The sequence below is a fragment of the Gossypium arboreum genome, chromosome 11 (genome assembly GCF_025698485.1).
Source record: "Gossypium arboreum isolate Shixiya-1 chromosome 11, ASM2569848v2, whole genome shotgun sequence".
Taxonomy (NCBI): domain Eukaryota; kingdom Viridiplantae; phylum Streptophyta; class Magnoliopsida; order Malvales; family Malvaceae; genus Gossypium; species Gossypium arboreum.
Genome location: NC_069080.1, coordinates 12,274,054 through 12,392,004, shown reverse-complemented (window position 1 = coordinate 12,392,004; position 117,951 = coordinate 12,274,054). Strand labels below are relative to the sequence as shown.

General features: G+C 32.8%; 10 protein-coding genes, 2 long non-coding RNA genes and 1 pseudogene across 12 annotated transcripts; 6 read left to right on the top strand and 7 right to left on the bottom strand.

Annotated features, from left to right (window-relative positions):
* Positions 1 to 10,189: 10,189 nt before the first annotated feature.
* Positions 10,190 to 10,656, bottom strand: LOC108471477 (uncharacterized; annotated as a pseudogene).
* An 11,827-nt stretch (positions 10,657 to 22,483) lies between these two features.
* Positions 22,484 to 24,336, top strand: LOC108471478 (60S ribosomal protein L18-2). Its single transcript, XM_017773088.2, has 5 exons — positions 22,484 to 22,501; positions 22,937 to 23,026; positions 23,132 to 23,260; positions 23,394 to 23,576; positions 24,178 to 24,336. Exons 1-5 carry the CDS (start codon positions 22,484 to 22,486, stop codon positions 24,334 to 24,336), a joined length of 579 nt encoding a protein of 192 aa, XP_017628577.1.
* Positions 24,337 to 34,939: 10,603 nt separating this feature from the next.
* On the top strand, positions 34,940 to 36,579 carry LOC108465686 (RING-H2 finger protein ATL5). The gene has a single exon (XM_053021041.1). It carries the CDS (start codon positions 35,276 to 35,278, stop codon positions 36,035 to 36,037), a length of 762 nt encoding a protein of 253 aa, XP_052877001.1. The 5' UTR covers positions 34,940 to 35,275; the 3' UTR covers positions 36,038 to 36,579.
* Positions 36,580 to 45,820: 9,241 nt separating this feature from the next.
* Positions 45,821 to 47,579, bottom strand: LOC108472831 (probable pectinesterase/pectinesterase inhibitor 7). Its single transcript, XM_017774389.1, has 2 exons — positions 46,592 to 47,579; positions 45,821 to 46,512 (listed from the first exon to the last, which is right to left on the bottom strand). Exons 1-2 carry the CDS (start codon positions 47,577 to 47,579, stop codon positions 45,821 to 45,823), a joined length of 1,680 nt encoding a protein of 559 aa, XP_017629878.1.
* A 4,013-nt stretch (positions 47,580 to 51,592) lies between these two features.
* Positions 51,593 to 54,212, top strand: LOC128284374 (uncharacterized). The gene is made up of 3 exons (XR_008274802.1): positions 51,593 to 51,736; positions 52,688 to 52,759; positions 53,996 to 54,212. It is a non-coding gene; the product is annotated as an uncharacterized LOC128284374 (long non-coding RNA).
* A 4,775-nt stretch (positions 54,213 to 58,987) lies between these two features.
* LOC108474040 (pectinesterase-like) lies at positions 58,988 to 62,212 on the top strand. The gene is made up of 3 exons (XM_017775918.2): positions 58,988 to 60,218; positions 60,321 to 60,481; positions 61,351 to 62,212. Exons 1-3 carry the CDS (start codon positions 59,392 to 59,394, stop codon positions 62,043 to 62,045), a joined length of 1,683 nt encoding a protein of 560 aa, XP_017631407.1. The 5' UTR covers positions 58,988 to 59,391; the 3' UTR covers positions 62,046 to 62,212.
* Positions 62,213 to 75,161: 12,949 nt separating this feature from the next.
* Positions 75,162 to 78,079, top strand: LOC108470433 (endoglucanase 17). Its single transcript, XM_017771741.2, has 8 exons — positions 75,162 to 75,634; positions 75,729 to 75,935; positions 76,060 to 76,260; positions 76,369 to 76,461; positions 76,568 to 76,729; positions 76,807 to 76,918; positions 77,016 to 77,179; positions 77,288 to 78,079. Exons 1-8 carry the CDS (start codon positions 75,374 to 75,376, stop codon positions 77,618 to 77,620), a joined length of 1,533 nt encoding a protein of 510 aa, XP_017627230.1. The 5' UTR covers positions 75,162 to 75,373; the 3' UTR covers positions 77,621 to 78,079.
* A 4,641-nt stretch (positions 78,080 to 82,720) lies between these two features.
* LOC108473129 (uncharacterized) lies at positions 82,721 to 85,060 on the bottom strand. Its single transcript, XM_017774683.2, has 2 exons — positions 84,842 to 85,060; positions 82,721 to 83,774 (listed from the first exon to the last, which is right to left on the bottom strand). Exons 1-2 carry the CDS (start codon positions 84,958 to 84,960, stop codon positions 82,775 to 82,777), a joined length of 1,119 nt encoding a protein of 372 aa, XP_017630172.2. The 5' UTR covers positions 84,961 to 85,060; the 3' UTR covers positions 82,721 to 82,774.
* Positions 85,061 to 85,298: 238 nt separating this feature from the next.
* Positions 85,299 to 86,052, bottom strand: LOC108473165 (protein SEED AND ROOT HAIR PROTECTIVE PROTEIN). Its single transcript, XM_017774706.2, has 2 exons — positions 85,869 to 86,052; positions 85,299 to 85,798 (listed from the first exon to the last, which is right to left on the bottom strand). The coding sequence occupies exons 1-2, from the start codon at positions 86,050 to 86,052 to the stop codon at positions 85,452 to 85,454; spliced, it is 531 nt and encodes a 176-aa protein (XP_017630195.2). The 3' UTR covers positions 85,299 to 85,451.
* A 3,761-nt stretch (positions 86,053 to 89,813) lies between these two features.
* On the bottom strand, positions 89,814 to 91,267 carry LOC108471479 (protein SEED AND ROOT HAIR PROTECTIVE PROTEIN-like). Its single transcript, XM_017773090.1, has 3 exons — positions 91,261 to 91,267; positions 90,273 to 90,521; positions 89,814 to 90,148 (listed from the first exon to the last, which is right to left on the bottom strand). Exons 1-3 carry the CDS (start codon positions 91,265 to 91,267, stop codon positions 89,814 to 89,816), a joined length of 591 nt encoding a protein of 196 aa, XP_017628579.1.
* On the top strand, positions 91,153 to 93,671 carry LOC108473456 (60S ribosomal protein L19-1). The gene is made up of 5 exons (XM_017775017.2): positions 91,153 to 91,701; positions 92,496 to 92,618; positions 92,875 to 93,188; positions 93,294 to 93,355; positions 93,439 to 93,671. Exons 1-5 carry the CDS (start codon positions 91,590 to 91,592, stop codon positions 93,461 to 93,463), a joined length of 636 nt encoding a protein of 211 aa, XP_017630506.1. The 5' UTR covers positions 91,153 to 91,589; the 3' UTR covers positions 93,464 to 93,671.
* Positions 93,672 to 93,866: 195 nt separating this feature from the next.
* LOC108473455 (ethylene response sensor 1-like) lies at positions 93,867 to 97,509 on the bottom strand. Its single transcript, XM_017775015.2, has 6 exons — positions 97,126 to 97,509; positions 95,606 to 96,535; positions 95,123 to 95,491; positions 94,751 to 95,017; positions 94,345 to 94,463; positions 93,867 to 94,250 (listed from the first exon to the last, which is right to left on the bottom strand). The coding sequence occupies exons 2-6, from the start codon at positions 96,509 to 96,511 to the stop codon at positions 94,001 to 94,003; spliced, it is 1,911 nt and encodes a 636-aa protein (XP_017630504.1). The 5' UTR covers positions 96,512 to 96,535; positions 97,126 to 97,509; the 3' UTR covers positions 93,867 to 94,000.
* Positions 97,510 to 107,848: 10,339 nt separating this feature from the next.
* Positions 107,849 to 108,944, bottom strand: LOC128283696 (uncharacterized). The gene is made up of 2 exons (XR_008274101.1): positions 108,865 to 108,944; positions 107,849 to 108,054 (listed from the first exon to the last, which is right to left on the bottom strand). It is a non-coding gene; the product is annotated as an uncharacterized LOC128283696 (long non-coding RNA).
* Between the last annotated feature and the right edge of the window lie 9,007 nt (positions 108,945 to 117,951).

Genomic DNA, 117,951 nt, shown 5'->3' with positions numbered 1-117,951 from the left:
TATTCACATATTATTGAAAATATTCTATATTAATATTTTAATAATAAATATTTATTATAATTATAAATATATTAATAATAAATATTTTGTAGTATAAAGGTTAAAATATGTCATAAGTCTATGTACACTTCACATATTTGTAATTATGTACACTTCACATATTTGTAATTTAGTCTTTGTACTTTTATTTTCAATAATTTAGTCCCTTTACTTTTTAAATTTAAAAATCAAGTTCAATTGTTGACATCGTTAATTTTTTATCAATTTTGTTGATGTCACATTTTTAAAAAAAATACTTAGTTAGTAGTCATGTAATTAAAAATGATGTTGTAATAAATTTAAATTTAACATAATATTTTTAATATATACAAAAACAATATAAAATTATAGATAAAAATAAATTTAATTAAATAATGAAAAAATAAGAAAATTTCAAATGTAAGTTTATTTAATTAAAAATATTTTTATGAAATATTTTAAGAAATTTACCAAACAACAGAAAATATTTTACATAAATTAATCTAAACACTAACAAATATTAATTTTTTAGAAAAATAAATTATTTTTAAAATTATTTTTAGATTTAATTTTGTGAAACAACCAGAGCGGTTAAAAAACCAATAATTCCCTGCCCACTACTGACTTCGTCCTCGTTTGCGTTAAGAGTAAAACCGTGCCAAGCACTCCTTCCAAATATAGGGCCGAATCCTGTGTGCCCAAAAGAGAAAGCCCGTTGAGACTTGCAGCAAATTCCCGGAAGACTAATTAAAGTTTAAGAAAGGCCCTTGAACTTATTCATGATTTTAAGGCTTTTAGACTCCATTTGGATCAACATGCTTTTGGTTTCTGCGAGTTTTTTATTGAGTAGCTCATTCGTTTTTGGCATAATAACCAATTTAACCCTCCAATGTTTATACATTCTATGAATTTGGTCCTAATTCTAAAAAAATTAACAAGTTTAACCCTCAACTTTACATATTATGTTAATTTAGTCTTAGTTATTAAAATTAAAAATTCAAAAACTTTAAAAAATAAACAAATATATATTTAAAATTTATTTTTCAAAAAATACATATAAAATTATAAAAATACATAAATATATATAAATGAATACTTATTTTTCTTCTTTTCTAACATGAAATTTATTTATTGATATCTAAAAAACTCACAAACAATACTTAAATCAGTTCCCAGCTTTTCATTTTTTTCTAGTTTTATTTTATAAATAATAATTTATTTATTATACCAATAGCTTAATTCCTTAATCTTTGTTGACTTTGCCAAACGCTAGGCATTGCCTTCGCCCATAACCATTGGCACCAATAACCCTTACTCTAAATTCTTTAATTTTCACATTCTTCATCATTGTGCCATTAAAAAAATGAATCAATTGTGGAGCTATCAACATGACGTTCCACCTATTGGGCTTTCAATATCTCATCCTCACCTACGAAGGTGGCACGAAGGCGGCAATCCTTAAAATTGAATTTTTCTTTGCTTACCCTTTAAAATTTATAAATTAATAATGGTAAAATTGACTTTGTCTCCCAAAATGATAAAGTTTTAATTTAGTCATTTAAAAAATTATAAATATATTATATATCTAACACAATAATGAAATTGCATTTTAACTCTATCAAAATTTATAACTTAATTCTACCTCCCTCCCAAAAGATTTTCTTTTTCTTCGACCTTGCTCACCTATTCTTCTCCAAGCATGCCTGTCTTCAAGGACAACCTCAAACACAACAAACTCGATTTAGGCAACAACCTAAAGACAATAATTCTTACCCTCTTCAATCTCAAGTTGTAGTTTTTGACCAAACTTGAGTATGGTGATCGTTAATGTTGAAGAAGAAGAGAGAAAATTTGAATTTGCTTAAGTCTTCTTGTTCCTTTCCCCAAGTTGTTTTATTTTTAATATTATTATTTTAATAAATAAATGTCATATTATAAAACGAGAAAAATCTATATTTATATAATTTTGTATGTATTTTTATAAAAAATAACTTTTAATTAATTTTTAATATTTAAATATCGAGACTAAATTGATAGAGCATGTAAAGTTAAGAGTTAAATTTTTAAATTTTTAAAATTAAAACTAATTTAATATAATTTATAAATTTTGAAAAATTAGATTTATTATTATACTAATAAAAAAAAAGGCTAGACCAATATTCCATTAATAGTTTACTGAAAAAGTGACCAAAATTTTAAATCTAGGTGATCGAAAACTCAACTTCAACTAGTGATAAAAGTGAAGGATGATATTAATGAGACATTAGATTCTGGATTTAAGCCTACAAGTGGGTGAATCATGTGGAGGCAACAATTATGGAAATATTTAATGATTGGAGGGTTAAGGAGGTGAAATAATGAAAATTTTAGTTGAATTCAGTGATGGAATTTTTAATAAATGCAAAAAAACAAAGGTTTTTTTTATTATTATATGGAATGAGTTTAATCAATCTTATGTACAAACTATATTTTTATAAATATTTTAATTTTACTTGTAGTAATATGTATATTTATTTGTATGAGATATTTTTATATTTTTAACTCTACTATATTTGACAATAATAATGAGATATTATGTTAATTTAATTTGACATATATAAATAGAATGGTAGATCAAAAGTGAATTTCAAAGGTAAGAGTTTAAGTAGCAAATCTATTAATATTAATGTTGTGCCTAGTTGAATTATACTATACAGGCAACCACAATGTTGATTGTGGCTTTAGACAAAAAAATAGAAAGGAGTGGTCAATTGAACAAGACATGATGTATAATAGATAGCATAAGGAAAGTGGTGACAATTAAGCAAGGAATTAATCCTAAATTCCGTAAGATAAATTTATAAATTACGGTTATATATGAATTTTATATTTATAACAAATTTAAGCATATTTTAACCTAAAAATAAAATCATCACATTTGTGCTTCATCCTCGTTCTTAAAGAAAAAAAGTTATAATAACAATAATAAATTGTTACAAAAGTGATAATTACAAATGAAATGAAAATAAAAAATGAAAGGGTGAAATAAAATAAAATTTGAAGTCAAAATGGAACGTCAAAACTTGAAATAATATTTATTTGGGACTATTAGAGTGGGATTCACTTTTTGAGATGAGTCGAAACAATAATAATAATATTTCTAGTTGAATATCTTAAACAATTCTTGGAGAGATAATTCATTAATAGACTGAGAGATAAAGTAATCCGCCTCATCCACTTTCAGATCTTGAATGTTTGGAATCCATATTATGTAAGGAGATATTGCAAATAGTTTGAATTGAAGGGTGATATAAAATCAATCTATTTCTAACATCATATCCATAATTAACGTATTGATGGGCATCAAAATCACCAAATATAAATTCTTACGACAAATATAACAATAAATTGAAATATAGAGTAGTAGGGTCGAATCCACAAGGACTGATTATCTAATTTCATCTTTTCTTGTGACCAGATTCGTTGTCGTGGCCATAATTGTGCTCACGACTTGTGCGTAGTAGTATTGAAAATAATAATAATAAAATGGGGGTTTAAATTGATTAAGATAATAAAATAAGGAAATATGAAGTGTAATAAAATAAAATAAATGCAAAAATAAATTTAATAAAATAAAATAAATGGATAAATAAAATATTTTTTTAAGCTTAGCCTTAGCCTCGGTGTACTCCAATATTGAATCGATTATTGAAATAGATTTTCCCTTTCAAGCAATAAGCTGGTTATAGCGTCCAAAAACGTCCCGATCGCCAACTTCTTCATGTAGTCAATCCCGATACGACCTGTGTAACACCCCTTACCCGTATCCGTCGCTGGAATAGAGTACGAGGCATTATCGAGAAGCACGAAACGCTTACAGATAATTTAAATACATTTTCATAACAATTTGTTTCGATTTCATACTATTTCATATTTAAGCTTTATTCACCAAAGTATTTGAAATATCATCTTTATGCAAATAGCACACATGAGGTACATAATTCCATAATTATGAATGAACACATTTATCAAACATATTCCATGTTTTTATATATATCATAGTTTCATATTTTCATGTATCAATTACCATCATTTCCTCGTATTTCAGACAAATACGTGTAACAATTCATAAATATGCAATTCATTAACTCTTCCTACCAATCACGATTTAAATTGCCAAATCACTTATTGAGCCCAATTTCAATGTTCACTAAAATCTATCATATAAATTTGGATGTACATATTCATCAATAAATTCCACGTACAGATATCATCATCTCATATTTCCACATACATTTACTTTCTACATTTATGAATTCAAATAGCATATACAAGACATACTAATGTATTTCAAGTACATTTTCATGATATTTCATTTCGAACTCAGATTATTTCATACTAGAAGTTTTCTCATTAACTCATTTGGAATTCCAATTCATACGGATATTACAATCAAGGCGTAGAAATATATAATCACAAATGAACTCATTCATCAATCAAGTTTTATGCTCATGTCTCATCAACTCGTATTTCCTTATGTCGCATAATTCCATGTAATACTTACCAAACTTCTTCAAATTAGTGAACATCTTACGGAATTGAGTACTTCGTTTTCTCGATGCATAGTTCAACTATGGTCTTACACATCTTCACATAATGATGCCATAGCCCAGCTATGGTCTTACACATATCAAATATCTCACTGATGTCATATCCCAGATATGGTCTTATACAGTAGCATATATCACACCGATGCCATATCCCAGATATGGTCTTGTACGGAAATCACTTGTCACTTGTAGTCGAAGCTACCACTATTCACTAATCAGGTAGCCGGTACTACCACTTTTCACTAATCAGGTAGCCGGAGCTACCACTTTTCACTGATCAGGTAGCCGAAGCTACCACTTTTCACTTGTCATTTGTCATTGATTAGATAAGTGTTGCCGAAGCTATCACTTATCACTTTCACTTTTCCTTGATCAAATAAGTGTAGCCGAAGCTATCACTTATCACTTGTTGCCATGGTCCAACCATGGTCTTTTCCTTCAATTCATCTTGTCACTGAGCTGAAATGCTCAATTTGATCATTTATTCAATTTTCATGCTTTTATATTATTCACGATTTTATCATCAATACATATGAAATAACACATCATGAAATTCATAAAATTAACAAATAATCACTAAAATTTTAGCCATATAAAATCACAAGTTCAATTTTCGTATCATAATGATAATCATAATTTCATAATAAATATTCCAAATAAATCATTATATCATTTTTAATTCAACACTTATCGATTATAATCGGGCATGTGATCAATTTATACACGAGTCATTCATATATATATATGTATATTTTTCCTCCTCCTCCTCTCCATCCACATCCTTAGTATAAACAACACACTTGTAGGTAACATTATCCATAATTTTCACTATCTACTTATGTGAATATTCAAGCTGCCCATCTGTGTCATAGTCACTAAATTATTTTTATCTTGAGCTACAGAACTCCAAATTAAAAGCCATAAATTTTCCCAGAAACTAGACTCATATGTCTTCTTTACCATAAAAATTTCATAATTTTTGGTTGGGCCAATTAATACAGTTTATTCATTGAAGTCTCCCCTGTTCTGCTGTCTAACAGTTCCGACCCTTCTTCACTAAAAATTAATTATCTTCTCGTACAGGATTCGAATGATGTCCCCGCTTATTTCTCTTGAAAATAGACTCATTCAGGATTCTAAATATATAAATTTAATCCAACAATTATTTTTATCCAATTTTTTATGATTTTACAAAGTCAAAACAGGGGAACCCGAAATCATTCTGACCTTGTCTCACAAAATTCATCATATCTCATGATTTACAATTCCATTGCTTACATCATTTCTTCTATAAGAAACTAGACTAAATAAGCTTTAATTTCATATTTTATTCATCCTCTAATTTCATTTCTACAATTTTTGGTGATTTTTCAAAGTTAGACTACTGCTGCTGTCCAAAACAGTTTTAGTGCAAAATGTTGATTTCCATTTTGCCCCAAATTTCACAATTCATACAATTCAGTCCTTGCTCAATTAACCCCTCAATTAAGATAATTTTCTCAATTAATACTTTTCCTAGACATTATAAGTTATTTCATAACTATTGAAATTCATAATTTTCACATAAAACTCTAACTTCAAACTCTTTTACAATTAGGTCCCAAACATTCACTTTCTATTCAATTCATTCAAACAAATCAGCATATAAACAATTTGAAACCCTAATTCCATGCCAAATCATCATATACTTCCAGCACATATTCATAGCAACTTTCAATTTCTTTCATAGAATCCAAAACTAATGAATTCAACAAGTGGACCTAGTTGTAAAAGTCATAAAAACACAAAAATTTCAAGAAATAATCAAGAATTGAACTTACTTGAAGTAAAAATATGAAAAATCAGCTTAAGGGAACTCTTCCATGGCGTTTTTGCTGATGAGAATGCAGAAAAATAAAGAGAAATCTAGATAATTCCACTTTAGTCCTAGTTTTATTAAGTAAATTTTACAATTTTCCAATTTTGCCCTTAATTCTCCTTATTTTCTTGCTGATTTCATGCTCTTGCCGTCCAGCCCAAATAGACCTTGGGTCTATTTGCCTTTTAAACCCTCTTTCTTTTATCATTTAAGCTATTTAATCATTTCTCACAATTTTGCATTTGATACAATTTAGTCCTTTTTGTTCAATTAACTATCAGAACTTTAAAATTTCTTGACGAAACTTTAATACTAACTTATTAACACTCCATAAATATTTATAAAAATATTTATGGCTCGATTTAAAATTCTCGAGGTCTCGATACCTCGTTTTCGATTTTAATTATTTTAGTATTTATTTTTAGTACACTATTCACTATTTCAAAATTTTTCCTAACTTCACATTTAACTTATACTCACTAAACTAATAATATTTCCTACTCATTTGTCGGATTTAGTAATCTCGAATCACTGTTCCGACACCACTGAAAATTAGGTTGTTACAACCTGCAAACTAACTCTTGCCAAATTTCTAACCGTGATACACATGTACGCAATTTAAGATTTCGACAACCTTGCGATTTAAAAAGCCCAACCTGAATCAACGGCCTCAACCGCGTGGGTCGTTTAAATCCGATCTCTATCTTCCTTGACGGAGTCCAACTGGCTTTTCCCACCTAGACACGCCAATTTATTCGTGGGAATTCGAGCACAGTATGGCTAATTCGTCTTCTCAACTGTACGCCAAACAACTCCAACCCAACGTGCACTTTTTGAATCAAAGCTGAATCAACTTTAAGGGATGAATTTGTATTATCCCATATACCTGGTTTAGTTAATCATGAAAAGAATCGTAATAAATGGCTTAAATAGAATTATGGAAAGTGGGAAGGGACTTGAAAGGTAATTAAACCAAAAATTAAAAGTAAAAGAAAAAGAATTGAAAATGGCAAAATGAAAAGTGACGCTAGACAGGCTCATGGGCTGGGCTACCCAGCCCGGCCCGAAGGCCCGCCCGAAATGTGAGAGGGTTTGGACAAAAATATAGGCCCAAAAAATGGGCTTGGACCAAAAAAATAAGGTCCGTTTAAAAAATAGGCCGAGCCTTGGGTAAGGTATTTTTAGCCCGGGCCCAACCCGAATTCACTAAATGACAAAAAAAATCTACTATTTTTTTTGAATGTTATTTTCTTGTTGTTTTCTCCTATTTTGCTACCATATTACTATTAGTTGCTATTATTTTTGTTGTTATTGTTTGGATATTGTATAAAACTTATTTTATTATTAATTTTGTTATTATTTTAAAGGCATTTGTTAATTTTGTTATTATTTTAGAGGTATTTGCTTGTTAAGTTGCATCTATCTTAGTGCTATTTAAGTCTACATATTTCTTAAAATTTATTTTCAATTTATTGAAAAATATTTATTTTGATTTTTTAGTATTTTGATGTATTATATATATTTAAAAATTATATAAAAATAAATATGGGCGGGTCAGGCCAGGCCCAAATTTTAGTATTTTTATTTGGGTCGGGCTTGGGCAAAATTTTAAGCCCATTTTTTGGGCCCGGGCCGAGCCCAATGAATGGGCCTAAATTTTTAGTTGAGCCTGGCCTAAACCTGGCTCGGCCCGGCCCATGAGCACCTCTAAGTGACGCACGTAATGGAAAGGAAAAAAAAGAAAATAATTTATTAAAGCCCAAAGTCAAGTGTGTTCAATTGATTGTAGCTACTAGGTATTGATTGTAACAATATAAAAAATCCTTCAATTTTTATCCAACCACTTTTAAAAAAATCTTTAACCTTCCACATCTTCACAGACATGTCTATTTCACCGAGCCTCTCTCTGAGACAGTGCCCAGATCGTTACGCCTTTTGTGCGGGTCAGAACTTACCCGACAAGGAATTTCGCTACCATAGGACCGTTATAATTACGACCGCCGCTCACTCAAGTCCCCTCGGTCATGGCTCCCCTGTCATCAGTCACCAACTTCCTTGACCTTCCTAAGACTGGCAAAGGCCACCATACATGGTCTTACGACTTTGCAAAGACCTGTGTTTTTGGTAAACAGTCGCTCGGACCTGGTCACTGCGACCCCCTTTGTGAGGAGGCACCCCTTCTCCCGAAGTTACGGGGCTATTTTGCCAAGAATCTTTATCCAACCATATTTAAATCTTCAATCTTTCAATCAAGCCCTCTTCTTTATTTTTTGTTCCAATTTAGCTCCTTTTTTTTGTAAGAGTTTAAATTCAGCACACCAACTTCATTCTTAATAAAAAAATATATAAATTTAATAATATTTTATTTGATAATTAGCTAAAAAAAATATATTTTGCTTTTTAATTTTGATGTCTTGTACAATATAATATTATTTTATAAAGCCCAATTCATTTTATTCAAAAAAAAAACGAATTTATCTCGTCATCACAATTAAAAGCTTCAACTCCATATCAAGGTCACAATCAATAGCATCAATATTGATACCATCCCCTTTAAGCTTATTATCCAAAAACTTAGTTAACAAATAGTGCAATAAAAGTAACATAGGAGTAATATATTGGATACAAATGATTCAAACAATTAATGGACTAGATCCTAAAGGGTTAAAATAACCTAACACAAGAGGCCATAGACGAACAACAAAGATCTAGAAACAAGATTGAAACCCACACTTTTAACCTTACTAGATTAGAATATATTAAAATAATAAAAATTGATAAAATTTTTAATAGAAAAATTATTTTATTTATTTTTAGTTAATTTATGTGAGTCAATTTATTCACTTTTTGAATAAATAAAGTAAAATATAATCTTACTCTTCAAACAGAGTTCTCCATGATACTTTTACCCATTCTAAACTCCATGTACCTTTTAATTATATTACAATTTACAAGCACTGATTGTGAAGCTCCTTCATGATTAAGCTAACAATTATCTCAAACAACACTAACAATTGGAGTTTCTCTTATATATATATATGTATTATATGGATGATTACATCCACAAGAATTATGACTGAAAGATATTTTATTATCTCTCTTAGGATAAGAGACCAAATATAATCATCTTGAACTTAAGATAATTAAGACTGAATTTATTTAAATTTTTGAAAAAAAAATCAATTGAAATGAGAATCAACTAAAATCAAATGATATAGGTAAAGATCCACAAAAATGTATAAATAACTATCCTTATCACCTCAATCCTCAAAAATACCTACACTAATTGTTACTCTGTTCAACCATCATCACTTTATAGCGTTCAACGCTCAGGGGCTCTCATCTCCACCCTCATTCTACACATCAACCAATTTTAATTTCTTTTTTAACCCTTAATCTCTTTATTTTTCATCTATTTTTTTTTTTTAGAATTTTATCCTTCATCTCTTCAATGCCAGAAAGTTTCCTTTCTCTTAAATATTTTTGTCGTGTTTAGTAGGAAATAATTTTACTATTATTTCCCAAAATAAAGTTAAAATCAGCAAAAATCTCTAGGTTAAAAACTTCAAATTGGCAGTTCATCACACCCCTTTTCAAAAGCATTCATACCCAACTGACCGACTTAATTACAATGCTAATACCATAACCATAAATTTCCCAAAAGGCCGAAAACCTAAGACATACGCTAAAGTAATTTATCATAAGGCGATGAGTACTCACCTAATTAAATGGAGGCGGCTGCGAAAGCATTGAACCGATTGCAGTCGAAGCCGCACCACACTGTGGAGACTCGTAAAAGTTATCAGTAGGGAAGTTAGCGGAGCCGATCCCTACGGAGAATTCCATCTCTTCCCCATCATGGATGACTTAGACGATGTCAAGCCAGAAGAAGAGAACCTTAACGCTCACACCTTTCAAGTTTGTGATCCTACCTGGGGAGATCACTCCATGTATGGTGGACTTGTAACTCAGTTCGTAGGACTCAATTTTGAAGTTGCAGGTTTCCTGCAAAAAAGTTGAAAACTCACCCGTGCCTCTATTCAATTTGTACCCACTCACGCCTTTGGGAAGGATGCTTGCTAGGAAGTCGTACTGTTGAAGAACTTGATATGCCGATAGCTTATCATTGGCTGAAGCCAATGAAGCTGGAAGGGAGACTAGAATCAGGAAGATTACGCTTCGCAACGCCATGGTGAAGAAAGAAGTTTCTTAATGGGATTGAGTGGGGGGAATTAAAGTTAAAAAAGTCAGATGTGGCTGCTGCTGAGTTTAAAGTTGGTGCACCAAAATTTAATTAAAATGAGTTGAGAGGGCAATCGTATATATCTTTTGTCAAGATGGTCAAGGATGATGATGATCTTAATCATACACGCAACTAGTAAGAAAGAAACTAATCAGGTATGTTGACAATTTTTATATAATATAATTTTTGTGATTTTTATTTATTTGACAATTTTATTGATTTGTTAAAATGTTGATTTAATTTGTTGTTATTTTTATAAGTTGTTTGTTTGAAAGAAACTAATCGGTATGTTTCTATTTCTATTTTTATTTTTTAATTGTATGTTTTTATATTTAGATAGTTTATATTAATTTTAATTATATTATTATTGTAATCTACCATAATTTTTTTATGATAGGTAAATTATGGGAAATTATTAGATATTTACAGATTTTGTTTCTAAAATTTGAAATAATTTATTGTATTTTTAAAACAAATTAAATGAATTCATTTTTTAATTATAGATTTGCAGAAATGGGTTATTTGATTAATAATAATAATAATCACATATCAAGTACTATTAATGAGATGGTAATAAAATTTTTATTTGATACTCATGTTATTTGTGGAATTAAATTATATAGTATTAACTATTTTGCTAATTTAATAATGTCAGGGCCCGTACCCCGTATTGAGGGGCCGTGTTAATAGTGTAGGGTTTCTGCCAGATGAACATCTAATACCATATTTGGAGTTAGCCAGGTTCGGATCAACGGCATTGATCCGGACTTTTGATCTGCCATATAACTTGATTTCCGCTTTAATCGAGCGATGGCGTTCGGAGACCCACACGTTTCATTTGCCGTGCGGGGAGTGCACCATCACTCTAGAAGATGTTGCACTACAGCTCGGGCTTCCCATCGACGGGAATGTGGTCACGGGCGTAAGTTCGATCTCTAGGCCGGCTACCTTTTGCTATGAATTAATTAGACGCTCGCCAAGTGAGGGGAAATTTACAAGTTTGAGGTTTTCATGGCTAAAGGTCAATTTTGAGCATTTGCCTAGTACTGCCAATGAATGGGAGGTGATGCAGGCTGTTCGAGCTTACATTATGCACCTTATAGGGGGTGTACTCATGCCGGATGCAAACGGTAGTACAGTCCACTTGATGTACTTACCCCTATTATCCAATTTGCATAACACCCGTTCATATAGTTAAGGGTCTGTAGTGTTAGCCATGCTGTATCACGAACTTTGTCGGACGACAGATCCTTCTGCGATGGACATAGGCCGATGCCTCATACTGCTGCAATCGTGGGCACTTTACTAGATGTCATTCTTGGCATCCATTAGTCACCAATCATATATATTTCCACTCGTTAATAGGTGATGAATTTTTACTCTTTATAAGAATTAGTTGACTTTTTCTCGGATTATATTGTTCTTGTAATGACCCGAATTTTACCGATGCCGGAAAAGTGTATTTTTGGGTCTTTATTTCTGAAAAGTGGATTCGTAAATATTTATTTAAAAATATTTACGAAGTTAAGTGAATAGTCAATTAAAGCTTAATTAAGAGAATTTAGCTTAATTAAGAATAATTAAGTATAAGGATTAAATTGAATAAAGAATAAAAATTTAATTACGAATAAAGAAAAGTGAAGGGACTAAATAGCCAAATAAGCCAAAAAGGGGTGACAAATGTATGGTTAAAATAAGTTAAATGTGTTCAATATAAATGGTACACATGTATTATACATGTGTATTTACTTAATATATAAGTAAAATAATAATAATTAAAGTATGTTATATTAATATTATAAAGTAATTAAAATAAAAGAAATAAAGAAATGAAATAAAGAAAAAGGAAAGAAAGAAGGCCACGGTTAGTAGGGAAAGAAGGAAGAAAAGAGAAAAGAAAAAGAAAAAGGAGAAATTAGGGTTTTCAAGTTTGAAGTTTGATTGGTAAGTCAAATTAGTCCTTTTTCTTAGTAAATTTGATGTTTATGGAATCCTAGAAAAGAGTACTACATGAATTATATCAAAAGTTAGGAAGTTAATGAATTTTTATGTGTTGATTAAGTTGAAAAAATCAAAGAATTATGAGTTTTATTGATAGGAATTTAAGTTAGAAGTGAGAAAAAGATTAAATTATAAAGAGAAAGTTAAGTTTTGACATAGTAAGGACTAAGTTGAAAGAAATTCAGAATTTAAGTTTTATGTTGAATATGAAAAGCTGGAATTTATTTTAATCAAGTATAAAGATGAGAACTTAAGTTAATTTTGAAAAAAAAGAATGGTTATGGTGGAAGGACTAAATTGAAATTTATGGAAAAGTTACATGGAAATCTTAAGAATGTAATATTAATGACTTTGAATGAATGTATAATTTTTCCGTAGCTAACGTAGCGCCGGAAATGTCATCGAAGAAGGGGAAAGAGAAAGTGGACGAGGATATCGAGTAAACTCGAGAATTACGGTTTGTATTTCTATAAACCGAATCTAATAATTATTTGTTGAATTTATTATTGATATGAATGGTAAGTATTATTATTATTATTATTATTATTATTATTATTATTATTATTATTATCATTATTATGGTATTGAATTGAATAAAAATTCATGAATTATTAGTGATTATTGATATTGAATGGAATATGTGAATATTGAGTGGAAAATAGAAAAATTTATATTGCATTGAAATTGATTTGCATGTGGATTGATATGGAAAAATGTATTAAATTACAAATGAAACTGAAAATTTGAAAGTTTATTGAATACCCTATTAACTGTATCAGGCTAGTCGAATATAGTTGGCATGCCATAGGATTGGAAGTGTTCAGGGATATTCCGACTGTGTGTCGATGAGACACTATATGTGTCGACTACTGTGACTGTTCCGGATTCGTTCCGAAGAGGTACTCCGTACTTGACTGTTACTATTACTGTTTTGGATTTGTTCCGATGAGGTACTTTGTGTAATCGCTATCATTATCATATCTTATCTTTATTCGCTTACTTTTACGGTGTATTCCGCTTCTACCGATGAAACATCAGATATTATCCCCGGTGTGTGGGTTGGATCCGTGTATTTGTCCAGGTTCGAGTCATGTTAATAGGGGTATTAAAAAGTATTAAAGACCGTCTGCTACTGAATAATTGACTGTTATAGAATAAACGACTGATACTGAATAAATGAATATTACTGATTAACCAATTATTACTATTGACTGACTGGTATTGAACGATAAAGATCAATTGGTTGTTACCAAAGAATATTGATTGTTATTGAAATGAGATAGTACAGAATATTGAATGAAAGGTGAAAAATATTATTACTCAAATGAATTGTAAATAAAAGTACTGAAAAACTAATTGTTACTGAATAATGGACTACTACTGAATGTCTGAATGATACTGAACACAGGTTATTACTGAATAAATATGAAAAATCGACGAATAATGAATAAACATTGAAACTGTATACATTTCATCGAAAGTGATTAACAAGATCTTAGCATTATATATCAAAAACAAATGATAGAACTATTAGGAGTAATAGATTGAATTTTCCTGGTTCATTGATATATGATTTATTATTGACTTAAGTATCGGTTTATAGAAATACCACTGAGTTTATACTCAGCGTACGGTTTGTTTCCGTGCGCAGGTTAGGTTAAAGACAGATCGTCGAATTAGCATCATAAGCCGATCCCGAGCTCAAAAAGGTAAAGCATGTTAATTATCGGTAATGGCATGTACCTAGGATGTCTTAAGTGTGTTATATTGGATTGTGATTGTAATAGTAAAGTAAGTAATTTGATAATTGATAATGATACATGATAAGTGTTTAAAGTTAAGTATTAGATAATATATAAAATGTGTTTTTAAAGTTAAGTATTAGATAATATAAAAAATGTGTTTGGATTGGTTTAATATTGGTATTTGTATTGGTCATGGATTGAAATTTTCAGGATTGGTAAATTTTTAAAATACAAGGTTCATTTTGAGTTCACATAGTTTGTCACACGAGCCTGTGCCTTGGTTACCACGGGCGTGTCTTAAAGTCAGTGTTGCACACGAGTTGAGGACACGGGCATATCCCATGCCGCACAGGTATGTTAAATTAGCCACAAGGGCGTGTGGTACTGTTCAAAAGAATAAAATTTAAAATTTCATGAAAATTTTACTAAGCTTTAGGACCGAATCCCGGTTTGTTTTAATTACACTTTAAAAGTACTATGGACCCAATAAAATTATATTTGGATGAATATATTGCATTTATACTTGTTTATGTGCAACTGTAATGACTGGTAATACTCTGTAATCCTATTCCGGTAACGGGTCAGGGTTAAGGGTGTTACAGTTTTAACAATTTGTTTTCGTAGATGAAGCACTAATTCGGGTATTGGGATGTCATATACGGTTCTGATATACCGTCTGATGATTGAGAATCATGCTGGAGAGGGGGGTAAGTTTTTCTAATATAAACTTAATTTTATTATTTTATCTCACTCGACCCGCGTTAAAATAACAATGTTATTAACTGTGCAGTTCATTTGGTGTCGTATTCTGTTCCAGAAATTATGGCGGTTATTCCCTCATCTGCCCACGTCCACTCAAACCTATGGTGCATTAGCGCACCCGTTATCAATTTCATATAGTGGAGTGGTATCATGGTGATCGAGTATTCCGACAGTTCGGTTGCATACAGTATATCCTGATACTGCCAGTATGATTGGTGGAGATCCATGGGATGAGCAAATGGGGGCGTATGGAAATGATTGGAGAGAAGTGCATGAAGAATATATTACAATGTGGAACAACCGATTGGGGGGTACCTAAGATGGATCGTGCTTTGGATCTGCAGCCCTCGTTAGAGTACATACAGTGGTACTCTGAGATAGGGAAACCATTTTTATTTGGTGGGCAATTAATGGTAGTCCCTCCGCATACGACACGAATTGGGCAACCCCTTCCAGATCCGCATCATGCACCAGAGCCAGAGCCGGAACTACAATCTGGAGATAGTTCTTGTCATCCAGATTTAGGGAGCGATAACTATTTCCCGGGCTTGCCAAGCCACAGATATCATTCAGAGTTTGATATCTTCAGCCAACTACCACCTCAGTACTCCAATCATCCTGGCTCGTATCCACCTCAGTACTCTACTCCTTCCGGCCCGTATCCACAACCGTACTCCACTCCTCCCGATTCAAGTTCATTGATGGTGTTTGAGACATATGATTTTCCATCTATGTTTCACACCCCCCCACATACAGATGAAGAGAACATTGATCGTCGTAATAGCCCGCAACGTGAACATCGAGTTCCACAAAAATATACCCCTAGAACGACACCACCAAACCATCAATTTTAGGGGGTTTTGTAATATAAATAACTTCATATTTATGTAATGAATTTTTTGGCATTTTATTAATCAATTTAAGGCTTTTTTTTTACTTTGCAATTTAAATAGTAAACTTTGTATTTATTTAATGAATTTTTGCCATTTTATTTATCAATTTTATGGTTTTTTTTTTAAATTTGAAATTTAAATAAATAGACTTTATACTAATTATGTAAGTCAAATTAGATTAACTGGAACAAATTGTAGACAAATTTGTGATTCAATCCTCTCAACATGTCAACATGTAATGAACTACATTTCAATTTCTACCTGATTGCGACGATTGTCCAATATGGTAGTTTCAGAGTGGACATTTACTCTGATTATAACCGACTAATCTGCATACGCTACACATCTTCTAGTCGGGTTTCTGCCTAATATCTATTTCGTTATGGATTCTGGACGATTGCGGACGACCTTTCGGGTTCCTACGCAACCCTTTGTCTGGGAAAAGCTCAAAGGTCATTGGATGTACCTCCTAATTAGATAGGTCAGGAAGCACGGGGAACTCATTCTCCCATACACGCAACGTGCGTTCGAGGGTGTACACTTCATCGATAAATTATTTTACATTGAGCAAGACTTTAGCACAAGCTGCCACAACATGTGCACATGGATAATGAAGTGTTTGAAAACTCTTGCAATCACATCGTCTGTTTCGAATATCAACTCCGTAAGATCTAGGTGATATACCGGGTCCACGACCGATAGTCTTTGTAACTCAAAATGTTTTATTACATCGTGAATATACGTCTACAGTCATCGACCTCGCCATCCGACGGTTTGCAACAATTGTATCCTTGACATCTTCTACAAACACGTGTCCCGCCTCCATCTGGTTGACTTGTTGTTGACCCATTCTTGGCATCAATGTAGCCAACCTATAGAATGTAGCTGAGAAGACAGATGAAATTGGAAGATGTCATGTTTTTAACAATACAGCGTTGATCCCCTCCACCAAGTTTGTGGTCATTTGACCATAACGAAAGCCCTCGTCAAAACTTTGAGTCCATTGCCACGGCTCTATAGTACCCAACCACTGTCGGAAAGATATGTTCATTTGACCCTCCATGTCGCTCTCTAGTCGAGTTATTCTTTGGTGGAAACTGTGTGGCTCTAGCTCATGCGTTGCATATGTATTAAGAAAAGATAAGTTACAGTTTTGCCCTAAAACATTAAAACCTACATTAAAAAGATAAGGTAATCCTTTACCCATTATCACAACTTGCCTCTTACAGTTTGCATTCTTATAATCTCGCTAGAAGTTAGACGCGATGTGCTGGATGCAGTAAACGGATCTCCATGGTACACCGAACATCTAATAACTGCAATTAATCCTTTCCCTCTATTGAAGATGATGCAAATATTATCGTTGCTAATAACATACCTCCGTAGGTTAATAAGGAAGAATTTCCACGATTCCATGTTCTCCTTATCGACGATGGCAAATGTTATTGGGAGCACGTTCCTATTATCGTCTTAAGCAACCACAAGAAGTAGGATCTGTGTATATTTTCTATATAGCTAAGTCCATCTACTTGTACAAACGGCTTGCAGTGGGGAAATGCACGCACACATGGATCAAACGTCTAGAACAACTGACGAAAAATTCTTTTTCTCGATTGTAGTTGGTCATCCGGCCCATAATAAGGTCGTGTCTACAACTCAATGACAGTCCCCACGTACTCCCTCAGAGCGGCTATCAATCTCTGTAACTCATTGTACGACGTATCAAAATCTCCGTACAATTATTTTATTGCTATTTGTTTAGCTATCCATGCCTTTCTGTATGATACTCGATACTGGAATCATGCTTGCATTTCAGCAATCAGTACCGAAACTTTAATGGTAGACATGTCTTTCAAAATTGGCATGATGCATGTACAGATAGTTTTTGAATCAGGTTTTTGATGATCTTTTGTCAAACGTGTTGAAGTGCATGTGTAAGGCCAATAAATTTCTGTATCTCCCATATTTACTACTTCTGGATAAATACAGCTCTTATCCGCCAATTGCAGTTTTCCACCGACCTGTAACATTCTCCAATATATAATGTCGGTTTAGACACTACAACTTTGTAGTCTATTGATACATTCATGCTATACCGCTTAATGGAAAATACGTATTCTTCCTTATTTTCGAATCTCTGGCCTTCGAACAACTCCTCAAGATTAGAATATACAGCCATCCGGTGAGCAGGTAGTATTTTAGGGTATTACGGAAACTTGGCTGCGTGCGCCGCATCGAGGTCTATCCAAGGCATGTGTGCCCTAGGATTATTGTGTACCATAATACGACGAATCTGGTTCCCGACTGAAGAGGCGTTAACGTTTCCATCATCATTCACGCTTTGTCATCAATATCATCCGGAACCTCGTCCACGTCGGGATCACTCTCACTATCGACTTCGTGATCAGAATGATCACTACTATGGTATACATCATCACCAACTACATCAGTCTCGGGTGCAACATTAAGATCAATGTTGATCCCGTGTATAGTTGATTGACTATCAACGTACGATATCGAAACCACCATACACGGCTCTTGAGCTCCATCTTCTTCACCTAATGGAGTGGGATCTTCAGTTGCCTCCACACCAGCTAACTCAGCAAATAACTGAATCGGTGCATTTTGGTTGCTTCGAGTCCAACAATAAGGAGCGACCATTGTCTCCACGTCTTCATCGTCTACAAGTTACATTTTGGTGAATTTTATAAGTCTGTCGAAACAGGAAACTTGTAGAAAAGTTTCGAGATCCTTCTCCCACAACGTCTATAAATTTTTTCACTATATTTTTCTTCCATATCATCAAACGAGATATTTCTATTAAATCACATTGCTACTTGTTTGCGACATTCAAATATACAGCCCACAGTTGTTGTCAAAATTTCTCCATCAAAATAAACACATACGAAAAATTGATTCTCCATCTTCAATACTAGATCTGTTAAAATTTTTTCAAAAATCTCAAAACAGTTTCGAATAGCAAAAAAATTACATAAAATTTTTAATGCAAAATTTTTCATTCAGAAGCTAACAAAATCAATACCCTAACAAAATAGATTTCAAATAATCAAATTACTAGCAAAACTTTACATTCTATTTAAAAAGAAATAAACTAAAATACCTTATCCTCTTTGTTGCTTTTCTTTCTTTTTTTCTTCTCCCTATCTTCTTATTTCCATTCAATTAAATTTTGGTTCTGTTGCTCTGCTAAATTTTGTGTCCGTGCTTATTTAATTTTTGGGGTATATATAGTGGAAAAATTAAGCAACAGATGCTCTTGTGGGTCTCACCATTTGCGCATTTGAGATAGGCACAATTAGTCACGCCTTTGAGAAAGGCTCAACTAGTCGCACCTCAGAGATAGACGCAACCTGTATTCGTATCTATACACGAGTCATACTGATCCGAAAATAAAAAATAATATCTTATTTAAAAAAATATTTTTTAATATAAAAAAAGAGTCACGCCTGTCAGATAGGCGCTAATGAAAAAAACAACCCATTTTGATAAATAATCCAGCTGACAACCTATTTTGGTATATAATTTTTTTTAAATTTATTTCAATAAAAAACCCCTTGTTCAGGAATTTAGGAAGAGTTGATATCGCATTTAGGAGCTTGAGATTCAGAAGACTTGATATCTCATTTAGGAGTTTGGGAAGATCCAATATTTGATTTTTCTCCCATTGATAACAGAAGGTTGAGGAACCAATTGATTATTATTGCTTTCTGACACATTTTTTTTGAAAAAAGATTAGATCTTTTTGTTGACCATAATTTAATTAAAAAACCTAAAGATTGTAATAATTTATTAAACAACAACATATTAGAAAAAAGAAAAAAATAAGTCAAATAAATAAATAATATATTTTATTAAAGATTACAATAATATATTATTGCTTTTTGAAAAGTCTTTTGCGTAAGGAGCCGAGAGGAATATAATTTGTATTTTTTTACTCTATTCTCTCAATTTCGGCATCAAATTCCTTTTTTTTTTTCTTTCTATCCACAATTTCAACACCTTACTAGAGGAAGATAATTCATTAGCAGAACATACAAATCAAAATACAAAAAAAGTCATTAAACCTAATATGTATGAGTATGAGTCAAGTAAATTAATTTTGGAATTTAATTTTAAAGTCCATATTGAGTCTCTAAATTTAGTATTTCAAAGCCAGTCGTACATTAATATTTGATTATTATTAAAGTTATATAATTAAAATATGAAAAATATTTTGTTAATATAAAATATAACCTTATGGCTTAAGGAAACGAATGAAATACAGTTTGACCAAAAAAACAAATGCTATACAATGTAAAAATCAAATCTAAAATATATGATATATAAAAAATTTAAAATTTCAATAAGACCGCCCGCCCCTAAATCCATCATTGGTTATAATTAACTATACAAATTTTTAACAGTAATTTTTAGTTGTGACGGGGGAAATTGTTGTTATCTACCGGCATTTATACTTAGTTCAACTATTTATTTTTTGTTTGCCTTGTTGAGCGGTGATCAATTCTTGACCTGACAAGCTTGGTTGCTAGCATTAACAATTTCTTTTATTATTTTAACATTTTAAATGCTTTTATTTTATTATTTAATAATGTATTGTGATATTAAATAATTTATTAAAAATAAATTATGCTAATAGTTTATTTTATTTTAGTGTTGGAGATAAACTTTGTTAAGTAAATCTAATAAGTAAAATAACAGAGAAATTAAAAGATTGAACACAAATATTTTACGTGGAAAAATTCCTCCTAATAAGATAAAATACTACAAGCAAAGATAATTTCACTAAAAAATAAAAATAAAAAGTACAAAAGATGAAGATAAAACTAAACCCCAAAACTCAAATAAAAACACTCAAAATGTAAACACAAAATTCTCTGAATAGAATAATTGAATATATATTTAATAATATTGAAACTCATAATATTTGATATTATTTTAATATTTTAAAATTAAAATAAAAATTCATTATTAATATAATAATATTAGGCTTGAATCCAATTTTTTTTATATAAATGTAAAATTATTCATAAAGAAGATTTATTTTGGAATATGACTTTTGCTTTTCAAAAGGATGAATTATATTATAAGAAAAATGTTTATTTTCTGTTGATGTATGAATAATTTTACGTGGATAAATTACTTTTTATAAAATAAACACATAAAAATACAAAAAGAAAAAAAACTTTTTTAATGAAAGAAACATACCATCCTAAGTATGGGTTTAGATGGGCGATGTGGATAATAGAGAACATTTATTTTACTTTTTATCTTATGTTACAATATTATTATAATATCTAATTTTATCGCCACTATAAATTTTATATTAATAACAGATAAACGCACCATGTATCTACTATTTAGAAATATTAGGATAAACTAATGCATTAAACCACCACTTAATTTAATTTATTTATTTATTTTTTTTTGGTGTTTTGTTTCAAGAGTAATAATTATAGTGGCTGCACACATGCATTAACAGGAAGGATAATTGTTAAATTTTATGGAAAATTTTCCTTAATTGCACGAGTCAGAATCTTTCATTGTTTTGCCTTTAACAATGTTACGATTTTATTTTAATACCTTTAAAATTGACCTATCGCATTAATTTAATTTCGAAAATTCCTTTTCTGCTATTATAATAATATATATATTTTTACTGCATTAAAAAATAAAGAGGGATTAAATATGTAAATTTTAAGCGTTGTATAGTCAATGTTATTTTACATGTAAATTAAACGAAGAAAAGAGAAGGCTAAGCCTTAAAAATTATAGAAACGATGAGGGACAGAGATGAGGACTACTCTACTAACAACATATTATTAAGTTAAATTGATGATTGTTCTTATCATGAAATTCGCGTGTATATATTGAAATTACATATTTAGAATATAAATTTAATTATAAAATAATTATTGTAGGACAGATAATAATTTTATGTTTAATTTCTAATAAATTTGATTTATAAAATTTTAAAATATTAAAATTTTTAATATTTTTAAAGTTTTTGCTTTTTAATTTTATATATTTAATAATTTATCATTTTGTAATTTTTAGATATTTTTAAGTTTTTTTTTAAATTATGAGGTTCAGCGGCACTATTGTATAACATATGACAACATGTTTGGTTGGATATTTCAACTAATTTTTTTAAAGTCCAAAAGATTAAACCAAGAACATTTTATAATATTGGGGACTAAACTGAAAATATCTGATACTATTAAAGACTGAAGTGAACTGAAAAAATTTTAAGAACCAAAGTCGGAAAAATGTTATTCTCGAGGAGCTAAAGTGTTCATTAAGACTTTAAAGGTGACAGTGAAAATAGATTTAGAAATTGGGCTTATAATCGCTTCATGCGCAATTTAAATCTGGCAACCCATGGAACAACCCAAAGCTTGCTCTATAATACCCAAACTGCACCGTTTTAGCAGGCGGGCTGACTTCCTTTAATAGAGTATCATTTGATTTAGCGGACCATCAAATCAACGGCTAATATTTGTGAGATTCATAAAAATCAATGGCTCCCATGGGCAAACCGAATTTTATACTTCTCTCCCAACAAAATAAAAGTAGGATCTTAAAACCCTAGCTCACCCCACTTTAAGGCCATTTCCTTCACTCAAGAATGCTCCCCTGCCTTTTCACCTTAACCTCAACCGCAAAAAAAAAAAAAAAAAAGTAGCAGTTCCGGTTTCACCAGCTATGGTATCTTATTGCCCTCCGAAGCCCTAACAGAAATCTCTGCCGCCGTTTCTCTCTTTACTTTTTTTTTTTTTTGTAACGATTTTACTTTGTTGCAATTTCAGGGTATTGACTTGGTCGCTGGCGGCAAGAGCAAGAAGACGAAGAGAACTGCTCCCAAGTCTGATGATATATATCTCAAGCTCCTTGTCAAGGTTCCCTCTCTTTCTCGTCTTATATATATATATATATATATATTTTTCTGCTTCATGAGGTAAATTTGAATGTTTTTAAATGATTTTTTTGGACATGTGATTCAGCTTTACCGCTTTCTGGTAAGAAGGACTGGCAGCAAATTCAATGCGGTGATCTTGAAGCGGCTATTTATGAGCAAAACCAACAAGCCTCCTTTATCTCTTTCTAGATTGATTCAATTCATGAAGGGCAAGGTAATTTTTTTAGTTATTTCTATTTTCCATTTTTAGATTTGTTTCGAATGTTTTGCTTGCGTTTGACTTTCTGATTGATTATTATTTATTTTGTGAAGAGTGACTGATGTTGTTATTGGGTTTGATTGACCAGGAGGATAAGATTGCTGTGGTAGTCGGGGCTGTCACCGATGACATTCGTGTGTATGAAGTTCCTGCGCTGAAGGTTACTGCGTTAAGGTTCACTGAAACGGCCAGGGCAAGGATTGAGAAAGCTGGTGGGGAATGTTTAACTTTTGACCAACTTGCTCTTCGAGCACCTCTTGGACAGAACACGGTACACAAATCTTCTACTTATAATTTTTTTCTAGTCGTTTATGACAATGATTATCAGGTTTTGGGTTTGACTGTTTCATATGCCTTTTCTATCTTTGGAATGTCATTTTTTTTTTGTGTTGAAAGGTAGATGATAAAACCATCTATTTTAGAATGTATGAAGTGCCAAATTCCCCAATTCCAGAGAAACGTTAAACAGCCTTCCCCTTTTCATGCAGCTATTGAATGAGTAATTCACTATGCTATTGTTTCGATTTGTACTTGTAACGGACACTGTTCTTCTACACTGTTTAAACTTCAATGTAATTGGTAAAAACCTACCATGTTTTTCTTTTACTTGCTATTCCCAAGTGTTCAAGTTGTATGTTAGGGCCATAGTGATTAGAAATCTGGACAAAGCCATTTTTGAAACTTCTTAGATATGCAATCCTCCTTCCATTATGAAATATTTTGATTTTTGAATATGAGACCATTGGATTGTGTGTCTTCCATATTGTTCCTCTGTTGGCATATTAATTAGATGTTTGATGAAATGAACTCTCTTGCTTATCAACATTGTGGAATGGTGGAAATTGACTAAATTCTATGCTGAAAATATGTAGGTTCTCCTCCGAGGTCCAAAGAATGCTCGTGAGGCAGTGAAGCACTTCGGACCAGCTCCTGGCGTGCCACACAGCCACACCAAGCCCTATGTGCGGGCAAAGGGAAGGAAATTTGAGAGGGCTAGAGGAAGAAGGAACAGCAAAGGCTTCAGGGTTTGAGTTTGTGATTACCCTGGAACAAAATAACTTGTCGTCAACCTATTCTCATGAAAATGAGAATTCTCTGTTTTTCTTATTTTGTTTTTCCATGGAACATTATTACAATTGGGGATATTTTGTAATTTTGTTTATCAAGGAAATTTTGGACTGATTAAAACGTTTTTTTTTTCATCTTCTAAATCTATATGGAGTATTTATGGGTTCAATTACAGAATAAAATATAAAACAGACGATGTCGATCCCTACAGAAGCAGGAGTGAACTAGCAGTCACTTTCCTAGATATGCTCCCTTAGTACTCTCTACTTACTGTATTCGTAAATGCTATGGATGAGAGAGAATGTATTTTAAGCAAGTAGGAAGTAATTAAATCAACAATATGAAAACTGGTCCATAGCTAACAATAACGTAGAATCCCCACCTCCCATCCCTTCTTTCTGTAGACAGATCGTTTATGCTTAACACAACAATTTTCTCTGACATGTTTTAGATCCATGAGGGTTCTTGAAGTGAACTAAATTTGGTTGCTTGTGTAAACAAGTATCTTGGTCCCTATCATCCTATTTTCCCTTGCTGACAAGACCGAGGAATCATGTTACTGAGTTTATCACTTTGATTACGCCCTACCGGTGATGGATTGGGTCGGTAGGTGTTTTTCCAGGCTAGTGAGCTGACTTTATGGGTTGACACTTTTTGCAAAGTGAATGTGAGTTGGAACTTTTCAAAGCTTTAATAAACATAAAAGGTTTTCTAATGAAGAAAACGAAAGGCTTGTCCGTTGAGTACGTCAGAGTCAAGAGTTGGAGAGTGAGAGAGAGAAAGAGGTTTTTTAATGGCAATGGTAGGTGATTAGTTACTCCTTTGTCTTTGCTTGACTAGTCTGTCCAGCAATCATTTTGAGGGAGAACTAGTGTCACGGACTTAGGATTCTTGCCTCACAATCCGTGCGGCCTTAGGCAGTTTCTTACTCCAAAAACGCCTAAGTCATTAACTTCTACAAAAGAAGGATTCAACGAATTCTTCCCAAAACACAACTTAAGCGAAAGCACCTTAAAGCCAAACAAGATGAAAGAAGAACGAAACAAGAACAAGCCAAAGAAAATAAGAACACAAGAGAGAGATTTGAGTGAATGCTCTCAAGAATTCTTATTGCTCAAAACTCAAGTGATTTACAATGAGGAAGAGGTCTCTTATTTATAGTTGAGCCTCTCCAAATCCAACGTACAAAATTAAGTACATCAATGGCTAAGATTAAAAGGCACCTACCACCAAATATAAAATCATATCTTCTAAGATTACATATCTTATCTAAGATATGTAATCTTATAAAATAATATCTTGTAAGATCATGTTTCCATATTTGTCTAACTTGTAGATGGGCCTTCAATCTCTTCAAGCAATGGCCCGATCGATTGGGCCAAATAACCTCCTTCCTTCTTGATAGTTCACACAGATGTGTCATGGTTGCGGGCTCCCATGCGCAACCCATGACATTCTCCCCCACCAAATCTAGCGACGCCCTCGTCGCGTCTTCCGCATGGTATCGATCTATCTTGTCTTGGAATTGCCACAAGGCTTCAAAGAGTTCCCAACTCATCTCACTATCCGGGAATCCCTTCCATCGGACTAAGTATTCGCGCCGCGGCCGGTAGTACTTACGTCTGACCACACGATCCGCTTCAATGTTCTCGACCTCTCGATCATAGGCGACTTTTACCCCCATTGGTGCTCGTTCAGACTTGCTTCGATTTGGGTCTCCTCCATCTTCATGGAATGGCTTAAGCATACTCACATGGAATACTGGATGAACTTTAAGCTTTTCAGGCAACTCAAGCTTGTAGGCCACCTTGCCTACCTTCTTCACAATTCGAAATGGCCCCTCATACCGCCGAACGAGTCCTTTGTGTAACCCATCATGTCGCAGAATCAGGTGTAGTTTGGCAAGAACTGGGTCACCAACCTGAAATTGCACGTCCCTTCGATTTTGGTCTGCCCATTTCTTGTTGCGCTTACTTGCCTTATGTAGACAAGCTCTAGCTAGATCGTTTTGCTCTTGCCAATCCCTTGCAAATCGATAAGCTGCTGGATTCGGTCCTGCATAACGAGTTGCAACTGCATTGGGTGTAAGCGGCTGTTGCCCCGTCACTATCTCAAACGGACTCTGGTTCGTTGCCCCACTTCGTTGTAAATTGTATGAAAACTGGGCCACATCCAACAACTTTGGCCAATCCTTTTGTGTTGCACTTACATAGTGTCGAAGATACGTCTCCAACAATGCATTCACTCGTTCGGTTTGCCCATCAGTTTGTGGATGCATGCTAGTGGAAAAGTTTAGGTCCGAGCCCATTAACTTGAACAACTCGTCCAAAATCGACCCGTGAATCGCCCATCTCGATCATCGATGATAGATTGTGGTACTCCTCAATACTTCACCACATGTTTAAGGAATAAGCGAGCGCCTCCTCAAGAGACACTCCTTGGTTGCGGGGATGAAAGTTGCATACTTGAAAACCTATCCACCACAACAAAAATACTCGCAAATCCATCGATTTAGGCAAGCACGTGATAAAATCCATGGACAAACTCTCCCATGGGCGCCCGGAATGGGCAACGGTTGTAACAAACCAGCAGGGCTTTCAACTCAACCTTATCTTGTTGGCATATTAAACAAGTTTTCACATAGGTCTCCACATCATCACCCATGTGAGGCCAATAAAATCGATCCTCCAATAGAGCCAAGGTGCGGTGTACTCCGGATGGCCAGCCCATTTTGAATCATGACATTCCTTCATGACTTGTTTTCAGAATTCCCATGTTGAGGCACATATAGACGTCGCCCATGAGTGTATAGTAATTCTCCTCGAGCCAAAATCGCCTTTGTCTTTCCATCTCTAGCAAGCTCCATCGATTTTTGGTCAGGGGATCATGGGACGATCCTTCTTGAATGCGCCTAATAAGGGACTCTCGGGTTGGCTTATCGCTGCAAATTCCATTTTTCGCTAAGTGCATCGGCCACAATGTTGGCACTCCCGGCTTGTATTCCATGGTAAAATCAAACTCGCTAGGAAAACACGCCAACGAGCCTCGCTTGGGGACAACTTTTTCGGGTTAAGAAATAGCTATTTGCAACATTATCGATGAATACCACAAACCCGGAACCCAAAGAATAGTGTCTCCATGTGCGTAAACAATGCACCACTGCCGTCATCTCTTTTTCTTGGACCGTATCTTCGTTTCGTCTCGTTAAGCTTTCGACTCGAAAGCAATCGGATGCCCATCTTGCATCAACACCCTCCAATCGCATACTCTGAAGCATCTGTGCGCACTCATACGCCTTTGAAAAATTTGGCAATGCGAGTACAGCTCACTTGTCATCGCTTGCTTCACTTGGTTGAAGGCTTTCTTACACCGAGGGTCCCAATCCCACACTTTGCCCTTTTTCAACAGTCCGTCAAGGGTGCAATGATCTTGGAATAGCCTTCAATGAAGCGACGGTAGTAATTTGCTAATCCAAGGAAAGACCGCAACTCCGTCACCTTGGTTGGTGGCTCCCAATCGGCAATTGCTTGAACTTTACTTTCATCCATTCAATCGTGCCACCTCCCACAATATGGCCTAGAAATGGCACCTCTCGTTGGGCAAAGGAACATTTCTCCTTTTGACATATAGTTCATTTTCTCGTAGAGTTTGGAACACTTTCCCAAGTGTCCCACATGTTCTTCGAGCGCCTTACTATACACCACAATATCGTCAAGATAAACAACCACAAAACGATCCAAGAAAGGTTGTAATACCTTATTCATTAGGGTACGAGAATGTGGTAGAGCATTTTCAACCCAAACGGCATCACCAAGAACTCAAAGGACCCATATCTAGTTACACAGTCGTCTTGGGCTCATCCCTTCGGCTATTCTCACTTGGTGGTACCCGATCGCAAATCCAACTTAGTAAACCATCTCGCTACCAAGTTGATCGAACAAATCTGCAATAAGAGGAATGGGATACTGCTTTTTATGGTGATTTTGTTTAGGGCCTCGTAGTCGATGCACATTCTCAAAGATCCATCATGCTTCTTTTGAAATAACACAGGTGCACCAAATGGGGCTTTAGATGGTCTAATGAACCCGATCTAAAAGTTTCATCAATCGCTTCCAATTCCTCTAGTTCCGGTGGAGCCATTCGATATGGTGCCCTTGTCAAGCGGTTCAAGATTGGGCAACAACTCAATCTTGTGGTCCACCTCCTCTTTGGTGGCAATCTTTGGGCAACTCCATGGGCATTACATCTTGAAATGACTTTAGCAACTGCTCCACTTCCTTTGGAATTTCCCTCAAATTTATCATCCATATTGTCTCTCAAGGTAGCTAGGTAGGAGACTTCATTTCGACGGACTCCTTTGGCAAATTGGATTGCCGATAAGGTTTTTCCTCCATGCTTCCCTTCCTTTTCATTCTCACCATATATCGTTGATTTGCATCGGAGATTGTCATGTAGTTCTCGGAAGGGTGAATATCCGCATTAAGCCTATCAAGTAAACTTAATCCAACTACAAAATCGTAATCATCAAGTGGGATTACCTTAATGGTCGCTTTGCCCGTCCACTCGCCAAGTTTGAGTTCCACCCTTTTGCCACCCCGTTATGGGAATGCTTTCGAATTCACCGTTTTGATTCGTCCGAATCTTCCTCGATTCTAAGGCCCGCCTTTGCCATTTCTTTAGACATGAATAAATCGGATGCACCAAGATCAACAAGTGCATTCAATCTTTTGCCACCACGATGATGTCCACAAATATCAGCCCATTGCTTGACTTCTCTTCGACACCTCCTAATATCGAATTGAGGCTTTTGGTGTCATCTTCGGCCTCCTTGCGTGCCTCCATGGCATGAAAAGCGGCTTTCTTTGGACAGACACTCATTCTATGTGGGCCTTGGTAGAGAAAGCACTTCATTGGTCCTTTTCTATCCCAAGGCTTACCTTGACTAGACTTTAGGCCTTCGTCGCTCTTTTCCCTTTGATCCTTGTTTCCCCCACCATTGTCTTTTGGTCCCGACTTGGGTTTGGAAGAATCGTTATTATCAAACTTTCTTCCCCCAACATCATAGAAATTTTCTGCCTTTGCCATAGCTTCGGTCAATTCGGTGATATCTAGGCGACGCAACTCTTGCTTTGCCCACATTTTTAAACCATCTTGAACCAATAGAATGCTTCTTTCTCATTCAAGTCCGAGATCCAAGCATCAACTCGTCAATTCTAACATAATCTCGAGCGATTGCCTTGTTGCGTAGCCGATGCAACTTAGCACGAGCCTCCTTTTCGGCATGTTGTGGATAAACCGCTTCTTCAACTCTCTTTGGAACTCCTCCCAAGTTCCAATGGTCGCTTCCTCCACGCTTCTCATCCGTGGACCTACGTCTCCACCACAAGAGAGTAACATCGAGAAAAGTAAATGGAAGCGGTGTTTACCTTGGTGGCATCATCCTCAATGCCAATTGCTCGAAATATTACTCCAATTCCCACAAGAAGTTATCCACTTCTCTGGACCTAACTCCTTGAACTTCTCGAGTTTTGGAACATCCACATGACGTTGCCTCGGTCCCAAGCCAACATCCCACTTCCTGGGCACCTTTACAGATTCTCGAGCTCCCCTAAGCTCAAGAATCTCTTCTTTCATGGCGATCAATAGGGCCTCAAGAGCTTCATCCATCCTCGCCGGTTTGTCCGTGGATCCGAGGAGTCCAACACAAACTCCTTGCTATCTTCCCTCGGTTCCTCCATACGGGTTAGGACCTCTTCGAGTGTCTCCTTCATGTCACCAACGGACTCCTCGAGATTGACCACTCGAATCTCCAAGCTCGACAAAGATATCCCTCGATCGACTAGCCTTTCTAGCCTCCCACGGGTCTCCATTGGCTCATTCGATCAACAACTTCTTTCGACATATCTCAAAAGTGCTTTCGAACCGGCTCGATACCAACATCACGGACTTAGGATTCTTGCCTCACAATCCGCAAGGCCTTAGGCGCTTACTCCAAAACGCCTAAGTCATTAACTTCTACAAAAGAAGGATTCAATGTAATTCTTCCCAAAACACAACTTAAGCGAAAGCACCTTAAAGCCAAACAAGATGAAAGAAGAACGAAACAAGAACAAGCCAAAGAAAATAAGAACACAAGAGAGAGATTTGAGTGAATGCTCTCAAGAATTCTTATTGCTCAAAACTCAAGTGATTTACAATGAGGAAGAGGTCTCTTATTTATAGTTGAGCCTCTCCAAATCCAACAGTACAAAATTAAGTACATCAATGGCTAAGATTAAAAGGCACCTACCACCAAATATAAAATCATATCTTCTAAGATTACATATCTTATCTAAGATATGTAATCTTATAAAATAATATCTTGTAAGATCATGTTTCCATATTTGTCTAACTTGTAGATGGGCCTTCAATCTCTTCAAGCAATGGCCCGGTCTGATTGGGCCAAATAACCTCCTTCCTTCTTGATAGTTCACACAGATGTGTCATGGTTGCGGGCTCCCATGCGCAACCCATGACACTAGTACATAGGTATATATACATTGTTATCGAATTGCCCACAGTGTGGTGATAGGTTTGTCTAGTGTCCATTTTGTCAGCCTTACAGCTCAACCTATGTCAGGATCCTTTCTGGTAGAATTGTCTGTTCCTGAGATCCGTTAAGTGTTTAGCTCCTTAGCTATGTAGGGAGCTTGGGCCTTACAACTCGTGTGTGTTCATGGTCATGCTGGGCAGAGGCTTGATCTCAACGAAGTTTCAAGATTGGTTGGGCCCAAATGGCCTATATTACTTTTTAGAAATAATAAAAACTACTTTCTATTTAAACTCAAGTATAAAAATATATTAATATTAATATAAAATATTTTTTATTCCCGTTAATAGTAAATCAACCAGGGTTGACCCAGGTTGAGGTTACAAATATAATAAGCTCAAGTTGGCCCATGAACTAATTACTTTTCAAAGAATAAATAACTTTTTAATTTTAAAATTAAAAAATACCAAAAATATAATTTTAAAATTTTTCTATGATTCTTTTAATATGGAATTTTTTTAAATGATGCTTTTTTTTATGTATTTTTATAAATATCAGATTAATAAAAACTATAAACATTGAGTGATTTTAATGGTTGGGTATCCAATGAATACGATAAAATAAATTTGTTTTAAACCACAGTTTTTCTATGCTACTCATTTTAATAATGTAGTTGGATTAGAACAGGGGAGAGAAATGTATATAAGCTAGAATAAGGAAAGCATTCCACAGAAGAAGAAGAAGAAGAAGAAGAAGAATATGTGTCTGCTACTAAAATATTAGCTTACACATGCCAATTCACGAGTCATTAGAATAGTTTACCGTGAAAGTAATATGAAGGTATTTGTAGTAAAAGTTGGAATGTTTTTTTTATTAAAAAATAAGTAAATTTATCATTATGCATTAAACTAATAAATAAATTAATTTTCTGTTAAAAATTTCATCTATTCATACAGTTAAAAACTAGCATGGTGAATAAAATAACCATACATTGTCACATGGTGTGCCACGTGTACCTTATATTAACATGTATGGACTCATTTTTAAAAGTAGAAATTAATGAAATTTTTAAAAAAATAACTAATTTATTTTTTAATTTAATATACAAGAATTAATTTACTTATTTTTAGTAAAGAAAATAAAATGTATAAATAGCTTACTTCTGGAGCAAATATGAAATGGTATAAGTAAAGAGTTTGTGGGTCCACAATGTGTGTATTTTTCCAAGTTGCAAACATAAAATAGTAGCTCCTTTTAATTTTTAGTGTTGTGTCGTTTTGTGGATGCCTACAATTCGTTTTGCATGTTTGGAACTTGGGATAGTATGAAATGCGTTAATATTTAGAGCCGTCAAGTCAACTTGATGTTCTCTTTTTCACTTTTTCCTTTTTATTTGTAGATTATAATGAATTTCAAAATTATTATTATTTTGTTTTGGTTTATATGCTCAACTTGATAAAGTTGATAGGCTTAGGCCATAATATTTATTATGAAGTAATGGGTGAGCGCTGACTCGTTGGGCTAACTTCAAATTGGGGAGCCGAGTAGCCGACCTTAATTTATAGCGATGACCATAGTGCTATGTATCCAACTGGGAAACCCGCCCTTCATTGAAACCAAATTCACGACCTCACCACTGTCTATATAATCTTTTATGACACGTTTCCTTACCTATTTTTTCAGACTAAATTTCAATTCTGTTTTATTATATCAAATTTCTCTAAAATAATTTAATAATCAAAAAACCAATTTCTATGTAAGCTCATATATATGTCCATTATCTTCGTCACGTGGTGCGCTAAAGTTGTGCCATATGGTGAACTATGGTAATTTATTTTAATATTGTGTCATATTTAAAGTTAATGGACATATGGAGCTTACACGGAAATTGATAATTTAGGAATTTAATTAATTACTTATATTTAATTAAGTGTTATTTCCGATTAAAGACTCAAATAATTATTAAATTATTTTACAAAGAATTTTTAGATAATAAGCTTTTTGTTTTTAAATTATGCAAAAACAATTAAATTTCAATTTTGGTGCTTATATAATGTTCAAATTTAAGATTAGATTTTTATATTTTAATTTTAATATAATTTGATACATCAAAATTAGTCTAGATACTTTAACCGATTAAAATGCTAATATAAATTTTTAAAATTATTAACAATATTAAAATTTTTATTCAATTCAAATATATCATAATATCATAATTATTAAGAGAATAAATTTTACATTTTAAAATATCTTTTAACTATAACACCCCTCGGTCGGATGTATATATAAATAGATAGACATTCAATAACAGTTACTAAAAATATTCAATATACTTGTTATATTAGTGAGGACACGTCAATAGCAGCATTTAAAAGAAGTTGAAAGTGAAATTAAGTCAATTTAATAACTTTCATCTGTCACATTTATGAATTATATTAATATATCTGACCCAAAGTTAAATATGAAACCTACTTTTTTCCCTGTAAATTCAATTTTACCACTTTCACAATCATAATTGCAAATACAATACTGCATTTTAATAATTATTTATAGATGAATAAATTACAAAAAACATTTATATATATTTATACGAAATGAAATTTAAATTTAAAATATTAAAATTTTAAAACTTCAATTTTATTATTAAACCAAATCCTCATTCATTATCTTATTTGTTTTAAAATTAGAAAACCTTCATTTACAGGAAAAATGGGAGGACTTTTAGAAATATATTATATATGTATGATTCACCAGAGTTGGAGTATATTACTCGTTACAAAATAAGATTATAAGTAGGGTCAAGTTACAAAATTTTTAGGTGCGGAATTAAATTTTAATTTTTAGTAGTTTATATTTTTATAATTTTAAAGTATTAAATTAAAATCTTATTATTTTTAGGGAGGTCAAAGTAAAATTTTACCTTTATTAATTTAAAATTTAAAATTATTTAAAGAGCTTAAATAAACAAATTTCTATTTTAAGAGAACCAACACCCTAAATACGCCACTAGTTATAAGTTTATCATCTATAAATAAACTAATTTCAAATTATAATGATCTAACAAATGAGAAGTCAAAATCATTAGAAAGAATTACAAAGTCAAATTTTTTTTATTAAAATTGAGATTTAATTGTATTTTTTCAGAAGAGGCACAAATATAATAATATTAACTCATAATTAAATCACTCTTAAGTAAAACTGCAAACTCTAAACAAAGTTCACACACATGATAGGATTCAAGTAAGAATAAATCTAATAGAATTTATGCATAATTTATATCCGTGAAATCCAAATCTAAAATACTCTAAATTTTAGGATATCAAACTTGTCAACACAATCGATTTATAATCTATATTAGTAAATAAAATGTTTGACCGAGTTCATATGTATGCATCAACTCAATTATAAAAATACAAAAAATAAATTTAAGTAATAAATAAACCTAAAAGTTAATTTTTAAAATTTCTCATAATTTTATTTCATTTAATACACGTGGTCCACTATAAAGTAAAAATTAAAATCTCATTTACAAAACTACTTACATTCATTTTATTTCAATAATTATAGTCTTTAAAACGATTACTTAAATATAATTTTATTTCTTCTGGATATAGCATAAGAGTAGTTTTGTCCATGTCTTTCACAAAGAAGTGATATTTGAAGGAACAGTAGAGGGCCAATGAACCCCACAATAGAGTTGTACATACACGCCCTAATAAAATTTTAAATTCAGTCAAAATAGATTTAATTTTTTGTCTAAATTTAATTCGGATAAAAATGTTAAAATTGAATTTGATCCGATTCAGTTATATTATTTTTTATTTTATTTTTATGTAACTTTTAAAAATATAATATATCAAATACGTTAAAAATATTAAAATAAATGATTCTATTTTAAAATTTTAACTAAAGCTCGATTAATTTTACTATTATTATTATATTTTTTACAGATCTTCGAACCAGGGTGATTGCCGCACCATCGACAACTCTACCCCAGAATATATGATAGGACACAATTCACATGATGTGATGAGGGGTTTTGAGAAGACATAAATGTGGGATACATGCTAAGAATACAGGACATTACAAAGACGGAATTAGAAAGCCGGCCTGATACAAAGATAAATAAATAAAACCTCCCTCCTCTTTAACAACAACATCAAAAGCCAAAAATTAAATCCCCCAAAAAATAAAATATCTAAGATCAAGAAATCCAAACCCCGTCAATGACCAAACTCAGCAATCACAGGAGTATATAGCAATAGCAAGGAACCTTCCTTTTTCCCTTTCCCTTCTCTTCTCTCCATAAAAACCCTCCCCCACCATTCCATCCTTTCTTCTCCACCTCTCATACCTTCATTTTCTTTTCTTCAATGGATAACTACTCTGATTTTCGAACCAGACACATTAATTATGCTCTCAATGGCAAAGTAATGCTCTGCACTGGTGTCCTTCTCTTCATAGTCTTGTTCATCCTCCTCTGCTTCCATAACTACGCTCCTTTCTTCTTCGGGAACCGCCGTCGCCGCTACCTCCGCCGGCGTCGTGCTCAGCACTTGCTCTCCATTTCCGCTGCCATTACTCCACCACCCTCCGCTGCTGCTGCTTCCGAAGGTTTGGACCTTTCTGTCATTAAAACAATCCCCACCCTTATTTACTCTGACATAGCCAAGGCCAGCGATTTCACTCCACTTACTTGCGCAGTTTGCTTGTCCGAGTTCGAAAACGACGAGAAAGCTCGCGTTTTGCCCAATTGCAACCATTCCTTCCACGTTGACTGCATCGACATGTGGTTTTATACTCACTCTAACTGCCCACTGTGTAGAGCTCCAGTCCGAGTTGATGTTCCGGTCAACCCACCTAAAACATTAGAGCAGGCTGCCGTTACGGTATCTGAACCAGCCGGCTCTGAGCCTCCTATTACAGATATTGAAATGAGCAGCCCTTCTGCTACTGCTTCTTCTTCATCATCGTCGTCGTCATTGAAAATGGAGAGTTGCCCCATGAAAAGACTAGAGCTAGTGGGGGTGGGAATTCTAGTGGAGGTCCCCCCCGGAGAAAATAGATTAACGGGTGGTGCGGATGCGGGTTCGGGTAACCGGATTCTGAGCCTAAAGAGAATTTGGAGCGCATAACAATAATAATAGGGCAGGAAGTAGTAAAATCTCTGTAAACTGTAGGTAATTTGCATTTACTCGCAGAAGGCTTTAGTAGTCAGATATATGTGGCCGGAGAGAGAAGCGGGAAACAACAGGTGGTGTTAGCAAAGACGGTATTGTTTTTGTAAACGTGGCGATCACTCATTGCGAAGCTTGGATACACCTTTCATTTGATGTCACATCGGCACTGTTTCTGTCCTGGCTTATAACGTAAATAGGAGAAATTACTTTGACTTCAAACTAGCGAATCTGGACAGTGATTTTATATGTAACTGTAAATATAATTATTTACTTTGACTTCAAAGCAACGACTTCTAGTTTATATATTTTATTTTTAGTAGAAAAAAGGTGCATCCTTTATAATTATTTTATTCATTGAAGAATTATGAACCAATACAATACAGGTAGGTCGCTGTGTCTACAGAAGCATATTTGGCAAGCTTATGAGCTGGTTCATCAGAAATTATTAGTTATTGTGTGAATTTACCCTAATATATTTTATTTTGAAGAATGGTAAATTAATCTATGCTTGCTTTATCCTTGGCTTCTCTTTTGTCAAGTTATGGGCTTGGGTCCCCTCATGTATTCATTCTTCTAACTTCTATTAATAATAGCTTCAATTACTTTTTTTTTCCCCTTAAAAATAACATTTAAAATCTTGCAATTGTGGTTAAGTGTATTTATGAACTATTCAAAATCTTCCTTTATAATTTTATTAAACTTCTTACTTAATATAAAACATCAAACTTTAAATTTGACAAATTTTTCATTTTAATCTTTAGATTTTTTGGATCATATTAACTTTTAAAGTTATAAACTGTTATACAAATCAATCCCTAAAACAAATGAAATATGACGAATAGCATATTGACATGAATAAAACGTTGATATTAAAAATTATAATTTAGTGGTAAAAATATTTTGATTTATAAGATTATAATTTATTTTAATTGCAAATATAAGTTAAATATATATGATATTAGAAAGTAATTTTTTTTACATGTATCACTATGATATTCGTTAATTCTGTCAACCGATTTAAACTAAAAATGTTGTTTGTCTTAAGGGCTGATTTGTGTAACAGTTGGCAACTTTAAAGACCAATATAAGAAAAAGAAAGTCTAGGATTAATATAAGAAACGTTGCCAATTTCAGGGCTAATCAATATGTTAAGCCTAAAATTTTCAAAAACAAAAATTGGATATAATAAGTAAGTAAATAACTATTATCAATTCATTTGAAAAATATTAAATTAAACTTTATTTTTCAAAATCTTATTTTAAAACAAATATTTTCTCACCTTATTAAAAATTAAAATATTTAAATGTCATATTTAACTTTTATTTAAAACTATTCAAAATAAAATAATTAATATCATATTAATAAAATTAGAATTATGAATATTAAATTTACTATTGTCAAATTAAAAATTATTATAAATTGAGTGCTAACAAAATTTAATATTGAAAATTCCTTACTTAATATTTAACACTTAAAGTTTAAATTTGTTAAACACCCAGTGAATAATAACAAGGTGTTACCAAAAAATCACTCAGCAATTGGAAAATGTTAACAGTTTGACTTTGGCAAAACTACTTTTTGGTTGTTGAAGGAATTGACAAGATAATTAATTTTAAAATTGTCAACCCAAGTTCGGGTATTCCCAATTATTACCTGTACTATTATAATCAACACGTGTTTAATTTATGAAGTACTTTATTTTCTTTTCAGAAATAAAAAATCCAAGCCAAGATCTTGGCCTCCTCTATTAACATCACTTCATTAAAAGAGAGATATTTATCCCACTTAATTTGGTTTGTATAACGTAAAGTTACTCTAACGATGCTATGAATTTTCTTATTAGTATTTTTACGCGGCCAATAAAAGGACAAATTATAGAAATGAAAACCTATTGTTCTACAATTCATAATCAATAAACCAAATGCTGATAAGGCTCTACTACTATTAATAATCGCCATAATTACATGAAAACAATCAGATTCGTTTATGATATTATCGGAACCAAATACTTTCAGCCAACAAAAAACTTTAGAGAGTGCAAACTCAATAGCTAAGTTTAGGCTTCAACCATAAAAGAGAATGACCCGAAAGTACTTTTTGATAAAATTACCATCCAAATTTCAGATTAAAGCTGCAAAATTTGTCGACCCTTCAGCCATAATACAAGCCGCATCTAAGTTGCATTTTAATTGACTATCACTAGGCCTAATCCAAACGGAACCACTAGATCGTCTCATAGTATTACTGCTCATCACTCTATCAAAAATGCCTGACGCATTTCTCCAACTTTGCAGAAATGAGGCATATGCAAACTGTTAACATTAATGGAAGACAATTAATAATGGTTGCCATTAACATTAATGGGAGACAATAAAAAATGACAACCACCAACTTTAGAAAAGTGGCATGGGATAATTTTTTTTGGTCCTTGAGATAATGGGCTATTTATAGTTTGGTCCTTGAACCTCAACTATAAATAGGCCTTCTCATTTCTCATTTCATCATCCCAACCAATCTTTCTCTCTTAGTTTTCTCTCTTCTCCCATTTGAGAATTCTTAAGGAATTCTATTTGTTTGTAATATTTTGAAGATAGTAAAGTTATCATCTGGTGTTAGTGCCCGAGGACGTAGGTATAATTTACCGAACCTCGTTAAAACTCTTGTGTTCTTTTTGTCCTATTTTTCTTTCAATATTTGAGGGTATAATAGTAGTATTTAATTGTGCTATTAAATTACGTTAGAAGGAATATTCTGACTAAGGAAAGACTTGGTATTTAAGAGATCCTTGTGATCCACCTCTCTTCCCTGGGAATTGAACTTTGTGTGATTTTTTAGTACAATAATTTACACGCTTCCGACCCTATTGGAACAACACAAACAATGGTGGAGCCATATTGATGCTTGTCGGGTACCTTACAAAAAATTTAAAAAAAATAAATATTATTTTTAAAATTTTAAAATTTTTATATAATTAATGTATTAATTCAAAAAAAAACTCACAAAAACTGAAAAAGACTCACAACATTTTTGAAAAAGAATTATTTTTATAAAATAAATGAATCTCTCCTGTTACTAAAATTCAAAAATCTTTAATTCTTTTATGTTCTTCCAACACTCATTTTTTTTTTTGGATTTTTTTTTTATTCTCTAAAATTTTTATAAGATAGGTGTTCAATCTTTCAATACTACTTTCATGTTGATCTCCTATGTAACGTCCCCCTACCCGAGACCGTTGCCGGAGTCAAGCAGGAGACATTACTAAACTTATCATAGCACTTAAACAGTTTTCGTAGTAAACTATCCATCTGCGTCACGGTCGCTAAAAAAATCATATCTCGAGTTACGAAACTCGAAATCCAATTCTGTAAATTTTCCTGAAACTAGACTCATATATCTACTTACTAATTTTTTCTAGAATTTTGGTCAGGCCAATTAGTACAGTTTATTAGAAGAAGTCTCCCCTGTTTCAGGGTTTGGCTACTCTGACCCTTGTGCACTACGAATCAAATTTCTTCCTGTACAGAAATCCAATGACTATGCCATTTGTTTCAATTAAAATAGACTCAATAAGGAATCCATAAAAATAAAGTTTGAGTCCTAATTTTAATACACAATTTATGGTGAATTTCTAAAGTCAGAACAGGGAATCCAGAAATTGTTCTAACCCTATTTCACCAAAACGTAAATATCTCATAAAACACAACTCTTTTACCTATTTTGTTTCTTCCATATAAAAATAGATTCATTAAGCTTCAATTACATATTTTATTAATCATCTAATTCACTTTATACTATTTTTGGTATATTTTCAAAGTTGGACTACTGTTACTGTCCAAATCTGTTTTAGTATAAAATGTTGATAATTAAACTTATAACATCTTCATTTCTTCTCTCTACAACATTTACCAACAATTCCTCTTATTACTCTTCACTAACATATCAAAACATACCATACTTAAGGTTTTGGTAACATTTACAAAACATACCAAAATATCATTTAACAACTTAGATACTTTCAAAATAACTTAAAGACATCTTAGGTACAATGCCATTTTCCAAAAGATAGAAACTTCACCAATTTGAGTTTGGGGATCGGCTTGTATCTTGAGTCCTTATACTTTCAGACCTAGCCTCAAGCACGGAAACAAACCGTCTGTTGAGAATACTCTCAGTGGTATTTCTATAAACAATAGCTTAATCAACTTTAAGACATGGTAATTCAAACACATTATTGCTATTATTCAATATCAATCAAGACTTTAATAACCTTTACTTTATTTACCCTTATTAACATAACTCGGACACTAACGGATACACGGATTCAACCCACACTCCGGGATAAGCACATAGTGCTTCATCGAACAAATCCGAACTTTAACATTATAGTACACAAAGTACTTCATCGGAACAAATCTGGAACTTTAACAGAGAGTCGACACATAGTGTCTCATCGACTCAATGTCGGAATATCCCAATACTTCCAATTCCTATGATATGTCAACTATATCCGACTAGCCCGACAATCATTAATAGGGTATTCAAAATCACATTCATTTCAATATGGTAAAATACTTACCTCATTCACATTTTCATACAATATAAATATCAAATATAGCAATAACGATTAAGCTCGGTTTATAGAAATACAAACCACTATTTATCGAATTTAATCGATATCTTCGTTCACTTTCTCTTTTCCTTCTTTGATGACGATCCGTGCTACGCTTTGCTACTAACAATCATACAATTAAAATCATCAATATACTAATTCATAAAACACATTTTCACTTTCTATCAAACTTTTACAAAAATTCCAATTTCGTCCTTTTCCATTACTAATCTTTTTTCTTTAACTTAAGCTTCATATTCTCTTTTAATCAACTCATTAACAATTTCTAACTCATAAAATTCATTATAAAACATAAATTTTGAGCTCTATTCAACTTAATCCCTATTTAAACCTAACTTAGAATTCTTTTAATAAATCACTCAATTTTCACTTCTAACTTCAATTCCTATCAATTTAACCCATAAAACCTCAATTTATTCAACTAAATCAATATCTAAAATTTTCTATTTTTCTTCATTTTAACCTCATACATGTAGAACTTTGAATTAGACATCCATAAACATAAAAATCATAAGAAAATGAGCTAAAACAACTTACCAATTAAACTTTAGGGCCTTAATCCTCAAATTTCCCTTTTCTATTTCTTTCTTTCTTTCCTTCTTTCTTTCTCACGTTTGCTCTCTGTAACTCTTTCTATGTTTCTTTACTCATTATTCTTTATTCATTATACTATATTATATTATTATTAACCAATAATAAATATATAATTAACATGTGTAATAGCTATAACATAAAATATCTTATAGCTATTATACATATATACCAACTATTACACATGTTATATCATACATTCACACACATGGCACTTAGGGTCTAATTGCTAGATTAGTCCCTTTTACTAATCTTTAATCTATAATTAAACTTTTATACCGTATGCAATTTAGTCATTATTCTAAATTCAAGCTACTTAACTTAATCAAACATTAAATAACCATTCAACTATAATTCATAAATATTTCTAATAAATATTCATGAATAAATTTCACGAAAATAAGACTCAAGACTCAATTTCCGATACCGTAACTTTCGGTTCATTACATCCTAATTTGGTAATAACTTTTTTTTTCAAGTTTTATCGATTAAAAAAATTAGGATTGTGACTTTTCTTATAATAGATTAAGATTTTTATGCAAGCTTTAGTTTTTTTTTTTCTTTATTGAACAATTTTGGGATTATTGATTTTGTATGAGATTCTTAGCATCGTAAGTGAATAATAATTTTTTGAGGATGAATAATACAAATACTTGAAAATTAAGATTGATTAATACAAACACTTGAAGAAATTGAGATTGATTCAAAACTTAGCTTTGTCATTCAGGAAGTGTTATTGCTATTGTGTTTATTATGAATCTTGTGTTTGAAAAATTGATATATTGCATTCTCATGACACTAAAAAGTATTTAAGGGATGTTTATTTTATGAAAGAAAATTACTAATAATATGTTGATTTCATACAAACTTTTATATGTTTTAAATGTTTAATAAAATAAAAAAATATTTTAAAAATATATAGATAAAGTAAAAGAATAACAAAAAAAAACATTAATTTATACTAACTTTTATAAACATTTTAACTTTTTAAAAATTAATCCCATTATCCAAATTTTCCTCACGTATGCAAACAAAATAAAGGTTGCCAAAACACCAGTATTATTATCACATGCGTTTTTTCTTAAAAAAAAAAATACTTCGTAATTTATATGACTCACCTCAAATAATTTTATTTATTTCATAACACATGAATTTTTCCTTTTAAAAAAAAATTAACTTGGCTAGAGCTCGAACTATTGGGACCACTTATCTTGTACGGATTGAATGTTGGTCATTCACATATTGCATATATTGGTTCTCCAGGCATAATAATTCATACTAAACTAAAGACATGCCTAGAATAACTTAGGTCTACAATATACCAATAGTCCAAAAAAAACGTATTATTGTTATTTATCGAGTAGTTAAAAGTTCAAAACTTTCTCATGTTTTCATATCAGCGTGACTTGATTATTTTTCAAAAAAAGAAGAAGCTACACTTGCTTAATATTCATCATCCACTTATACCAATACTATTATATATAAATCAAAGGCTCTAAGACTTTTCCTACGTACACTTGTTCATTGTTTTTTTTTATTTTAATTATAAGATGGTGGTCAAATTTTATTTTTGATCCGATTTAAATTTTATATTTTAGATCTATTTTTACAATGAAATTAGTAAAAAAACATAGTATAAGGCATTAATGACATACTCCATCATCACCTTTTCTTGCCATATAACTTGCCCTATAAAATATTGCACAAACACACACATAAAGAGTCAGCCACAACGCAATCATGCCATCAAGCTCTAGCAGTAACGATGTGGAAGCATCTTTTAGAAAAAAATATAGTTATGAATTCATCAATTATATTTGGAAAAGTAGAAGGATGATAAGATAATTAAGCTTAATTTGTCATCTGGACATATTAACATCCTTGCCACAGATGGAGAGTATTCTGAAATTCCAACCGGAGATTTCTTCTCGATGAGCATGTCTATTTTATAAAGTGGAATCTAAAAAATGATTAAAAAATATGTATTCATTGCCGATTATGAGATCACCTTCAGTTAGCACCTCCAGCTTGGCATGATTATCGTACTATAATTAACTTTATTTATTTTTAAGGGTAAATTACAAAAATAGTTATTTTTTTTTTTTTGCCTTAGATTACATTTTAGTCACTTAGGTTATCTTTTTGTTACGAAGTGGTCATTCTACCGCTAAACTCAATTACCTTTCTAACGGTAGTCCAAATGAGTTTTAAATGCCAACTTGGATGTCTAGTTGTTTAAAAATAGGTTTTTAATTAAATAAATTTAATTTGGACTATCATGTAGGACATTCAAGTTGGCATTTAAAACCCATTTAAATTGCCACTTAGGACCTCCGTTAGGGAGGTAATGGAGCTTAATGTTAGAGTGAACACTTCGTAACAAAACAATAACGTAAGTGACCAAAAGATAACATTTCAAACAAAAATGATTAAAATGTAATCTGACGCAAACAAAAGTGATTATTTTTACAATTTATCCTATTTTTAATTATAATATAAGAATTAAATAAATGATAAGAAAAAGTTGAAAAATAATTAATATTTATAGTTTCTTGCTTAGCATTTAAATCCCAATTCGTACATTGAATGATACACACTCTTTTTCTTTTTATTTTTTTTAATGCCAATCACATAAATATAATACAAATAATTATTCCTTCCTGTTTTTGGAAACTTGGCGTTGATTTTTATTTAAAGATTGCTGGGATGTTGAATTATTTAGTTCTGCATAATATAATCTTGCTTAGAATTTGAATACGATTCAATAATTATCAATCATGTTCAAAATTTTATTAAGATCCTAACTTGGACCCTATATTTTAGCTCGTTTTGATAGTCGGTTGATAGTTTTAATTAATTAAAATTTAGTACTACATAAAGTAATATAAATTGAATCAATATAGAAAAAGAAGGGTTTTTGTTAGATACAAAATTTGAAGTTTTTTTTTTGGTAAATAATAAAATATTAGTGAAAGTTAAATTGTGTATTAGTATTGATCTTCTAGTAGATTTCTTAAATATTCTGGTGGATCTATATGGATAATTAACTGTTCCATTTCGCTTCTAGTCTCTTTAGCAATACGATCAACTATTTTATTGTTGTCTCTCAAGATCTGACAGAATGACACATTCCAATCTTTAAAGCATCTCTCGTATACTTTACGAACTTCACAGTATTTACTACTCACAACTAAACTGTTTTGGATAACTAAGACATTGTCGTTTTCAATTTCCACTTTGAAGTTCATTCAAAAATAATATTGAGTTTACGTATAATTTGGTAATAAATCAATAACATGCAGTATTTACTTACTAGATTCCTATTTAAAGTTTTGAAATTTTGACTTATTTTATTATTAAAATTATTTTTATCTTGTGCGTGGTTGTTTGTAATTTAAATTTTAATAAGGTATTTTTTATCTAGTAGTTTAAAACTTTTTATTAGAAAAAGCGATAAATATTAAAATTACATATAAATTTTGTTACAATTTGTAATTTTATACATCAACTTTAATTTAGTGCATTTATATATCAAATTTCAATTTTGGTTTAATTTTCACATTTCACTAACCTCGCTATTTATATAACACAATTTTCCGTTAAATCATGTGTACATTGTTGATATAACATTTTATTAAGTTAAAAACAAACAAACAAATTTAAACTATTTTCACTTAGATTTAAAAATAAACACATTTGGGAAAAATGTTTCTTATTTTCTATTTAAATTTGTTTGTTTGTTTTTAATATTAGAATCTTCAATTTAAGTTTAATATTTTTATTTTAAATAAACTTAATTATCACAAAGCTACATTTTGATTGATTAAATGTGCCACATGTTATAATCTAATTGGTGTCATATATTAACTGATTTTTAACATCGCTATCTAAAATAGTGAGCTTAATCAAATAATGAAATGATAATTTAAATACCAATTTGAAAAAAAAGATGTAACTTCCATGTAAATTGACCGATTGTCGTTATTTAATGATGACTTAAATGTCATCTTCTTCCTCTTGAAAAAACGAAGCGTTGTTGGTTTTTTTTTTTTTTTTTTTTTAATTCTTGGGAGGCCATTGAAAGTATTATGCAATTCTTTTTGTTCTTTTTAGAATGGCGATTCGCCATTTACCTTCCCTGGAACTTAAAATTCCTTTTATACATGAATAAAGATGTGCCCTTATGGGCATCATTTCTTACACACACTACTGAACAATGTGAGAGCATTTCTCAAACCGCGGATGGAGCTATATATTCGGTTTAATAAAAATAAATTTGGATGAAAAAGTTGACTTAAAATTATAGATGAGATCTTGAATATTATATATTTTAAGTATAGTGAACTTGTATATGCTTAAAAGAGAGAATTTTACCAAAAAAAAAAAAAAAGTAAGATTGTCCAAATTGTAATACTTAATTTGAATAGCATATGCATTTACACGTTTATTACATCATAAAACCAATGACAAGAGAAAGAAAATAAAGGACATATAATATCATATGATAAACTAATTGCTTATATTAAAGTTGCATTATAAGGAACTCCTGTATCTGGCAACCAATCGTCTCCCAACAAAAAAGACGACACCGTAAAGTTAATAGCATCGGTAGCATTAATCACATGGTAACCAGGCCATGTGACCCTATTCGAAGTGTTTGATCCAAGTCCATTATTGTCATACTCAGCATAGTACAATGTACTCAAGGCAAAATCTCCATCCCATTCTCTCCATCCGGCGGGGTCTATTAAATTGTCCATGAAACTTTGCATGTATACTGTCCTTGAATACTCTTTCCATGGTCTCCCCAAATATGTTTTGAAGTTTGTATTGCTCGAGGCCAGATCATCAGCAGCCATGATATTGCAGTTGTGAATTGATGTGCCAGTGTTTTGGTTCGGATCGGTTCGCCCTTGTGCGGTGATAGCATTGAATTGGCCGCTCATTGGTTGTCGAGAATATATGTTGCAATTCTGCAAAACAACGGCAGCGTTTCCAAATATGAAATCAACGGTGCCATAGATGTCACATTCTCTATAGAATTGCCTCATGGAATGAGTGTATAAGGTATCTTGGTATCCTTCGAAGCTGCAACTATAAAATGCTGACAAATCGGCCCCACTTCGAAGTGCGACAGCCTGATGCTTGATTGCTCCAGCAGTATTTTGGAAAGTTATATTTACCGCAACGAAGTTTGAAGCCACCACAGCTATAAAATTAATCATAAATGATCAACATTAAGCTGATAAACATTATGCAAATTCACATGTAGTTTTTGAATAACTTACCGAAAGTTGCAGAGTTAAAGGTTGTCCATCCGTCAACAACACTGCGGCTTCCTGTGATAATTGTCTGATTGATTCCGTCACCGATCATCATCAAGTATTTTTTGTTCTTAGGAATGGAAACGTACTCTTGATAAACACCGGCAGGGATGTAAATCAAGAAGTAACCATTTACACCATTCGTGTTGTTTGGTGCTGCTGATATAGCGTCGTTGATGGTAGTGAAATTTCCGCTACCGTCTTGGCTCACTGTCACAATGTTACTGATTAATACTTCATTATCAGAACCACTTGTTTGAAGAAGCTTTCTTTGGCCTAGAGACTCATAAATTGTTGACATAGTCTGACTAGACAATTTCATTAGCAAACGCCTATGTTTGAAACCTATCTGCTTACTACTAGGATGCCGTGAGGCTGATTTTTTCTCCTTAGGAACCCATCCCTTCGTAAAAAGAGCGAGAGAAACACTGTAAAGCTTTGTGTCATTAGACATAGGAACTGTGATGTTTTCCCTTATGCCTCGAGCTGAAGCAGTGGATTGTATGCCGTCCAAACAGGTTTGCTGGTTAGTTAAAATAGCACTAAGAAAAGTTTGTACATCCTCAGCTTCCACGGGGGGTAGAGTTTCACTAGTGCCATTGGCGGTTTTAAAGGAGCTCGAAAGGAAATCCATGTTCAAGCTAGCTAGATAGCAGCAGTCCTCTAAAGCACGAATGGCGGATATTGATAATGAGGACCGGTATTTATGTAGATACTCATTGACTAAGTCGAGGAAATTTCGAGACTGTGACAGAGATTTGCGAATGGAGAAACGACCGTAGCCATAGACATTGGTGGTTCGATTAGGGAGCACCGATTTGCAATAGGAAGGGTATGGAGTGGAGTCGCAAATGGTCCCCGGTGAGACAGGGTCAGATGGGGAAGCGTCTGCAAGAGAAGGAGAGAGAAAGAAGAAAGATATTGTTAGAAGATACAAGAGCATGGAAGCCATAGCTTTTGGAAAGATGGTTCCTGGCCGGGTTTGGTGTATTTAAAGAGAAGGTATGTTGATTCTATTTCTAGCACGACACCTTCATCTTAATGAGGATAAACGATAATTCATTTGTAAATTGAAGTAAACTGCTAAGACTTTTGGATTCTAATACATGATTAGGGAAACCAAGCAAGCAAGGGTTCCAATGACATTAACGTAATTTACAAGTTGGTTTTTGCGTATATTAAAGAAAGAAAACTCATCGCGCATGCCAGGAGTTTGTTCAAAGCACTTGGGATCGAGTTTTTTTCGGAAACAATGAAGCTTCCCCAAACTATAAAATTAGATCCACCTATTTCCCACTTTTCCTTTAATGTAAACTATCAATATTCTAAAGTTGAAATTTATAATATGGTTTACTTTTTCAATTATATCATTTTTTAAAAGGTTACAAATCTTACAATATTTTTTAATAAATAAATGTAATACATTTCAATTGATATTTACAATCAAATCTGCACATTAGATAAGATAAGAAACTAATTATTGTGATTATGGCTCATAATCATACATACTTATTTTAGACGAAGAAAGTTTTGTTTATAGATATACTAAAACTCTGAAAGAATAACTCATTATGATCATTTTTATTTATTTTGAGGAATGCCATGTACTATATTAATTAAATTGTTTATTTCATTCATAACAAATAAAAAATAAAAAATAGTTACTGCATTTAAGAGTATAATCTAGTGTTATGGGCCGCGGATCCAAGCTCGTGATGATTGCATACAAAACGCGTCATGAAAATCAACTAATCAAATGGGATTCATTTAATCTACTTGAAGTTGCCCGATTCATAGAATAATGGATAAACCCATCTACTTGAAGCATAGATGACCTAATGAAACACCCTAATTACTGTTGTAATTGTTGTAAATCCTAATGGATAAAGATGTATAGAGTTTAAATTTCTTAGGAGTCTCATTTTATGGATAGGCTTAAATTTTAATTGTTGATGTAATTCGATTAGTTCCATTAAATTTGAGGGAGCTCAATTATAAATAAATGTATTCCCCTCATTTATAGTCATTCACTTGAAAACATTTAAAAGTAATAAAATACTTTTTAGAGCATTTACTTAAACTTGTGGTTGCACTATTTTTGTTGTCGCTAGCAGAAGTTATGATAAAGGGTCCTGGTCTCGGAAGAGATGCAACATTACGAGCTATTCGCAAAAGTGGTATATTATTAAGTTTCGTACGAGATGTAACCCTTATGTCACATAATGGTTGTAGACCCCCTAAAAAAAGATGTGTGTAGAAATAAACACTAAAGAGATTTTAAGAGAAATAAATGATTCAATGATCTGATAAAATAAAATAATATTACTATGGTTCAATATAAAGTAAAAGTCTTTACTTCGACTCGGACACGACAATGGAAGTGTGTTGAATCAAGAACAGTTAGCAAGCGCCTTTGTTATGGACACTTTATTTTGCCTCCACTTATTAAAGGCCAAGCCGACATAATACAATACATAATACAATGTGAAGAGCTTTACTTGGAGAACTAGAAGGAACATGCATTACACATGCAAAATCTGAGAAAATACCACATGAATAATCTACCATAGTAGGTATTCAAGAACCAGTCTATGAAATTTTAATGAATTGGAAAGAAATTGTATTGAGAGGGAATTTGTATGTCTCTTTTGAGTTTTTTTTCGCTTGCCTTCAATGTCTTAGAGAATTTCTGCGAGAAATCTCATTTTCCAAAATAAAGCTAATTTAGACATATTTGAATCTAAAAAATTACCAAAGACTGTACGATTTACGTACCAAACTAAAGTCCTAGTGTAATAACACTACTATTAGAGAAATGATTATATGAAAATATGATTACACGTCATTTTTATCCCTTTCTAATAGGAGAATGACAAATTGGATTTTTCCTTCTAATTTTCAGTCTTTTCCTCATGAAAAAATTCAAATCCAACTAAAAATGCTAAAAATCAAGAGGAAAAAGTTGATTTGTCACTTTCTTATTAGAAAGAGATAAGGATGACATGAAATTACAGTTTCATACAATCCATTCTCTTAATATCAAATACAAATCCTACATTTCACTTCGAATGAAAGTCTTAATTTAAAAAATTAGGTTATTCACGAATTTTAAAATGGATAAATAAGTTTGACGTTTATTGCATATTAAAATTCAATTGGCATGTAAATACTAACATTATATTTTTAGTAAATAAAACTATAAAATCTAATAAATCAAAACAAATAAGCTCAAATCTTGTCATCAGTTTTGTACAAAATTTTATTCTCTGATTTTTTAATTTAAAATTTTAATTAAAATTTAAATAGTAATAATTAAATTTATTTGATTAAATTATGTTATTAGTATTATATTATACGTAAATTTATAGATTTATAGATTTGAGTTTTACTTGGCATTACTTTTGTGGGGATAAAACTATTTTTAACTCCAAAAGCAATGCGAAAACTTGGATTTCAAAATTAAAAGTGGTGTCAAAAAGTATTTTTCTATCCAAACTGTGACGACCCAAAATTATGGGTATCGAGAAAAGTGTATTTTAGGATTTCTATTTTCATAAAAGGATTTTAAATATTTATTAAAAATATTTACGAAGTTAGTTGTGTGATTAATTAAGTTTTAGTTAGGTGAATTAGTTTGAATTAAGGTTAATTAGTTATAAGGATTAAATTGAATAAAGTGTAAAAGTTTAATTATAGATTAAAGAAAAGTTGAAGGATTAAATTAGTAAATAAACTATAAGAGACAAGTGTATGGTATAAATAATAACAAGTGTAATATTTATGTACATATACTTGTAAAAATATTATACATATGTATATAATAATTAAGTAATACTTAATATTTAAGTAATATATATTATATTATATTATAATAATAAAGTAAATAATAATAAAACAAAACAAATAAAGAATAAAAATAGAAAAAGGAACAGAGAAGCAAACGAAACAGGGGAGAAAAGAGAGAAAGAAAAGAAAAAGGGAAATTAAGGTTTTAAGGGTTCAAATTCAATTTGGTAAGTTTATTTAGTTCATTTCTTTATAATTTTATGTTTTTAGAATCTTAAAATAAAATATTACTTGATTTATGTTGAAATTTTTGAAGGTAGTGAATTTTTAGATATTGTTTATGTTGAATAAATTGAAGAATTAGGGTTAAATTGATAGAATTTCAAGTTAGAATTGAGAAAATGATTGAATTGTAAAATGAATCATAAGTTTTGAGTAATAAGGACTAAATTGAGAGAATTTTGAAATTAGGAATTTATGGTGAAATTAGAGAGTTAAATTTAGTTTTAAGTGGTAGTTGAATGAAAATAAAGAAAAAATTGTAAGTAAAATAAGGATAAATTTGATTAAGGATTAAATTGGAATTTAGGCAAAATTGTATAAAAATTGAAATATTCAATATGAAATTGTGTGTATTGATGATTTTTAATTGTTTTAATTCCATAGCTAACGTTATAATGACCCAAATTTTACGGTTATCGGAAAAGTGAATTTTCGGTCTCCATTTCTAAAAAATAGATTCGTAAATATTTATTAAAAATATTTACTGAAGTCAATTGAATGGTTAATTAGACTTTAATTAAGTAAATTTAGCTTAATTAAGAGTAATTAGTGGAAATGATTAAATTGAATTAAGTGTGAAAGTTTAATTATAGAATAAAGAAAAGTGAAGGGACTAAATAAGAAATAAGCCAAAAGGGGTGACAAATGTATGTTTAAAATAGGTTAAATGTGTACAAATATAAATGGTACACATCTATTATACATGTGTATTTACTTATTATATAAGTAAAATAATAATAATTAAAATATATTATATTAATATTATTTTATATTAAGTAATTAAATAAATAAAAGTTATGACAAGTGTAAGGTGAAAATTAATACATGTGTATTAATAAATATACACATGTATAAATAATAAATATTATAATAGTTTAATAATAAAATAAAGAAATAAAATAAAGAAATAAATGAAATAAAAGAAATGAAAAAGAAAAACAAAGCAAACGAAACAGAGAAGAACAGGGGAGAAAGAAAGGAAAGAAAGAAAGAAAGGGAGAAAAGGGAAAATCGAGGTTTTGAAGCTTTAAACTTTAATAGGTATGTCAATTTAGCCCTTTTTACTTTATTTTGATGTTTTAAAAGCTTTAGAACAAAGTTTTGATGAAATTAAGTTGATATTCGAAAGTTATTAGATTTATAAATATTGTTCATGTTGAGTAAAATGATGAATTAAAGGCTAAATTGATAGAAATTCAAGTTAGAAATGAAATAATGATTGAATTGTAAAGTGATTCATAAGTTTTATGCTTTAAGGACTAAATTGAAAGAATTTCGAAATTATGGTTTTATGATGAAAAATAGATAATTATGTCTAAGTTTGGTTAAAAATTGAGTAGAAATAAAGTATGAATTAAGATAGAAAAGTAACTGAATTTAGTTAGGATTAAATTGAAATTAAAAGTAGAAAATCAACATTTTGCGCTAAGACTATTTTGGACAGCAGCAGTAGTCTAAGTTTGAAAAATCACCAAAAATTGTATAAATTAAATTAGAGGATGAATAAAATATAGAATTAAAGATTATTGAGTCTAGTTTCTTATAAAAGAAACGGTTTGAGCAATTGAATTGTAAATTATGAGATATAATGAATTTTGTGAGATAAGGTCAGAATGAATTCGGGTTCCACTGTTCTGAATTTGGAAAATCACCAAAAATTGGAGAAAAATAATTAGAGGGTTAAAGTTATATTTTTAGAATCCCTAATGAGTCTATTTTTAGGATAAATCAACGAGAATATTATCCGAGTTCTGTACTGTGAGATAATTAATTTTTAGTGAAGAAGGGTCAAAACTGTCAGACAGCAGAATAGGGGTGAATTTAAAGAATAAACTGTACTTAATGGCTAAATCAAAAATTCTGAAAATTTTATGGTAAGAAGATTTGTGAGTCTAGTTTCAGGAAAAATTAACGGATCTTAATTTAGAATTCTGTAACTCAAGATATAAATTAGTAATGTATTAATGATTATGAATTGTATTAATTTCGTAGTCAATGTGGTACCGAAAATCTCGGCTAAGGAAGGACAAGACAAAGTCAACGGGAGTTAGCTCGAAAATTACGGTTTGTATTTCTATAATCCGAACTCAGTCATTATTTGTTATATTTATATACATATGACAATTGTTAGTGTTAGAATTATGATGTTTTACAATCGAAATGGATTGATTTTGGTATGTGATGAATTTATCAAATTTATATTGATTGAAATCATTTTGATTGAATTTATATTGATTGAAATATATATTATATATATGATTTATGTAAAAATTTGAATATTGAATGAATGTTATATTGAAAAATTATATTGATTGGAATATGAGGAATTGATATGAATATATGAGATTTGTGATAATTGAATATTTGATATTGAAAAGTGAATTGAGTTGTATTGAATTATGAATTAATGTGAATAATTAAAATATATTTGTTGAATTGAATGAAAATATATGAAATTATGAAAATGTGTGAATATATGTGATTATTAGAATGGTATATTGATGAAAGATTTATTAAATTGAGAAAATGAATCGAATACCCTATTAACAGTATTGGACCAGATTGGATACAAATGGCATGCCATTGGATTTATGATGTGATGAGGAGATTTGTAGTTCGGCCGAGAAGATGTTTCTGTTATTATATACTTCGGTTTATCTGAAGAGGCATTTAATGCCTTATTGGTGTGTTTGGGAGGATATGATATACTGGTGTGTTATGGAGGATTTATAATATTCCGAGTGTGTTTGGGTTGGATATTCTGGTGTGTTTGGGTTGGATATTCTGGTGTTTGGGAGGAATCCACGTATCTATCAGAGTCCGAGTCTTGTTAATAGGGGTAAATAAGTGAAAAGATAAATCGAGTGAATTTGATTGATTGAGCTATTGGAATGAAATGAGAAATTGAATTGAGAATTGAAATTGAGATATGAGATTGAAAACATGAACCAAAAGGTTCATGAAATGAGTGAAGTTCAAATGGATGATGATTGATGTTAGAATGAATTAAAATGATATATTGTTAAGAAGTAAAGTGTGAATACAAATAAATTGTGAATATATTGTAAAGAATTTATACGGTAAGCAAATGAAAAGAATTGAGCAAATATGTTGTTGTGTTTGTTATATGGCTTGTATAGAATTTTTATGGTAAGTAAATGAAACTTATCTATAAAATAAATAAATGAATAGTTATATTTGTTATTGTGATTTTAAGTTTAATTGTTATATTATCAAGTGTTCGGATTATAGAAATACCACTGAGTGTATACTCAGCGTACGGTTTGTTTCCGTGCGCAGGTTAAGTTAAGGCTAGACTGTCGAATCAACATTCCAGGCCGATCCCGAATTCAATGAGGTAAAGTATGTTGAGTATTGATAATGACATGTACCTAAGATGTTTAATGAGAGTCATTTAAGTTGTAAAAGTATTGATGAAATAAGTAAACTATGGTTGGCAACGGTATATAGTATGAATTTTGAAATATAAAAAAAAAAAATTCGTATTGATTCTAAATTAGTTCCAAATTGAATTTACTGTCCATATTGGACCGTGAGGGCCCATTAAAGGGACGACATCTTAAAACTAGGGTGAGTATGAATATTTATTTATATAATGACTGAAATTGGACTGTACTGACTGGTAATGTTTCGTAACCCTGTTCCGACGACAGTATAGGGTTAGGGGACGTTACAAACGTTGAGCCAGAGACCTCGGCTAAGAAAGGAAAAGTAATAGAAATACAAATCGTAATTCTCGAGCTACTCCTCGTTAATCTTGTCTTTTCCTTTCTTAGCCGAGGTCTCTGGCTCAACGCTAGCTATGGAATTAAAACAATTAAAAATCATCAATACACACAATTTCCTATTGAATATTTCAATTTTTATACAACTTTTGCCTAAATTTCAATTTAATCCTTAATCAAATTTATCCTTATTTTACTTACAATTTTTTTCTTTATTTTCATTCAACTACCACTTAAAACTAAATTTCACTCTCTAATTTCACCATAAATTCCTAATTTCAAAATTCTCTCAGTTTAATCCTTATTACTCAAAACTTATGATTCATTTTACAATTCTCAATTCTAACTTGAAATTCTATCAATTTAACCCCTAATTCTTCAATTTATTCAACACGAACAACATCTAAAAGTCACTAACTTCTAAAATTTCAACATAAATCAAGTAATATTTTATTCTAGGATTCTAAAAACATAAAAATTACAAGAAAAAAAGAGTTAAATTAACTTATCAAATTGAATTTCAACCCTTAAAATCTTAATTTCCTTTTTCCTTTCTCTCTCTTTTACTCCCTGTGTCGTTTGTTTCTCTGTTCCTTTTCTATTTTTATTCTTTATCTGTTTTGTTTTATTATTATTTACTTTATTATTATAATATAATATAAAATATATATTACTTAATTATTATTATATACATATGTATAATATTTTAGTATATGAACATAAATACTACACTTGTTATTATTTATACATACACTTGTCTAGGTTTATTTACTAATTTAATCCTTCTAACTTTTCTTTAATCTATAATTAAAATTTCACACTTTATTCAATTTAATTATTGTACCTAATTAACCTTAATTCAGACTAATTCACTTAACCAAAACCTAATTAACCACACAACTAACTTCGTAAATATTTTTAATAAATATTTACGAATCCGCTTTTACGAAAACGGAGATCCGAAAATGCACTTTTTCTATTCCCGTAATTTTGGGTCATTACACAAACTTAAAAACTGAAATTTAAGTGTGTTTTTTTTTTTACTTACGAGTTTTGAAGTAAAATTATCAAAATACCCTTAATTATATTAACTATTTAAAAAGTTAGATTAATTTATATTTCATATATTATTATATTAAATTATTTAAATATCATTTATCTTTATCTTTATTTTTAAAAATATTTCATGTATCATTAATTTTACAAAAAAATATATTAATTACTTAAAAGATGGTTAAAATGCATATTTATCTATCATTATATTAAATTATTTAAATATTATCTAAATTCATTTATTTTTATTTTTCAATATTATGTCTAAAATGGATATTTTAACTTTCTATCTCAAAATTTGACAACAATGTTAAACAGTTAAAATTATAAATCACATTTTTTCCAGTACTTTCTAAAAACATTTTCCTAAACCTAACTTTTCAAAACATTTATCAACGGCAATTGTAATTCCAAATTAGCCCTTAGTCAATATTCTTTGATTAGATTATTCTTAGTCTATATGTTTTTAATTTTTAAATTTTTAATTTTAACGTCTTTAAATTCATTAATTGATTTTTTGTAAGTAGTATGTAAAAATAACAAATTGACATTACATATAATAATATATTTATTGCATTAAAACTAACACAATTTATTTAATTTAACAATTATTGTCTAAGAATGATTAAAATTTGAAATTCAAAAATATAAAGATTAAAATATTGAAAGTAAATCCATAACTTAAACAGTAATTAAAGTCATGCATGGCTCCTATTTCTCCTACACTCTTAGTTGTTTATGTTTTAATTAATTGCATTTGCATGTATCACCTTCCCTAGATGTGGGCATCACTTGGATTTGCCGAATGGCTGAGTAGCCCGTCTGGCCCAGTAGGTCCAATTTAATTAGAGTTGATTTAGATAAAAAATTTTGAATTTGAAGTTGGTTGAATTCAACTTGAATTTAATTTAAATAATAAAAAACTTTAAAATTTAAATTTAAATTTAATTATGAAAAAATATAAAATAAATATATTTTTATATTTTATTGTTTTTAGACAGTGAAATAGATTTTCTGTAGGGTCTGTCTCAATTTGAAATGGGTTTAAGATTGAAAATTTTCAAATTAAACTTCAACTAGATCCGTGAACATTTTTAACAAGACATATCACCTATATTTTTATTATTAGGTATTCTTGAAATTAATTAAAATGTTGGCGTCTGAAATTTTGTTTTTATGAAATATATTTTGTTGGGTAGATTTTTGAAAATAGTTTTACATAAATAGTGTAAAAGGATGGAATATACTAATTAATGTTTCTCGGTTGCATTTTTCTATGCTATTATTTTAGTTTGTTTGGGTTAAACTTGACAAAATCTTTCTATTAATCTTCCCTAGAAACTTTAAACATCATTAGCAAGTTTACCATGTAGTTATATGTTGACAAGATACAAATTGGAAACTAATATTTTAGGAATTGCTCAGGATTAATTTTTTTAAAATAATCATATAAAGGTTTAACATTTATCAAAGTATTTAAGTGAATGTTAAATCTTTTAAAATGGTTAAATAAGGGCCTAACCTTTTTACAAGTGCTAAAATAAAGGTTAAATCATTTCAAAAAAGTGTTTCTCAAATATCGTATATCATATTTCAAATTATGTTTTGATTGCTTTCTTTTCTTTTCAAGCAATGTTTGATTAAGGTGTTACGTGTTTTATTCTAAACATGTCAGCATTTACCAATTTTTTTCCACAAATTGGGCTGAATGCGTGAAAAGCCCTTATTTAAGCACTTATGTAAATGTTAGGCACTTATTTAACCATTTTAAAAGGATTGGCCTTTATATAAGCAACCTCTAAAAGGTTGAGCCCTAATTTGAGTATTTACCATAAGATATAATTAAAATATATTTTTGAGGGTAAGATATATTTAAAATAAATAGAAAATAGAATTTTTTTATAATTTAAGGGTGTATTTAAAAATTATAGAGTAATTGGATGAACGATAATTACTAGAATAGTAATTAGTAATTATACCCTCTTGTATTTGCATAGATTTCTAATTTCCTATATATATGTGTGTGTGTTTGATCGATAAAGTGAAAATAAATCATAATTCTTTATGTCCTATTTGATAGTATAAATTGTAACAACACAAATTCATAATTTTATATTCTAAAAATAATTATAATAATATAGTATTTATAATAACTAATATCTAATTAAAACTTAATTTAAAGTTATATATATTACATATACGAGAATGGATAATATTACATTGGAGAAGAAAAGATAGATGAAGTTAAGTAGGAATCAAACACGTCTTTATACTATAAAATAATTATTACTAAATATTTTTAAATTGTAATATAGTTATTATTAAAATATTAATATAAAGTATTTATCAGAAAAGTTAAGAATATTATTTAAAATTCAAAATCATTAATGTTATAATTTATTATTAAAAATTATAATATTAAAGAATTTTATTAAAATAATTAATTATATTAGTTAGATCAATATTTTAATAATTAATTATATTATATTAAAATAATATTAAAAATTATAATATTTAATAGTTTTAAATGAAAATAAAATGTCATTTTAATATAATAATATTTTACTTAATTCAAATTAATTTTATAAGAAAATGGAGTTGGTTAATAAATAATTCTCGATTGATCGATCGAGATAATTTTAAAAATATTTTTCATAAATTATTTTCTACAAAACAAATTCACTTTTAATTATAAACTATAAATTTTTGTCATTTTTATTGATTGGTTAAATTAACTTTAAGCGTATATATTTATATTCTTAATCTTACTTAAATCGATCCAACCTACGAATATGGTAGACTATATATATTTTTGGAGGAGAGAGCCTTGCACTTCATATTACACGATTCCTTTTACAACATTTGATAATATAATTATTTAATAATTAAAAATAAAGAAAAAATTATTAATTATTACACGATATTGTAAATGATATTATCAACTTACCAATTGAAAATATCCACGTGTTAAATCGATTTTCCTGATAATATGAAGATTATATGGATATAAATTTTGCCGCAAAAGAAGGGGAAGGAAGCACAGCTTTTGGGTGCCTTTATTAACTTTTTCCATATGCTAATGCTATCTAGCTAGGCACTATGATGGTTTTAATTTAAGTTTGAAATATACACGTCGAAGATAGTAGTGATGATAAGCACCGTCTGTCCTCTTGTTGGTGCACAGTTGTTGCTTGAGGTTTGTTAATACCATGACATGAATAAAGACAAAATATACTGGTCCTTAAGATTAGGAGCTATTCTTCATTACTCTCTCCATAATTATGAATTTTATTGGAACACTTTACGGATGTGGTTGATGGACGTATTAAGTGAAAGCATGAGCGTGGCGTACCAGCCCAACCATCATCATCGGGCTTTTAATTTTGTCACGTGCATTTCTGCTCCCAAGTTCAAAAAATTTGGCACTATTTCGTATTTCGAATCTCTGCATTTTAAAAAAAAAATTTTATGAATCTGGCATTTGGTTCTTTATTACAAGTTTAAAGATACGGCTTCTGTCACAGAAAAATGCGCATACTGCGGGTTTAATCAACTACTTAGAGGCGCAATTTGTCATGAACATTGTGCTACTGCTTGACATTTGCATATTCACGACAAAGATTCACCTCATGCTATCTGTCATTCAAAACTTAATTTCCTCTCTAAACAGCTAGCATCAGATTCGATTAGGCTGTTACTGTAGGCCACAAAAAGCCAAAAGTTCCCTTCACGCTCAGCAGATCTTGTGAGTTCCGATTACAAACATTACTCTACTCAACAGTGATCACCAAGCTTATTTAATAGCCAACTAGCCAATTCGCCTTTGTCCATTTGTCAGTAACTAAGGGTCTAAGCTCTCTCCTTCTCCTACTCTCTGTTCTATTACTAGCATCGAACATGTATCATCCTAGTGCAAGATCCAAGACCTTGCTTGTTCTTTTACCCATTTCAGCACTTGTCTTGGTCTTGCTTTCGTCCGTAGCTCTTCTAACAAACAGCCCCAAAGCCACACAACTCCAGCATTTACACGTCCACAATCACCTCCAAATTGCTCACTCAGCATGTGAAGGGACCTTATACCCCGACCTTTGCGTCTCCACCATCTCTGTTCTCCCAGATCTCGCTTCCAAAACACTGCCAGAGCTCATCCAAGCAACTCTAAACCAAACAATGTACGAGGTCCGTCTCTCCTCTGCCAACTGCACCGGCATTGAAAAGCGGATCAAAAGTTACAGCAAACGGGAAGAGGCAGCGATAAACGATTGCCTTGAGCTTTTTGATGACACCCTGGAGGAGCTGAAAGTTGCACTTGCTGATCTCGCCCCAAAGAAATTAGCAGTCTCCAGGAACTACCACGACTTGCAGACATTTCTAAGCGCCGCGATGACCAACCAGTATACGTGTCTTGATGGGTTCGCACGTAGCAAAGGAAATGTTAGGAACATTATCAAAAAGGGTCTTCACAACATCACTCATCACGTGAGCAACTCTCTCGTAATGCTCAAAAAAGTCCCCGGTGTCAACAAATCCAAATCCGAGTATTTTCCTCAACAGGGACGCTTGAAAAACGGGTTCCCTTCGTGGTTATCCCGCCAAGATAGAATACTTCTACAGGCTTCAGTTAATGAAACCGAGTTCGACCTCATAGTTGCCAAGGATGGCACTGGGAACTTCACTACCATCAACGACGCTGTTGCCGCTGCTCCAAATAATAGTAACACAAGGTAGTTTAGCTGACAAATTTGCGCTATTCCTCTTATATGTTACATTGAGAACGTTAATTAAGAGAGACTAATGAGGTGATCAACTACATTTGTTTGTAACAGGTTTGTGATATATATAAAAGCAGGGTCTTATTTTGAAAATGTAGAGGTGGTAAAGAAGAAGAAAATGCTGATGTTTGTGGGAGATGGGATCGGTAAGACAGTGGTGAAGGCCAACAGAAATGTCGTTGATGGCTTTACTACTTTCCGTTCTGCCACCGTCGGTGAGTTCCAATTTCTCAATAATTTTTTAATTTACCACGAATTGAGTATTATTTTCTTTTACAAACTTTTTGGCTAGTAAAATAATTGTCTCAGGACTCACGAGTGTAATAATCCATATTGGATGCATTCACTAGTTGGAAGGTTTATCTGACCATTGATTTTTGACCAAAAAAAAGAAAGAAAAGAAGCCCATTGTGACCTATCCGGCTGATGGGCTTTTTGGTTCCTTTTATTTGTCGTTTCATTTCCCCTCCGGATGCTGCCTAGTCATATGCAGATGACAGTGAACAGTGATAGCTCCTTGATGGCAATATGGATGTAATGATAAAAGCAACCACGTTCGTTCAATGATGGACCACCACACTCCTCATGCGCTCGTCCATTGTCACTGATTTGGGATTACAGTCCTAGGCATTCAATTGTTTTATCCATTTTTATATGAATGGCGAAAACTTTGATTTTTAGGACGTCGGTTACTTGTTTTATATTTTTAATTTATTATAGGAAAACATGAAATGTTATTGTGCTTTTAAATTTTCATGTGTCGGCAGCTCAGGATTGACGGAAGCGCGTTAATCATTAATATGTCTGGGAGAAAGTTTTTTGTCTTCACCCCTTTTTATTATTATTATTTAAAACGACAACATCCATTATTCCAATCTTTATTTGCTAGTCATAATCTAGTAATTAGAAAAGACTTTACAAAAATTTCACCGAACTCTACTGCTGCTCACATGCTAAGTGGGTCTTCTCATTGATTTCGTTTATCTTCCTTCCTGGATCCCCACTTTTAATTATTTTGATCATTGTGGACAGTTATCCAACTAATCGTAGTAGTATTTATATTTCCCATTTTAATATATTTCAGCTGTGGTGGGGGAGGGATTCATAGCGAAAGGGATAACCTTCGAGAACTCGGCGGGGCCGAGCAAACACCAAGCAGTGGCTTTAAGGAGTGGGTCAGACCTCTCTGCATTCTACAAATGCAGCTTCGTTGCTTACCAAGACACTCTCTACGTCCATTCCCTTAGGCAATTCTATCGGGAATGTGACATATACGGGACAGTGGACTTCATATTCGGAAACGCAGCTGTTGTTTTCCAGGACTGCAATTTATATGCTCGTAAACCCAATCCAAACCAGAAGAACATTTTCACCGCTCAAGGAAGAGAAGACCCTAACCAGAACACTGGGATTTCAATTCTCAACTGCAAGATCGCTGCAGCTGCGGATTTAGTCCCCGTAAAATCATCGTTCAAGACGTATTTGGGGCGTCCTTGGAAAGAGTATTCCAGGACAGTTATTATGCGTTCGTACATTGATGATTCAGTGGATCCTGCCGGATGGTTAGAATGGAATGGGACGTTTGCTTTGAGTACCCTCTATTATGGGGAGTACCTGAACCGAGGGCCCGGGTCCAGTACGAGTGCAAGAGTAACTTGGCCTGGTTATAGGGTCATCAACAGTTCCACTGAGGCAACTCAGTTTACAATTGAGCCATTTATACAAGGAAATGAGTGGCTAAATTCTAGCAATATTCCATTCGCTCTCGGCTTGAATTGAGAGCTAAATGCCACTTACGTGCCTCCCTTATTTTATTTTTCGTTAATAATTGGATTCTGTGTTTGTCTGATCAAGTAAGCCACCATGCATTTTGATCCCATGTCAAATTGCTTTTGTACCGAAATTAATAAGAAAATGAATAAGGCTTCTTTTCTCTCTTCCTAAAATGATTGCAGTACATTAATTATATCATCAATTTCAATCAAAAGAAATCATTATAAGCATTTAATTGAGTAACTAAAATCAAATTAACTAAACTCATTTCAAATTAACTAATAAGCTTTAACTTTACTGATACTACCATACAGCTACATGCAAAAGTTTGAACTATAGAAAGAGCAAGCGAGGCAAAGATGGGTCAGATTGAGGGAAAGGAACTCAATTTTATTGGGCTTAATAATACTAGACCGATTAGGCTTGCTATCCTTTTATATCATCTACATACAAGGAGCCCATGTAGTTTAACTCAATTCTCACAGTCAAAATCTCTGTTTGATGTGCGATGGGAATTTTTCGAGTTCACAGCCCTCAGGTCAGGCTGCTAGGATTGTGAGGTTATCAACTTGGGATGACATGCTTTTGCAATTCACTTCCCTTCTCTGAATAAGTTAAGGATTTTAAACATGAAATCTTCAGATATCCCAACTTGTTCCACAAAGTATTCTTCTTTTGTTGTTTTAGTTAGAGCAGTCATAATTAAAAGCTGAGGAGTAATGGATGGTCCCCGAGAACACATTGGATGCCCAAACTTTAGAAATAGTGGCACCAATTTACTGTATAAAATATCGGAAATCGCGGGATACAAAGAAAAAAATTATAATGAAACCATCCATTGGTCACTCTCATACCCCTACTCCAATGGTCCATTGAGCTCCGAGAATAGCAATCATTAAGTTTTACTAGCAGTTTCAAATGTGCATGATTTGTGTCATGCTCCTCGGCAATTTTTTTAACTAAAACTCGGATTTGGATATATTTATTTTTATATTTTTTAATTTTTTAGGTGTTTTGTTGGACAAAATAATAAAATCTAGGGTAAACTATTTAGATTAAATTTAGAGAAAATGCTTATTTTAAAAAATATTTAGGGAGATGTATCATTTTTTTATATTTAGAAAAGTAGGTCGATTTTGGAGAAAGAAACAGAAAATATGTGTCGAAACTATTTTTTTATTTCGATTTAAAAATGATGGATCGACTTTTTGGAGAGCGAAAATGGAGTCGCCACCAATCTTTTCTTGTTTAGGTGTGATCGGATCACCTAGAAATTTGGATTGTTTGAATAAAACATTTTGGTTTACTAAAATAATGATTTTGGTCTACGAAAACATGAGAAAATAGGCTCGAGAGTCGGTTACGTATGAGGAAGGATTAGCACCCTCATTACGCCCAAAATTGGTACCAAATCGATTAAATACTGTTCTTTTGTCTAAAATTAAAAATGTTTTTGAAATGTGGTTCTTGTTAATAACATTTGAATAACCCGAGTCCATTGCCAAAAATCTTCTTGTTTCGACGTTCGAAAATTTGTAATTCGAAAATAACAAAAGGATGCCCAACTATTTGGATCAACGACAAATCGATACCCAGCACAGTAGGGCACGATTTCTCAAATTTCCAAACATTGACCATTGCCTCACCTTGGAAGATACGAGTGAACGAGAATTTGTAACCCAACACGTTAGGGCACGATTCCACGAATTGTCCAATATCGAATATCGCCTTTGTTTTAAATAATTGTGAAACTAGCTCAAAACGTATTAATTTGACTTGAAATAAAATGGAATAATTATTTTAGATTAACAAGTTTAAAATCCCAACGAGTCAATTGCAAGTAAAATGCGAAGTTATAAACATGAGACGATATGCATGGATAGCGAACTCTATTAATGAATAAAAATAGTGTAAAGATTAATAAACAAATAATAATAATAAAAAACTTAACGTGCATAAAATAGCAGTAAGCTCACATCCAAACATTAACAATCAAAATCATGAAAGCTAAAAATATAACCAAAGAAACAAATCAAAGCACGAGCTCCAACAAGTTTTCAAACCTAGATAAATAAAATTAAGATAGCAACACCAAGTACCAATCGCAAATGTAATGTAATAACTTATAAAACGATAAAAACAACAAAACACTCATGATATACAAAACAACATGGGCAAACTACAAACATATAAATAATTATTAAAATAAAGATGACGAAGGAAGAAATTTGAGTCAAATAATGTGCATAAACATTTTAGAGATGATGTATCCGTTTAAAGTTAACAAATGAATATATATAAAAATAGTATTTAAATGTGAGATTTAAAATCAAAACAATATGTAGTAAAATATGTTCTAGAAAAATGACTTATGTACATAAAAATATATTAAGATAAATTTAAAAGAATTCATAAAAGAAATTAGCATGGGACTAAATAATAATAATAATAATAATAATAATAATAATAATAATAATAGTATAATCGAAGAGCATCTAAAAAACATAAATAAATGAACTTTTAGTATAAAAAGTTAAAGGAATAAAGAAATAAGTAGATGAACAAGATAATAAACAAAACAATTTAGTTTGAAATTATAAACAGAAAATAAAATAAATAGAACAAATAAGACAAAAATAACAAATAATATTGATGGAGCAAAAAAGACAACGTGATAAGGATATAAATAGTAATAATACAATAAGCAGTTGTCCATGAATGTAAAAATAAAGGCAAAAGAATAGTACAAAACAATGGTGAAATAAAAATAAAGAAAAAACAAAATGGAAACTAAAAGGATTTGATTTAACATAAAAAAAAATGAAGTCTAAGGCGAAAAATATAGATAAATCAATAAATATGAAAATAAAATAAAATATAAGGGTTGAATTTAAAAGAGCAAGTAAATAAAATACTAAGGAAAATAAAAATAAAAGCGAATATTGAAAATAATAAAAAATGAAAAATAAACAAGATTAAATGGTCAAGGAACCGAAAATAAAAAAGAAATAAACTTTAAGGGATAAATTAAAAAGTTAGAATTTGAGCTAAAATAAGATACATGTAAGGGAAGAGGGACTCATATTGTAAATAATGAAAAGAAGGCCATCAAGGATCGAAGTGAATCACGTTGAAATAATAAGGGACTAGCTGGGAAATATTCCCAGCCTTTTATGCGCAGTGTTTCAAAGGACCCAGATGTAACCCAAACGAAATCTAAGAGCTAAATTAAAAAAAGAAAAGAAAACAGAAAATGGGGCCTGGTAGAATAGAGTTGCAAAGGAGAAGGACTAATCTAGAAAATCTCCCATTTAGGGATAATGCACATCCCCACTCCACCAAACACGCCGTTTCATCATCATCATTTAAACCAAAAAAACCCTTTTTTTTATTTTATTTCATTACCAGCCCCAATTTTAAACAAAAAGAATACAGAGCTTCTCTGTTCTCTCCCCCTCCCCCTTTTTAGCTAGGATTTCGGAAACCCATCATCGCCGTCATTTACCGTGCCGAACAGAGAGGAGGACTGCGACGACGCAGCCACGGGGTGGATCCGGTAAGACTCTCTTCTCCTCTTTTTTATTTTTATTTTTTATGTCCACTTCGTTTAATAGATTTGTAAACAAAAATAAAAAAGAAATAAAAAAGAAACTAAAGAACAAAATGAAAACCAAGAGAATACGATCGGAAATCAACCCTTTTTTTATTTTTTTTTCTGAAAAATCCTTGCGTACAAGAATGGGGATCCTCCTTTTACGATTGCTTTTGGCTTCTATTTTTAGCCGAAAATGAGATAGAATCCAAAATCCCCTCCATTACATTGAGATTGTAGGTTTTTCTAACCTTTTACAACTTATTCTTTTTTTAATTTATTTGCCTTTTCCATTGCAGGCAAGTGGAGCAAAATGGGGGTGGGTGGCCAACTATGGAGTAGCTTATGGTGGCAGACAGTAGGGCGGCACACCTAGGATTTTTTTTTTTGGTTTGGGTTGGGCTAAGGTTGGTTTAAGTTGAGTTTGGTTTTATTGGGCCCTGGGCAAAATTTGGGCCTTACAGTTGCCCCTCTTTGCTCATTGCTGTGTTAACAGGAATAGAGCAAAGACTAAAAAAAAGACCCAATTTTGCTCGGGCTTGCCGAGTTTTGATTTCTTCGATCTGCTCTCCGTCAAATATGGAGATGCCAAATCATCTTGGATTTGCTCTCTAACAGTACAGAAATGCCAAATCATTTTAGACTTGCTTCAGGCGTATACACGTGAAAGCCAAATCTGCTATGTCTTCGATCTACTCCTTGTAAGCACAAGGAGATAAGACTTGTAACTTCGACCTGCTCTACTACAACTTCAGAGAGATAAGATCTGTAATTTAGCTTCAATCTGTTCCATTGCAACTTCAGGAAAATAAGATTTACTATCTTCAGTCTACTCCACTGCAACTTAAGGGAGATAAGACTTGTAACTTCGACCTGCTCTATTGCAACTTCAGAGAGATAAGATCTGTAATTTAGCTTCAATCTGTTCTACTGCAACTTTAGGGAAATAAGATTTGCTATCTTCAATCTGCTCCACTGCAACTTCAGGGAGATAAGATTTGCTATCTTCAATCTGCTCCACTGCAACTTCAAGGAGATAAGACTTATAACTTCGACCTGCTCTACTGCAACTTCAGAGAGATAAGATCTATAATTTAGCTTCAATCTGTTCCACTATAACTTCAGGAAAATAAGATTTACTATCTTCAGTCTGCTTCACTGCAACTTCAGGGAGATAAGACTTGTAAGTTCGACCTGCTCTACTGTAACTTCAGAGAGATAAGATCTGTAATTTAGCTTCAATCTGTTCCACTGCAACTTCAGGAAAATAAGATTTACTATATTCAGTCTGCTCCACTGCAACTTCAGGGAGATAAGACTTGTAACTTCGACAAGTTCTACTGCAACTTCATAGAGATAAGACTTGTAACTTCGACCTGCTCTACTGCAACTTCAGAGAGATAAGATCTGTAATTTAGCTTCAATCTGTTCCACTGCAACTTCAGGGAAATATAATTTGCTATCTTCAGTCTACTCCACTGCAACTTCAGGGAGATAAGACTTGTAACTTCGACCTACTCTATTGTAACTTTGGAGAGATAAGATTTGTAATTTAGCTTCAATCTGTTCCACTGCAACTTTAGGGAAATATGATTTGCTATCTTCAGTCTGCTCCACTGCAACTTCAGGGAGATAAGACTTGTAACTTCGACCTGCTCTACTGCAACTTCAGTGAGATAAAATCTGTAATTTAGCTTCAATCTGTTTCACTGTAACTTCAGGGAAATAAGATTTGCTATCTTCAATCTGCTCCTCTGCAACTTCAAGGAGATAAGACTTGTAACTTTGACCTGCTCTACTGCAACTTCAGAGAGATAAGATCTGTAATTTAGCTTCAATCTGTTCCACTGTAACTTCAGGGAAATAAGATTTGCTATCTTCAGTCTGCTCCACTGCAACTTCAAGAAGATAAGACTTGTAACTTCGACCTGCTCTACTGCAACTTCAGAGAGATAAGATCTATAATTTAGCTTCAATCTGTTCCACTGCAACTTCAGGAAAATATGATTTGCTATCTTCAGTCTACTCCACTGCAACTTCAGGGAGATAAGACTTGTAACTTCGACCTACTCTACTGCAATTTCAGAGAGATAAGATCTGTAATTTAGCTTCAATCTATTCCACTGCAACTTCAGGAAAATAAGATTTACTATTTTCAGTCTGCTCCACTGCAATTCAAGGAGATAAGACTTGTAACTTCGACCTGCTCTACTGCAACTTCAGAAAGATAAGATCTGTAATTTAGCTTCAATCTGTTCTACTGAAACTTCAGGAAAATAAGATTTACTATCTTTAGTCTGCTCCACTGCAACTTCAGGGAGATAGGACTTGTGTTGATCTACTCCGCTAAACTTCAAGGATATCTGCTATGGCTTCTAGCCGCTCCAACGCCATTTCAGAAAGAAGTGATTTGTAATTCAGCCTGTTACCCTACTACTTAGGGGGTTAGGGTTCACCGTCTTCAATCTGTTTCCCTACTACTTAGGGGGTTAAGATCTGCAAATTCAGTCTGTTACCCTACTGTTTAGGGGTTTAAGGCTTGTGAATTCACTGATTCCACTACACTGTCCTCTGAGGAACATGATTTGTAAAATCAGTTTCATGTATCTGTGCTTATGCCAAATAATTAGGATGCTATGATTGAAATGAATCAAATGCTCCTAACTAAATGTGATGTGAATGTGTCAAATAATTAGGATGCTATAATCGAAATGAATCAAATGCTCCTAATTAGATGTGTTATAAATGATATATGAATGAAAATGATCCCTTTAGAAAGGCTTAAGGTATCATCGCTCGTTGTTCATCAAGACATTATCGTCGATGTATTACGCTGCCATCTTGTTCGGCTGGTATTCTTGACAGAAAAGTCAAAGAAATAATCACATTGTGCTCGACAAGCTTACCCTGCTGTAATTTCAGAGTCCCTTCCGCTGTACATCTTAGGACATAAAGTTTGTGCCTCCCACTGTAATTTCAGAGGAACAATATTCAGTTTCTTCCATCCATCCTGCTGCAACTCAAAGGTATAGGATTTGTATCATCTTCAATCAATTTGATCTGTTACACCATTCCCTAGGTGTAATGACCAGATGTATATGCTTGATATTTGTATAAATACAGAATATCAATTTTCTTTTCCTGAGAATAATCCCATTGCTTGTTCTTTACCGAGATTATAATACCAATGTAATTTCTTTTTGCTCAGCCAATATCTTTGACAGAAAACTCACTGAGATAATTTCAATTTGGGCTTAAATATTTCCAACCCTTGGGCCTGGTGAGTTCTAAATAATGGTCTTGTTTCAAGTTCCCATACTATTTAGAAGCTCCCAAAGTAAAATGCAGAACTTCTTTTGTGGAAGTATTATTTGTCCATTAATCATTATTTCAATACAAAATGCTTCAAAAATATCAAAACAATGGACAAAAAGGAAATTGATTGTGAGCATAGCTCGAAATGAATTAATCAAAGATTGCAAATGCAATAAGAAGGAAATTAACTCAAAACGAATGAGTTAATCAAAGATAGCAATGCAATAAGAAGAAAATTTATTTGGACATATCTTGAAAAGAATCAAAGATAACAAATTCAAAATGGGCAAAATGGAAGCTAGATGCCCCAGATATCGCAGCCTGAGCTTCTCTGTACCAACTTCTTGAAGACCTTTCTGAGCTCAATATGTGTTTAGGGGATCCGGAGTACTTTTTCGATGCCCTAAGATGTAGCATACTTCTTCATTGTTAATTCAGGCATAGCAAGACTAATGTATGCCCCACTTTGATCCAAATTTGAGCTGCCCCTTTTGGGTTTTCAACTCAAATCTCCTTTGGTCTCAAGGTGCCCTTTGCGGGTTTTCGCCAAGGCCTCTCCTTCTTTTTTTTTTTCGAGGCACCATTTGTGGGTTTTCACCTTGGCCTCTTTCATTTTAGGTAGAATATTCCTTGACTGGATTTGAATTTACTGGGTTGGGCAAACCTTTGTCATCAACGCCCCTCTAAAATGGGCCTTTTTTACTACATAAAGTCCTTTCCAGTTTGGCATCCACTTTTCTCTGAAGTCCTTTTGTATATGAAGGGTCTTCTTTAATATTAAGTACCCCTAGTGAAATTCTCTAGGATGAACCTCTTCATCGTAAGCTCGCATCGTTCATTGGACCATGATAGATGGTTTTCAACCTCATTTTTTCAAATTCAACTGATCATATCGTGATAGAGACTCTGATGAAGCATTGTAATGATCCCCTTAATCAATAAAGTACTTTCTCTGTTGCTTTCATATTTTCTTTGTTCTTTATTCTCCTCTTCTCACTTTATTTTATAACAAAAATATATTTAACATAATGATAAATATCTAATTTATCAAATATATATATTTTAGTATATGATTTGCAATAATTATTTGATTTTATAAATAAAATAGTTGTTAATTAAAAGATTTAAAATAAAAATAAAAAATATATTTTTGTTAATTAAAAAACTTGGAACAACATGAAATAAAAATACAAATATGAGTAAGAGATGAATTGAAGTCAACACTTAAAGACAGAACTATTAACATTTAACCATCTGACTAAAAAAGCTAATATGTTAAAAAAGTTAAAAAGTACAGCCTATACGACGTATTTTCATTTAAAATTGGCATATTTCCTTAAATATCACAAAATAGACGCATTTTTATTTAAAATTGGCCTCCTTATCAAATTTGGCCAAACTATACTTATTGCTACTAAGTTATTGGTAAGTTTACATTTTGGTCATCTAATTTTAAAAAGTTACAAAATGACTGTTTAACCATTGAAAAGTTTTCATTAAAGTCACTGAATTATTCAAAAATTATTATTTTAGTCATTGAGCTGTTAAGTTTTTGTTTTTAAAGTCCAGCTAGTTAGCTTCAAGTGACAATTTGATAATTGATATAGTGGATCAATACTTATCGACAAGTAGAAGAACATACCTTAGATCTAATTGAATTTAACGGTTAGTTTAGTAGATTAGAGAAAAATACTGTTTGGATTTTGGTTTACATATTCGTAACGTTCAAAGCTAACCAAATTGTAAAAAAAAAATGAGAATGAAAGCTTTCAATTGATGCAAGCGCTGTGAACATAGAAGGCCATACAATAGTGATTTAATAGTCTAATGTCTTAAATAAAAACTTTTGTATAATTCAGTGACTATTTTATAACTTTTTAAAGTTTAATGACTAAAACATAAATTTACTAATAATTTATTGACCTTAAATATGATTTACTCTAAAATTTATTCAAAAAGTGATTGAACTTGGGTCCCTTTAGATCTAAATTTTAAACTAAAATTTATTTCTTATAACTCTTTCATTTTATCTTTTCCGTTCTACTTTTTCATCCAATTAAATACATCCTTATAGTCTATTTAGATAATTTGAAGTAAAACCTTCCATGTAAAAGTGTGCATGGGCCAGACCGGGCCGGGCTTAGATAAAATTTTAAGCTCGTTTTCTAGGCTCGAGCCCTGCCCGGCCCGAAATATGGGTCTAAAAATTTGTCCAAGATCGGCCCGAAATAAAATTGTTAAGCCCGATCCCGGCTCGGCCCATATTAAATTTTTTTTAGTTTATTTCATTAAATAAAAAATTTTTAAAATATAATAAATCAAATGCATTTAAAACAAATATTAGAACAAGAAACAAATAAAAATGATACTAAAATAATTCTTAAAACAATACACAAATTAAAAATATAATAAAAGTGATTATATTAAAATTGAAAATAAAATGTAAATATGATTAAAAATAAAAATATATATTTAGTATATAATTTGGGCCGGGCCGAACTAGACTCGGACCAAAAAAGTTTTATCCGAGCCCTACCAATTTTCTAAACAGGGCCTCATTTTTTTACCCAAATCCATATTTCGGGCCTATATTTTTACCCGAACCCTCCAAATTTTCGGACAGACTTTCATACCAGGCTACCCTTCAATGCCTCACTATTAAAAAAAAAAAAACCACCAACAACAACCGACTGATGCCTCATGAGTAAAATCTTGCAAAGGTGACCTAGTTTAGCAGGAAGTTAGGTACCAAAAAATAGTTTTAGAAGAGAAATATATATTTTTCAGATTAGCAAGTAGTAGCAGTTGAATAACAGAAGTCAGAAGTCTTACTACAGTGAAGCATTCAGCATCCAAAGAATTTTAAAAACAATGGTGAATTGATTTGTAGGTCTATACCCTGCATGCAATGCATTGCATATGGAAGTAAAACTGAAGGTCCATCTCCTAATCTCAAATACATTTGCCATTGCCCTAATTATTTCAACGTTGTTGTGTTAGGATGTCAGCTTTTGTATCAGCATTTGATGGCTATTGATTGTGATTACTGATTAGTCGCTTCTTCTTCGCTTTTCCAGAGAGGCGCATGTATAGAAAGATTGGAACATTGTGTGTGTTGCATGCTTTTGCATGTGGGTGGGAGGGAGGATTTCAGAAGACCACATGTGAATGTGATGAAACCAACAATATTTTTATTAATAAATATTGGGTCGAATTTTATTTTTCAAAAAAAAAAAAGTATTTACTTTTCCATTTAATAACATTCATTTTGTTTGTTTTATTTTATGGAACCTTTAGTTGATTAATTAGTTGAATGTCTGAGAACAATTCCTTTTAGTCGACTTGCTTATATCTCTTTGCTTTTACTTCAACACTGATTTTAGTAATAATATGAAAGGTAAATTATTAAAATATTCACTTTTGTTTGACTCATATTACATTTTAATTATTTATGTTTGAAATGATATTTTTAATCACTTATATTATCGTGTTTTAACATTATAGTCACTGAGTCATTAACGGTGTAACGGTAAGTTGACATGGCACGTTAAATCATTATTTTAAACGAAAATTTTAGGTTCAATTCTACAATTAATCCTTATATTTTTTTCATTTTGAGCAATTTAATTTTTTATATTCTTTTAACTTTATTTTTTTTATTTTTCATTCTCTTCTGTTTCTCCCTCTGTTTTACTCCATTCTTTATTTCTTTTAACGTAGTTTTTCCATGTTTTCCATTTGTTAAAACTAGTCCCTATACTTTTATTTTTTTTAGTGAGGCGAGCTTATGAACTAGTTTTAACAAATGGAAAATATAAAAAAATTATGTTAAAAGAAATGAAAAAGGGAGGAAAACAGAGGGAGAAGCAGAAGAGAATGAATAATAAAGAAGGAAAAAAAGGAAAGTCAAAAGAACATAAAAGAGAAAATTAAATTTCTCAAAATGAAAAAATATGAGGACCGATTGTATAAATTAACTTAAAATTTTTATTTGAAATGATGATTTAACGTACCACGTCAGATTACCGTTACACCATTAACGAAAATTAACAGTTAAGTGACTAAAGTATTACAAAGTGATAACGTAAATGATTAATACGTAACATTTCGAGCATAGGTGAGTAAAATATAACTTAAGGTAAATAAAATGACTATTTTAATTATTTACACTAATATTTATTGTTTAGTAAAAAAATACATGAATAATTTTTATACAAATTAACTAGTAGGTTTTGATCTAAAATAGAATTCCCTTTCTTTTAGAAATTATTTTGCTCGTTAATAGTAACTATGATCAATTTAATACTTCAATCAATCATGTTTCAATAATATATAGGGAGATTACTATGGCTGCTTCTTTTTTTAATTATTATTTTCTTTTCCTTCAATTACATCAACCACTGACTGACCATTTTGCTTGGCAACATCACATGGGTCCTCCTTTTCTGCCACACCTTTACATAAATTCAGAAAATTAAGACAAACAATGTCTACCTATGAGTCTAGTCTCAATCCTTTTTTCTGATTGGCAACAAATTAAGGGTATTCCCACCTAAATAATGTTGTATCGCATTTGGAATACACAATCAAAAGTAAAAGTTTGCATCACAAAAAGAAGAAGAAAAACCTTTCCCTCCCGCATGGAGAAAGTTTGGTTGGGATTGTATGATACAGGTTGAGAGTAGTATAAGTTAGGCCATTCATCCACTGCCCACAGCCTTTGTAGCCACTGGAGGCACCAAAGAAATACGAAATTAGACCAATTTAACCAATGTGGGAGAAACAAGATTGTATGACCGGATATCTACAGATGGTGAAAGTTATTTGGGGGTGGATGCGACCGATTCAATAAAAATAATGCCATGTGAATTACAAGTTTGGTTACATTTGTCTTGAACTCTAGATTCAAAGGTATCATCACAAAGAACAATACCTCTTCTGAATGCATGGGCCTTTCCTTTATCCATCCTTTTGTGGCTAAGTCATTGAACTCAAACATGGATTCACATGAGCATTTTTGAACCCCACCACGTTTTCATTCACCAACTTTCTCCGACATAAGTGTTTAGTCCCAGAGATCAACACCCATCTTCTTCCCCCAATTTTTTCTTTTCTGTGTACTGTTTGAACGCCTTTCTCTGTCAACACCAATGTTTTCAACCTCTGAGATTTTGCATCTATATTCCTACATCGGTTGAGTTACTCAATGCTTTGTTCAAAAACTATGGGAGCCCTGTTACTATATTTGGCTTTGTCTGTGAAATTATTGTGAGAAATGAATGCTGCATCTGCATCATTGCATGTTTCTTAAGTGGAGCAATGTTAACCGTTAAGTGTACTTATTAGGGGATACCCTGATCACAATCTTTGCAGATGTGATATGATTTCTTTATTTTGCAATTGATGTGAATTTACCATCCATAAAGGCATACCCTTTTTGCTTTATTCTTTTATGGTATTTTTTTTATATTTTCAATTTTCAATTTTCAATTTTCATTTTAACATTCAAATTAAAAGTTTATAATTATATTTTTTAATAGTATTGTTTCAACGTTTAAATTCAAATTCTTTCATTGAGAATGCAAATTATCTTACCCTTATATGAACATTTGAGAGGATAAGCTCACCTAACTTTTTTTCATATCTCAAGATTTGACTTGCATACATCAACATTAATCCAATAAGTCTTGGTAGAGCATAACTGCTTTTACTATAGCATGATTAGTAATATTTACACATTCCAACATATAGGTATTATAAAATGTAAAATCTAGTTAAGTTCGTTTTCCTATCAACCCTGTAGTGTTGAACCAAAAAAAAAAAATTATCCAGTAGTGAACACTGAATAGAATACTTTGGTACAATATGATTTCTATTGTTTTGTTTATTTTTTTTCTCTTCTTTTGAACATCCAATGCAGAGTAGCAGTTATAGGTGTGGAAAAAAGGTGACTGACAGTACTTACATGTCATAACACAATTAAAACAATTTCCTAGAACTTGTTAACAGAACATTAATTACTGTAATCAAAACACCCATGTGACCACAGGAATTTCTGTTATTAAACTCCCTTGCCTGATTGCATGTCCGAATTTTTGGGCAAATGAACATTGAATTCAAAAGGGTATCAATATTTCAATAAATTAATGTTGAAAAACATTGGGAGAAAAACGAGTAAAATTTATGAGACAATGCCAATCACCTGAGAGAGAATGTGGGTCTAATTATTGTTCTAACAGGTAACTTCTTAAAAATTAAAAAAACAAAGAAAAAGAATGAAAGAAGCGGTAACTTGTAGCCAAGCAGGAAGGTAACAGAGCAGCAGCTTTTACTATATAAACAACAAAGGCAAGTGTTGTGCCCTGCGGCTTGCTGAGATTGGTTGGTTAGGGACTTGGGGTTGTAAAAACTTTGGGGTAGCCTGAAAATGGGTCTCTCTCTTTCTCCTTTGGCGCTGATAGTCCTTCTTGCTTGTTTAACTGCTTTTCATCAGTGTAATGGCAACCCCTTCCGTAAAAACAACCCTTTTCACCACCACCATCACCCTCGCTTTGCCAAGCACAACTACAGAGATGCACTTACCAAATCTATCATGTTTTTCGAAGGCCAAAGGTCAGGGAGGCTTCCTTCTAACCAGCGGATTACTTGGAGAAGAGACTCTGGCCTCTCGGATGGTGCAGCCATGCATGTAAATATGCAAAACCATGATTCCATTTCTTTTTGAATACTCTGTTTCTTTCATTTCATGTATGGTATTTTGAGTGTGAAATATGGAGATCCAGGTTGATTTGGTTGGAGGATACTATGATGCTGGAGACAATGTGAAGTTCGGATTCCCTATGGCCTTCACCACCACGATGCTTTCTTGGAGTGTGATTGAATTTGGTGGGCTGATGAAAGGAGAGTTACAAAATGCCAAACAAGCCATCCGTTGGGCTACTGATTACTTGCTCAAAGCAACCGCACATCCAGACACCATCTATGTTCAGGTTTTATTACCTTGTTTTCTCTTAACTCTTCAAAGCTTGTGCTTTATTTTGCATACAATGTGCATTCTTGTTTGTTTCACCCTAAACAGAGGATCTGATACAGGCTCTGGGTTGTTGTGTGTAGGTTGGTGATGCAAACCAGGACCATTCTTGCTGGGAAAGACCAGAAGACATGGACACTCCGAGAAGTGTTTTCAAAATAGACAAAAACTCTCCTGGTTCTGATGTAGCAGGAGAAACTGCTGCTGCGCTTGCAGCTGCCTCTTTGGTCTTCAAGAGAAGTGACCCCACTTACTCTAAGCTTTTGACTAGGAGGGCTATCAGGGTAAAACTCTTATTCTTTAATAAAAAGCTATGTATTCATCACTGCTCCATCACTGCTCTGTTCTAAATTTCCTCAGAAAATTGAAATTTGTTGTCTCCTGAGTAATAGGTATTTCAGTTTGCTGATAAGTACAGAGGACCCTACAGCAATGGATTGAAAAAAGTTGTGTGCCCATTCTATTGCTCTTATTCTGGTTATCAGGTGCGTTAGTGTTGTTAAAATTTTGCTATGTAGGTGTTGGTTGTTTGGTATAATGTGCTGAAATGTCAGCCTAATTTGTTTCTCTGCTACTCTAAAAAAATTTTAGGATGAACTGCTGTGGGGCGCTGCTTGGCTGCACCGAGCCACCAGGAACCCGACCTACCTAAACTACATTCAGGTGAATGGACAGATACTTGGAGCTGCCGAGTTTGACAACACTTTTGGATGGGATAACAAACATGTCGGAGCAAGGATTCTTCTTTCCAAGGTTCCATTTCTTTCCTTCTCCTTTCTGCTTCGGTTGTTCTTCATCCAAATTTAATTGTGAGGTCATTGAATTTTCAGGCATTTCTCGTTCAAAGACTGAAATCTCTCCATGATTACAAGGGACACGCAGATAATTTCATTTGCTCTCTCATACCAGGGGCCCCATTCTCTTCAGCTCAATATACTCCAGGTTCCTACTTCGTTTCTAGCTTTCTCGAACAAACGTAAAATGTAATCTTATTAACGGGTAGGCTTTTTTTTTAATATCGTTTGTGTATAAACAACAGGTGGGCTCCTGTTTAAGATGAGTGACAGCAACATGCAATATGTTACCTCCACTTCCTTCCTGCTTCTTACCTATGCCAAGTACTTAACTTCAGCCCACCAGATCGTTAACTGCGGTGGCACCAGGGTCACCCCGAAGAGGCTCCGAACCATTGCCAAGCAACAGGTCATTGCAAAAGCAACACAACAATTCTAAGTTTGTTGGTGGTTCATTTTCTTTGCTCAGTTATATTTTATACTAACAACCAACTTTCATGGATGCGTTATGGATCAGGTGGACTATCTGCTAGGTGACAACCCCTTGAAGATGTCCTACATGGTAGGATATGGCCCAAGGTACCCACAACGGATACACCACAGGGGCTCATCTTTGCCGTCGGTTGCAAATCACCCAGCGAAGATCCAATGCTCCGCAGGCTTCAATTTCATGAAGTCTCAATCCCCCAACCCCAACATTCTGGTGGGTGCAGTCATTGGTGGCCCGGACCAGAAAGACAGGTTCCCAGATCAACGGTCCGATTATGAGCAGTCTGAACCAGCGACGTACATCAATGCACCCCTTGTCGGAGCGTTAACTTACCTTGCTCATTCTTTTGGTCAGCTCTAGGGCCCTACAGAGGCCCTACGGGCGTTACTACTACTACTACTTTTTAGGGTTATCAGTAACTTTTTAACATATTTAGGTGTTCGTAATGTATTCCTTTTTAGTTAATTTAAAAATATTGAAAGGTTATAGTAATATTCCTCTGGAAGTGCACAAGGCGTCGAGGCAAATGGGTTCAGACCTAAGGCTCGAGCCCCAAACCTTGAAGACTGAATGCACAATTGTCAAGGATGAATGCCATTGTGGGGGCGTGTTTGTTTTTTCATCTATAACAATATTATTATCATTGCCAAGTGTAAACAGTTATTAGCCATTTATGGGTTCAATTGTAATGGCATGCTCAAGCTCAGATTTATGGGTTCCAACAAGTGATAAGCTGTTTTGGGGCTCTGCTTTTCTTTTTTAATGTTGTTTTGGAACGTGTAATATATGCCTGGTCTACTACTAGCGTTTAACTTGTAAGGGCACTTCTTCTCTCCTCAACTTGTGGGATTTATTATTATTATTATTATTTAAGTAGGGACCATAAATGTGGGATTCAAGAAAAAGAAAAAAAGCATTGATGTGCTACCATTGGAACTAATAACCTGTAATGTTAAATAGTGTGGATAACGTTGCATGAAGAAATTTAATATTATACCGTTGAAGCTTTAATGGGAAACCCACCATATTTTGACCGTTGAAAATGTGTAGTAAGCGAATTGGGATATGATAAAAAGAAAATATTGGTCCAAACCAAGACCAAATCACGTGAGAAAGATTGTTAATGTTTGTGGTAAGGAAAAGGCTGGTTCTTTTCACAGAGATTGTCAGTAGTGTCAGAACTGAGTTAAGTTTAGTCTAGTGGATAAACCTCCCAAATAGTTGCAACTAGTTATCTGGTTGGAGGAACCAAACCCAAAAAATTAAAATGTCATTCCCACCTGCCACTGTGAATGTCCCCCATAAAGTACTTCTTAAACAAGTGTTGTTTAGCAAAGATCCCTCCTTCCTCCCTTGGAGTTCAGTTCTTTTTCTCATTTCAAAATTGAAAATTTATATGCAAATTTACGGTCAAGGAAAGTAATCCATAATAATTCTAGTACATAAAAGAACATGAGTCTGAAAGTATTTATATATATATATCTAAGAAATAGTATCACTTGATCAAAAACAGACCATGTCGAAAAAACATCTGATTTTAAAGCATTGTTTCAAAGGAAAAAAATGACAGGTAGATCACGAACATCTTGAAAATAAGCCACGTCCTATGGCATCAGCCGCTAGATCAAAACATCACGAATTGGTGTGCCGATTCCGTTAACGATAATCGGGATCTTTCTAGCAAAACTCATGTAGCTTCATGACAAGTGAAGACAAAAGGAGTCACCAACGACTAGAGAGCCAGCCTTGATTCAGACAATTCAAAGGAGTTCAATTGATTGAAGTGGATTTGTTTAATAGGACTAAAGAGAAGGTAAGGATGAGATTAGTTAATACCAACATACAGAAAGATGATTCTGTAAACATGAGATTGTATATAGAATGGGGGATTAGCTAATAGGGTACAGTTCAACTGTAGATACTTCACTGGTTCATTTGTTTGTTAATGTTTGTAATTGTAAGGCAGATCACTGCTGCTTTTGGCCAATAAAATAGTATACACATTTATCCAATAAAATGGCCCTGTCACCAGTCTTGGGTGACGACTATTACCACTGATGCCATAGGAGGTGCACTGAACGCTGCCAAAACATTATTTTGTCAAATTTGAGGGAAAAAAAGAAAAAGAAAAGGGATGCGAGTGGTGGAGGAATGGAGGGGCCAAAACAGATGGAATGGGGCAGAGATGGAAGTGTAGATCTTGAAGGTAGCTTTGTGTATGGCACATCTCCATCGATATCTGAAACTCGAGATATAATCAAAATAGTGACCAGTGTTCAAATTTGGAATGCTATGCAAGTTTATGCCGCACTTCATCCAAAATCATCTTAACCTACGTAAAAACTTTGTATGCACTTATTCTAAATAAAAATTAATCAAAAACATATAAAATAAGTTAATTAACTATAAAAATTAAATTAATGCAAAATGTGAACATGAAATGTAAAACTAACTAGCAAGCTAATATATTAACTTTCTTAAATTTTATTTTATGGTATTTACTTTACATAGTTTGAAATTTAATTCTGATTTTAAATTCACCCTTTTACTTTTTTTTAAAATTTTTTACTAAAACTATCACTAGTCTATGTGGATATAGATTGTATCATACAATCTTGTTCACTTCTATTTACAAGTTTATTTTTTAGTAAGAATTTATTTCTGTTTAATTCAACACCCATCACTTTAAGGATGACCAAAGTAACAACTAGTTGTGGTGGGATAGTGTTGGTGGTGACAAGATAGGGTTCATGAAAGAAAGATTTTGTTTCTTTGTTTAGAAAGGAAGGAAAATTCAATAAGAAGAAAAATAAAGGGGGGAGGGCTAGAACCCTTGGACCCTTTTAACTTAGGTGAAATTAATGTGGATTACATGTAGACATTTAACAATAATATTTGTGCTACATGAGAATTCCGTCACACCTTTAATGAACAATGACAATCCAATGATAAAAAATTAACAAATCAATAAGTGATCATTTCATAACAAATTAAAGTTTAGTTTCATAACAAATTAAAGTTTAGTGGCTAAAATGTAATTTAAACCATACATAAATGACTATTTTGTAGTTTATCCTAATTTCTCACTATTAGATAAAATTTATACCATAATTACATACTTAAAGAGAAAGTATTGTATGAAACCGTGATTCCGTGTCTTCTATCCTTTCCCAAAGAAGAGAATGACAAATCAAATTTTTCCTCCTTAAAAATTATAATTTTTTAAAATATATTTTGAATTTATAATTTTTTAAATTATAGTTTTTTTTAAATTTATAATTTTTAAAAATATAAATATTAGAATTTCTATATATATTTGGAATTTTAAAATTATTTTCAAATTTTGAAAATTACTTTGATTTTTTTGTTATTTTTGTTAAGAAAGAGACCAATTTGCTTATTTTCAAGATTGACAGGGACCAAAATGGTATTTTTACTAATCTGTTATTCGAATTATTCGAGTTATTCAAATTGTAAAAGTTCAACTCGACTCAAACTCGAAATCTAAAATTTCTTATTCGAGTTGACTCGAATAATTCGATTCAATTAACTCGAAATTTGAAAAAAAATTTAATTTTTTCGAATCGAATCGAATTTTGCTCACTCCTACTTCCAATATTAATTTCATATGTCACTTACCAAGTCTTACAGAATCGAAGAACGGCTTATGGATATGAGTACATCATTTTCAAAAGTCCGAAGGCTGAACAGAAGCTCATGAGTGCTAAACAAAAACCCGTAAAGGTTGAACGAAAGCTTGTAAGAGCCGAACGAGATCCCGTAAAGGTTAAACAGAAGCTCAAAAGAGCTAAATGGAAACCCATAGGGTTGAACGGAAACTCATATTAGTTAAACAGAAGCTCGTAAGAGCTAAACGGAAAGTAAACAAGAAAGTTCACAACAAATTCTGAACCTCGGTTTACTTGGGTAATTTTCCGTCAATTCTTCCTTTGTTGTCTTTTGCCACACAACGATTGTACTCAATCTCGCGTTCCATTTAAATTGGATATTCACTTCAAATTTATAATTTAACAATATTCCATTTTTCAACAATAGACTAAATACATAATATCATTCACCAATTCAATATAATTAATTAAATTTAACCATACAAACTTATTCATGGAAGAATTGTAAGATTCGTGGAAGTTCGAGGACTATTCTGCTAATTTTTCTTTTTCACGATTATATACGGGCTCTTGATCTAAAATATAAAATTACTTATTCATTAACATATATTTCAGTTCCAATTCACTTCACAATTAATACCCCTCAGTTTTTAAAATTACACAATTACCCCAACTTTTGTAACTTTTGCAATTTAGTCCCTTACTAATTAGTCTTTCAAATGAGCTAATTTTTTCTCAATTGATAATTTATCTAAATATTATAGGCTATTATACAACTTTTTATATTCAAAATTTCAATACCAAGCCCTAATATTTAATCTTTCCACAATTTGGTCCCAAAATCAATATCTATTAAAATCACTTTATAAAATCATCATACAACAAAATTAAAGCTCTAAATCCATGTTAAATCATCAAAAACATTCAGTATTCATCAATGGTAACTTTCAAAATTAGAAATAAAATCAAAAACTAATGAAATAGATAGTTCGACCTAATTGTAAAAGTCTTAAAAACACAAAAATTACAAAAAAAAAGGCAAGAATTGAACTCACATGAAGCTAAAATATGAAAAACCAGCTTAATTAGCACTCCTATGGCTATTTTTGGCTAAAGGTTGATGAAGAAATGTCTAGAAAATCCTTTAATTGCTATTTTGTTTGTTTAATTTTTTAAAAATTTTCCCATTTTGCCCGTAGATCACACTAATTTGTTATTTCTTCTACACTTATGCCGGCTTAGCCAACTCATTTAGGCTTATTTCCTCTTTAAGTCCTCCCTTATTTAAAAATTAATCCATTTAATCACTATTTCTTTAATTAGCAAGTTTTGCACCTTTTTCAATTCGGTCTTTTTTAATTAATTAACTATCATAACGTTAAAATTTTCTAACGAAACTTTAATACTACCTTAATGACACTCCATAAATATTTATAAAAAATATTTATGGCTCAGTTTATAGAATAGAGGTATTAGTACCTCATTTTCTAAACCACTTAACCTAATAAATCCTTACAAAACACAAATTACTAATTTAAAAATCTTTCTAAAATCACATTTAACTCGTAAATACTAAATAATAAAATTTACGAGCTTACTCGTCGAATTTGGTGGTCTCGAACCATTGTTTTCGACACCACTAAAAATTAGGCTGTTACATTAATAAATGCGATGTTTAGGCTGGATTATGCAATTGAGAAGTAGAAGTAATGAACAACAAGTCTAAACCAAACCAAGCCCAAATATGCCAGTTTGTTGAATGCTTTATTAAACCATTCATGAGGACAAGCTTCTAAGTCTCTTTGTTGTTCTTGCTATCAGTGCAACCTCATTTGTCAAATGTTTTAGCCAAGTAGTGATGAAACATTTCTTTATTGTCATGCCTCTAGACTTTGTTTACAGATAGTGGAAGGCTAATTATACATCTTTTTGCTTTCTTCTTCTTCTTCTTCTTCTTCTTCTTCTTCTTCTTCTTCTTCTTCTTCTTCTTCTTCTTCTTTGAAAATGATGATTGCATTTGTGAATATTCTTCTTCATCTTCTTCCTCTGTTGACAATGATGATTGCAATGGTGAGTCTTCTTCTTCTTCTTCAAGTATTGATCCCACTGGTGAATGTTCTTCATCTTCTTCTGTTGAATTTGATGATTGTAACAGTGAGTCTTCTTCTTCTTCTTCTTCTTCTTCTGTTGAAAATGATGATTGCATTTGTGAATATTCTTCTTCATCTTCTTCCCCTATTGACAATGATGATTGCAATGGTGAGTCTTCTTCTTCTTCAAGTGTTGATCCCATTGGTGAATGTTCCTCATCTTCTTCTGTTGAATTTGGTGATTGTAACAATGAGTCTTCTTCTTCTTCTTCTTCTTCTTCTAAAAATGATCCTGTTGGTGAATATTTGTCATCATTGTCATTGTCATCGTCACCGTCGTCACCGTCGTCGTCGTCGTCATCGTCGTCATCGTCGTCATCATCGTCGTCATCGTCCTCCTCCTCCTCTTCTTCTTCTTCCTCCTCCTCCTCATCATCATCATCATCATCATCATCATCATCATCATCATCATCATCATCATCATCATCATCTTCTTCTTCTTCTTCTTCTTCGAATGATGACAAAGATGATTGTTTTGGTGTTAACTTTTCTTCAACCATTGATTGTTTTGCATAATCATGGACTTCTCCGTTCTCTATCTCTATGTCAATGGCTTCCATCATCAAATAGTCATTGCTCTCACTTTTTACCACGTTTATCGAATTATGATCACTTAATGATCGAGAGCTCTCTCCAATAGCATCATGACTTTCAGTCATTCCAATAATTTCTTGCTCTGCATTATGGATTGGAATCTCTATGATGCCAACGTTTGATGTTCCATGATTTGAGCAACTGCAAATAAACAATCATCCAATATCATTTATAAAAGAAACATGGCAGTGATATTTTGATAAATTTGTACATTCGATGCAACAGATAGAAGAATCTTATAACAAAGAGTTTTGCGTGTTGAACTTGGTGAGATTTAAATGTGCTAGAGATTAGAGGTGTTCATGGGTCGAGTCAAGTCTAAGCATGATATTAACACATTTCATGCTTGTCCAAGCCCGACTCAAAATATGAGCTTAAAATTTCGCCCATATTTGAAAATGGTTAACCCAATCTCATTTTAGGCTTGCTTATATTATTTTAAAAAAAAAATTATATATTTTTATTTATTAAAATTTATATATAATTATCTTAAAATTTTTATAGATTACTGTAGATTTAATTTTATGAGTTATAAGTTACATAATATATAAAAATAATATAATATAAAATATTACAAGCTCAAAACGAATTAAAATTTTGAAAATTTTTGAAATTGGATGGCGATTTGGCCTCACACATGAACACCTCTAATTGTAATATGATCGCTTCAAAGTTTGAGTTATTCATATAGTGCTTATTAAATCAAACTTGAACAAGTATTTTAAATTTAATTAAAATCATTTATATGTCACAAATATTTTTAATTAAATTTAATTATAATGTATATAAAATATTTTAATAATTATACAAATTCTTAATCGATTTGGATTAAATTTTAATATAATGTAATTTTGTTTCAAATACCCTAAAATTTCAAGCGTATTTTGACAAAATAAAAAAATTGAACTTTTAAAATTATTTTGTAATTGTTTATATATTTTTAAAGAGTAAAAATTAAATTGACAAAATATAAATATTGAGGATTAAAATATCATTTTATCTTATTTTATTTTGTAACAGCCACGTGAGCAATTCTAATGACAAAATTGACATAGGCATAAGAGTTTTTAGATAAAAAAAATATAAAAATTCAATGTTTCTATAAAACTAAATTTTAAATTTCAAAAATTAGAGGCGGAACCATATATGTTTCTATAAATCTTGGTATTGTAATTCTATGGTGGAATGTTAACATATGAAAAACTCACCGTGAAATTTGATATAGAATTGAGGAAGATACCTCCTGCACTACAAAATCTAGCCCTTCAATACTGCTGCCACCTGCATTATTTCTCCCTTGTTCACAACTTCTCTTATGCTCCTCCATATTGTTTTTGTTTTCGTGAAGACGAATTGTTTTAATATTGCTGGTTTTTGTTGTGTCTGATTCTTGGCTTTAATCTCTCACAAAGGGATTCTATTCTTAAAGAGGGGAAGAGTATCAAAATGGGTTCTTGAAGCATACATTAATTCTCTGGTGAGGCTATTCAGCATCTTATTTTGCTTCACGCACGCTCCTCTCTACAGATTCCGTTGTTTTCACCTCTCAAGACGATACGTAACCCAACCAATTGACGCAAATCTAAAAGAAAAAAATTTCTTACAAAAAATGCAGTAGAGAATAATTGCTTGTAGCTCGAAAATTAATGGGAAGTAACTGATAACTTTGGGATATAAACAAATTTTCTCCCACCCAAACAAGAACAATTGTAATTCTTTACATTGTTCCTATGAAGTATATTTTCAATCTGTTATTGATGGAATCCCAATACTGGAAAGAAGTAAAACAAAAATGAATGTTTTATAGCAGCGGTTATTTCAGTATCCATCGTCGGGGATTGATTTAGCCTCCTGCTCTGGAACGAAGAAGAAAGGCCCCACAGTGAATAACTTGATGTTCTTGTCGTGGAGGCGTTGGAAGGAGACGAGAGGAGCACCGGAAATGCCTTTGTTGTCATCAGTGGGAACATCGCAATCCTCGGAGGGAGAGAGTTCAAGGAAAGCCTTGCAATTCCTAAAACTCTGGTTTTGATCTTTGACCTCGTAAGGAGATATGGTTGCAATGAAATAGCCCTTTTCATCTGTTGCACAACTCAAGATGGACAATGACTCTGTTTCGTACCCATACTCATCCACACCCTCACAGGTGATCCTCGCCACAGCGCCTACACCCATAAAACACATTCTAGAACAATTTGCTAAACAGTAAAATGATAATGTAGGGAATTGATTTACCTTGGAGCGGGGTGAGTTTACTTCTTGATTTGCAATAAACAATGCCTTGAATTCCAATCATTGTGGAGAGAAGCCTTTCTTTTTCAGAATCTGGGTTCTTAAGGTTATATTGAGCGTCACTGGCCGAAACAATTGACAAAAGAAGCATAAAAATCGCAGAAAATAAGAAATTGTTAAGTACCATTTTCATGTGCTGATCAAGTAATATGGTTGAAATTGAAACGATGGATAATTGCTGTTTGGGGGGATAATAGGGTTATATATACATAACATTGGCCTTTCTAAGGAGAAGGGACAAAACTTGCTGGATGGATGGATGGTATGGGAAAGACTTGGGTGCACGATGGATTTAACAGGCAGGTGGGTAGCACCAAATAATCAACCATGCATGCAAGATCTAATTATCTAAATGCGACGTGCAAACCCAGCTAATAATTCGTGTATTTGCTTCTTAATTTTTAAAAAAATTATTTCATTCATCTTAAGAATTTTGTTTCTTAATTACTTTCTCCATTAGCTCGTTGACTTTAGACCAATTATTTTAGACGGTGCACTGCTGTCCGGTTTTCTATTTGGCATAAAGTACGTTTATAAGTTAAAAATGAGCATGAACGAAAATTAGACGTTGTCAATCGGAAATGGATATGAAATGTCTACTATTTGATAAATTAAAAAAAAAGAATAAATTACACCAACAATTACATTGGTTTCATTTCAGCCACTTAACTTTAGAAAAGTGACAAAACAGTTTTATCGCTTTTCGTCACAGACGTCACGACAAAGTGACATACTAGATGATAGCGTGCTTGGTGTAAAAAAACCCTCCAGTTGGCTAGTTACCACCAATTTAATAGCCCTATCAATAGCAATTTAGGGTTTAAGAAGAGAAAAAAAAGAAAAAGAGAAAAAATGGAGTTGCCTCCAGTTTTTAAATCAATCTCATACTGCATCTCTGCAAGTGATTCCTCCAAACTTCAAAGGTAACAATCTAAGGCCAAAGCTTTAACCTAATTGCTCCATATTCTTCTGCAGTTACTCAGGTATGGCTGTTGCAGCTTCAAACCAGAATGTTGTTGCTTTAGGGGTCATAGTAACATAAGGAGAAGGCAATTTACCCAAGCTTCTCCTCACTTCTAGTCATGGCAGGTAACGTTCAAATCTTCAAATGTTGAAGAAATGACCCACTTTTTGCAAGATTTTCTTTTCCGAGTCTTTTCCAAATTTATTCAACTCCCTTGTTGGTTCAATTGATGGGTCAATTTTTTTCTTTTTCATTGATTCAGGTCTAAAAGAAATTTTATCTATCTTTGTTTTTGGGTGTTTTAGTGAAGCTGAGATTTATCTATTTGGTGGTTGCATTACATCTTGGAAAGACATGGTGTTTCAATGGTGGAAGGTTACTGAGGAAGCCAAAAAGAACAAGAAGAGCAAAGACATGGTGTTTCAATGGCAAAGAATCAGACTCTACGAAATTAGGCATGAAGAATTTTTTTTTTACAGACTTTCTTCTTCATCTTCTTCTCTGTTATTAAGGGTTTTTTTAGGGTTTTTTTTCAATTTCTTCTTAAATTGGGTGGGTTTCCACGTGGACATCCAACATGGCAAGTTAACTGGCCACATCAGCAATTAATTTGCCACATTAGTGGTCCCGTTAAGACACTAACGAAAACTGTTAATTAGTGATTGTTTTGTCACTTTTTATAACGCTAGTAACTATTTTGTTATTTTTCAAAAGTTAAGTGACTGAATAAATCTAGGTGTCTATTTTGTTAGTTACCCTAAAGTTGAGTGATTGTTGGTGTAATTTACCCTAAAAAAAATTAAGGAAAAATCTTTTTAGTATTAAATTTTATAAAAAATTTGAACAACAAATTTTATAAAATTGAATTTGTATTATGAAACTCTTTGAATACATTACTAAAATGTAAGAAACAGATATGATTATTTTGTTTGATATAGTAAATCTTGATTTTTGTAAATTAATTATTTTATATTTTTAATCTTACTAATATTGTATTTTTATTTTATTTTGAATAGTATTGAATAAAAATTAAAGATAATAATGTGAATATTTTAATTTTTAATAAAATAAGGAATAATTTATTTCAAAAATAAAATTTTGAAAATGAAATCAACAAATTACCTATTAAGTAAAAAAAAGTTATTATAGTGATAAAATGTTGAGATTTTCCATATTAAATGAAATGAATTTTTTAAATAATTTATCAAACACATTTTTAATATTTTCGATAAGGAAGCATACGTGAATTGCAAATAAAATAAATGAGAATATAAAGAATACTAACAAAACTACTAAAACTCAATACCTTAATGTTGATTTTCTTAAAATTTTATGTTTTGGCTTTGGTTCACAAACTATGTTACATCCAATACAGTTGGATAATATTATTAGTATATAGTGGTTTCATCCATAAAATTTAGTATATCACAATAATTAATATATGCATGAAAGAAGAAAATATATAATATATATTTAAAATAATAATAAATGATTTTCTATGAAAGTTGTAGGTTTTTTTTTTAATATAAGAGGATGATCATTAAAAGATATTTTAATTAGTTTTATTATATTATTTAATTGTAAAAATGATTTTCTTTATTTTTAAAATTAGTGTGATGTAGAGGTGTGCATGGGTCAGGCGGACTCAACTAAAAATTTAAACCCTTTTGCTAGGCTCGAGCCTGCACTCCAGTAAAAATAGGCCTAAAATTTTGCTTCAAACCCAACCTGGATAAAAATATTAAAACCCAAATGTCCATATTAATTTTTATATTATTTGAAAATATATATAATACATCAAAATATTAAAAACATCTAAATAAATATTTCCCAACAAAATTAAAAATAAATTTTAAAAATATGTATACTTAAATAACACTAAAATAGATGCAACTTAACAAGTAAATGCCTCTAAAATAATAACAAAATTAATAAATGTCTTTAAAATGATAACAAATTTAATTATCAATAAAATAAGTTTATACGATATCCAAACAATAACAACAAAATAGTAGTAACATAATAGTAAAATGGTAACAATATAGGAGAAAACAATAAGAAAATAATATTAAAATAAAAATAAAAATAAAAACATAATTTTTTTTTCCTTTAGTGAATTCGAGCCGGGCCCGGGCCAAAAATACCTTACCCGAGGCTGGACCCTTTTTTTTAAACGGGCCTTATTTTTTTTGTTCAAACCCATTTTTAGAATTTATATTTTGCCCAAACCCTCCCAAATTTCAGTAAGCAAATTTCTTCCAAAAAAATTCTAGTTAAAAAGATAACATTTTAAATATAAATTTTATTTAGAAATAATGATTTTTTAAATGATAATTTATTTTTTTTTGTAATTTGAGGGTTTTTTTGTTTTGGAGGAATTGATAAATTAAAAATATATATTTTATAAAAAAATTGAATGACATAATTATTTTATAATTTTATTTTAGTTTAATTATTTGTTTTTCTTACTTTTTATCAATTAAGTTGGTGTCACTTCATGTTGGAAATTTTACATGTAATATAGATATAGATGCAAAAATTAAAATTAAAATTTTAGCTGCTTTAAAAATTATTAATTTAATTTAAGTTTTTTAATTAAATGAAAAATATATTTTAGTCCCTTACAAAATTAATAATTTGATTCAAATTCTTAACTCATAGCTCTAAAATATTTTTAAATTTTCCCTTAATCAATATAAAAATTCTGGTATCGTCCTTAATCTAAATTGTTTACCAACCCAAAAAATGAAAAAGAAAAAACGCCTTGTAATAATGATATTCAAAAGTCAAAATGTCAAAATTGAAAAAGCAAATCTCTTGTAGAGATTGCAACAGCCAGCTTATAATGAAAACATTACGAAGCAACAAAAGAGGTTCAATACAGAAGATAAAATTATAGAAAACGGGGAGAAAGAAGTGAAATTTTAGCAACCAGTACGGGTAGATTGAGATTGGGGAGTGTAGAAGAAAGGCCCCACAGAGTACAATTTCATTTTCTTTTCCTTCAGGACACGGAAAGTAGAAAGAAGAGCACCATCGATGCCTCTGTTGACATTGGTGGGAACATTGCAGTTCTTCAACGGAGAGCTGTGAAGATAAGCCTGGCATTCTCTAACCTTTAATTTCTCAAGGCCACTTAATTTATTAGACAGTGGCGCAATGAAGTAACCTCTTTCATCAGTTGCTTCGCTGCAAATGGAAACACTTTTCTCCACCCCATCCTCATCAACTGCTTTACATGTTATCTTTGCTGAAGCACCTGTTCATGTATGAATCCAATTCAACTCAAATCTTCCTAAATTGGAAAAAATAAATTCATATACAAAATGAACAAAAGGGATTATCATGAAAACACTTGTTATTGTTGTCTAACTAAACTTTACCTTGAACTGGAGAATACCCGGAATCTAATTTACATAAAACAAGGCCTTGAACACCTATGGAGAGACGATTTTCCTTTTCTTCTTTTTGTGTGCCATAGTAAGGCTTTTCTTTTTCTTCTACTTTTTCCTCAGGTTTTGGCGTGTAGATATCTTCTTTAGTGCCATAAATAGGGTTTGCTTGGGGGCTGTCAGCTGGTATTCCATCAAAACCATATTTAGATGAATCATCATAACCAGCGGAAGAAATGACTAGCAGCGACAAACACAAGTAATGAGAAAGGCAAGGAGAGACGAGAGAGAGCCATGATCATCTGACCATTCGTGCCAACTCTGCAATGTAATAAATCAGACGAAGAGATGAAGAATATTAGGGGCTCCCATTGCATTTTATGGGGAAATACTGATAGATATATTTTTATTAAGATTAGGAAAGAAACCAATTTAAAACTAAACGTAGAAATGAAATTGGGTGCACGATCCATCTATGGAATGCACCGTCTAATTCTCTCTCATGTATACGACTGGTCTTTTTTTTCCTTTTGGTGTCACCCCAATAAACGAAATATCATCTACATTGTTTTATCGGTGTATTTTCTCTCTTCAAACTTTCTCAAGGTTATTTTTGCAAACAACCTAAAGGAGCATGTGGTTGATATTTAATAACCAAAGTTTAAATTCTTACAATAACATTCCTTCCACTAATTTATGATGCCCCAAAAAATGTTAGCAAAAGTATCATTTTCAAGTTCCTTAATGTACCAGATCATTTTCTTGAACATGGCAGGGATGACCATTGAAGCCCACCAATGGCCCCGCTGGCTGTATACACCGGAGTACGGGTTTTAATCCAATTGAGTCAATACCGTGCTCTTTTGAGGTCTTTTAACTAAATTTTTATTCAAATTAATTCTTAAAATCTGACCTTTTTTCTTTCTAAATATTTAATGTTGACGGCAAGATTCTTTTGAATTCTCTACTCTAATCTTACCATCCATGTATGTCGAAATTAAGGATTTTTGAGCGATCAAAGATTGGGGTTTCACGTTCATTTTAGCCTGCACTTAAATAGCTTAGGGTTTCTCCAAGACAAGCTTAAAGCCTTAACCAAAATTAGGCCCATGAAAAAATTGTAGTCTCAGAAATGCAATTAAAAAACACCCGGGTCCAAACAGGAAGAAGAAAACAAAGTAGCAGCGGTTCCAAACCCTAGGGTTAAGGAGTTAAAAATCTTATAAAACAGCCGCTATCACTTGTTTCTTATCCTTCTCCGCTACCTAAGACAGAGAGAGAGAGAGAGAGAAACACAGAGAGGGAGAAATGGTTTCTCTGAAGCTACAGAAGCGGCTCTCCGCGAGCGTTCTAAAGTGTGGAAAAGGAAAGGTTTGGCTCGATCCTAATGAAGTCAACGAGATCTCTATGGCCAACTCCCGTACGTCTTCCTCTTCTCTCCTTTTTTTCATTCTCCCAACATCTTCTACTTTCCTTATATCCGTTTTAAGTGCTATTTGGCCTTGGTTTTGCATCGTTTGCTGCCAATTAAACGGTGGATATGAAGCTCACAGCATGTTTGTATAAGCAGCTGCTGGTAAAATCAAAACTGAAAAGCTAAAGTTTCAATTTTTTTAGGAATAGGATCCCTAATAACTTCGGTAATTCAAATCTCAATTAAAGCGCGTTCCTTTTTTATGGTTTTTCTAGTAATTTATAAACGCAGAGTTTCGTGTAGCTAGCGCATATGCGCCTAGGTTATGTAGACGTAGGTTTGTGATTATGCAATTGTTATTTTTTTTTTTTACAGTATCCAATTTCTTGTTAGAAAAAAATATCACTCTTTTTATTAAAACGCATCCTCTGGTGAATACATCACTCAATTTTGGGGATTACTGAGAAAACCGAAAGTTTCCTTTCTTTTTCATCTTTCTATACAGGGATTAGTGAATGCTATTGAATCAGTCTCAATTTTGCCTTTTTCAAGTGAAATTTACTTTAATTGAACAAAAAATTACTTTCTTGTTTGTTCTAGTGCATATAGTGTATATAACTCAACTTTAAAATAAATTATTGCAAGTTCAAAATTTATACAACCTTCTGGTCATAAGAGAATATAATATCCACACATTAATGTTATGTTAGGGCATTGTTCTTTCTTTAGCAAAGAGAAGTTTTTTATTTTTTGCTATTGCTTAATTTTCTTCATTTTCGTACATGAATTGGAACCTGCAGGCCAGAACATAAGGAAGTTGGTTAAAGATGGTTTTATCATCAGGAAGCCAACCAAGATTCACTCTCGATCTCGTGCTCGTCGCATGAAGGAAGCCAAGAGAAAGGGACGTCACTCTGGATATGGTTGGTTATCTTAATTATGGTTGTGGCACTAAATGGACTTGGTTACATGCTTGCACATTAAGTACAATGTTGAATTACTAGTATATTCTTGAATGCTCATGTTTTTGGCGTTAGGATGTCCAAAACATACTAAAAAAAGTATGGAATGATGTATGTTTAGATTTTTATCCTGCTAGGAATCTATTGTTAGCTATCAGAAAGAATATGTATGTATTGAATTCTATTAGTTGGGTGCTAAGTCTTATGTTGATTCTAGGTAAGCGCAAGGGTACAAGGGAGGCAAGGTTGCCCACAAAGATCTTATGGATGAGAAGGATGCGTGTACTTAGACGCCTACTCCGCAAGTACAGGGAATCAAAGAAGATTGACAAGCACATGTACCATGACATGTACATGAAAGTCAAGGGTAATGTGTTTAAGAACAAGAGAGTCCTCATGGAGAGCATCCACAAATCCAAGGCTGAGAAGGCCAGAGAAAAGACATTGGCTGACCAGTTTGAAGCTAAGAGGGCTAAGAATAAGGCAAGCAGGGAAAGGAAACATGCTAGGAGGGAGGAGCGATTGGCCCAGGTAAGAACTTTTTGTATGGTGCAGTGTTTCTGGTATGCACTACACTGTGCAAAATGTCAATAATGTTGAGTAGATTACTTATATGGCTGGAGTTCTTTTCTTCAGGGACCTGGAGGAGTAGAGAAGCCAGTTGCAGCACCACCTGCCGCCACTGCTCAACCAGCTGGGTAAGTATATCTTTGATATTCTACTTATTTTCCAAAAATGATCGGTGTTCAAGTGATTAATTTCTCTTATGTTTCTTATTCAGTGGTTCCAAGAAGTCCAAGAAGTAAGGAGGACCCTCTGGCGAAGAAGTGTGAGCCATGAATTTAGAAACATGTCCAAGTAGTTTTTTTGTCGAGCCAGTCTGCTGTTTTGGTCATTATGAACTTGTTTTAAGTTGGATTAAGGTTTCATGATTTTGTTCTCAGTTTCCATGCTGTTTTGTTTACTTTTTTCTGACATTTATTTATTTTTGCTATGGTTTCATTGATTTCTAAATACCATCGTTTCATAGACTGCTTAATGCTTGCTACCTATGCCTTCTGAAACAACCAAGCAATTTTTTATCGTTTACAATCCGAGGAAGATGGGTTGCAACCCCGATGCCGTACAACAATTCTATCATTCCAATTGTTGCTACATCGGCAACCAATTAATTCATAACATGTCAAGGACAGAAAAAGAAAATGCCGCTTCTAGCTCGCTATTTATAGCTCTTTATATGAATAAAAATAAGACTATTATAAAAGTTTCTTTAATCAGCAATCATCACTTCAAATGATATGAAAATAAGAAAATAATGTAAGTCGTATTTCTCTCATGCAACTCTAAAGACTTCTTTGGTATCGTGCATTGGGATTGGATGAGATAGCTCGATGACCGTGATCTCTTAATATAGGTTTTTGTCCACTCAGATCTGCACTTCCATGATATGCTCTAACTTGCGATGAAGCTTGATGGATAGCTGAATCATCGGGATTGCTGCAGATCCCAAGTTTGACAAGGAATGTTACTGTGCAACCTTTGTCAAGGCCCTCACTTTCAATCCATATGTGGCCTCCCATCAAATTTACAAACCTGAATTCAAACATTTAAGACCAAAGGTCATTTTGATTATAAGAGAAACAGGCAAATTTTCCTATGCAAGGGAATTGAATGTTTCTGATTTTACCTTCTACAAATGGCAAGTCCAAGCCCCGCACCGCTGCTATTCCCACTTCGAGGCTGTGAAAATTTGGTAAAGAGAATTGGTATATCTTGTGGGAGAACACCACAGCCTGAATCCTTAACCTGCAAGACCAGATGGTAGGATCAACAGGAACATCATGTAGTAAGCTAGAAAAGATCCACACAATCTACACAAGGAGAACACGTTGATAGTAATTCATTGGATTGTAAGTAAAAAACAAACAACAGGTGATGCCTTCAATATAAATACTAACTGGCATGATTTGAATTGAAATTTAAAGCATTGGATAGCAAAAGACAATCTAGAGATACCTTTGAGATCGTATTGTCAAATCCTAAATAGGAGTAAACTGAAATGAAAAAAAAAGTTAAATGAAGCAATTGAGAACCTGCACTCTTAGATAGAAGTGGCCTTCGGTAGACACCGGGTAAAATTCTGGAGGTCGCCAGTCCCTTAAAGCCTCTGGTTTTGCAACAGAAGCTATAATTGAAATGTAACCCTCCTTTGTGAACTTCACAGCATTACCCACGACATTTAGAATAGTTTGCATAAGCCGTTTCTCATCACCAATAGCAAACATTGGCAAATCAGGTGCCAGAATCATAGTCATAGATAGCTTCTTTACAGACGCAATTGGCTTTATCAGATTAATGACCTAAAATACAAAAATATCAACATTAATACCGAAGTTGAACTGCAAAGGCGAAATTATTTCCATCTCATTCATTAAAAAGAAAAGTGCAATATCCCAATTAACTACCTCTTTGAAGATTCCATGAAGATCGAACATTCCAAAGTCTAGTTCTAGGTTATTATCTTCAAGTCTAGAAAGATCCAGAACATCATTGATTAGTGTCGCCAAAAGGTTGCTACTCTTTAGCACTGTCTCAATCATAACTCTTTGCTCTGGGGTTAGCTCGGTCTCCAGAAGAAGGGAACACAATGCAATAATTGCATGCATTGGTGTGCGCATTTCATGGTTCATTACAGCAAGGAAATCATTCCGTGCATGAATTGCCCTCTCAGCCTCTTGACGAGCCAAGTCTAAATCAACATTTTGCTCCATGAGCTGATCACGGGCCCGCATAGATTCCTCCAGAATAGCCGCATGAGAGAGAGCAACAGCAACCTATACAAATACGACCATAAGTTCAGCACTGGAGCCATGTTAAGAATCAAAGGCTCATAAATCATAGTAAGTAAAATGAACCAATGAAAGAAAGCACATAAATCATAAGATGACCTGGTCTGCCACAACTTCAACAAGTTCCAATTCATGGTCTCGCCATTTTCTGGCACTGTCAGTGGGGAGAATAAGAACCATGACTGCATAGTTTTTTGCAGAGAGATCAGGCCAGTCATTAATTTGGAAATTTGAGAGATGCAAAAGGGGAACCCGAACAGCAACAACCTCTGGTGGCACATATCTTCCCACTAGTGGTCTGATCCTAGCTAGAGGGCAGGTATAGGGTATATGCACTGCTCGAGAACTATTGAAGACTTCGTTGACGATAGGAAGATTTATTTGCACAGTAGATCCAACTTGTATTTGGTAGTTTAGAGTATGGGAAAGTTGCAGATTCATACCGGTCCTCGATGGCATCCACAATGCACATTCCTCCAGGCCCAAGGTCCTACCTAATTCAACAAGGGTAGTCTTTAATATCGTATGCCTGTCAAGCGTGCTTCTAATTTCATGTGTTAGCATCCTTACATGCCTTCCAGTTTCTTCTTGAGTGAGAATAAGGCCCATTTCCCTGTCAAGCTGTTCAGCCTTGTTCCTCAGAAATAATTCGCGAGTTTTAACACTCAACAAATCAGGAATAATGTGCACAAGCATCAAAGCAGTTGCACATGATACAATAGCACATGCAACCTTCGCAACAGTCATCACCACAGCAACAGCTTTAGTGTGCATAGTGAATGTCCACAAGTTTATAAAGTGGGTTGCTCCACAAAGAATGATAAAAGCACCAAATTGCATAAGCACCCATCGATATGGGAAGAATGCAGATTTTTTAACAAAATAGATAAGCTCTAGAGGAATTGAGAAATAAGCGAGGGCGATTAAGACATCCGATATATACTGATATTTAACCAGCAGTTCATCAGGTGGCCACTGAGAGTCGATACAATAACAAGCCTCCATAATGTGACAACAATAGCTCTAAATCTGAAAAGAAAATCGAGGAGGAAAAAAAAGAGATTATTTAACTTCCAATTCAATAACGTCAATGAGAAGTTTCTTGTGCTCACAGATATCCTGCAGATCTGCTTAATTTGTTAGGATGTGTACCGAAATTTCATATATCCGTATTTAGATAGAATATATCACTCTTAAAATTTCCTATGAGGACATTAGCATAAGATCCATTACAACTTTTTCATGAAAACTATATACTATTTCCATAAATATTCACCGTCATCTTCTCCATCCTTATCCGTGAAATAAAGAAAAAGGGGGGGAAAAGAAGTGTTCCTAAGCTAATCAGTAACCGCGTCACTAAATTAATGATATGAAAGCAAAACTAGAGAAAAACTACATTTTCTAATGCAAATATTATCCCTCGAATCAAACATGGTTTAAGAAACAAAACTACTCAAACCACGCAAAAAAAAACAAAAAGCATATAAAGCCTGAAACTCATTCACCTGGATTTATTATATCAAAACATAGTTCATCTTAAACAAATAAATAAATAAATCTCAAAAACTTAATCTACGGATAAATATGACTAAAGAAATAAGAAGAAAATGGAATACCAAGCTAGTGAAGACAGAAAAGGAGGATTGAGGGCGAGAGATTAGTTGCAGAGGTGAGGCGCGTGATCCAAGCCGTCCATGCGACGAGAGAGCTATCCCTTTATCCGTCCCACCTTCTTTCTTTGATGTTATCAAAGTTGAGTTGCAAGTTGCAACTGGGAGAGAAAGAAGGGGGAAGGAAGGTGGACATATTAGTAAAGTGGAAGGAGGCGGAAAGCCAATGCCTAAAAGGCCAAAGGCAAGGCAAAAGTTTCACGAATCACGGACAGAGAAGACGACGCACGAATTCAAAGGGAGGTTTTGCACGTGCAGTTAGTGATTTGGATTTTTCTCTTTTTTTCTTTTATTATTTTATGGTTTGGTTTTTGTTAAAATATATGGTCAATGTTTTTCTTTCGAACAGGAAATGTTACAATTAAGGGAAAGGGGTAGCGACGACTAAAAAATTTAAGTCCAAATAGATATCTAAGAAAATTGTATGAATGTTTATTGGAAAAACATTTTATTCTCCAAATATCAAGAAGAATGCGAATATCATGGATACAAAGTTACATTATTGGGTTTTCTCTAGCCGAAAGAGATATTCGGATAAGTATGTTATATTTGACACTAATAATTTGTGCTTTCCAAGTAATTTGTAAAACCTTATATAATATTAAATCTTCCAAATCAGATATAGACAAAAACACGTTGACTCGGACTCAAGTAATCGAGTCACCATGAACTTAAGAAAATCAAGTCACTAATGGCATGAGAAAACAACAAATCCTCACCAAGTTGAGAAGACCTCCATGATGATATGAGCATAGGGCTAAACCCTAGGCCAACAATAAGGTATTAAAGGTAACGTGGTGTGGTCCAACATTGTTATGTCACAATGTTATCGTGACAACCCACTTGATGGCCTAGACAAGGCCTAAGCTGTACAATAAAAGCTCCCCAATGGTGAGTCTAGATGGGCAAACATTATGCGAGCAACAAACAAACAACATGGTGGTGAATTATAGGCAGAAAAGATCAAAAGGGATAGTGATCCTATACAACAAGATGAGGCAATGAGGAAGTGTGAACCAATTGTGCTTAAAGAATGCCATGAGATGGCCCTGAGTGCTAAGAAAAATGTCATTGTTCAAACATTTTAATATTTTATGGGAAAAAAACTATAAAAGCTATTATGCTTTTTAGAGGGTAGTGATAGGTGTCAACTCTCTACCTCCCCTTCACATTGGCTAGTTAGTGGGACTTCTTTGGTGCAAGTGAGCTATTCTATGGCTTGCGAAGGGCCATGGTGTCCAAACATCGAGCAAGTGGAATTCTCATCGTCTTTTTAGGAGGACGATTTAGGGCCTGTTTATCATGCAATGTGAGAAAAGCTTCATTGGGCTAGAAACGAATCTTGGTAGTGGCCAACGATTGAATGACGCCTTGGGCTACGACACTTGAGATACGTCAAGCGAGTGTGTTGGTATTGGGTTCCACCAAGCCTTAAGAAAAAATACCTTGCAACTTGAACCGTAATGGTCGATGCTTAAGACCATTGATGCAGAAGATGCTTAAGGCCTCTTGTGAGCATGAGTGCCAAATGCACGTTGAGAGTGAATATTCTCACTTGAATTAAGCAATTGATTTGAATGGCTTAGTAAGGTCGAACCGAGTGATAGGCATTTGAGACATCAACAAGACATTAATGGGAACTGAGATAGTTCATAGAAAACAGGAGATGGGAAAGGCTAACCATGGCTAAAGATAATCATTGTGTTCCACGGAATTGTGTTATTTTAAGTTAAGAAACAAGCAGTCTGTGACACAATGGCAATAGAAAGGGTGAAAGGTAGGGGAGGGCAAATGAAGGGAAAGAAAGAGTGATACGTGGGGAGGGGGAGATGATGGTAAATAAGGGAGTTAGGGTTTCTACAGAAGATAGCATTGCTTGTTGGATCTAGTGCCCCAAGTATAGTAATTTCGTTTAAGTACACTTGTAATTTTTTGGAAAGATTGGTTAATGAATTTATTCTTGAATCACATTAATACTTTGTATATTGTCCTACATGGTTTTTCCACGCAAAACAAAATGAAAACAAATGTTGCTCACTGGTTGTCTAATTCTTAACTAATATTAAGCTGTATTACGTGGTCGAATCGTAATACAAAAAGACAAATTATATTAGTAGGCAAATCCAAACATGTCCTTAGTTTAATCGGACATGAGAAAACTGATTGAAAGACTAATATGTCATCTATCAAGTCCAATTAGGGAGATGTTTTGTCTTAGGTATCGAAGCGGATGACTCCTAGAAGATAGAGATATAAATGTGATTGATTGGACTAAAGTACATTGGATTGGACCAAAGATAAATAGTTCTTAAAACTGTTTATGGATTTATTCACTTGTTACGTTCATAGTGTGGTATACTAAATCCTGAGTGGATGACGGACTATGTATGCGTGACTCATACACTTTGATAAAAGTAAAAGCCTGAGTTCGAATAGATAAGGAACCGAAAGCTAGTGAGTTGGGTGTACAACTTCTGCAATATGTAGCGTCATTTATAACAGTGGAATTCATAGCCCGAGACATGGGTAAATGATATCTTCTCATTGGCATTATATGGTTGATGAAAAGTAAACGTGGTCACGGGTTGTTTGTTTTTGTAATGAATGACTTGATCACTATTTGATAGTGATTGACTTTTCATGAAAGAAGATGTAATAGTTACCATGAGATAAAATAGGATCCTATTGGGAGAGTGAATATTATTCCCAAAAGATCAAAGATATCCTATGAGAGTAATACACTTATGACAAGTTTAGTGGATAAGCATTGAGTAGTTGTTTTCCTAATAGTATGTTGTTAGCGCAAGCTCAGTCACAATACTATAGTGGAATGACTTCGTAACTAAATGAGTTTGTAATTAATAGGTGAAAAGCCAAAACTTAATTATAAATCATTTGAGTCCTAATTACATATGTCCAATCGGTCCCTTCGCTAGCTCATTCAGACTAGAAATGAATTGCATGTTGGAGTCAAAATAAACAAAATGAATAGAAATAGAGAAATGGAAAACATTCAGAAATGATTATGGTTTTCATTAAAGTTGAGAAATGGAATCATTTGCAAATGAATGTGGTTTTCTCAAAAATAGAAATGGAAATGAAAATGAGAAATTATTCATTCACAAATGTACATGGATTACTTAGAAATGATCGAAAGAATGAGTTTATGTTTTTGAGTTGTTTTAAAGCCTGAAAATGAAAATAAACCATTCGATCATAATAAATGTCATACCCCAAATCTGACTTATCTGAATTGAATGTGCATAGGTGCGAAGTAGTCAATTTTAGCGCACTCTAGTAGTTAGTTTGCCAAATTGTAAGCTTATGGCGAACTAATTTTTTAGCGAATTGAGTATTCACCCATAAATGTACACTAGGATTTAGTTCTTGAAATGTTCTTCAATAAAATAAATAATTTAATAAAATAAAATTCAGTCTTGTGCAAGTCCTAGTTTGCTCTAGCACTATGAAGAATAGGTTTCGGTAACTAGATTTAGTTATAAACCAACTAAACTGACTAGTCAAATAGCATATAGATAAGACTCTCATTTATGTTTCTTCCAGATTCTAGAGGCCATTAGAAAAGGCACATTCTGAAATTTCTTGACACTTGTCAAATTCCACTAAACGGAAGTTGATTATATATACGTGTGAGAAAGGTTCGTGAAAAAAAACAAGAAGAAGTTTCTTCTTTCTTCAATACAACTCTTTAATTCTTTCTTTTCTTAAACATTAAATGGTATATGTTGGTTGCTCTTCTTAAGTAAACTGGAAACTAAAGATTCTGGGGAATAAATAGATGATGTTCCATCTCCTAGTAAATCTGGTAACTCTACATGTTAAAAGTAATGATGCTATGAAGTATATAGACTGTAAGTTATGTATAAGAAACCCCGCATAAGGATTATCTGTAGATGAAATGTTAGCAATCTGACTGTAAATGGGTTTTAATTGTGAATTCATGTTTTCTAAGAAGTTGCTATTGGTAGTTCAAACTGTAACACCCCAAACCCGGCCTAGACGTCACGGCCGAATCTGTGATGTCACATTGGAGTGTGTTTTGAAAAATATAGTTCTATTAGAAAAGTCTATTTGTTGTTAAAACCTCGTTTGTGATCTTTATGAGAAGCTAACTTATTTTATCCATTTGTCAAGTTATAGGTCTGTCTAGCTAAACATGTTTCATACTAAATCGTTATTACACTTTAAACCATTGTTCGTTGCGAAAGCTTTTAAAACCAGTTACGTGGTTTGGTAGTTGAAAACCATTTACCTTTTGAAAACCCGAGTCCTACTGCTAACAGATTTAAGACAATTTAAATAAATCCCTAAATAAAAATAAAAACTTAAAACGGTCTTATTACATTAAATTTACCCAAATAAAACCACATTTACTAGAAATCAAAAATGAAATACATAAACAGTGGTGTGGCTATCTCCGAGTCCCTCGCAGCACCGACCCGCCTAAGGATTACTTGCGCAGATAAGTAGAAGAATGAGTTTATGGAAACTCAGTGTGTAATCCCTATTTATTAAACAGTAAATCATGCAGTGTAAACAGTCTAGGCCTAAGCCCTTATCAGTAGCAATATCAGTGTGGGCCTTAGCCCAACTCAGTACAGTATTAGAGATGCAAACAGAGATCTTACCCATTCATCCTCTACACTCCACTCCGTCCAACCCTACACTCCATGTGGGGATAAAATCGACCCACCCATCCCTACACTCCAGAATATAGCACCAGTTGCGGCGCTAAACAGTATATGCAGTAGAGCTGCCAGTACAGTACACTTTCTCCAAACATATCAAACCCACCCTCATGCAACATGTCATGTCATAATATATACGTGTAATGCTCGAATACAGTCAAATATAGCATAGGGGTATATCAGTCATTTTACCTTTAGGGGTATAACAGCCATTTCATCAGTATAGGATCTAAGTGTACTTACCGACCAATTAGTAGGCCCACAGTCGTCTTAGGCGACCCAAGCGATCTTAACAGTTAAACTATAGAAATGGGCCCAAGCCCATAATACGACCCATGTGGGCCCACACGCTCGCATGGCCCAATAAGCCCAAATAATGGCCTTGGCCGTGTAAACTACACAATCAGCCCAATTATCTCTACACAACAGTGTGGTTTACCCGTGCAGGGCCCACGAGTCCATGGGCCCACACGGCCTATTTCGGCCCAACGTGGCCCAAAATGACCTAAGCCCACAAAATCGCTCGTGGTGGTCTCTACAATCACATGTTCACACTTTTGCCATTTCACAATCGAAGTAGTGTGATTACACATCTGTTTGTGAAAAAGTAAGCAAATCTCCACGATGCCAAACCTAGATTCAATCATAACCCTACGTTAGCCCTTTAATCGTTAAAGTTACCATCCTCACGTAGCACTTAATTCTCAAAATGGTAATGGTTGCCTACCTTGAATAGCAAACGGTTTCTCTCTTAAACCACTGATCGAAGCTGCCTTCCAAAACTTGACAAACTCTGTATAGCAATACCACCTTGTTAACTAAGACTGTGAATGAAAATGATTAGAACCAAATGAACAACAACTTACCACCACTTAGAAGTATTCGAACTGTAAATGTACGCTTTAGGATCGAGTCCCACGAAAAACAGTCACACCCTTGTCAGAAACGGTGGATAACAGATAGTATTAGAAAGGAAGCTTATGTTGACAAAGAGAGAAAGAGGGAAAAGAATAACCGTGAATCCTAACTAAGCCACAGATTCAACAATCCAAACAACAAAATCAGTTGTCTTACTCAAGTGTAGAGTGATTCGGCTCAAAAAGAAAAAGGGCAATCGGCTAGCAATGAAAAACCGAATGAGCAGAGAGGGAGAGGAAGCAAGTGATATTCGGCCATAGCACAAAGAGGGAAAACGTAATTGAGAGAAGGAAGAAAAGAGGAGAAGGGACCAAAAAGGGTATTCGGTCAAACAAAACAAAAGAGAGAGGGAATAAACTTGTCAAACCTCGAAGGCTCTATGCTACAATCGGCCCCAAGAAGAGTAATACCAAAAGAAAACCCGATGAAAGGAAAACAATTCAACACCTATGGCAGAATTCGGCATCAAGGGAACAAAATCGAAAAAAACAAAATGAACATACCTATAATGATTGCGAAAGCCGAATTTTGCCAAGAGTAAGAGTCCCACTTCGGCACACTTTCTTCACCCCCTTCAAACCCTCCTAACTTCTCTTCCCATATCACTCCTCAGATTTCTCAACCACAACCCACCTATCCATATCCCAACTAGCCAAAAAGCTCTCCAACAAGTACCTAGAATTCGGCCTCAACTTCCCCTACTCCTCAAGCATTCAATTTCAGTCAAACAAAAATAGTTCCCTAGCATTAACAGCAAAATAAAATACTCCTCTTGCGTTACCAAGCCTCGAACCCCAGACCCCCTAAAACATTCCACACGCCTCTAACTCCTAGATCTGTAGGCTTTTTATTGCAATGCTTACCAACATTTATTTAAGAACCCTATTGCCAAGAGGCCAGGGTTTATTCAAGAAAACCAAAATTTTGTACAAGCCACAGCTTGAACTCTGGACTTCTCCAACACTCCTCAAGACGCTCAACCACTGAAACAAACATACATTTATGCACACAACATACAAAAATAGATACCTAGGTTTTTAGGGCGTTACACAAACTAGATGTCTTAGTCTAAAGCTAGTAGCTGCAGTAAGTGAGTCTCAGGTGAGTCCTTAATATTGACTCCTACAAGTTTTTCTAGATAAATATTTTGTGATCAATGTTTCCAATATTGGTGAATGAGTACTTGAATGACTGTTGAAATTATGTATGAAATCTTGATACAGTGTCCTCATAAGTATGGTATGTAATAGATTATATGTATGGATGCATATGATTCTGTGAAGCAACTGTGTATATGAACACCCCTAACCCATATCTGTCGTCAGTACATGGTTACGGAGCATTACCGAAATTTACAAATCAGATAAACAGATAAATTCATGCCTTATAGCATTCATATCATAAATCAATCATAATGTCCCTTATATGAGCCCTCGAGGCCCAAAATATACATTAGAATCAGATCGGGACTAAACCAGGTACTTAGAAATTTTTTCGAAAAATATCAAAATTTTGCCTAGGTGCAGGAGACACACACCCGTATCTCAGGCTGTGTAACTCTTTGACTTGGGTCACACGGCCAAGTCACACGCCTGTGTGCTAGGCCGTGTATAGGTGCAGGTGTTACACGGCCAAATCACACACTCGTGTGCAGGCCGTATAATCAATTTTGAGCATTTTGTTTCTCAATTTTTAAGATGCAAGGGATACACGGCCAGATCACACGCCCATGTGCTAGGCTGTGTGTCACACACGGCTGAGAAACACGCTGGTGTCTTTGCCCGTGTAGACGAAAATAGGCTATTTTCCAAGCCATATTTCTCACCCAATTTGTCTTCCACCTACACCATCATTTTTACATATTTATAGTGCAATACAAACATTCAACCAATGTGCCTTTAGGCTCCTCAAATGATAATTTATTATCATGTCAATCTTATACTCATATGTACCTAGATATCAAGTTCACCTTTATGCATATTTTATCAAATATACTAGCTTAAATGAATCTTTTCAAACACATATCAAAGATGACATGATTTCTTATATAAATCAAAACATGTTCATCACAAGCAATATCAATGGCTAATTATAACCAAAATATATACATGTCAATATTGACCACTTAACCTATACATGCCATTATAACCATATATACAGAAATGGGCTGACAGATTGTGTGAGTGATTGATCGCGTGATTTCGTGATAGGTTTTAAATATTTATAATTACTCGTTCTTGAACTAACTATTTTCACGATGTAGGCAAGTGTACCTATCGAACAGTAGTATAGTTTTAACAAGACCAGATTGTCGAACCCAAAGGAACTAAAAGTACTAGTAATGATTGTCTTTTTATTATCTAGCCTAAGAATAAAGAGGTTTTTGTTTTAACTAACTAATTATCTAAACTAAGAACTCACAGAGAATGGAATTGGGGAATTGCTTTTTGAAAAATCGATTGAATGAAGACAATACCTAAGGAAAAATCCACCTAGACTGTAATTGTTATTCTGGCTCCGAATCGGACGATTTATTCATTTAACTTGATCCGTAGAGATCCCTAAGTTATGTTATTATCCCTATTCAGGACTAATAACGTCTAATCCCTAGATTCAATAACTGATACTTTTCTCTAATTAACACTCTAGGGTTGCATTAACTCGATCTATGGATCCCCTTATTAGGTTTCACCCTAATCTGGCAAAATCTTGTCACTCTATGTCTAGACGCGCAATCAACTCCGCTTAATTATGACAAATGTACTCTTAAACAAGGTCTATTCCTCCTCTGAATAAGAGCTTATCTTGAATCGGTATCCTGGGATATCAAAACAAGAATTAAGAACACATAATTAAGAACAAGTCAAATATTTATCATACAATTCAGAAAATAATAACAAGATTCGTCTTAGGTTTCATTCCCCTTAGGTATTTAGGGGATTTAGTTCATAACTAAATAAGAAAACATCTCAGAATAATAAAGAATACAAAACATAAAGAAAATCCAAAACTTCTGAAGGGGAATTGAGGAGAGATTTTCATTCTTGATGATGAATCCGGCTTCTGAGATGAATCAATCGGCTTTCTTGGAGTAATTCCTTACCCTTTACTCTGTCCTCCCTTTTCTTCCTTCTCTAGGGTGTTTTTATAAGCTTTAGAATGCTAAAAGCCCTCAAAATTAGCCTTTTTCTGAGTTGGACTCAACTTGGGCTCGGCAGGGACACGCCCGTGTGACACGCCCATGTGCGATGACTTCAGGCAGTGCTCGAGCCTGCCAAATTGACACAGCCATATGGTCTGCCCGTGTGAGGAGGTCCAGGCCGTATTGATTTCGTACTTTGACCCATTTTCTCCGTTTTTGGCTCGTTTCTCGTTCCTTTCGTTTTTTTATGCCCTCCTAAGTGTAAAACATGAAATTAAAGCATTAGGAGCATCGAATTCACTAATTCTAATGGAAAATCATCCATAAAATGCGTTAAACGTGGGGTAAAAATATGTATAAATTACGATTTATCAAATACCCCCACACTTAAGCATTTGCTTGTCCTCAAGCAAAATTCTCAACTTATAATCAAAATAAATTCTTCTCAACTTATAATTTCTATCGATAATATCTCAGAATAATCCATAGGTAATCATACATTGAGAATTCAACTAAAAGAACATAAAAGTTTCAAACATTCCAAGTTGAGTATTTAATCATGCAAACATAGGTGTCTCTTCTCATTTAAGTAATTACCTTTGATTCAGAATACCACAGAGTTTCACATCCTCACTACAGATTCACTCAAATCACTCGAGGTGTTTAAGAAAAATAAATGAAGCACTCAATAGCCAATAATGAAAAGTCATTACCATAGGCTTGCATGAAAATCAAATCTCCACCACTATAATTTAATATGATACATCAATCAAAAGGTCTTTAGAGGGTTGTAATGAGATTTGGTTAGGGGGTGTGGTCACAAGCTGAAAGAAAGGGTTAGAATCGAGATTGAATTGAAAAATTACCTAACTAGAAAAAGAGTTAATCATCACTTGCGTACAACAAAGCTTCTTCTCAAACTAAGGAATTTAACTTCTAAAGCTTACAAACAGAAGATCACTACTAATATGTATACATGTTTTTTTTTAAGAACATATTAAATTACAAAGTAGAATAAAACATAGCTAAGCAACTATTTCAATTCAAATCTCGACAAAAATGGGGCTTAAATTAATTTAGGGGATTCCAACAATAATGGGTTAAGGTTAACATTAAGGGTAATACAAGAAATGGCTTGTTAGGCTCAAGGGGGTACACTAGGGGTTAATTGTGGAGGTAGGCTTTTCATGGCATGAGTGGGTTAATCCTAAGTGTCTTAATCATTTTGACATATCAAATCAAATGGTGTGGTCTCAACATGAATAATCAAGCAAGTTCTAGAATAATAGTTCACTACTGACGCACTCAAAGCAATAATAAAATTGAGCATGAAAGAATTAATAGATGCTCAAAAGGCTCAAAAATCTCACAAAAATTATGGCTTTTTGATGTTTAAGACTTGTGAATCCCAACTCAAAGTAATACCTAAACTTTGGGGAAACAACCTAAGATTTAAATTCTTAAAAATCAACTTATCATGCTTGATTCTCTAATGTCTTAAAGTTTAAACAATCAATGCATAAATGCCTATGTTTTAATTTAAGATATATCAATCAAATCATAAATCAATCAAAATTTATCCTAAATATGATATGAGAGCTTTTTAAGTGAACAAGGCAGTCATTCAGGGATTTTTCTGATAATAAATAAATACCCCCCACACTTAAGATGTACATTGCCCTCAATGTACAAAGATAGATATTAGAGTATAAATGTAATACCCCTACCCGCATTCATTGCCGGAATAGGGTACGAGGCATTACCGGAGTTTACGAATTAATTTTTTTTTTATATTCAATATAGCTCTTTTATAAATATCTAACCTTCCCTGTAATATTAAATCGAGACCAATCCACATCAACCAAATCAATTCAACATATTTTCATGATAGATTCATGCATTTATATAAGATAACGTCATCACATATCTATAACCAGGTTTGTTAACCATACTAATGGCTAACTTTACATTCATTTCACGTTAACATTTACTTTGTTAGCTTATACATGCCATTGATTTCCAAAATAAAGTTTCTTTATATACCGAAATCCTGAGGTTGATAGTGTGATGTGTCTCCGACCAAATCCGACCTCCGAGCTCTTAACACTACAAAACAGGGAAAAAGGAAACGGGGTAAGCACTTTGTGCTTAGTAAGCTCATGTAACAAGAATTATACTTACCTAATATTTTCAATACAATACAATAAACATCCATATATCCATTCAATGCATTATTACCCTAATATGCACAAACTCAACATTCAAGTTAGTACAATAATTTCCATGTACCAATAATATATACCATGATTGATGAGCTCGTCAATACCATGATTTCCATTTCCTTGCCATTTTTCCAAATTTATCCCGTTGAATTTATCGGAATTTTGATGGATTTTCAGAGGTACACTTTTAGTGTACAATTCCGGGTCCATCAATTCATATTCATGTGCGCACATTTCCATTTCAGAGAGCACACTCCCGCGAACCTCAACCTTGCAGCGGGATTACCATCAGCTAAATCCCTTGTAATATAAACTCATAGAGTATTGTCGGGATTACCAGTCGTGCTAAATCCTCGCAACGACAATTACTCTAATGAGCTTGGATCTGAATTACCAGTCCAGGCTAAATTCAGACCCTAATTCGGATTACCGTCCGGGCTAAATCCATTTTACACATATTCTCCAGGAGGGCTAATCAAGATAGGATCACCCATCCGGGCTAGATCCTTTTTACCGTCAATTCCTTTTCAGAGATCCATTGAATTTTCCTTTCATTCAACCGGGATTTTTTCCCATTTTATCAAATATATCAATGTTTCATTAGTTTTCATACAATGAACACTCAAATCATATTCACATCAATAACATACAATCTCAAGCATTTAAGAATATAATTCAAGTTACACGAACTTACCTTGATACTTGTTTGTAAACAGTAAAAATCTACTAATCCCGAACTTTTTCCTTTCCTCGATCTAGCTTCGTATTTGAATCTTCTAGATTTAAATAAATAAATTTAATTATCAATTTAATACATTTCATGTTCATATGCAACATTCTCTATAATTCAACTATTATTTATAGTTCATTCAAAGCTGTCTACTTGAGTCATAGTCACTAAATTATTTATAACTTGATCTACAGAACTCCAAATTAAGATCCGTTAATTTTCCCTGAAACTAGACTCATATATATTTTTACCATAAAATTTTCAGAATTTTTTGTTTATCCAATCAGTACAGTTTATTCTTCAAAGTCACCCCTATTCTGTTGTCTAACAGTTCTGACCCTTCTTCACTAAAAATAAATTATCTCTTTATATAGAATTCAAATGATGTTCTAGTTTGTTTCTATTAAAAATATACTCATTCAGAATTCTGGATATATAAATTTGAGTCCCTAATTATTTTTATTCAATTTTTTATAATTTTTCAAAGTCAGAACAGGGGAACCCGAATTCATTCTGACCTTGTCTCACAAAATTCATTATATCTAAAAATTTACAAATTCATTGCTTACAATATTTCTTCTATGAGAAACTAGACTCAATAAGCTTTAATTCCATATTTTTTTCATCTTCTAATTCGATTCCTAAAATTTTTGGTGATTTTTCAAAGTTAGTCTACTGCTGCTGTCCAAACTGTTTTAGTGCAAGCTGTTTATTACCATTTTCCCCTAAGCTTTTAATAAATGATAATTTCGTCCCTACTCAATTAGCCTCTCAATTGAGCTGATTTTTCTCAATTAACATTTTATTCTATTACCTTAAACTAGTTTACAACCTTTAGGAATCAGAATTTCAGCAATAGACTTTAATTCCAAACATTTTCACAATTAGGTCTTAAAAATCAATTTCCATTGAAATTGCCTAATAAAATCATCTCAAAAACAAATTAAAGCTTTAATTTCATTCTATTTCATCATAAAATTACGGAATCAACCATGGTGACTTTCAATTTCATCCATGAAATCAAAAACTAATGAATTTAATAGTAGGACCTAGTTGTAAAAGTCTTAGAAACACAAAAATTACAAGGAAAAGGCAAGGATTAACTCACTTGGTGCAAAAATTATGAAATACCAGCTTAGAGAACCCTCCTACGGCATTTTTAGCTGCTGGAATTGAAGAGAAATGAAGAGAAATCTAGATATTTCCTATTTAGTCCTAATTTTATTTAGTTAATTTTGCAATATTCCAATTTTACCCTTAATTTATCAATTTTTCTGCTGATTTCATACCCTTGCCGTCCAGCCCAAATAACTTTTGGGTCTAATTGCCTTTTAAATCCTTTCTCATTAGACTCTTAAGCTATTTAATCACTCTAGCAACTTTTACACCTATTACAATTTAGTCCTTTTCATTTAATTGACTACCCAAACATTAAAATTTCCTAACGAAATTTTAATACCACATTAATAACATTTCATAAATATTTATAAAATTATTTTCGACTCGGTTTTACGAGATAGAGGTCCCGATACCTTATTTTACCCAATTTCTTCAATAATTTCTTTTTCTAACTAATCACTAAATCGATAAAATTTTCCTATCAATATTTTCATACGATTTTCCTATCATATCAATTTTCAAGCAAAAATATTGAAATAAATTTCTCTTTAAATCGGATCTATGGTTACGAAACCATTGTTCCGATAACCTTGAATTTAGGCCATTACAACTCTCCCCCCTTTTAAGGATTTTCGTCCTCGAAAATCTTACCAGTAAAGAGGTTTGGGTATTGTTTCCTCATTGCCTCATCCGGTTCCCATGTTGCTTCCTCAATCCCGTGCTTTTGCCACAATACTTTCACCAAATTTATCTTTTTATTTCTAAGCTCGTTCTCTCCGTGCCAATATCTTGACCGGTTCTTCACTGTAAGTCATATCCGGTTGAATCTCTACTTCTATCGGAGAAATAACATGTGAAGGATCTGATCGATATCGTCGTAACATAGATACATGAAAAACATTATGGATTCTATCAAGTTCCGGTGGTAATGCCAATCGATAAGCGACCGGTCCAATTCTTTCTATGATTTCATAGGGCCCGATAAATCTTGGACTCAATTTACCCTTTCAACCGAATCGAAGAACTTTCTTCCAAGGAGACACTTTCAGAAATACCTTGTCACCGACTTGAAATTCAATCTCTTTTCGCTTAAGGTTGGCATATGATTTTTGACGATCGGAAGCTGCTTTTAGACTATCTCGAATAACCTTTACTTTTCTTCTGCTTCCGAATCAAATCAACCCCATGTATTTTCCTTTCATCGAGCTCATCCAATATAACGGTGTTCTACATTTTCTACCATACAAAGCTTCATACGGAGCCATTTTAATACTAGACTGATAACTGTTATTGTAAGCAAATTCAATCAAAGGTAGATACCTCTCCCAATTACCTTCAAACTCTAGTATACAACATCGGAGCATATCTTCCAATACTTGAATTACACGCTCAGATTGACCATCTGTCTGAGGATGAAATGCAGTGCTGAAATACAACTGAGTACCCAAGGCTTCTTGCAATTTGTCTCAGAAACGAGACGTAAATCGGGGATCTCTATCTGATATAATGGAGACAGACACTCCATGTAACCTAACAATCTCAGATATGTACAGTTCAGCTAGTTTATCTAAAGAATAATCCATACGTACCGAAATAAAGTGAGCTGACTTTGTTAATCGATCAAAAATCACCCAAATAGCATCTTTTTTCCTCGGAGATAAAGGTAGCCCCAATAGAAAATCCATAGTGATTCTTTCCCATTTCCATTCCGTATAGTAATTGGTCAAGTAACCCAAGGTACCGATGTTCACTTTAACTTGTTGACATATTAAACACCTTGATACAAACTCGTAGATATCACGTTTCATTCCGACCACCAAGACATCTTTTTCAGATCATTATACATTTTATTACTCCCGGATGTACGACATAGTACTACTGTGGCCTCACGTAGAATCTTCAGATGAGCTCAATTCGAGGTACACATACCCTACCTCGAATAATAAATAATCATCGAACTAATCAAATTCGAATCATTACCGACTCACACCGTGCCCGCTTAACTCAGTAACTTCTCATCATTCTTCCGAGCTTCACATATTTGTCTGTAAGAATGTCGGTTTAGCTCTCAATTCAGCTAGGATTGAACCATCATCATCAATGATAACCGGGTATTCATAGCTCAGAAAAGCAAACGGAGATTTACGGCTCAAAGCATCAGCTACAACATTAGCCTTACCCGGATGGTAATCAATAATCAAATCATAGTCCTTTATCAGTTCAAGCCACCTGCACTGTCTCAAATTCAAATCTTTCTGTGTCATCAAATATTTCAAGCTTTTATGATCAGTATAAATATGACATTTCTCACCATACAAGTAATGCCGCCATATCTTCAGCGCAAATACAATATCAGCTAATTCAAGATCATGTACTGGGTAATTTCTTTCATGTAGTTTAAGTTGTATTGAAGCATATGCTATTACTTTACCTTCTTGCATCAAAACACAACCTAAACCATTTAATGAGGCATCACTGTAAATAACAAATTCCTTACTCGGTTCAGGCTGCACTAATACAGGTGCTTTCATTAATAGGTCTTTCAATCGGTTGAAACTTTGTTGACATTCATCAGTCCACTCGAACTTTACATCTTTCTGCAATAATCGAGTCATTGGAGAAGCTATCATAGAGAATCCCTGTACAAATCTCCGATAATAACCAGCTAAACCCAAGAAACTTCTAACTTCAGATACATTCTTCGGTGGACTCCAATTGACAATAGCTGAGATTTTACTTGGATCTACCCTGATGCCTTCGGCAGATACAATGTGTCCAAGAAAACCCACTTCTCGAAGCCAAAATTCACATTTACTGAATTTAGCATACAACTGCTTCTCTCGTAGAATTTGCAACACAATTCTCAAATGTTCTGCATGTTCTTCTTCATCCCGAGAATAAACCAAAATATCATCAATGAATACTACTACAAATCTGTCTAAGTACGGTCTAAATATCCGGTTCATCAAATCCATGAATACTGCAGGTGCATTAGTTAGCCCAAACGGCATTGTAACACCCCTAACCCGTATCCGCTGCCAGAACAGGGTTTCGGAGCATTACTACCATTTACAGATCACTAAAAAAAATTTAAATACTTACCGATTCAATGCATCATATAAATAAATATATTACCATTCAATCAACAGTTTGACAGTTGTATAAGCATCAAACAGCAACATTGTTAGTATACTTGCACATATCTCATATAAATTCAACACTGTTATATCTATTTTCTCGACATATCGCACTTGAGTTTAATAATAGTCTCAATTACATAATTTCCTTGTATCAACATATCAAAGATAATCATATATGTACATGTCATGAAACATATCATGCTCTTTGTGACAACCCGAATTAGGGCCTAATCGGAATAGTGGTTTCGTGACCACAAATCCGAGATAGAAATAATTGTTTTATAATTATTTTGGGGTTTATGATATGATTGCATGATTGTGTGAAAATTTCGTGATGAAATTCTATGCCTAAAGTGCTTAAATTGAAAGTAGGGATTAAATCGAATAAGTTGCAAAATTTGCATCCCGTAAGTTTTTAGTATGAAATTGTTTTGGAATATTAATTAGAAGGTCTTAAATAGTAATTTGACCAATTTTAAGTTCATGGACAAAATTAGGACATGGAAGGAATTTTGAAAGTTTAGTAAGGAGGGCATTTTGGTCATTTGGATATTAAATGAAATAAAATGGGAAAAATAACACAAAATTGATCATCATCCTCCTTAGTTGCTGCCGAATTCTCCCTCTCTCCATAGCTAGGGTTTCTTCAATTTTCAAGCTCAGTAGTAAGTGATTCCAAGCCCGCTTTTAATGTTCTTTACGCTTTTGGAATCCGGAAGCTCGATTAAGCTTATGCTAGTAATAATTTAACCTAGGGTTCACATTTGGAAAAATACCCATAGGTGAAATTTGTGTATTTTGATGTTTTATGATAGAATATGAGGTTTTAAATTATGTTAAATAACTTGTGCTACTCGGTTTTAAGTGAAAACGAGTAAAAGCAAGATAATCGGTAAAAATACCTATTGTTCATAACTATATGATGGAGTGAGAATTTGATGTTGTTGTAGAAGAGAAAATGTTCAGCATATCATGAAACATAAGAATAAGGGCTGAAATTAAATTCCGAGCCTAGGGGCAAAATGTAATTTTGAAAAGTTAGGGGCAAAATGTAATTTTTCCATGATGTGATTTTGGATTGAAATAAATAGTATGAGTATTAAATGAGCTAAATGTGTTATTATAGATCAAGAAAGACGCGAATTGATCTCGAACGGGGGAAGGAAAAAGTTTTGGACTAAATTGCAAAATTTCCACATTTTGCACCAAGGTAAGTTTGTATGTAAATATTACAATAATTTCATGTACATTCTTATATTTCAGCCTATTATATAAACATACTAGCTGAAGTTAAAATGTAAATCGACTATTGGAAGAATGGAAATAAATATAGAGAGAGATATCCCTGTTGAACAATCGGAGAGATCGAATGAAATAGAGGGAGCGTAGCTAGGTCACATGTATGATGCTGAGTGCACATCATGTGTACAAGAAAGCTACGAGACACCCTGTAGTAGCTAGGTCACATGTGTGATACGAGATGTATCCCATGTAGACAAGAGAGCTACGTGAAAGATAAATGTAGCTAGGTCGCATGCGTGATTCCAAGTGAAGGACACCATGTAGACAAGAGAGCTACGTGAAAGATAAATGTAGCTAGGTCGCATGCGTGATTCCAAGTGAAGGACACCATGTAGACAAGAGAGCTACGAGACAAATCGGTTAGGTCGCATGAGTGGTACTAAGTGTTCACCATGTGTACAAGAGAGCCGAACTAAACGAAGTATGATGGTGGAGCTGTGTGCTGAAACCATTAAATATCGAGGATTGATCCGAATTGTTCAACGGGATGGTTTTGTGGTGATATTGTGGTTTGGACCTACACTTATGGTGAATGAAATGTGGTGAAAATGATTTGTGGTATATACATATATAAGATAAAATGAGGTTAGCATAAAGAATGTGTGAAAGAGTGAAACTAGCATTAAAACTGTTTTTAAATGGTATCAGCGACGTGATTTTGAAAAATCACCAAAAATAGGAGGAATATAATTAGAGGTTGAATGAGGTGTAAAATTAAAGCTTAATGAGTCTACTTTCATATAAAAGAAACAGAGCAAGCAAAGGAATTCTATATTTCGAGATATTTACAATTGTATGTGACTTGCTCAGGATGAATACGTGATCCCCTGTTCCAACTTTGAAAAATCATTAAAAATTGTACAAAGAAAATTAAGAAATATAGTTTACATGCCTAAATTCCTTATTGAGACTAGTTTTAAATGAAACAGACTTCAGGGTAGTTTGAATTGTGTACTGAGAGATATTCAATTCGTAGTGAACAGAGGTCAGATCAGTCAAGCTGTGTAATAGGGGAAACTTTAACTAATAAACTGTACTAATCGGCTGAACCAAAAATTATAGAAAAAAATTAGCAAAAATCTTTATGAGTCTAGATTTAGGGAAATTTTACGGATTTGAATTTCGAGTTTTGTAACTCGAGTTATGATTTATTTAGTGAATATGACGCTGCAGAGACAGCTTAATCAAAGTGGAATGAATAGTGAAGTTAAAGTAGATATACTTGAATTGTTGTGTAAACATGTTAGATTCTTTAATTAGTATTTACATACTTACTTACTAAGCTATAAGCTTACTTTGTTTCTCTCTTTTGTCTTATAGTGTCCTTCGGCTTGTTCAGGAGTTAAGGATCGTGAAGATCTACCCGCACTATCATACTTTAGGGTATTTGAACTAAACGTTTTGAATTATGGCATGTATAGTAGGCTTAATTATTTTGTTACGTGTCATATTTGTTTAGGTTTAAAATATTAGTTACAGTACTCGACCAGCTACTTTGTACAAGCCATTAAAGTTGGCTAATATTGTTCAAGACATATGTTATACGATGCACTATCAAATTGGATGACATATTTATATCTCGATTATGTTTAATGGTATGTGTTATGTTCTGGTAATACCTTATATCCTGTTCCGGCGACGGTAACGGGTAAGGGGTGTTACACTCTTACCGTTTCTTCATAAGCATATATCATTCATTTCATTATATCAATATTTCATGCTCCATCATTTCCATATATTTTATGTATATTTATTCCGGTAATAGCTTATATCAAACTTAACATAAATTATATTTCATGTACTTATACTTATTTCGTTTATCTATCTTCATAATTATTTCATATAACCATTCGTCATCGATACATATTACCTGAATATCAATTGTTCAACAGATGCTAGAGCGTCCTCCCGTCCACGGTCTTATTTATATTTGACATGATGCCATAGTGTCTTTCAACTATGGTCTTACTCATTTTCTCGTTATGTTGCCATGGTATCTTTCAACCATGGTCTTGTTCATTTCATATCACATTGCCATGGTATCTTTCAACCATGGTCTTACACATTTCATATCGAGTTGCCATGGTATCTTTCAACCATGGTCTTACACATTTTATATCAGTTGCCATGGTATCTTTCAACCATGGTCTTACACTCGAGTTGCCATGGTATCTTTCAACCATGGTCTTACACATTTTATATCGAGAGCACACTCCATGAACCTCATCCTTGCAAATGGATTACCACCGAGCTAAATCCTCGCAATATAAACTCATAGAGTATTTTCGGGATTACCATTCGAAGCTAAATCCTCGCAACGACAATTACTCTAATGAGATTGGATCCGAATTACCATCCGAGCTAAATTCAAACCCTAATTCGGATTACCCGTCCGGCTAAATCCATTTTACACGTATTCTTCTGGAGGGCTATATCAGATAGGATCACCCGTCCGGCTAGATCCTTTTTACCGCCAATTCCTTTTCGAGATCCATCGAATTTTCCTTTCATTCAACCGGATTTCTTCCCATTTTATCAAATATATCAATGTTTTATAAATTTTCATACAATGAACATTCAAATCATATTCACATCAATAACATACAATCTCAAGCATTTCGAAATATAATTCAAGTTACACGAACTTACCTCATTGATTGCTCGTGTTTATTATTTCATTATTCGATATATTTTCTTTCCATGATCAAGTCTCGTATTTGTGTCGTCCGGATCTTTATAAATAAGTTTGATCATCATTTTCATTCATTTCATATTCTAATACATTTAATTAATGCTCTAGGTAAAATTACCATTTTGCCCCTAAACTTTTAATTAATGACGATTTCATCCTTAGGGACGGAAAGTAAAATTCTTGCAATTTAATCCTTATTTCCAACTATTATTCTCATATATATTGATAACAGTCCATGAATTCTATAAAATATCAAAATTTTCCATAATTTCAACACTTTTCAATTTAATCCCTAAAACATGTTTTCCCGATCTTGAACTAAATTGATAATTTCGTTAAATTTTGTAATTTAAATAATAAAATAATCTATTTCATGCAATTTAGTCATTTCGACATTTTTACAAAATTGCCCATAAAATTTTACTTTTATTCAATTTAGTCCCTGAGCCTAAAACATGCAAATTAGCCATGCTAGATGAATATTCATACATATTTTCCTCCTCCTCCTCTCCATTCCACATCCTTAATTTATATAACATACAACAAGTAACATTATCAATAATTTCACTATTTACTTATATGTACATTCAAAACTGTCCATTTGCGTCATAGTCACTAAATTATTTATATATTAAGCTACAGAACTCGAAATTAAGATCCGTTAATTTTTCCTGAAACTAGACTCACATGTATTCTTATCATAAAATTTTCAGAATTTTGGTTTAGCCAATTAGTACAGTTTATTCATTAAAGTCACCCCTGTTCTGGTGTCTGACAGTTCTGACCCTTCTTCACTAA

Excerpts from the sequence above, each read along its gene's own strand:
- LOC108473129 (XM_017774683.2), bottom strand. The coding sequence starts at position 84,960 with ATGGAGGAGCATAAGAGAAGTTGTGAACAAGGGAGAAATAATGCAGGT. Across the intron at positions 83,775-84,841 it reads ATTCTATATCAAATTTCACG|TTGCTCAAATCATGGAACAT; the intron begins GTGAGTTTTTCA and ends GTTTATTTGCAG.
- LOC108470433 (XM_017771741.2), top strand. The coding sequence starts at position 75,374 with ATGGGTCTCTCTCTTTCTCCTTTGGCGCTGATAGTCCTTCTTGCTTGT. Across the intron at positions 75,635-75,728 it reads CGGATGGTGCAGCCATGCAT|GTTGATTTGGTTGGAGGATA; the intron begins GTAAATATGCAA and ends ATGGAGATCCAG. Across the intron at positions 77,180-77,287 it reads GAACCATTGCCAAGCAACAG|GTGGACTATCTGCTAGGTGA; the intron begins GTCATTGCAAAA and ends GTTATGGATCAG.
- LOC108472831 (XM_017774389.1), bottom strand. The coding sequence starts at position 47,579 with ATGGCTTCCATGCTCTTGTATCTTCTAACAATATCTTTCTTCTTTCTC. Across the intron at positions 46,513-46,591 it reads CTTTAACTCTGCAACTTTCG|CTGTGGTGGCTTCAAACTTC; the intron begins GTAAGTTATTCA and ends TTAATTTTATAG.
- LOC108473455 (XM_017775015.2), bottom strand. The coding sequence starts at position 96,511 with ATGGAGGCTTGTTATTGTATCGACTCTCAGTGGCCACCTGATGAACTG. Across the intron at positions 95,492-95,605 it reads TTGAAGTTGTGGCAGACCAG|GTTGCTGTTGCTCTCTCTCA; the intron begins GTCATCTTATGA and ends GTATTTGTATAG. Across the intron at positions 94,251-94,344 it reads GGACTTGCCATTTGTAGAAG|GTTTGTAAATTTGATGGGAG; the intron begins GTAAAATCAGAA and ends GTTTGAATTCAG.
- LOC108474040 (XM_017775918.2), top strand. The coding sequence starts at position 59,392 with ATGTATCATCCTAGTGCAAGATCCAAGACCTTGCTTGTTCTTTTACCC. Across the intron at positions 60,219-60,320 it reads CCAAATAATAGTAACACAAG|GTTTGTGATATATATAAAAG; the intron begins GTAGTTTAGCTG and ends TGTTTGTAACAG. Across the intron at positions 60,482-61,350 it reads TTTCCGTTCTGCCACCGTCG|CTGTGGTGGGGGAGGGATTC; the intron begins GTGAGTTCCAAT and ends AATATATTTCAG.
- LOC108473456 (XM_017775017.2), top strand. The coding sequence starts at position 91,590 with ATGGTTTCTCTGAAGCTACAGAAGCGGCTCTCCGCGAGCGTTCTAAAG. Across the intron at positions 91,702-92,495 it reads GATCTCTATGGCCAACTCCC|GCCAGAACATAAGGAAGTTG; the intron begins GTACGTCTTCCT and ends TGGAACCTGCAG. Across the intron at positions 92,619-92,874 it reads GGGACGTCACTCTGGATATG|GTAAGCGCAAGGGTACAAGG; the intron begins GTTGGTTATCTT and ends TGTTGATTCTAG.
- LOC108471478 (XM_017773088.2), top strand. Across the intron at positions 23,027-23,131 it reads ATCTCAAGCTCCTTGTCAAG|CTTTACCGCTTTCTGGTAAG; the intron begins GTTCCCTCTCTT and ends CATGTGATTCAG. Across the intron at positions 23,577-24,177 it reads CACCTCTTGGACAGAACACG|GTTCTCCTCCGAGGTCCAAA; the intron begins GTACACAAATCT and ends GAAAATATGTAG.
- LOC108465686 (XM_053021041.1), top strand. The coding sequence starts at position 35,276 with ATGGATAACTACTCTGATTTTCGAACCAGACACATTAATTATGCTCTC.
- LOC108471479 (XM_017773090.1), bottom strand. Across the intron at positions 90,149-90,272 it reads CGGGTATTCTCCAGTTCAAG|GTGCTTCAGCAAAGATAACA; the intron begins GTAAAGTTTAGT and ends ATACATGAACAG.
- LOC108473165 (XM_017774706.2), bottom strand. The coding sequence starts at position 86,052 with ATGGTACTTAACAATTTCTTATTTTCTGCGATTTTTATGCTTCTTTTG. Across the intron at positions 85,799-85,868 it reads TAAACTCACCCCGCTCCAAG|GCGCTGTGGCGAGGATCACC; the intron begins GTAAATCAATTC and ends TTATGGGTGTAG.